Source organism: Apodemus sylvaticus, chromosome 12, assembly GCF_947179515.1.
Source record: "Apodemus sylvaticus chromosome 12, mApoSyl1.1, whole genome shotgun sequence".
In the NCBI taxonomy this organism is placed as follows: Eukaryota; Metazoa; Chordata; class Mammalia; order Rodentia; family Muridae; genus Apodemus; species Apodemus sylvaticus.
This window is the reverse complement of record NC_067483.1, coordinates 50756196-50900374: the sequence shown is the minus strand read 5'-3', so window position 1 is coordinate 50900374 and position 144179 is coordinate 50756196. Positions and strand designations below refer to the sequence as shown.

Genomic DNA, 144179 nt, shown 5'->3' with positions numbered 1-144179 from the left:
ACTCCATCACTGAATGGTTACCCATGAATTAACATCTAGTGAACAGATCAAATTTGTAATGAGCTTTGTTGTATGACATTTTCTGGGGAGAGATTTCCAAAGAATGTACTCAAATATAGAGGGCACCAACTGATTAAAGAAAGGATTATTCTGCACAAGTCCAGGTTGGTAAACCAATAAGATTTTTGAGCACGTGTAACTCAAAGGTTGCTACACTGCCAGGAAGTCCCACCTCCAGCATGTCTGATTGATAGGCTGTTGTACCACTGAAGAGTTCTAGCTCCCTGTCAATCTTCCATTTCCTATGTAGCCTAGAATACCCCCAAACTGCATGGTTCTGGAGAGTGGTGAATGGAATCTCAGGGAGGGTCTCATGCCCTTCTCACTTTCTTCCTCAAGAAAGTGCTAACAGTCTCATGACTATAACCAAAAGACCAATAGCTGTGATGTTTAATTATTTCCTTGGGGTGACTTAGCTTCTGCAGATCACTGCGGCTGCTCTGCTTCATGATTACAGTAGTCATGTCCTGCCTGCTTGGAGAAAGTAGCTGCATCACAGTTTTCATTTGGAGTCTGAGAAAAGGATGGCTTGTTTAGCAAGTGAGCTCAGAAAACATCCGAGGAATGAGAATATAAGACAGAGGCAGAAGCAAATCCACAGAGGCTGTGCTAACGCAAGCGTACTTTCGTGTTCCAGTAGAAATAAATCCCACTTTAACTTCTGGGAAAAGGTAGACCAAATTTCTCAGAGCATTTCACTCAAAAGAACTATGCTTCACTCTTTCCTTTATTGGCTGAGGACTACATTTAAGACCCCTGTTCCAGCCCCCTATGAACTTGGATGGGCCAAATGAATGCTCCAGACAGAACCTCTACTACTCAAGAGCCTTTGTCACTGATAATCAAGAACCTTTAGCACAGACAGCTAGTATGAGAACAGTGTGCAGTACAATGACATGGACTGAGCAAGGACATCTCTATAGCCTTGAACAGACAAAAATAAGCTTGGGCTACACTAAATGCTATTTGTTTAATGACTATGGACAAACAGAGATCTCACCAAAGAACACACATTGCGTTTGGTAATTATATCCACTGTATCTCTTCATCTAAAATATTCTCTTTTTCTTCAGGAGAATTAATATCTGACTGACCTCAGGACTGTTGCCTTAAAGGAGGTTGGATTTCATATTTTGGTCCTCTCCTTTCTTTGTCATATTTCAGCAGGATTCTCTGTTCTCCATATTTCCTGCCAGTTGTTTGTCAGATGTACAGACATGATTAGATCTGCACTAAGTACTTTGGCGGGAATCCTTCAGAGGACAATTCTGTGCCTCACATTATGTTACACCAGGAAGCTTCCTGCATTGGGGCTGTGGCCATTAGTTAAGCTAAGATTCATCAGTGGAGTAAGGTGGTTACAGCCAGTTCTCGTTATTCATAATACAGAATAAAAATAGCTATACTGCTATGTTCCCATGAGAATTAGATGGTATACCCAAAGTACCTAATATGGTTCGAGAACACAATGCAGTGCATTAGGGGAAAGTCTGCTGCAGTAGAACAATGAGAGGAGGGAAGGGGGAACTCTGACCTTAAACAAAAAAAAAAAAAGAGAGAGAGACTATGGTTATTTTTAACCGTAGTTTAATTATTCTTTCAGGCTAACAAAAAAAACAATGAGTTCCATCACGATGCCTTCATATATGTGCACTGTTATACTTTGTTCTCATTTACTCTCCCTCTCCATGCCCCCTCCCTTCCTCCTTCTGGCTCCTTTCCTTTCCCCAGTTATTTCTTGCTCCCTCTCTCCTATTACATGCATTCTATTACTCTCTTGATTTTCTACCTTCTGTAAGATCTCATCTTCCCCTCTTATGAGCCTCTCTGTAGTTTCATGATGCACAAACACACATATATAGATACACACATACACACACACATACGGTTTTAAATATTGCTCTATATTTGAGAGAAAACATGCAGTATCTGTCTTTATCAGTCTGACTTATTTCATTTAACAGTGATTTCAGTTGCGGCATTTTTTTTCCTGAAAATGTCTTATTTGTTTTTGTTTATGATTGCATAAATTGCTATTATGTAGATGTATCACATTTTGTGTGATATATCTATAGTATCACTATAGTATTACTAGTACAGCAGTAAACATGTATATATATGTTTTCCATATATTTCTTGGCCATTTATATTTCTGCAAAATCTAAAGCATCCAAACAGTAAATTAGCTAATGAGCAGAAAAAATAATTCTCAAAGAGTACTATGATTTAATGTACCTTTTACTTAAACCCAGAGTAGTTTAGCTCTGTTCCATCTTCAGAATTTTGAGGGATCTCCTTCCAGATTTCTATAGTGGCTGCATAAAGTTTACATTGTCACCAGGAGGGAATAATGGCTGCTAATCTCAAATCCAAATTAGTTTTTGTTGTCAAATATTTTCTTAAAGATGGCCATTCTGATGGAGGTTGGATAGGATATCAAACCAATTTCAATTTACATTTTCTTGATGGCTATGGATGTCCTGAAGACTTTTCCATATATTTCTTGGCCATTTATATTTCTGCAAAATCTAAAGCATCCAAACAGTAAATTAGCTAATGAGCAGAAGAAATAATTCTCAAGGAGTACTATGATTTAATGTACCTTTTACCAAAAGAGATTATTTTAAATGGAGTTGTAAAAATACATGAGGTAGAATTGTTTCCTGGGTCTGAGTTACAAAGGAAAACAAATTTCACACAATATAGGTAGCAAAAATGCATAAAAATCATAGCAGGATAGATGTGATGATGAAAAAACTGTATGAGTATATAAATATTGGTTAAACTAGTTTGAATTTTATTTTGTCAATAATGGGAAGTCATCAAAGCTGGAATTCTGTTCAGTTCTAACAATCATTTGAGTGAACCTCTCATTGGACATGCTGAGGATGAACATTATCGGTGGTTGAGATCTGGTCCAGACATGGCTAGGTCCTTGGTCTCTTATGCAAAGACTTTAAAACAAGGGCTCACATAGATTCACGAAAGAAGCAAGGCAACATTATAAGGAGCCAAGAAAGTGTAGATTGGAGAGAGAGAAACACTGCAAGTGGGCCACAGGAATATGAGCAACAGGAGGATTGTTGTGAATCCATAGCCAACCTGGGCCTCAGGGAAAGTCTTTGTTTAAAAGGGCAGATAGGAAGTGGGGGTAGGCAGAGACAGAGACAGAGACAGACAGAGAGAGGAGGGAAAGGAGGAATCATTTGGCTTGTGTTTGGGGGAATATCCATGTCCAGAGATCTTTCATTTGTCCTCTCACCTTTCTTTACTAGTTCTTTGCCCTTAAGAAGCTCTGATGATAGTCAGGGGTCATGCTTGTACTTGCCATCCTGGCATACCAAAAGCAGGGGTGATGGAAACTCCAGGCTGCCCTGGTCCCAGAGCTAGACGGTGAGTTGCAGGCCATCCTGGAACCATGTCTCTAAACAACAACAAAAGAAGCTATTGTGCAAGACCATACCAAGAATCTCCTCCCCCTATGGTGCCTGTGTAGATTAAACAAGTAGAGACTGCAGCAGCATCAGGATAAAAGAAGAGTCAGGTGAGGATGCATCCCTCAGGTTTTGCCCTCCTGGGTCACTTCAGGATAACTCTGTCTCTCCATCCAATGAGTAGCTCTGGAAACATGGCTTTCACGACTCCCCGGTTATGGGAACAACTTCTTCCTTGATATATCTAGGGGATGCCCTGTTCAAGTAGTCTGCAGAATGCAGAAGCTATAGTCTGACTCTTCTTCTAGTCTGTGATAGTCTCTTTATTAATTGCTACTTGAATTACATTTGAGTGGGCACGTGTGCCCTGCTGCATCTATTAATAGTCCCCAAAGTGACCGCAGGAAACAGACACTCATATTAAGAGGCTGAGACTGATTTGTTTATTTATTTGAGGATCTTAGAAGAATGAAAGTTTATGTTACCAGGAGAGAATCCCTGACCAACTGCAGTGCTGGCAAAAAGACAAAGAGACAGGAATAGAACATGAGATAGATAAAAGCACCCTGGGATGAGATGGATGCTCAGCTGCTCAAGTGTTTTCCTTGCAAGTGTAAAGGCCTGAGTTCATAGTCAACAAAGACAAAGCAAGGTGTAATGCTGCCTGTAACTGCCTGCGGTTATGTCGAACAGGTTACCAGGCCACCTGGAAGGAAAGCTGGGGATAGAAAGGTGTGGCAAGAGGAAATTGAAGCCAAGACAAATAGGTTTTTCAATCAAGGCTCAAAGTTTAATGGGGGTCTCCAAATATATAGGTGGGGGGACCCTTCCCCCAAAGGCTGGAAACAGGTCTGTAGAACCTGTCCTTGCTCAGCAGGTGTTGGCTCCACTGCTCCACTGCTAGACCGGGTAGTCTGCTTAATTCAGGAAACTCTAGATCTGGAAGAACAATGGACTTCACCTTGGTCCAAGCTCTCCACCCTAGGTGGGAGAGACTTATGGCTAGCACTGAGGTCTGGAAATTCCTGCTCAGAAGGCTGAGTGGGGTAGGGCACAGCTGCCCGCTTATAATCCCAAGGTGGAAAAAGATGGAGCCCTGAGATTCACTGGCCAGCTAGCCTATTTAGCAGTCCCAGTGAGGGACTCTGTATTAAAGAGAGGTAGATGGATGCTCAAGGTTGTTCTCTGACCTTCACATACACGTCCACACAATTCATGCACACACTCAAGTACACACAACAAAAAGCCTATTGGTCAACTTGTGCTTTGTCCTCAAGTAAAGGATGTCAGCTGCTATTTGTGTTAGTTCCCTTTCTTTTGTTTCCTGCTTCCTTACAAAGATTTCCAGTGACCACTCTTGCTTTCACATGAGGCATGGGTATAAAAGAATTGGCATTGCCCCCTCATGATTCAGTGGCTGGTCGGCTTTATGTGTTCCTGTGGTAGACACAAGGATTTCCTGGAAACAGGAATGGATGCTGAGGACCACAAAGGAATAATAGCACCAGATGTCATGTCTACCCTCCAGAATCCTGTTCTGTGTGGATTATACCAACTGAACTGACTTCCTGCCTCCTGCAAGCTGGCTGGGTTTGTGCAGAGTCCCAGCAGAAGGTCTGAGGGAAGGATAAGCCTGTGTTGAGAACAGTTTCTCCAACTCCCATCCTAGAGGCTGCCACTGATGGGCTCCTTTTTTCTCCTGTCATTGAGCATGTCTCTAGAAACCCCTCCTTTCTTAGGTTCTTGTGATAGCCCAATCCCATAGAAGCCTTGGGTTTAGAAACAACACTGTGCTATTCCTTTTCCTTCTTCTCACCCTCAAGGACTCTAAAATTCCCTGTTTAAGTAAGTCCACCTTTATTTGTCTTACTTTAAGTGTGTCATCTTTTCCCTGATGCACCTTGACTGATACAATGACTCCAGAATCTGAGTTATGGATGGACTGGGGGTTATGGGAGTTTAGGACCTCCAGAAGTGAGACTGACCTCTTGAGAGGCCTGACATACCCACTCAGAGCTTCAACTACTGTCTTTCCTTCTCTACCCATACTCATGGGTAAATACACCCCACAGAATTTCCTTAATGGACTCCAAGTTGACAAAAGAAAAGAAAGAGGAGGTGGAGGAAGAGAAGGAAGAAGAAGAGGAGAGATAAAATCTTTATCCTCAGGAGTGTATACTCTGCTATAGGAGGCATCAAGAGATTTATCATTTGCCAACACATAAAGCAAGTCCACTTCTGACTATTGCCTGTACTGTTAAGTAAGCATTGTGAGAAGGCATGGAATAGATGGGTTTGAAACTCGAAACTGCCCCACCTGGGGATCCATCCCATATACAGTTCCAAACCCAGACACTATTGTGGATGCCAACAAGTGCATGCTGACAGGAGCCTGATATGACTGTCTCCTGAGAGACTCTGCCAATGCCTGACAAATACAAAGGTAGATGCCCTCAGCCAACCATTGGACTAAGCACAGGGTCCCCAATGGAAGAGCTAGAGGAAGGACCAAAGGAGGTGAAGGAACTTGCAGCCCCATAGGAGGAACAACAATATGAACCACCCAGTATCCCCAGAGCTCCCAGGGACTAAACCACCAACCAAAGAGTACACATGGAGGGACCCATGGCTCCAGCTGCATATGTAGCAAAGGATGGCCCTGTTGAGCACGAATGGGAGGAGAGGTCCTTGGTCCTGAGAATGCTCGATGCCCCAGTGTAGGGGAATGCCAGGACAGGGAAGCAGGAGTGGGTGGGAATAGCAGGGGAAGGGGGGATGAGCTAGGGGAGTTTTGGAGGGGAAACATGGAAAGGGGATAACATTTAAAACGCAAATAAAAAAATCAAATAAATAAATAAATAAATAAATAAATAAATAAATAAATAAAAAGTTGGTCCAAGAGTCCTTCATGAGGAGATAATAGGAAGGTATTGAATAACTGGAATCAATGACACTCATTACCGATGAAATATAAAAAATTTAAAAAAAAAAAAAAGAAAAAGGAATTGAAGATAATTCTCAAATGTCTACCCAAGGAACTTGGCAAAGAGCCCTGCATATGGTAGATATGAAATAGGCCCGTGTCCGCTGGCCGAGGTCGCAAACTATGGATTTGTCTTGCTTCTTTTGGTAAGTAAATGTTACCAAAGCTTGGCACTCTGGTCTCTTTACTTTCTGCCTGGAGAAACTTCCCCAACAACAAAGGTGAGTACTTACAACACACTACATGGCCAGCTGAGCTGAAGACTCACATGGCCCTCTGCAGAAATTCTTAGTACTGATCCTTGGCTCTAACATTGTAATTTTTAAGATCCTAAGGGCTGTCTTATTCCCTTTAGACATGTTTAGGAGCAAAAATAATGGTGCAGTTATATAACTGCAATCTCGTGCCTTTCAATGAGTAGGAGAAATAAGTGTAGTCACAATCAGTGTAAGAGAGTGGGGTGATTATCCCTCACCCTCAGATAAACTTGTCTAGGAGCTTCAATTAATAAAGTCCATATCCACGTGGAGAAACGGTCCAGTCAGTAACGTGTGTGCCGTGCAGGCATGAGGACTTCCTCTTGGGTATCTAGCACCAGTGTAAAAATGCCATGCATGGTGGTGAGAATGCCTGGAAACCTAACGCTGGGTGCTTGGCGCAGAACACAGAGCCCTGGGACTTTTTGCCCAGCAATCCTAAACAAATCCTGAGCTCCAGGTTTCACCTACAGACCCAGTCTAAAAAATTAAGGGGGCAAGTGATTAAAGAAGATAGGTAACATCAACTTACGGCTTCTATATTTGAACATGCAGCACACACACACACACAAACAGAGGTATGCATACCCACATGTACCTGCGTGAACTATACACCACACACTTAAAAGCAAGAGAAATAGAAGGAACAGGGTGAAGGCAGGGAGGAAGCCAATGTCTACAATGAAAGCTATCAAGCAGCCAAGAAAACTCCACCCCTCATCCCCAGACTTGTCTTTCTCAGGTATCATTTTTAAGGCCCCATCCCCACTGCACTGTTGATTATAACCGCTATTACCACGTAATCCTCCCAACATCTACGTCAAAGATAATGATCGGAAACAGAGGATCCTCTCCCCACGGTCCACCTTGCTAGACCTCTGAAGAAGACTGTCTGCAGGCTCTGATGCTATGAGACCATGAGCTTTCAGTCAAATGAATCCAACAAGGGTGTTCCTTGCAAGTTTATCTGCTGCTGTGCTGTGACATCTACAAAGTAACTCGGCTGCAAAGCTGAATTAACATCATCCCTAAGGACAGACTGCTGTTTGAAATAATGTATTTTATTTCAAAATAAGGCTGTGTCCACAAGATTATCCCCGCTCCTATTTTAAGATCTGAATCTAATAAACAGCACAGGCTGCCCATCTGAAGTTTGCTTACTGCAGTGTTACTTCTTGTCTGCGTCTTTTGTGTGTGTTCCTATTTTTAGCAATGCTTTTATCCACAAGAGTGAGTCTGAAAGCAGGCAGATGTAGATTTGGGAAAGATAGATCATGGTTTGAATTTATGCTCAAAGGATGAAAACCAAAACAGCCCTTTTGTTTTTAAAGGAGCATTCAGATGAGCTGAGCTCACTGCCAATTTGGGGCAACCTTTAAAAAACTGGTTTTAGTTACACCGTTCACATTATCGAGCTTTGTTTGTATAATCACGAGTTTATAAGCTTCACAGATGACCTCTGTGCAGAGATTAGGAGCCGAATGAAAAACACAAGATTCAGATATTAAATGATCTGCCATAAACTTCACCTCTACCCCTTGCTGTTTATTCCACCCCAGACAAGGCACTTAACCTCTTGAGACTGTGATTCCTGTTTAGAAAATGAAGGGTTGGATTGAGTCAACAAAGCACTCTCTAGCACTGACAGTCTATGACTTGCTCTCCGTTCTAATTTAATCCCTCATTTTATGCCAAAAGCCAACATACACAAAGGCAAAATCCAACACGTGGTGATACAGATGAATTTAGAAACAGACATTTGATAAGAGTTCAATAGTTTGCTTTGTATTAACTCCAAGAGTTTGTGTGTGTGTGTGTGTGTTTGTGTGTGTGTGTGCGTTTGTGTGGAGTGGAGTATATATATAGGCATGTATGATTGTGTGTGGTGTATGTATGTGGTATATGCATATATTGTGCATTTGTTTGGGGTACATGCATGTACATGTGAGTGTGTGGTGTGTGTGTGTGTGTGTGTGTTTGTGTGTGTGTGCCTTGTGGTGTTTTTATATGGGGTGCATGCATGTGTATATGAGTGTATGGTGCATGTGTGTGGTATGTGGTATGTGTGTGTGTGTTTGTGTGTATGTGTATGCATTATGGTGTTTTTATATGGGGTGCATGCATGTGCATATGAGTGTATGGTGCATGTATCTGGTATGTGGTATGTGTGTGTGTATGTGTGTGTGTGTATGTGTTTGTGTGTGTGTGGATTGTGGTGTTTTTATATGGGGTGCATGCATGTGCATATGAGTGTATGGTGCATGTATCTGGTATGTGGTATGTGTATGTGTGTGTGTATGTGTTTGTGTGTGTGTGGATTGTGGTGTTTTTATATGGGGTACATGCATGTGCATATGAGTGTATGGTGCATGTGTGTGTGTGTGTGGTATGTGGTGTGTGTAGGTGTGTGTGTGTGCGTGTGTGCGTGCATGCACCACACTAGGTCTTAGATTTGAAGATCTCAAAATAAAAGAAAACAGCATCCATGGGCCTAAATCTAGCTTTATGTGAATTTTTACATAGTTTTCCTAGAATTTCTGTCCTTGGGACATATAGAAACATAAGACACTTCTTCCATGGGCAAGAATTTGGGAGCTACAGCCATTGGCTGGGGCATGAGACCTGGGAACACCTGATTCAGAAACTGATAGTCTGAACATCGGTGGGCTTTGTACTGACATTTGGATCTTAAGTCTTTCTCAAGCTTTCTCAGTAGCAAATGACTTGCATACAAAGCTGGTGATTAACTGTCATTTTTTGTGTTTTCTTTAATTAAAAGCCATTTTCTTGGAGTCACTAGCTGCTTCATATAATGGCTTTATTGTGGCTTTGCTTTAATTTTACCGTGGAAATAAGATTATACCAATTTCCTTAACTTTAGACGTCTCGGGGTGGAAAACTCTGTTGCAGGCATACATATTTGTTAATAAGTTTGAAAATAAGATTGTGTGTTTAAATAGCAAAGGTCCCTATCACATGAATCATGCTGTTAAGAAACAACTGCTTAGGAAAAATGTGCTCAGAACAAAAACCAAAATTTCATCCAAAGTCAAAGACAGTTCTGCAGCTTAATACTCAAAATGTAGAACGTTTATGCAGAATACTCTGTTCCAGGATAAAATTAAAATCAGAGTGTCACCGCACTGGGAGTAAACTATGTATTTTATAGATTAATTAGAAATATTGTGCCACATTCATAAAATGAAAGACTCTCCATCCCAAGGTGTGTTTTATAGGTGTTTTTGGAGATGAAGCTTGTAACAGATAAAAATGTTAACAAAGAAGTTACAAAACTGTTTGTACTCTATAGTCCTTATTTCATACGTCCATGTGTACAAAGTGCTGAAAATAAATCACATAACATTGTAGCATCTGGGACTGGAAAGACGGCCTAGTGGGTAAACAAGCTTGTTATGTAAGCATGAAGACCTGAGTTCCGATCCCGCAACCTCTGCACGGCCATCACCCTAGTACTGTTGGGGAGGAGACAAGAGAATAGCTGGGGCTTGAATCTGCCAGCAAGTTTGACAAAATACCCTCTCGGGGTAATAAGCCTGACAGTGCTAGAGCAGGCCAGATAAAGTCCTTATCAATCCTTCATATGTGCAAACAGGTACACACACCCTGTCCCACATACCCATACACTGCCCTACCACACATCCCTCACACAAAAGAAATATGGACTCAATTTTAAGCAAAGTGTTTTCCTTTGCTTTTAATGCTACCCTGCTGTTCTCAGGAGAGGTCTTGTAGTCCATCATGATTCCTTCTCATCTTCCTTACTTCTGCATCTTAGCGCTGTGTTATCCTGTGCATAATTCGCAGGAAGCTAGCATTGTATTATTCCGTGTCTTTTTACACTTAATGTTAAAAACCTTCACTCTTGAATTACAGTTAAAATTTGGGATCTAGACTGGATTTCTCTCTGGTTTGTTTTTCTACTTAATAAGGAAGTATGCTTGTCTGGTACTATTTAATAAAAACTGATTCAATATGAATCAACTTGCAAAATACCGTAAGTCATTGATGCTGCAAGTCTAAAGCTAACGTCAGTTTCATTGATAATGGGAAAATAGGAAGTCTACTCACACTTGGGCTAAATTCCTCACCCTTAAGTATTGGGGGGGAGGGGGGAGGGTGCACCCTGACCCATCTAAGAGAGCCATCAGCCTATGGCAAGGAAAAGAAATGCCAAAGGTTTGGCATCTGTGTGTAAAAATTATAAGAAGACTTTGTAATAGGTCCTGGCCCTGTTTTCTGGTATGCTTGTGTGTGTGTGTGTGTGTGTGTTGGTCATAATTCTTGATCTGAACACAACTAGTTGGATGAAGAGGGAGTATAGCATTGAACTGCACAATAATAAATATATCCATGTACTGATATTATATTACAGTACAGTACAGTACAGTATAGTAGAATGAACATATATATGTTAATTAGTGTGCTTGCCTGGTGGTTCCACTTAACTGAGTCTAAGGCATTCATTGCTGCTAGGACTATTGGCTGCCACAGGCTCATATCAGCTCCTCTTCTCCAAGCATTCTGCTGACTAGAGTCTAGCCTGAGCTACTTCTCCCCTTTCTCACCGGAGTCTACAACCCCTATCTCTCACTGACTTCGAAAACTACCACCTCCTTGCTTCAAGGAGAAATGCTACCCTGAACTATTAGGCCCAATGCCCAGTCCCAGTGCCCTGCCCTCCTCCCCTGGCGCAGGCCATGTACAGAGCTTATTGGCCTGAGACCACAACCTTCCCAGCACCATTGCTCGCTACGGTACTTTTCCATCTCAAGGATTCCCTTCTCAATAGATTGCCGGCACCTCAGCCTCTGGCACAGGCTCTGCTTCTAAGAGATCATTGAAAGATGGATATTTGATTTGGGGAAATAATTTTATTTCCTACCTGAATTACACAGTATCTAAGAATGAATGTTTGTCCTTGGGTCTGTGCATATCTGGAAGGCTGATTAGCTATCAGGTACTGATGCAAGCAATTCAGCCCTTCTCTTCTGCATGGTTGAATAGTCTGGGCCCTGGAGTGCCACAGAATCTGGCACACTGCCCACTCATAAATGGCTCTGATCACTGTGTTCCTCCTGAGAAGGAAAAGCTCCCAAAGCATGATGGCCCTAGTCAGATGGGCTGTGAGTTCCTAAAGGAGACAGTGGTGAAAGATTCTGTGTACGGTGTCCATGTCTGGCATGTTTCTAAACAAAACAGATCATCTGGACGCTACTTATTTAATTATTCTCCCTCTGAAAATCATTCTTCGTACAGCTTCTCTGAATTGGACCCACACCCTTCAGGGCTTGCTGTGTTCCCCATCTTCCATCCCTTAGATCATCATTCCAAACCCCCCTTGCCTCAGAAATCTCATCTCCCTCTATCTTCATATACCTGCAGTGACTGAGATCATCTTTGAGCACCACCCTCATGTTAGAAGGCATTGTCCATTGTATCTTTATAGGCATCCTTTCCCTCTAACTCCTGTCCCCTGGTGTCTCTGTGTACCCCTTCATTAACTCCTGTCTCCAGTGTCTGTACCTATGCAACCCTTCTCTCAAAGTTGTGTCCATGGTATCTTTATGTATGTGTTTCACAGAATCTGTTCTCAACCTGTGGGTCATGACCCCTTTGGCAAACCTCTATCTCCAAACATATTTACATTGGGATTCATAACAGTAGCAAAAATATAGTTATGAAGTAGCAATGGAAATAATTTTATGGTTGGGGTCCTCACGACATGAAGAACTGTATTAAAGGGTTGCAGCAGCATTAGGAAGGTTGACAAGCACTGCCACAGAATTTCAGCAATGCTCATTACAGAACAGAAATATTTATCAGCAGATGTTTATAAGCAAATGTTTGTTAATGGTAGTGACATGGATATTTAAAATAGTCTATCTTAATGTTAGTATCAGGATTTTTTTTTTAGATACTTCTAATTAAGATATTTTCCTGCCTTGGGGGATTACCAAATTATTGCTGGAATTGCCAAGGAACTAGTGTTTTCTTGAAAGCAGAAATATTACATTTAAGCTCAAGGAGGGTTCATCTCTTGTAGGTAAAGCCCTGATTTTCTCTTAGACACAATACAGGATACTCAAAATCTGAGCTAAGTTCAAGAAGAGATTTGCTTTTGAAGTTCTGCTGTTGCTATTGATAATACTAACAGAGCACTTTAAGATTTTATTTTTATGTAGCTGTGCATACATGTATGCAACATGTAGGCAGATACACATGAAGGCCAGATGGTGCCAGGACCCTGGAGATAGAATTACAGGTGGTTGTGAACAACCCAGTGTTGAATGGTGGTAGCCGAAGTCCAGTCTTCTGTAAGAGCAGCAAGCTCTTTAACCACTAAGCTGGCTCTCTGCTTTTGAAGTTCTTGAAGCTCTCTGAAATGGTGGTAGTAGTACCCTACCTCTACTAGATGCCCTCTGAATTATCAGAATGGTCAGTCTGCTACAGTTGAACTAGAGCATGCTACAAAATTACCAGTGAAGAGTAAGGTCAACCCCTGCCCATGAGGACACAATGCGGAAGTTGCCAAAATTGAGTCCAGGATGGAGGCTTGGTTGGCCCACAAGTCCTGCCTACTTCAGATGAGAACTGTGTGAAACTATCAACTAGAGGGCAGCCAACATGGTTGTCAGGCCCTGGGAAGGACTGTGCTACCTAGGAGGCTTCTGTGTCATTACATTCCTCAACAGCAGGCCTGGGAAGGGGCTCAGCCTGCCCACGCCACCATCCATGGAACCAGAAAAATTATGATCAACAACAAACAGCAAAGAGTACTCCCACATTGCTACCATGAGGCTGCCCCACCATTTTTTATCATCGTTTAATGCTACAATCTCTGTACTAGGGGAGAGTCAGGAAGTATGTGCTGACTCTATTAGGTTCTAGGGCTGCATGACATTACCTGCTGCACTTGGGCCTGAGGGCACTGCAACCACATCAAGACCCATTCCCATATCCCACTGCAGCTGGCTAGGCATTGCTGGTAATGCTTGGGCAGGGCAGAGGCCATAGCAGAGAGGGCAATTCATCTTTCCCTCTCTGCTCTTGCATTCTTACTAGACTTCTGATCCCAGGCCATGTGTGTGCTTTACACTGCTTATGATCCAGACCTGAAGGCCAAATAAGGTGATACCTACGAATTGCATTTGTTCCTCTCTAAAAACCTAGACAGACTCCTCCTGCCCAGACATAAGGAACGACAGACTGCTAAACAGACGATGACTCAGTAATTTTCCTGAAGTGCAGATTGTCTGTCCCTAGTAGATAGTTTTACCAGCAGTGCTCCGTGCTAAGATTCAGTCTCATCCCACTTATATGGGAATATACTGTTCACCCATCAAAGCGGTTTGGGCTGGGGCCCAGAAGTTCTGAGACAGGCCAGTGAAGGCCCTTAAAAGGGCAAGAACAGAAAAGCCCAGGAGACAGATAAAAATCAAAATTCTGGCAAAGAAAACACTTTTAAAATGATTAGGAACACATACAGCAAGGTGTTATTATTTTCTAGATGCATGATACTGCTTTTTAATATAAAAAAAATTTCTGAGTTCACCACAGGGTTATTAAAAGCTTCTTTCTTTTTTCTGTATAGAGTATTTAAAGATTTTTTTTCTGAAAGATAATCTTACTAAGTTCAAGGATTTAAACCATACACTTTCAATTAAAGTTAGAAAAAGAAAGCAAAATATCTGAACACGTGTGTTTGGACACGTGTTTCTAAAGCAAGGCAAAACACCATCATTTTAAGAGTCTGAAAGGTCCTTGTAAAGGATACAGTTCAAACCCATTATTCTCTAAACATGGCTATTTAGTGAAGATAAGTAACCTGTCCTGACTGCCACCTTGAAAAGGGTGCATGACCACCACTCCCAAGAATATCAGTCAATGTAAACAACTATTGGACACACCACCATTTAATGTATACATATGTCTCTTTAGAGTTACGATATTCATACATTACACATCCACAGTGTTCACATCTATCTTTTTATATTTGTTTTATATTGCCTGTACATGGCCCAAAAAGCCATATGGAAAAACACATACACTGCGTGCAACTGCCATTAATAGAGATGTAGAAGCTCTAGCTCATTAAATACATCATGAGTTACTTCTGTACTCCCTACAGCACTTAGCACAGCCTTGCATATGTATGTCGGCCAGCTTTAAAGAATTAGTAAGCTAAAGCCAGTCATCCTTTAGGGTCCACGATAGGCCAGCACCCAGGAAGCAGCCACAGGGTATCCAGTCTCCACAGGGGCTCTACTCCACCTCCATGTCTTCTGATGAGGAAATAGAAACGTAGCCACCGCTGCCAGTGACAGCACATCGACGGAATTTCTGGAAGCACAATTTGTCATTCGGAACTTTTTACGTAATACATACACTTGCTTATCTTTTTGTACGGAAGTATTATCTTCCCCCAAATTGACTGTGACCTCTTTGAGGACAGATGAAGTCATGTTTCTCTTGTACAGCTGCTTCCCATGCATACTCTCAGTGTTTACTTACTTCTTAACTTAGCCATAGTATTAATTAGTAAAAAAAAAAAAAAATAATCATGAGGATTAGAGAACATGATGATATTAAAGTCTTCCCAGAAAAGGGAGTCTAACTCACCAACGATGACAGGCAGCCTCATAAGGCCCCAAGAGCAATGTTATGTGCCCGCTGTGCCCAGGTTAGGAAGGGGACAGGGATCCAGCTGACGCTCTACCAAGACATATGGCTTAGGAACTCCTCCAAGATAAGTGAGAGGTTTGGCTCCTATAAAGCTGCTGTTCTAAAAAGGTCACGTGCAGAGATGTCATAAAGCCAAAGAGAGACATACAAGATGCCCCAGAGCCTAGGTCCTAGATGCCTGAGTCTCTCAGACTCCAGCCCTCAAGCTTTAAGACCTTAACTTAGTTTGCCTCAGGGGAGTGGAAATGAACTTTTTTCCTCTGTGCCCCACTGAAATCATAATCCACAGAAACCAGGAAGAGAATGCAGGTTTGTGTTGTGTGACTGCTGCTTGTGATATTTTGTTGCACGGCATTAAGTAACTGAAACAAGCCATTAAGTGACTTTCCAAAAGTGACAGAACAACATCAAAGCAAAAATAATGCAAAAATGAAATGTTATTAAAATTAATCCATTCCTTTTCTTAAAACCAGAATATATTTTATTAAGCATACTCTAAAGTCTTGGATTCTGCCTTAGTTTTATCATGATCTTTTAAATTATCAGTTACTTACTTTGATGTAACTTTTGTGCTGAGCACTTAAACTGTGTCAGGACAAAGTGACAAGAATTCTCCATGCAAACATGTAAGAAGGACGTGAACATCAAAGAGTGGCGAATACAACTAAAGCCTGACATGACACCAACTTGGTTTTCAAAAGATTAAACTGCTATGGCGATACAAAGGACCTTGAAGTCACAAATCAGAATAAGAATTAGATGACATTTTGTCTGAGTCTGCATCTGTTACATGCTTCTCTCTCTGTTCTATAGTGGCCAGTTGAGTTCTGTGAAGCTCAGCATGGTCCTTTATAAAGTAATTATAAATACCCTGCCACAACATTGTAGTCTCAGAAGAACTAAATAAGGAGACAGATGGGTAATTCATCACCAACTCCTCTATAAATAGCATATAAATAGATAAATTTAGAACTCTTTCAAAAGCTCTTCAAATTAATAAATATTTAACCTATTTTTATTTTTGATTCATTGGTTACAGAACACTTCAAAATAAATTAAGAAGTATATGCGTGTTTAAGTGAGTTCCAAATGACATTTCTATAGCAAAATGCAAAAACACCTTTGGTTTGCTGATGATGCTTTAATTATTCAAACCCTCTGCAAGCAAAAGGTACTTGACCCCACAGCTTTCAAATGTGGATCCTTGGAGACTAGGTCTTTCTCTAGGCCTGCTCTCTTCGACTGTGTGTTTAATATCATTTACAGGAAGGAAGAGTATCATGTGTTCATTTGTTTGGGGGAAAGAAAGCTGATACCTTTTAATAGATTCTCAAAAGAATCCAAGATTCAGAAAAGGTCAAGAGCTTCTGTCCTAGAATATAAATAGAAACAGAACCAATGCGAAATGTCATCTTCCCCAATCATCCAACTCAAAGTTAATCCTGCCCAGAGTTTGCTGCAATACCTCCAGAAATATCATGTGCCCTGTCCCTTCACAGTTGATCTCCAGGGCAAATCATTTTTTCTGCAATTTCATGCAGCCCTTGGGCTGAATTCCTGCACCTTACAAAATTGTTCCAAATTTTAACACTTTGTATCTACAAGTCTGAACTTGTGTCCCCATTTTCACCTTGAAGTCACCTGAAGACAATGTCATGTTCTCCCCTATTCCTCGTTCATACAACCTGCTGAGAAAAGGGCCCCCCAGAGCCCTGGGTTTGTGGGTACTAGCAGACCGGGTAGAAACACTGGTTACTATCCTTACCAATGAACACAAACCACAACTTAATTCCTGGAAACCAATCTGTGTACATGAATCTGACATTCTAGCACTGCATATTCACTATATTCATGTAATCCCAAATAAATTATAAGAGATAGAAGGTCATTGAAGGGTCACATTCATGGTCGGAAAGGAAGACAGGATTCTTATAAGAAGAAATAAGAAAGAAATGCCCATGACTTGTTTTCCCAGTTATTAAATCTTTAAAAGGAATCCTCCACAGTACTTGGACACACCCATACATACACACACACACACACACACACACAGGCTTTCACTTTAGATACCATCTATCACTAACATAATAGAAGGCAATACTGTACACCTTAAATTTATCCATTTTTGTGAGCTGGCAAAATTATTGTAGGACAACAATAACAAGTTATATATAAAAGAAATAAACATCTGACAATATGACAATATCTAGAAGTATATATGTGTGTGTATAAATATATATGTATATATTACTTTCAAACATACTTAATAAAATGTTATCATATTTTGCCTTCTTCTGAAATCTCTCACTTCTCTATTTCTCTGTAATCATAGGAATTTGACAAGCATTTCAGTTTTTTAAACTTATTAGATTGCATATATCTCTGTCTTGCTTTTCTTATCCCTCAAGCAAAAAGGTATTAAAGAGCAGTATTTCCCTTTAGAATTGCTGTGCTAATGAATTAGACTAATCAGTTATATCACCACAAGTCTGTCCCACCCTTGAAACCTTTGTGCCACTCTTCAGGAAGCAGAGAAATCTGAGGATACGACCATGCTGCCCATCAAGAGCCACCCAGGTCTACAGATAAGATGATGGCCACCCAAATGTAACAGAAACTGCATTTTTTATACCACTTTGACATGACGCAACCAACCCGTTTCTGTGATGTGAGCTTTATATGCTTTTATTGTAACTTATTTCCTAATACGTGAAATATAGCCAAGACTCTGGTGGTTTGAGTAAGAATGGTCCCCATAGGCTCAAATGTTTGAATGCTTGTCTCCAGTTAGTGGAACTGCTTAGGAAAGATTAGGAACAATGACCTTGTTGGAGAAGGTATGTCACTAGGGTTGGGCTTTCAGATTTTAAAAGCCCAAACCTCTCTCTCTCTCTCTCTCTCTCTCTCCTCTCCTCTCCTCTCCTCTCCTCTCCTCTCTCCTCCTCTCCCCCATTTCTCTCTCACTTGCTCATTCTTGCTCTCTCTCTCTCTCTCTCTCTCTCTCTCTCTCTCTCTCTCTCTCTCTCTTTAACTGCTACTGCTCCAGTGCCATGTCTGCCTGCTGATAATCCCATCATGATAATCAGACTATTGTATTTTGAATAAAAATGGCTTGTATAGGCTCATAGGGAATGGCATTATTTAAAAGGATGTCTGACCTTGTTGAAGTAGGTGTGGTCTTATTGGGGCAAGTGTGTCACTTCGAGTGGGCTTCGAGATATCAGACATTTAAGCCAGGCCCACTGGCTTACTCTCCCTACCTGAGGCCTGTGGATCCAAATGTAGAACTCTCAGCTTCCTCTATAGCACCATTTCTGCCTACATGCTGCCATGCTTCCCACTGTGCTGATAATGGACTGAACCTCTGACCTGTAAGCAAGTCCCAATTAAATGCTTTCCTTTATAAAAGTTTTCATGGCCATGATATCTTTTCACAGTAAAAAGCAATGCTCATAAAAAAACAACTATCCTTCTGAAACTGTAAACAAACCCCTATTAAGTTCTTTCTTTTACAAGAGTTGCCTTGGTGTTGTATGACAACTATTCCCAGGAAGACACTAGACACATGTCTACTCAACCCAGAATAGGAACCTAGAACAGGCCAAAGTACAAATGCCATCAAAGTCCAACTTGGTGAATCAATACATTGTATTGGGATTAATTACAGGAATATGAATGTTGGGTTACAACAGACAGTTGTAAAGGAGGGCAGAATGATGAACCTACTGGGTAGAATCACTAGAGGGATTTAAGAAAGAAAAATTATAGCAAGGCTGTTTTGTATGAAGCAAGGAACAATTCATTACAGTAGGAAACTGAATGATGAATGATGAAATATATAAAATGATAATCACAGGACAGTTCACCCAGAGCCACAGCAGGCAGAGCAGAGTGTGTAGGCACAACACCACAAGAGCAACAGAAGCAGGACAGGCTACATGTGGAGTATATCTGCCATTTGCTTCTAAATCATCAGTCAAAAAAGCAGCACCAGAGGGGTCGGTGAGTTTGAAAGAAAAATGTGCATTTAGGGCGAGAAGAACAAATAGGCTGTGTTGCCAGAAGCTCTGAAGGGTGAACTAAAGCCAAAAGGTAAGGAGCTTAAAGGGAGATGAGTCGATGTGTTTGTGTGCATTTCTTAACAAGATAGGTAATTGGGTAGATAGATAGATAGATAGATAGATAGATAGATAGATAGATAGATGATAGATACATTAATATACAGATATGATAGACTAATATATACATACATATACATACATACATACATACATACATACATACATACATAGATGATAAATATACTTAAGTTATGGGCAAAGTATAACTGGGGTTTCTGGAGTTTGGGGGAAGCATAAAACAGAGCACTATACTCCCCCAGGACTCTATCCTCTGGCACACTTACCTTCCTCTTGAAGGTGGCAGGCTATGATGGAGATAACCCCTGTTATGATGTTATGTACTGCGATGAGTACACCTCTAATCTGAAGGAGGGAATTGCAGGTGGGCTTAGCCTGAGCAACCAAGCCGACAAGAAAGGGTTAAACTTCCTTATGCTCAGCAATGCTTTCCGGATGGTCTTCTAGAAACATATCAGTATAAGCCTACAGATACAAACAATAAATCCTGCTATCAACTCCATGATTCTAATCAATGCGATACTGTGAAACCTGAGTAGATTTAGCTAGGCGGCCACTGGGAATGCTGACCTTTGCCAGTCACACTGTAACACATAGGTTTATTTTAAGCTACTAAGTCTATGAAGATTTGTTCCTACCACCTAGAAAACAAATACAGAGAGGGGCAAAGAGTGACTGTTGGACAAACAGTTCATAACTGAAGATTGCAGAAAGAGGCTGAGGAAGGAGGAAGTGAGGAGTGAGGAAGGTGGGGTACTGTGGGTGCATGGGTCAATATTTATCAATATTTAAAATATGCTAGACTCCATACAAGAAGGAACTTCAAGGAAAACAGTGCTCTCTGCTTCGTGGAGGAAGAACTACATTACCATGATGTGGCAGTCCTTCCTGGCATGAACAGTGACTATCACAAAGCTGTGGTGATGTGGCCACCTCAGTGTCCTTTGGACTCCCAGAGAGAGAAGCAGGTCTCATGCCACAGCACCATGCAGAATGTCTTCAGGTGTGCTGTCCTGTCTGAAGGGCCCCAGCTCAGCTCATAAAGTCTCAGAAAAGTTTAGCTATTCACTTGTTGCTGTGTATCATGCAACCACTTTGTGTAAGCATGGCAGAGGAATATGGGTCCAAAGGGTCTGAAGGCTCCAAAGGGTCTGAAGCGAGAGCATGTTTTCATGAAAACCTGATTGAATGCAAACACCAGTGAAAAGAGAAGAATCGCATGATGTTAGAAGAATAGCCAGGAGCCTACTGTGGACTCTGAATTCAGAAAAAAGAAGCTCAGTACAGACGGCCATGTAGACACCGCTCCGTCACAGAGGATGACTCTGTAAAACTCTTGTTCCAGAAGCCTTCATCAAAAGGCCAGGCTTCAAAGTGACTTTAAAATGACACCAATTCCTCAGAAATGCTCTCAAGTTGAAAGAAATTACCAGCACCATTGTGCATTTGTTTTTCCTTTTGGCCCAGCTCTTCCCTCGTGTGGTCTTACAATGCTGCATCTAGGACCAGGAACCTTGAGAAATGTGAGAAAGTTCAAACAAAATTATATTTAATTCAAGTAGTCAAAGTCCGCCATCACAGCCCTTTCAAGAAAGTGTGGAGTGCCACAGATGACCAAAAACAAGAAGGACATCAAAGAGACAGAGGCTGTTGTCACCCCCAAAAGGTTAGAAATCACTTGCTCAAATCTTTAGTGAATAACTACATAATGAAGTTTCCGACCTTACGCTGCCCAGCCATTTGTGTGCCAGTGTATGAATTTATCATCAGTTCATCAGAAGAGCACAGAGCTGACAGGCTACTTTAGTAAACACTATTTTCCTAAATGCATCAAAGCACCATTGTTCATTAAGGCCTGGCTTTTGTCTTTCTAAAGCTGTTTTGTGCACTGAAGAATAGTCTACTTAGTGCTTTTCCCGTTCTTTGGTTGGCCTCCACTGTCTACAGAGCCATGACTATAAGAGAACACCCAAATACAAGAAAAGAAAATTCTAGAAGTAAGACAAAGGTAACTGACTGGACTTCTGTGATTCTGGTCTCTACCAAAATATTATTTCTAAGCAATCAAAATTTGAATTAATTTGTCAATAATATAAAGTGCAACAGTCGCCATGGGGTTTCCAAGGAGCCTCAACCTTTGAGTCTGCCTGATGACTATAATCCGACCCATATTAAAAGAGTTGTTCAACGAAGATGGTCTCAGCCTCATTCTCCAAGCACACAGTCTTCAGATTTCCACCTGAGGTTTCCTGCCTTCTGCTCGTTCCTGGCTTCTCCTCAGCCTGACTCCCTATGATGCAAGGGTATGTGCTTGGTACCTGCACCATGCATGGGTAAGCTTCTAACATCCTGTGGCATCAATGCCAACATCATCTGAAAACTGCAATCCCAAATCCAAATTGTCGTGTGTGTGTGTGTGTGTGTGTGTGTGTGTGTGTGTGTGTGTGTGGTGTGTGTGTGTGTGTGTGTGTGTGTGTGTGTGTGTGTGGTGATTTGAAAGAAAATGGCTCCCATAGGCTCATAGAGAGTGGCACTATTAGGAGGTGTGGCTTTGATAGAGTAGGTGTGTCCTTGTGGGAGGAAGTGTGGCACTAAGGGATTGGCTTTCAGGTTTCAGAAGCTCAAGCCAGGCCCAGAAGCTCACTCTCTCTCCCTGCTGCCTGTGGATCCAGGCGTAGAGCTCTCAGTTTCTTCTCTAGCACCATGTCTGCCTGCAAGCCAACATGCTTCCCATCATGATGAGAATGGACGAAACCTCTGAACTGTAATCAGAACCCAATTAAATGTTACCTTTATAAAAGTTGTTGTGGCCATGGTATCTCTTCACAGCAATAGTACCCTAACTATGACAGTATATATGTATTTTGATATATGTTTGTATTGCGAAAGGGTGACCACCATTTCAAGGTAGCTAATGAATCCAGACCTTCACATGGCTGAAACACTGAGATCTGCCTTCTTAGTATATTTTAAGGGTACAAGTGTGAAGTGATAATATGGTTAGCATTATTCCTTAAATAACAGTCGAGTTGAGTTGTTTCTCGGCTTGTCATTTTCAAAGCCTCATGCTATATTTTAAATAAAATCCAAAAGCCTCACGATCATGTTTTGGAGATCAGCTCAAGCTCTAGCTCCCTCAGCTGCTGCACCCCAGGCACATCGGTCCTTCTGGTCCAGGTCGTGTCCTCTACCTGATGTCTCCCCTCTGTGTGACAGGAACTTCCAGCACATCTTCTGCCAGTTGCCTCTTCCCACAGATATCTTCTCAAACCCTGCAGCTTGCTACCCTCGTCTATGATGGATCTGTTCATCCTACTCTCCAGTTGCCTGCTCCACTCTAGGACAGAACTCTATACTATTAAAAAATAACTTTTTACTTTTTTGGTTTCTCATATAAGCTCTATAATAGCGAGGGCATCCTTTAAGTATTATAACTGCCTGCCAAAAATATTACCTACCTGATACCGTAGATATTCATTGTATAGTATTTATTTTAGACATTAGGAACTAAAGCTTCTGGTGTAATGGTTTCAGTTGGTGATATTAGTAATACCCACACACCTAGTACCTTAAAACATTTGTTATCAGAGTTATGACTGATGGATAGTTCAGGGAAAAAACCATTGCTTTGCCTATGTCAACTTCTTGATACAACTGCATTCCTTGGCCATTCCTTCATTCAAAGTGTACCGCTTCACACCCTGGGTCCAGCATCCCATCTCCTGATTTTTATTTTTACTGTGTTTTATAAGGACCTTAGTAATGACATTGACTCCACCTGAATGATCCAGGGTACCATCAATCTCAGGGTCCCTAATTTCGTCAATGTTACAATGCAAAACTTCTTTTGTCGCATAAGGCAGTATATTCACACATTCAGGGACACATAAGGCAGTATATTCACACATTCAGGGACACATAAGGCAGTATATTCACACATTCAGGGGCATGGATGCCATGGCATTAGAGGGACCAGCCATTATACCACCTCTCATGAGAAATTTCATCAGTTAGCACAACATCACTTAGTGAGTAAGTACCAGGACTGACTTTAATGCTAACCATTTCTTCGAGCTCTCATACAAATGCTACTGTTGATGATGTCCTTTAAACTTACGGTGTACCACCACCCACCAAAAGTGATAAAAGCTGAAGGGAGAACTGGGGGCTGGTACAGTGGCATCCTTGGCTCTGCCTTATGGACCCTCTTCTCTATCAGGTATTGTGACAGCCTATCACAGGCAATCCTCCTTATTCCAGAGAGGAGGTTAATGTACAGGCTTGGTCTCTGTATGCAAATAATGTCCTAAAGAATGCATCACTGGCTTTGCCAGAAGCAATTACTTATAGGACTATGAACTATGGGAAAGAAATGGTGTGGGAGTGTCTGACATCTTCTAAACACTTGTTTTTCAAATCCCTTCCCATGTTTATTATTTCTGTCATTTTTGATAAGGATATGGATGTTATTAGTGTAGAGTGAATTATCACAAGTCCAAGTGAAGAAAAGAAAGGCCAAGTCTGATCCTGTAAAGACCACACCCTTTCCTGTATTCTCAAATTTCTGCCAGGGCATAGGAGTGATTCCCTGCTGAATCTTTGTTCATTCCTAATAACTATGACAAGGGGGTGGGAGGGGTCAGGGAGAAAGCATGGAACCCTGGTGAATTGCTTTCTGAAATTTCCCGTTAGGTATTTCAAAGGCGAGACAGCGGTGTGGGCAGGTTTTGTAAATTAAGATTCTTGTGAGTGTTAGCTTAGTACCTAGAATGCTGTGAATAGTAAATACATTTAGAAACAAATCTGCAACCTTTTTCAGGGTATTACACATTGTTCATTTCTTCTATGAGATTACATGGTATTAAGTTGGGGGCAGAGAAGATAAGTCCAGGACAATACTAATAGCAGGATTCTGAAGGAGACCAGGGAAGGGACGCTCGTCATCAGAGTCTCCACGCCCTGGTGGAAATGATGGCTTTTGATGAAGTAGTTACTGGGTGGTAACCATTACTGCAGTCACCTCCAGGAATGGAACAGAAGGCCTTTTACCCCAATTTAATCTCTGAACACACCACTCCACTCCCCTAACACCACCAATATATGAAAGCTTCATATACACCTAATATATATTGAATCTGTACAATGAAATAAACTGTTGAATTTGGAAGGTGTGAGATTATTTAAAAAAAAACTAGTTTGGGGCCTAAAAAAAGAAAAATATAATTATGATAAAATATGTAAAAGTATTCAGGAACAGTCTTTGTATATTTTTATTATTATAACAGGACCATTATAATGGTCATTCAGGGCAGAGTAGTAAACTCTGCCTCTGACGGGGAGTAGAGATGGAGTCAGGAAAAGACTTGAAGGAAAGTGGGCCTTTAAGGAATGTTTAGATTCCTTAAAATTTGGCCTGAGGGGAAGGGATAGACGCTTGAATGTTCCCAGATAGGAGTACTAACATGAACAAAGTCACAGAGATATAAAGAGAAAAAGAAAAGCCTGTACTGTTTCCCTTGAGTCTCCTCCCACACACCCATCCCCACTCCATCACTCCCATGGAACCTTCCAAGGAGCCACTGTGTACCCAGCCGTCTTTTCTCAGTGAGCCAATCAGACCTAATTGAGGCAGTAGTGGAAAAATAAGCAGAGATTTGATCCATCATTAAGCTAAAACAAAACAGTGCCTACTTTTGTGTTTTTCCTATGTCCATAAAACATAGGAATAAAAACGTGAGGTAAGTAATCAAGGGGTAAAATACGAATTCTCATACTTTCATTTCCCCCTCATTTTGTATTAATTTATTTACCCATCAATTAATCTACAATAAGAAAATGCCCATAATTGGGGAATCCCCTGAAAGATCACATCCACAGATGATTAAAAGTTAGACCCCTGAGACTGTTCTATCTGCACTGCAAGCTTATCCAGGGATACGTATCATGGAAATACAGTATTTCCAAGTCTAAATGTCACCGTGAGTACAAAAATAGCTCATTGGAGTGTTTCCCTCAAGCAAAACAAATCTCTCTCCAAGGTCAAAATGTCAGGGACTTTCAGTGTTTTAAACTAGGACAGAAAACTCTGCTATTAAATCCCAAAATATTGGCAGACCTATGAGAGATTTATGTCTGGCCACCTAGTATAAGATTTTATTTTCAGTACATTCCTCCAAACAGCTGGACTCTGCATTAGCAATGAACTATCCTGGATAATCATCAAAAAGCAAATACCATGAGTAAAGTTTCCAATAATAGAAATATAGTTAAGACACTAATCTTTTTTTTTAAGTTCACGGTACTTATATTTCACCACTTCCCACACTTACCATTTTCCTTTCTCTCCAATTCAATTCTCAACTTTACATACCCCTAGGAGTCTGTTTTCCCTTCCACTTAGACCTCATTACTGTACCTTAGAATCTGAGAGACAGTCGTGGTCATTTAATCCAAACCTTTAGTCTCACACATGGCAGCCGTGTGGGGCGCCTGCTGCAAGGTAGGGTGCCAGGGGCTGAGGAAGGGGTGTCCATGAAGATCCTTGTGAAATTATTGCATTTGTGCCTTAGAGAAGTCTTAAACATCTCCTCGGAGATTGTGGATAATACACGCAAAAGAAATCAAGAGGGACAGAAGCAAAACTCCCCGTTCAGAGCAAGAGAAAAAAGGATTATCAAAGCTCATCGGGCTTTTACTCTTGAGTCACAGCAGAAGTGAACATCCAAAGTCAGGGCTCACTGACTTTTAATGTGTCGATTGCAAGAAATTATTTTGACTCCTAAACTGTAGGAAGGTTATTTCAGGTCATGGGATTTCAAACAGATTGAGAATGTATGCACTTCCACTGCAAAAAAAAATGTACAATATAAAATTATGCTTATTAGATAGTGTCTGGAATAGTGTTAGTAAAATTCATAAGGTATAATACAAGAGTCCCTTGAAACTTGATTTGGAAGAATGAATAGGAGGATGATCACGGGGCGTGGAGGGGGATCCCTGACAGGCTAGCAGTATAGGTAGGTGTTCTGACTTCTAAAGATATGGAAACCCAAACTCAACAAACAAGGCCATTTTAGTGGCTTAGCAAACTCTCCAGTGAAAAGCTATTTTCCTATGTTCTACCACTCTTCAAACTTTGGGTTAAATTTCTTCAGGTCACAAAGTAGCTTCAGACACACCATTACATTGGGTATAAAGAGGAGTTACACTGTTTCATTCCTGGGTCTCCTTTTGTCTTAGGCTCACCTCAATCCAATTCCAACAAGGAACAGAGGATTATCAAAGTTCATCAGGCATTTACTCTTGAGTCACAGCAGGACTGAACATTCAGAGTCAGGGCTTGCTGACTTTTGACTATGCCATTCAGTGCTAAGTACCGTAGTCATTTCCTAAACCTTGTTGTAGAAGAAGGTAAAATAAAGACCCATTCTTTCTGCTCAGAACAGTGCCTTAGTCACAGAGCCTGAAGCAAACAGTGGTCAGGTCCTCTAGGTCAAGGAGGATCTACTATGATAGGCAGCGACTTAGGAGAGGGGCCATAACAGCTTCATATCCTACTTAAATCAGTCTGCTGTCAAGTGCATAAGGAGAAAGGCGGCTGTGGGGTGGGGAAGTTCTAGGTGGCCTTTTTTTTAATATTTTTATTTTCTATATTCTTTGTTTACATTCCAAATGATTTCCCCTTTCCCAGATCCCCCCTCCCAATATGTCCCATAAACCTTCTCTCCACCAATTCTCCAATCACCTCTCTCCTTTTTCTCTGTCCTGATACTCCCTTCCAATGCTAGATCAATCCTTTCCAGGATCAGGACCCTCTCCATACTTCTTCATGGGAGCCATTTGTTATGCTATTTGTGCCTTAGGTATTCAGAGCTTCTAGGTGGTCTTTAGAGAAGTTTGGAAGAGCCTGCTCTGCTTTTCTTCTGGTGTTGACAGGCGTGGTTCATAACCACAGTAACCAGTGTAGGGCACTCTTAAGGCTTAAATCTACCCCAGATGCAGTTCTCTTGGCAGCCTCTGAATGCTTAACCTCTGTGTTTAAAGAATTTCCCAAATCAATTTATTATTTTCTCAATTACTTTGTTTCATAACATGATGTCAGAATCTGAAAACCCCAGTGAAGGTAATGTTTGTGTTGAGGTAACTGCTGTGCCCTGCGTCACGAGGATGTAATCTCGACACCCTAAGCAGCTTTCATAATTATAGGTTGATACAGTGTCCTTTCAGTTAGGAAATGATGATGATGCTTTGTAAAACCACATCTTCTTTTCTTTCTTATCCAGCCACTGTTTTTTACTTTATGATAAGAAAGAATTAAAGACAAAAACAAAGTGAGTCACCCCATTGCTACTGCTCCCTGTTTGGTTCCCTTCCTGTTTTGCCCTTGGAAGTCGAAGGCCTTGGCTGCTGGACTCATTAGAGTCTCGAATCAGCCTCAGGGCAAAGCACTGAAGAGATGATTCGCCCTCTCTTTCACAAATACTTATTACAGACACTGCACAGGAAAGAAAAACACAAATCAGATATAGCTGTCCGGTCTTTCTAGGCAGCTATTAAGAATGATGAAAGAAAAGCATATTTATTGGCAGGAGAAGAGATTTTCCTTCAAGAAAAATACATGTGTTTAATAACTATTTACTTTTCAGTGTATGGAAATGGGGGGTCCAAGTATTGCTTTCTTTATTATTCATATAGACAGGTACATACACAATGGGGATAGGATACATTATATATATATTTTTTAAAGACCATATTCTCTCCTAAGGGCTGGTGTTATGATAGCATAGAATGGACCAAAAGGGGACTGGAGCAAAGAAAAAAAAAAAAGAAAGAAAGAAATTCACATAAGTAGGGTGGGTGGGGAGACGGTTTTGCATTACTTTCTTTTGCTAAACACTAAGAATCCTGCCTCTGGTGCCAGCCTTATTAAAAAATGGTAATTTTGAAACTCAGGTGACATTATTTCATTGATATACTTCATCTGCAGCAGTATACATTATTTACACAGAAGCACGCAATGTTCTTCTAGCAGAGAATATATAAATAAAATATTAACGTGCAGCATCAGAGGAGGTGCTTCTGAAGATGCCTCTATACATAGGCATGAGAACACACGGAAGCACACTGTCTTACCTGGAAGCCCCTCCAAGGAGCCTCTCCTCTGGGATTTGGTTTGTGGCATGGGTTTATAGGCAAAAACCTTCAGGAGGAATAGTGTTATGTCAAAGCATAAAGGAGCCCAACAACACCGGGCCATCCACAGAGGGCCCCTCACAGACTGGAGGGGGAAAGGCTGTGACAGTGGGTAGGGTCTGAAATGATAAAAATAGAAACAGGCCTCATCCTAAATGCAACCTTAATTTCCTTTAAATGTTTGCAGTTTTAGAACAAAGGGCATAGAAAATTGTTTATACCTTGAAGCTAGATTGATTATTTCAGAAGTATATGAAAGAGACTCTCCAGGCCTGGGATCCACCAGAAAAAAATTTTTCACCAGCCTGGGAGGAAAATGAGAAATACTACGATAGACTGAATTTTGTATTTAATTATATTCAGAATTTTTAGCTTTTATGCCTGACCTCAAGAAAACAAAAAGAAAATCGGTGATCTTGTGTTGGCATGCCCTGATTTATCTTCCTTTCTCAGCCAGGAAATCTTAAAGCCAGGAATCCACTGGACTGTAATTGTCTCCTTTCACCAGTTACTCAAAATACCCAGAGAAAGGAAACTGCACAAAGGGAAAACACAGGAAAAGCAGAATCAAAGTCAGAGGAAATTCCAGTGGTCTAGGAGGCACAGACACAAAAAAGCCATTAACCTAATAACAAATAAAACAGTATTTCCTGCGAGGTTGCAATAAATCTCCTTTATTTTATTTTTAAGAAGGCCTGAACACATCCTTGTTTTCAGTCTTCATGACAAACTTCTCCGTTGTGCTGTTGTGCTGTCCCCAGTGGAACATTGCAATATCGAAGTGCCAGGTGAGTAGACAAAGCCCTGCCTCGAGTATGTGACTTTAGCATAGCTGACTAAAAGGGGAAGCCTTACCAGCGATACATTTATTGTCCGAAGTATGTTGAAAGTCATCATAATTTTGGAAATTCTAAGAATTCCTGGGAATATTGAATTATTGTTCCCAACTCTCAAAAAAATAACAAGCCAGGAATCTGAAAACACTGAGAAACTTGCCCCTTGTGTTGTGTGTTTTAATTCTAAAATGTATCATTGTTGCTGAAAAATAAGCTTTTTAATTTTAAAAATTACAAAATTTTTAAGAGAGATATTCCTTTCCCCATATTTTTAATGCTAAAAGGCTGCCCACGATAGCTCACCCTGACAGCCTCAGTGGAAAGGGAGTGGGGCTCATGTTCACGCTGTGCAATACGGAGGCACTGCACAGTGTTGCTGGAACTCTTACACGGTGAAGCTCAGTATTCTTTTGCTTCATCCCTCTCCTTGCTCTTCCTCAGTGCCCCAGGCACTTGCTCCCTGTTTGTTTTGAGTGGTTAATTCAGTCCTGGGATTATGGACTCTCTAAGGGTGGTTACATAGACTTCTTGGGGTATCCCTGCAGAGCATCCAGGTGTCATGAGCTTGTGGACTCCCTGAGGGCGGTTATCTAGTTCTCTTAGACTCCCATAGGCCACCCAGGCCCTCAACCTCATCTCTTTGCCTGCCTCTCCCTCCTTCACAGAACAATAAAGAAAATGAACTTTGCTTCATAACCCTCTACCTCAATTTATAGAACACAGCATCGCATTAGTGGTTTTAATATTTATTCTGTCAATCAACTGTGTTTTGGCAGGATATCTGAAATTAAACATCATAAATTAGATTTCATGTCAATTTATTGATATATACATGGAAATATCCTTTTCATATTTCACTCTCTGTTTGTATTATTCCACAATAAAAATTAGCCCCATCTGCTTCTAGCATATGGTAACACATATTTAGTTAGAGACAAGAATAAAAACATACATTAGGGGTAGTGGCATACAAGGATAATCCCCACTCAGAAGGCAGAAGAAGGAGGATCACTCAATAATAATGAATTCTAAGTCAGGCACAAAGTACACAGTAAGACCCTGTATTAAATACAGATAAAACTAGAAGTCAAAATTTGGGGATAGGCAGATCTACACTTTTCCTTTTGTCCCTCTAGTTCCAGTCTCCCCAGTCTTATCCCCAGCTCTGTAGCAGAAACCTTGTTGTGGTCCTCCTTTCCTCTCTAACCCTGACACCAACAGATTACCAAGACCTTAACCTCCAACCATTCTTCCCCCAACTCATCCCAGTATCTCAGCCTCCAACACCAGCAGGTACCTCCTTCGAACACACCAAATGAGTATTCCAGGAAAACAGGCAACACATAGTCCACACCATCTCTGAAAAACCCAGAGAAAAAACAAAAACCAAGGAACAAAACATCCATCCAACAAAGACAAATCTAAAAATCAGTACCTAGTCCTATAACCATCCCAAACCCAGATGCGTGGATGACAGCCTAAGAAAATAATCAATAACAACCAGAGGAATATGTCTTCACTAGAGCCCAGCTGTCCTACCACAGCAGGCTCTGAATACTTCCACACAGATGAAGCACAAGAAAAAGACCTTAAAACCAACTATGTTAAGATGATAGTGGTCCTTAAAGAGAAAATGAATTAATATTTTGAGGCAATCCAAGAAAACACAAACAGTGGAAGAAAATAAATAAAACTATTCAAGATATATAAATGAAAATAGAATCAATAAAGAAAACCCAAACCGAGGGAATTCTGGAAATGAAAATTTAGGAATTCAAGCACGAACTACAAAGGTAAGCTTTACAAACAGTATACAAGAGATAGAAGAAAGAATCTCAGGCACTGAAGAGATGAGAGAAGAAATGGATATGTATGTCAAAAAATATTAAATCTAAAATTCCTCAGCACAAAGCATGCAAGGCACTCTAAAAAGACTAAATCTAAGAATACTGGGAATAGAGAAAGAAGAGACCCAGGTAAAACACAGAGAAAATATTTTCAACAAAATCATAAGGAAGAAATTAAAGACTTTCTAAAATTTATTGAAAATAAATACACAGCCTATCCAAACTTAATGGACACAACAAAAGTGGTTCTAAGAGTCAAGTTCATAGCACTAAGTTCTTACATTAAAAAAAAAAAAAGGAGTGCTCCCATACTATCAGCTTAACAGCACATCTAAAACAAAAAGAAATCACCATACCCAAGATGAGTAGAAGACAAGATATAACCATACAGAAACAAAGAGAATAGTACAAAAAGTTAATAAAACAATGAGTTAGTTCTTTGAGGAAATCAATAAGATAGAAAACCCCTATCCAAAATAACTAAAAGGCTGATAGAGAATATCCAAATTAATAAAATCAGAAATGAAAAGAGGGACACAACAGCAAACACTGAGGAAATAGAATTGTAAGAACTACTTTAAAAGTCTGCACTCCACAAAATTGGAAAATATGTAATAAATGGGTAATTTTCTCAATAGGTACCACTTATCAAAGTTAAATCAAAACCAAATAAACAATTTGAATAGACCTCTAACCCGTAAATGAAGTAGAAGCAGCCATTAAAATCTCTCAACCAGCTGGTCCTCACCAGCTGCAGCACTCAGGAGAGCAGGCCTCACACCTTGCCTGGGTGGTGGAGTAGAGCTGGCCCCAGTGGTGAAGGCATGGGTGAGCCAGCCACAAGATCATGAGAGTAACAGAACTGACCCTGTGCCTTGCCAGCGAAGCATTGGGTAAGCTAGCCAGGGCAGGATGGCAGAGCTCGCCCTGGGGCACAGGCTGAAAAAAGCTGGTGGGCTGACCAACTGAGCTACCTCCCAGGCCCAGATCCAGGGCTTTGAGCTGACCCCCATCAACATCTACCCCTTCTATGACCTTCTGTAGCTTGTGAAAGGGTCAATCCTGCAGATCCAAAGCTGCAGGATCTCCATGCCACAAGGCAACAACAGGATATCCAAAAGGTCCTGTTAGGATCCAGTATAAATGGTGTAGCAAAAGACAGAAGCCTCTAAGCAGATCAATGACTAATTCCAATGAATATTGGCAAGGTGTATGCACAGAAGTGTATATTGTGTAACACACTGTGACACATTACAGCTTCCATGATTAGGTTGTGTTCTTTGGGGGCAAGGAGGTTGCAAGGTGGAAGGCAGATAAGACAGGGACAGGGAGATAAGTGGAATTGGTGTTTATGATGTGAAATTCACAAAGAATCAATAAAAAGTTAAAAAAAATACTGATGTCTTAGTTTGGGTTTTATTGCTATGAAGAAACCCCTTGACAATGGCAACTCTTATAAAGTGAAACATTTAATTGGGGTTGACTAACAGATTCAGAGATTTAGTCCATTATTTTCACAGTAGGAAACATGGCAGAGTACAGGCAGACATGGTGCTGGAGAAGAAACTGAGAATTCTATATCTTAATGCAAAGGCAGAATAAGGAGTCTGAGTGCCACACTGGGAATAGCTGAAGCATTGGAGACATCAAAACCTGCCCCAGAAGTGGCACACTTCTTCCAATAAGGTCACATCTCCTAATAGTAGCACTCCCTGTGGGCCAAGCATTAGAACACATGAGACTATGGGGGTCATACCTATTCAAACTACCATAACTGATAACTTCACTATTTGTTTTTCTCAAATTATTCCACAAAATAGAAACAGAAGAAACATTACTGAATTCATTTTATGAGGTCACAGTCACCTTGGTACCTAAACTACACAAAGACTCAAAAAGAAAGAGAATTACAGATCAATTTCTCTTATGAACATAGATGCAAAAATACTCAGTAAAATACTTGCAAACCAAATCCAAGAACACATCAAAAAGATTATCCACCATGATCAAGCAGGCTACATCATGGAGATGCAGGAATGGCTCAATATACAAAAGTAAATAAATGTAATCCACCATATAAATAAACTGAGTAAAAAAAAAAAAAAAAAAAAAAAACCTCATGATCATCTCATTAGATGCAGTAAAGGCCTTTAGCAAAATTCAACACCCCTTCATAAAAAGTTTCTTAGAAAGATAGGGAATACAAGGGATTCCCTTTACATAACTAAACATGATAAAGGCAGGCTAAAGAAAACCTATAGCCAACATCAATTTAAATGGAGAGAAACCCAAGCCAATTCCACTAAAATCAGGAATAAGACAATGTTGTCTGCTCTCTACATATCTATTCAATATAATACCTGAAGCTAGACCAATAAGACACCTGGAGATCAAGAACATGAAAATTGGAAAGGAAGAAGTCAAAGTTGTTATTTGCAGATGATGTGATAATATATATAAATGACCCTAAAAACTCCACTGGGGATCCTGGTAAAGTAGATGGATACAACATTAACTCACAAGAAACAGTAGCCCTACTATGTTCCAAAGACAAACAGACCAAGGAAGAAAACAGGGAAACAACACCTTTCCCAATAGCCTCGAATAACATAAAATATCTAGGAGTGACTTTAACCAAACAAGTGAAAGACTTGTATGAATAAAACTTCAAGTCTTTGAAGAAAGAAAGTGAAGAAGATATCAGAAGATGGAAAAATCTCCAATGCTCAGGGATCAGAAAAAATAACATAGTAAAGATGGGTATTTGACCAAAAGTAATCTACAGATTCAATGCAATCTCCATCAAAATTCCAACACACTTCTTGACAGACCTTGAAAGAACAATGCTCAACTTTATATACAAAAACAAAAATCCCAGTATAGCTAGAACAATCCTAAACAATAAAAGAACTGTTGGTGATCAACGATTTCAAGCTGTACTACAAAGCTATAGTAACAAAAACCATATAATATTGGCATAAAAACAAAAACATTGATCAGTGGAATTAAATTGACAACCCAAGCATAAATTTACACACATATGGACACCTGATTCATTAAAAAAAAAAAAAGCAAAAATACACATTGGGAAAAAAGACAGTACCTTCAATGAATGGTGCTGTTTAAATCAGATGTCTGCGTGTGGAAGAATGCAAATAGATACATACTCATCACCCTGCACAAAACTCAAGTCCAAGTGGATCAAAGAGCTCAACAACAAAAAAATGGAAAAAAGAAACAGAAACACTGAACCTGACACAGTAGAAAATGGAGAATAGCATTGGACTCATTGGCACTGGAGCAACTTTCTGAATAAAACACTGATAGCACAGGCACTATGATCAACAATTAGAAAATGGGAAACTGACGAGCTTCTGTAAGGCAAAGGACACTGTCAGACAAAGTAACAGGCTACAGAATGGGAAAAGATTTTTACCAACTCCACATCTGATCAAGGACTAATATCCAAAATATATAAAGAACTCTAAAAACTAGATATCAAGAAACAAAATAATTCAATTTTTAAAATGGGCTACAAATCTAAACAGAAAATTTTCAATAGAGGAAATTCAAAATGGCAGAGAAGTACTTAAATAAATATTCAACATTCTTAGCCATCAGGAAATCTTTGAGATTCCATCTTCTGCCTATCAGAATGACTGTGATCAATAATAACAACCCAAGAAGCAGCTCACGCTGGCAAAGATGTGGAATACAGGGAGCACTCATCTATTGCTGGTGGGAGTGCAAACTTTCACAGCCACTATGGAAATCAGTGTGATGTTTCCTGAGAAGATTGAGAAGTAATTTACCTCAAAATCTAGTTATACCACTTGTGGTGGTTTGAATAAGCACGGCCCTCATAGGTCCACAGGGAGTAGCAGTTTTAGGTATGGCCCTATTGAGTAGGTGTGGCTTTGATGGAAGAAGTGCATCACTAGGGAGTGGACTTTAAGATGTGAGAAACTGAAGCAAGACCTAGGGACTCTGTTCTGCTGCTGCCTGCAGATCAAGAGCTCTCAGCTCATTCTCCAACACCATGTCTTCCTCCAGGCCCCCATGCTCCCTGCCATGACAAGAGTGAACTAAGTCTTTGAACCATAAGCCAGCCCCCATTGAATATTTTCCTTTAAAAGAGTTGCCATGGTCATGGTTGTTTTTTTCCACAGCAATAGAAACCCTAACTAGAAACACCACTTTGGGGCATTTTCCCAAAGGATGCTTCAAGGACATTTGTTCAATCATGTTTATTCATAATAGCAAGAAACTGCAAACAACCTAGATGTCCCTCAAAAAAAGGATGGAAAAAGAAAATGCGGTATGTTTACACAATGGAGTTCAGCTGTTGTTTGTTTTTTAATGACATCATGAAATTTACAGGCAGATGGGTGGAAATAGAAAAAAACATCATTCTAAGTGAGGTAATCCAGATCCAGAAAGATAAATAAGGTATGTATTTGCTTATATGTGGACACTAATATAATAATATCAGTCATTAAGTAAATGAAAACCAAGCTATAATCCATAGATCCAGAGAGGTTAGGTATAGTGGAAGGGTCTAAGGCAGATATAATGGAAAGAGAAACAGAACAGACTTTATGTGTGGATTAGTGGCAGGTGAGGTCAGGAATGGGAAAATCAGATGGGGAAGGGGAGAGCAGATAAGAGAGAGGGTGGAAGAGAGGGAGTATGAGGAGAGACAATTGGAATTGAAAAGCATTTGAGAAAAGATACGGGAACCTATGCAGGGGAATCTTCCTGGAACCTATGAAGGAGCTCCTAGTGAGATCTCTTAATAGTGGGGGACACAGAGTCTCAACTGGTCATCTCTTGTTACCAAACGAGGTTTCTAGTAGCAAGGCTGAGTTTCATTCAGTTGTTGGCCAGGGAAGGTCACATGGAAATCCCTTAGCAAATCAGGCAGTTGCTGGGACAGCATGTGCCTCTCTGCAAACTGACAGCAGGGCCCCTTGCTTACGATAACAGCCATGCAACTCCTAGATCATGGAGAAGTCATGCCAATGCTTACATGGAGTTTTTACCCCTACACCCCCAGCCCCGTCTCTTTGGTTCTGGAAAGTACTCCACAGGATACCAGAAGAGAAATGTAAATATCAACCTAGCCACAAAACCTATGACCTACAATCTGCCTTGTCTGCAAGATAAGCTAGGACAATAATGGCACAGAAGTTGTGGGAGAACCTAACCAATGTCTGATTTGACTTAAAGCCCACTCCACGAAAAAAAGTCCATACTTAACACTGTGTAACTAAGAACCAGAGACCAGATAGCCCACAGACATGGAGAAAACCAAACACTACTTTTAAAAAAAAAAATTATAAAATACCTCTTAATGATACTCTAGACTCAGATCAGTGCCTTATTTAGTTATGATGAGAGAAGCTTCCTCCAGCAGAAGATGGGAACAGATGCAGAGACTCACAACCAGAAATTATGCTACTTGGAGAGCAAGTCTAAAAGGGATATCTCCATCAAACCCCTCCCATCCGAACTCAGGGAATACCATAGAAGAGAAGGCAGGAAGAATGTAAGAACCAGAAGGGATGAAGAACACTAGGAGAACAAGGCCCCCTGAATCAACTAAACAAGGCACAGATGAGCTCACAGAGACGGAAGCAGTGAGCATGGGGCCTACAGGGTCTGCGCCAGGTCCTCTGTGTGTATATTATAGACTTTAGTTTAGTATTCTTTATGAGCCTCCTGGGCTCCTGGGTGTGAGAATGAGCGGGTCTCTGGTTGTTGTGCCTGCTCTTAGGACTCTTTTCCTTGAGCTGGGTTGCTTTGTCCAACTTCAATATGATGGGTTTTGCTTCCCCTTATTATTATATTTTATTTTGTCACACTTGACTGTTATCTTCAGGGAGCCTGTTCTGTTCTAATGAGAGATAGAAAGAGAGTGGATCTAGAGGGGAGGGAAGGTGGAGAGGAACTGGGAGGAGTAGAGGGGATAATATAATCAGGATGTACTGTATGAGAAAAAATCTATTTTCAATAAAAGGAAAACACTGAAATTTTTTTAAAATGTAAATCATATGCCAAATATATTTATAAGCTTTATATATGGTCTCAATGTTGAATCTGTTTAAGCAAACATCAAAAATAAAAATTAAATATAAAAAACAGGAATCAGGAGGGTAATTTTGAAGACAAATTTTAAAATTATAAGCAAATCTGCTGTGGGCTTTGAAAACCCCACCAGGTTATTTGTTTCCTTACAAATAAGAAGAGAATTAAATGTAAACTGCAATTTCACGCATTTTAGAAATTTTAAGTTCCATCAGCTAAGAAAGTGTCCTGGATGCATTTCCCCATAATCGTCTTTTTAAGTGCTTTGCAGAGTCTATCCTCATCACCCAATGCCTTAGCTATGAGCTTCCGTAGAGTCTGACACACAAAAGATCAGGTTCACATTCCTCTCTGTCGTCCAGAGACTGCCATGTCCAGGTTTCTTTTCTTCATTAGTCTCTTGTTGCTATGTCCCATGAGCTCCTCCTTTTCTGATTATCCCTAACTATGACTAATTCTCAACATTCTCCCTGGGTTTCTTCTATTCCCATTCTAACTGTTTTTTTTCTTCTTTTAACAAATCATTTCTTTTAATCACATGCCTACATTGATTGATGACTCAAAGCCCATACCTCCAGTCCAAAGCCCTCTCTTTTACTCAGAAATCTAACAACCAATTACTTCCTGGGGACTTTAATCTAACATGGACTAACTACTCTAACTAAATCAAAACCTTCCCATATTTTATAAATCTTCTTTTGTTTGTGTGTTTGTTTTCATTGCTGGGAAGTGAACCCAAGGCCTTCCTTGTGCATGCTAACCCTTCCCCACATCAGTGCATCCCCGTACATCCCCAGCCTGATTTTCCTATATTACTGCCTTGAACGAATGCCACTGCCACCCGCCCTCCTGCCTAAGCCAAATGTTTATACATTCTCTGGGGTCATGGCGCCCCACTTATACGCTATATGATCCCAACCTTTTTTTTTTAAATCTATTTTATTCTATGTAAAAGGTCTTCACTTGATGAATTTCCATCCAACCCCACTACTTTAGTTACACAACAAAGCTCATTTGTCTCTGTGCCTTGAGTGTTATTTTCTAAGAGTCCTCCCTTGTGTCCCTCAAACCAGGTCCGTCCTTTCACACACTAGCTCAGCACCGTCCTCCCGCATAGCACTCACTGTGCTTCACTGGAGATAAGTACAGAAACAAAAGAGAAGACACTTAGTAATAAAGTAAACAATTCAACAAAGCTCCAAGGCTGGTTTTAAATAAGCACTCTGTGTTACATAAATTACCCTGGCTGCTTCTTTATTAAAAGAAAAAAACAGGCAGTAAAGCAATCAGATATGATTGTATAAGAGGATTACCTGAGAGGACTATTCACAGAGTCCGTCTGTTCAGGCATCTGTTTATATCACCATGTGGGGACTTGGAGGGGGACAGCAGAATTTGTTGAAAAGAGCTGAACAAACTTTAATAAACTCGAAATAAAAGTTTTACAGCGTGTCTAGAAATGTAAGTGGTTATGTTCTTTCTCTAAGTTCCCAAAAGGAACTCTAGAACAAATTATACAGTTTCTTTTGCCGGGACAAGGAAGCGGGAGAGGGTTGATTGGGGAATAATGGGAGGGGAGATGGGTTATGAAACCTTCAGGAGATGGGGGGGAGGGCCAGTTAAGTGGACAACATTTGAAATGTAAATGAAGAATATATCTAATAAAAAATAAAAAAGAATAAATAAATGAGCAATTGAAAACAAAAGTAATTTCAAATTGTATTTTATCATTAAGTAGATGCAGAAATTCCAGCTAAACGGAAATACCCAAGTTTTCTTTTATTTCAGCTTCTTTCAAAGAGATTTGCATCTGCACAGTTCACAATAGGGAGGAAGAACAAAAGTATCTGGACTACTCTGGGCACATTATCAGTTATACCTTGTAAAAGAATTTGATGTGAATATGGGGACAATGAGGGAACATTTTCATATTTTAAGTGTTTATTTGTCCTTAAAATGTGCATTTGAGGTTTTTCTTGTTTTTCAAAGGGGGTTGGAGGGAGATATTAAATATTTACTTGTTAAGCGATTAAAAGAATAAAGAGAAGTCCCTGGCCCACATTAAGTAGGAAGCCTTCGATGCAACGAATTTTCTGTGTTTGGTCTGGTCGCCAAGGTCATGAGGTACCAAGGTCTCTCTGACTGGCACTGCCACACTGAAACCTTCTAAAGACTTAGGGCATTAACATCTCACAAAGACTCCTCTGCCTTAGTCATACAGAATGTCATTCTGAAAAGGCTAATTTATCGGAAGCTAAGGAGATGATTCAGTGAGTAAGAGCCCTTGCTATGAAAAGAAGAGGACCCACGTTTAACTCCCCGGTACCCATATAAAAACATATCTCCATATTTCCCCAGCTTTTCTAGGTGGAGCTAGACAGACTCTGGGGACTCACAAGCCAGTCAGCCTGGCAAAATAGTGATCCTCTGGTTCATTGAGAGACCTTTATCTCCAAAATATTAATAATAATAACCACAACAACAATGTGAAGATCAGTTGAAGAACACATTAGACATCTTCCTCTGGCCACTGTATGCCTACATGTGCAAATACACTACAACACACACACAGAGAGAGAGAGAGAGAGAGAGAGAGAGAGAGAGAGAGAGAGAGAGAGAAAGGGGGAGGGGGGAGAGAGAGAGAGACTTCTGAGATAAGATGGGTGAATCCCAGAGGGAAAAATAGCGTTGATGAATAGATATTACTATGAAAAACTGTGGGAAATCATAGAAGCAATGCTGTCATAAAGTAGCCCAGGTTTGAAACAAGGGAAAAAGCTCAACCCTTGGCATGCTTTATGTCTTACATGATTTTCCTTGACTTATGCAGAAAAAGTCACCCTTAGGAGCACTTTTCTTCCCTTGCTATGTTGTACTTCCATGAGTCACCACGCCCAATCAGTTGTTCATATTAATGCATTAATATTTACCTAATATACAATATTTAATAGTTAATACTAACCTCAGCCTTTTGTGCAGAAAATATAGAGGACAAAGCTGGGCAGTGGTGCACCCCACCTTTTCCAGTTTCAGAGAGTCATGGGAACAGGGCTGTAATCTTCCAAGGGACCAGAGTTAGGACTTAGCAAAGGGCATATTTGGTTACCAGCAGAGTGGCTGATGGGGAGAGAACAGAAGATCGTGAAATAGAGGCCAGGTGCTGGAAAGAGAGGCTAGGAGCAGCTATTGACAACCTTCTTTGACCCCAAAACACTAGCATGAAAAGATTTTCATTGAGAAACAGAATGCAGCACTTTAAATAATAACATCTATTTTAAATAAAGCATATGACATCCATCCCAGGTCCTGCTCACTAAGGGTCTATTGATGCCAAGTAATTTCGACAAGGGATGAACTCTGGGTACAGTGTCTTCTGTCTGTCCCAAAGAGTTCTGTCAGATTGTCCCTGGACTGAGATACTAAAATCTTTCTTCAAAACTCTACACAATAACTCTTTGCTGATTGACCCTGGGAGTGACAGTCAGGCTCTGTGTTCTTCCTCGAGGAATCATCTTAATCAGTCGGCGTTGTCTTGCATAACTGCCTCCTCTCACCAAGATTAATATTCTCAGTCCAACCACTTTGTTCTCTTTGTTCTGACAATGAAAACACTTTAAAGGTTTCCTGGCCAACTAGACTGTTCCTGCCTGCAAACCACAATGAAAACAAATCTGACAATTGTGCAGAGCCTTAAACACTCTTTCAAGCAGTACATCTATCGAATGCCCCTGTGTACCCTGGATCACTGCACCTCCAAGATCCTCATCTTCCTCACCCCCCTTCCCATTTCCAGCAATCCTGTCTTCCAAGGAGGTGCAATTGAGTCCCTTCTCAAGGGTTTCCTGCAGTTGAGAGAGTGTATTTATATCCTCCTCCCCACCCTAAGCAGCCTGCCTCTGTTTTGGACAACTCTAAGGGCCATGCTGTCTATGAAGCTCATGAAGGATGGGCTGAGATCTCAGTTACAATAACACAATAGTTTTTTCTTCAGATCCATTCTGCCTTCCTCCCTTTCTTATGTGTCTGCATTTCATCCATCTCAGAGTCATTATCAGAGAAACTAATATCTTATGGGTTCTATTAGTTCTATTCACATGTGGAAACAGGAAATAATAATTGAGAATGGATTATGTCCCTTATGAGAAAATTATCTAACTCATGATTATCTAAATGTTGATTTTTATTATCAGTCACTTTACATTTATAACTTTGCATTTAAACATGCACAGTTTAATGATGAGTTTACAGGGGAGATGTAAAGTCAATACAAGGTTTTAACCCAGTTCATCCAAAGTACAGGTTTTATCCTGATTCAGGTTTTACCCAGTCTTGATCTTGTATCTTGCTTTCTAATTTAGAGTAACAGTTTTGAATATTTTGATTTTAAAAAAATATTGTTGATAATCCACCTTTGTTTTTAGTCCCTTAACTTTAAATTCAATGTTAAACGTGAAGACACTTTTAAAATTTTCACGAAAAGATTCAAATAGGCCTATGTTTTTGTAGGTCCAAAACTCCCTACTTTAGAAAGCTCAATGCCCCTGTAGCTGGGTGACCTGACGGATGGTCAGTCATTAAAGCTCTGACTCCAGTCATAAACAGAGACTCAGGCTGGCCAATTAGGGCATACCATCTCCTTGGCATGGTGATTGGGGAGAGTTGAGCTAGTGACCTAAATAGCACCGTTCTGACTCCCCCACTACCCCCCTGGGATTTTTCCACCCTTGCCAGGGAGGAAAGTGGTAGAACTGCGGAGCTGCTTAGGAGGGACCATTTTACTCTGGCAGGAATTTCACAGATAAAACAAGCAATCACCCAGTGCTTGGAGACAGCCCGCCCCAGCCTGCCTTTCGGATTCCCTACATTTAAACAGCAGTAAATTCTATCTTACTTAACCTGTGTGAGTTGAGCTCCTAGGGATACAAAGAGGCCTAGGCCAGAGGTTTCCATGCCCACATAAAAGTTCATAGCAGTTCACTGAAAACTCAGGTTCCAGCATCTTTCTTCTAAAGATAAAGACAAAGACCATTATATCCCATGCTCCCGGTGATTTTTCCCTTACCATTTCCCATCCACCCAACTTTCTTTTCTATATGGTCCCTCAACCACTGCTATTCTCTACTTGGCCAGTGCTTAAACTTATTCACAAAGCACCACTGCCTTGCAAATGCTACCTCCTGCTTTCTGACCTAAACCACTCTTTTGTCCTGAGATTTGAGTCCTGCTGTGCTACATTGTCATTGACTTATCATTTGCCTGTGTAAAGCTGAATTTTCAACTTGAAATTTCAACCAAAGGACATGCTTTTCCATGAAGGCAATTTTTCCAAACTGCTGACAGGATGCTTAGGGGGGAAATAGCCTATATACTGCTAAATTTGCATACCTAAATCTGTTGAGGCAGCAAATATCACACAACTCACCAGAATAGTAAAGGAAAATCAGTACTGGAACAGCTAATTGTGGAAGCCTGCCATTCAAGGGCATGACAAACAGGCTTCACAAACTCTTTAGCATGGTATTTGTATGCCATTTTAAATGAGTCCTCGGAGATTTGCCTCAAGATCAGCCTATCAACTTATGTAGCTCTAGAGTAAAATCATTCTGCAATTGACAAGCTCATGGCTCTTATCATAAAGCTAATTTAAGTTGATGTTCAAGCCATCTGTCACCTGCTGACATGTTTCAAGGTGCTCACATGAAGTGAGTGAGGAGTCTAAAATTGAACCAAACATTACACACAGCCATAGCTCTTTGGTAGACCCTGGGGAATCTTTGCAACTTATATAAGGCATGATTTGTATCTGATCTGCGTCAGCAGTTCTCGGTTACAAAATCGGAGGATGGTAGAATCAACCAGAGGGCACATACAAGATCTCTAGTGTAATTACTTTGAAATGAAGTTCAGGGAAATGCAGTGATTCACTCCAGTTCCTCAGCTAGTGAATGTCCAAGCCACGTGCAGATTCTGTTCTCTCGCCTATGCGTGGAGCTATCTTGCTGCACATGCACATAATAAACCTCCTCATTTATTTATTATTGTTTATTATTGTTAATTATATGTTCATGTGTGGGTACGAGCACAAGTCCTGATGCCTGCAGCAGAATCAGATTCCCTAGAGGTGACTGTGAATGGGTGCTGAGATTCCAACTTGGGTCCTCTTCAAAAGCAGTTCTTAACTACTGAGCAACCTCTCCAGCACATAATTGCTTCTCTCTTATAAATGTTGCTTCACTATAAGCCTTAGGTTTGTCCAATATCTTGCTATGATTAAATGTAAAGAACACTAAGTCTAGGGTCAGAGACTTGCTCTCCATTTACATTCAAAGCATGTGGATATTTTATTGTACTTTTGAGACAGAGTCTTGTAGCCAAGGCTAGCCTCAAGTTCACTATATAGATGATGACCTTCAATTCCTGATGCTCCTGCCTCCAACTTCAAAGTTCTGGGGTTATATGTGTGTGTCACTATTCTTGACTTAAATGTCCCTTTTCTTGCAAGAAGGAAGAATGAGACAGGGTCTCACTACATAGCTCAGGCTAGCCCAGAAATTAGAGTCCTGTTGCTTCCATTTGAAAAGTACTGGGGTGGTAGGCATGCCATCATTATGCTCAGCCCAAAGCATGAACCTTTCTGGCTCTGACTTCATTTTTTTCATCTGTCTCACAGGTCCCTGACAGATGCAGGGGGGAAACTGTTTATTAATATATGCTGTGATTCTAGCTAGCTTGTCGATTCTAGACCAGTAGGGAGTAATTCAAAATTAAATACCTTTGAGTTTTATCAGAATTCTGCTTCCAGTGTTGTACTTAGCAGTTTTATGTCAACTTGGCACCTGCTAAAGTCATCTGAAAGAAGGGAATTCACTTAAGAAAAGGCCTCCATAAGATCAGGCTGTAGGCAAGTCTGTAAGCATTTTCTTAACTGCAAATTGATATGGGAGGGCCCAGCCCATTGTGGGTGGGGCCATCCCTGGGCTGGTGCTCCTGTGTTCTATAAGAAAGCAGGCTGAGAGAAGCTGGAAAGAACCCAGATGCCCTTCAAAGGAGGAATGGATACAGAAAATGTGGTATATTTACACAATGGAATACTACTCAGCAATTAGAAACAATGAATTCACAAAATTTTTAGGCAAATGGTTTGATCTGGAAAATATCATCCTAAGTGAGGTAACCCAATCACAAAGAATACACATGGAATACAATCTCTGATAAGTGGATATTAATTAGCCGAAAAGCCCTGAATACCCAACGCACAAATTGTATAACAAATGACTCCCATGTAGAAGTATGGAGAGGGTCCTGATCCTGGAAAGGATTGATCTAGCATGGGAAGGGAATATAAGGACAGAGAAAAAGGAGGGAGGTGATTGGAGAAGGGATGGAGAGAAGAAGGTTTATGGGACATATGGGGAGGGGGGATCCGGGAAAGGGGAAATCATTTGGAATGTGAACAAAGAATACAGAAAAAAAAAAAGAAAGAAAGCGGGCTGAGTAAGTCCAAAGGAGCAATCCAGTAAGCAGTACTCCTCCATGGCCTCAGCATCAGCTCCTGCTTCAGGGTTTCTGCCCTGTGTGAATTCCTGTCCTGACTTCCTTTGATGATGAACAGTGATGTGACCATGTAAGCCAAATAAAGCCTGTTTTCCCCAACTTGCTTTCTGTTATGATGCTTCATCACAGCAACAGTACCCCTGATGAAGACAACTATACCTTGTTGTGGTGGTAGCCATTAAAAAGAAGGAAGGAAGCAAGGAAGGGAGGAAGGGAGAAGGGGAGGGATGGAGGGAGGGAAGGAGGGAGGGAGGCACGGAGGGAGGGAGGAATTGTAAGTAATTATGATAAGCTTAACAAAACTTTTTGTTTTGTTCTATGAGGCAGGGTCTCATCATGTATCTCTGGCTATCTTAGAAGTAAGAGAGATCTCCCTGTCTTTGCTTCTCCACCGTTGGGATTCTTAGTTATGCACTACCATGCCTGGAAGAAAAACCACTTTAAATAATCTAGGAAAGCAGCAGAAGTCTGTGAAATTGAGGACAACAATGATCATAGATAGGAAAAAATCGCATCAGATGAATGTTGGAATGAGATCAAAAATGTGATTGAAAAGAGTAAGAACATCAAACTCAAGAAGTCAGAGTTCAGTAAGAAAGACCAGTTACAGAATAAAGGGCATTTTGGCTCAATACAGTTTTTCAGAAACTGAAAATAAACATAAATAAATAAAATCTGAGAACCTGACGTGAGCCTTAGACTACCAATGTGTGACTATCCATAAAGGAATGCAGGGGCAGGATCTGACTATATCTCACACATAAGAGCCACTTGCAGAAATCCAAACTTTAAAGTATTTCTATTCAATTCTAACAATGAAAACAAATTTTCTATTTGTTCATCATGTTCATCATGTTCATGTTCAAAACCCATCCTGTTTAGCTTCATTTTATTTCAGGAATTATATTATTTGGGTTTATAATATATTGTCTAATAGAGGTTTCGCTATACTGTTCTCTTCCCAAACTTTCATGTTTTCAAGACTAACTCTCAACAGAAAGAAGGAGCTCCCGTTTCTTAGTGGTAAGGCTCTTAAAAGGCTGAGAAGACTCTGTCATGTGTTTTATTTCTATCTAACACCCACTTATCCTAGCCAATGTGTCAAAGATGGCTGTTTTTCATCTTGCTGTTAAGCCTCTGAACTGTGTGTACCATCTACAGTCAAACAAAGAGGCCTGGTTGATTTCCTGTGCTTGGTCATGGAGGATTTTGTTTTAGAGCTAAGATGTTAACCACCATCATGCAGACCAGCTTCACATTATTTTAGTTCTTTTCCAGATGGAGGTGAACAGTGGAGACAGTTCACATCTCTGTTTCCACAAAGACAACTAAAGTTGCTTTCTCTGCGTTGTCAAGTCAGAAAGTTGATTGTATAGCTGTTAAAATAATTAAGCATACATAGATGCATCGAGACAGGACCTAAGAACCTGAATCTATTTTGAGCCAGGGACAACTCTCAGCCATTTTTGGTGGGATGAACAGTTCGCACCCATGAGGTCTCAGTTCACTATAAACAGAAGCTGGAACTCTGACTTGTTTCTATGGTTTCAAATCACTGCAGATGGCATCTGTGCTGTAGCTTACCATTCACACCTCCTTCTAGGGCTCTGGTTGCCACACCCTCCCCTGCCCTGGGTTTCTGAGCACAGTCTTTCTTCTTTATGCAACCACTGCTTTGAGAAAGTGGCTCCAATTACTGCTTGACATGCCTAAAATCAATGCATAGCAAAAATGTTGGCGTTAGGTTGATAAAATATCTAAGTGCCATATAAGAGAAAGGTAAATTTTCACTTTCAGGAATCAAGTATTAGACTGATTCTTGACTCCGTACCACAGGTGTTTAGTGAGTTCTCAGTAAGCAAGTTCCAATCTTTTGTTCATATGATATTCTACTACATAACCATTCACTTTAATCAGATGAAGATTCAACAGAACACCCTAGATATTAAGCTGGTACCGAATGAGCCAAAACAAAGATGAGATGAATTGATTCTGAATGTATACAGAAGGAAAAAACAACTTCTGTATTCTGAACCCACTCTTCATTCCACAGTAGATTTATGACAGACATTACATGGACTAAGAATTTCATTGGCTCCTTTGGTTCATGGGACTTTACACTTGCCCTGAATAAGATCACCAGTTTTCCTAGAGTAATAGCTGACAGGCGACATAACATGAGAGATGTCTTGGCCTCTTAACAACTGACTTTTGGGGGCCAAAGTGATTGCTCAGGAGGAAAAAGTACTTGTTGTTTTTGAGGAATACCCTTCCATTCTCAGCATCCACACAATGGCTCACAACCATCCAGCTCCAGGGGTTTAAACATCATCTTCTGACCTCCTTAGGCACTGGCACACACATAATATACATATATACATACAGGTAAAACAAACATATATACAATATAAAATAAATTTAAAATAAAATTTAAAAAAACACAACTGGATTGTATCCTTTAGCATTATGGGCAAAACCCATGAATGAGTGTTGGGCCAATCTGAGTACATGACACTTTGATCCTGGTTTATCTATGTAAAGTTGGAGATGGCTAGTAAACAATCATTTTATATAGCTCAGACTTTAGGAAATAAACCTGAGTTCAAGAGTTTGAAAGATGCATCTCTAGACAGCAATCAACCCATTGGGGTTGGATAAATGCATCATAAAAAGTGAGTCCACTAAACACCAGGATAAAACCCTAAAGAACAAGGGGGGACTATGAAAGACCCAAAATAAAAAATGTAAAAGTAATAAGAATATACGATGCCAACAAAAGAGAAAATAAGCATTAATAGGCATGGATCAGTTTTCTAATGCATGTAGAAAGGTAAATGTTGTGTATTGCTGGAACATCAATGGTAAAACTAGGCTGGTAGATTTACAGTGCTGTCGAGGGAGACAGGGCAGAACATGTAAAGCATCACCATCCCATACTGCTAAGTGTTGAGCTTCTTGTTAATAATGAGAACCCATTAGTTTTAAAATAAGAAAGGAAATATACAGTAACGGGGACTGAGACTGTCTTACTTAGAAGGTTGCAATACTTATGCTAGTATCAGTCCTCTCCCTCTCCCTCTCCCTCTCCCTCTCCCTCTCTCCTCCTCTCTTCTCCTCCCCTCCCCTTTCCTCTCCCTCTGCCTCTTTCTCTAGCTATGATGGAGTTTCTCACTGTCTTTGAATCTTTTCTTCAATACAGATTAAAGGACTGGCCAAGCTGACCTCTAGAAGTCCTTGGGCTCCTAAACATCTATGTTTTTCTTAGATTATATGTTTAGATATCCCATACCAACCCTTATTTCTATTACTTGAATGCTAAACTAATAAAATGTACAAAAAGAAATTTAAAAAAGATTAATTACAGATAGTTGAAAAGGTCAAAGTCAATGAATTTAGACATTATGCAATGAATACTTTTATTTTACAAGCAAAGAATCCAGGACCTAAAGAGTTCAGGCAGTTGTTCACCCCAATGCTGACAGCAGGCAGGAATCAACATTTGCACATCTTAATTTTACTTTATTGCTCTTAAGACTGGAAAATTAAATCCCTGTCCCAAAGGGTTTACCTCATAGGAAAACTGAGTAGAAGTTATAGTCATTAGATAACTTAAGAATAATTTTAAGGAAATACATAGTTAACACAAAGGCATAGGTCTCCCTCAAACTGGTTAAATGGCATCTAATAGTTACTCTGATGATAGCAATTTCTAAACCTTCAGAATCCAAGTGAAGAGTGGGTGGGGGGGGGGAATACACGTAAGCCTTATGTTTACAGATCACACACACTACAAATTCAGATTCAGTTTGTTTCTAAGTTATATCATCCAAGAACTTCCTATCAGTAAGAGATCAAAACCAAATTAAAAGTGTAGACATCCTCTTCACAAGACAGGAGAAACTGGAACCAGGCCTGTGATGTCAGATTTAAGGACTTAAGATCTAAGGACTGAAAGTTTTTTCCACGTTGACTGATATTGATCAAATAAATGTGGGCAAATTAAGATAGGTCATTTGGTTTTGGGGGAAAAAAGTATCATCTATCAAATTTGCAGAGAAGATGTTCTTATTTCTAAATATAACATGAAGGATATCATGGAATACAAAGAATATCAAAGGGAAAATATTGACACATTACACTGAGTTTCTAATTGCAAATGTCTGCTGTCTACTTTGAAATATCTTGGGTCACATGTTGGAGAAGCAACATTGAAGACGGTGAATTTAAATCAGTTCAATATCTCCCTTGAGACTTGGAGAGCCTCCCAGATGCTTGCTAATCACTCACAGTTCGCTCTGCTCCACTCAATTCAGTTCATCAAAGGTTCTTGGTGTGTCCCACTCACGAAACACTGTGAACTCTGAGCTGTCACAAGGACAAATAAGGCAGCAATTCCACCCTCCCATTTTAATCAGGAAAGAATGGGATTTTAAGTGGAGTAGCATCTCTCGAACTCCTCTAGGTATCTGCCAAACGCTACAGTAAAATCTCATATGGTTCTTTGACATACTTGACAGAAGAAAGCAATAAAACACAGTGAGGACAGCCATGCCAGGCTCCTGTGTGTAAGCGCAGTAAGTTAGGGTTTGGTGGGCACACATGGGATGGATCCTAGTTGGGCTGGTCATGGCTGTCCTCTGAGAGGCTCTGCCAGCAGCTGACTGAGACAAATACTTATAGCCAACCATCAGATTGAGGTTGGGATCGCTTCTCAGCCTTTTGGCTAAGATCAAGTGTAGATTGAGGTTGGGGAGTTAGGGAAAGGATTGAAGAAGGTGAAAGGGATTGCAACCACATAGGAAGAACAACAGTGTGGACTAAATGGGTCCCTCAGGGCTCCCAGAGACTAAGCCACCAACCAAGAAGCAGACATGGCCTGGTCCATGGCCCTGGTGTTGGCATTCCTTCTAAGATCATCCCAACAGTACCTGGCAACAGCCAGGTAGGCCTGGCTTGCTATATAAAGGGCTGTTTGGCCCCTTATCTCTCTCTTACTCACTCTCCTTCTATCCCTTCTCTCCCTGACCCTCTTCTCTCTCTCCCTCTCCTCCTCTCTCCCCATGTGTTCCTCTCCTCTCCTCTCTATCTATCTATCTATCTATCTATCTATCTATCTATCTATCTCCTCTTCTGTCTCTACTCCCTTCTCAACTCCAATTCTACACTATACCCTATGGCTGGTACCTCAGTGGGGAGGAAAGCCTCAGGATGGCCCACCGATGTCTGATGTGCCCCTCTACCTCACCACACTGCACTCTATAAAACATACCCTGGCTTTTCTCATAAAACACAACCCCTGGGCACATATGCAGCAGAGGGCTGCCTTATGTGGCCTCAGTGGGAGAGGTTGCACTTAATTCTGTGGAAACTTGATGCCCCAGGGAAGAGGATGCTGGTGGGGGTGAGGGAGCAACCTCTCAGAGGTGGGGAGGATGGGGTGAAGAACTCAGGGAGGGGGGACCAGGAAGGAGGCAATTTTTGGAATGTAAATAAAAAAATAATTTAATTTAAAAAAACCACACAGTGAGATGGTATGGTTGTTCAGGAGCACAGGACACAGAGTTAGAGCTGAGATTTAAATCCAGCTAGGTCTGTCCCAGTTACAGTCACTCATTACCATACCACGTTTACCTGTAATAAGTTTATTAATCACTGTACAAAATATTGGGTTTCATTATGATACACATACACACATCCCAAAGAAGTGATCCTGAGAACTGAAGCAAAGTGTGTCAAAACAAGATAAAAGATAACTTAGAAACAAATCGAATTTGTAATATGTATAGTCTGCAAACTTAAGACTTACCTGTATTTTCACTAACAATTCAATATGGTATTAGAATATATGTATGTATATATGTATCCCTTTGAATAATTAGTGAAATACATATATAATAGTAAAATACATATACATATTTACATATATATATATGTGTGTGTGTGTGTGTGTGTGTGTGTGTGTGTGTGTATCATTTACCACTTTATTTTCTGAGACAAGTTTTCTTATGAACCTGGAGCCACTGATTGTCTAGACTAGCTGGAGAGTGGTGCTCTGACCCATCCGCTTATCCCTGGCCCCCAGCATTAGGATTATAGGCACATGCTGCTGTGCTGTCACAGTCAGTACTTACACAGTAGGCTCTTTACCCACTGAGCCATCTCCTGACATGCATGTCATTGTACATTGTCACATCCCCCCTCCACTGCACTCTCTCGTTCCTACCCCCACTCCTCTTAGTCCTACCTTTCCGCAGTCCCCTTCTGCTTTTATGTTAAGTATAAACGTAAGAGAAAACATATGATATTTATTCCAGACATCATTACCCTCTCTAGTTCAAAAAAAGAAATAAAACCAGCACCAGAGAACAGAAGTAAAAAAATTACAGATAAAGTGCAGAGAACAAAATTCCCATCTGACAGAGCCTCTGTTGAACACAGGCAGAAGGGGCAGCACTCAACCGTGAAGGTTGAGGCCTGGGTAGAAGAGTGGAGAACAGAGCACTTCTGCTCTATTGTCCCTTGTGGGGCCGAGGACAGAGGGGGAAGATTCCGCTGAGAATGCTGTCCTGAGACTCAGGATCACTGGGCTGGGTGGGGGAGGAACACATTGTTAAATTTGATAGCAATTCACTTGAATTTGAGGACAGCTCTCATGAACCCTGTCCTTTCTAGTTTTGCTATAGTTTCAATGCTAAAAGTTCCTTTAGCTCGTGTGTTAAAGGCATAGTCCCAAGATGGTAGTAATAGTGTTACTTTAGAATGCAGGACCTAAAGAGAGCTTTGTAGGTCTTTAAGACAACACTACTCTAAGATATATATATATATATATATATATATATATATATCCTGTCTCTCCACTCTCTGCCTCCTGTTTGTGATATGAACTTACATTTAGAAATGCTCTCCTGCCATGATATGACTTCATCTACCACCCTCACCAAAGGCAAATCAATAAGTCCTACCTGGTCTTGAACTTTGAACCTTCAAATGTACGAGCAGTATAAACCTGTTGCTACTTCCTAAGTAGCCTGTGTAGGTGTTTTATTATAGTGATAGAAAGATGACTAATAGAAGCCTCTACTTTATTTTACTTCTGCAAAGAAAAGAAGAAAGAAAACACAAATCAACAAGAACATATTCCTTTTGCACGTACAAATAATTTGTATAATTCAAGTAAAGATTTTCTTATGGTGGGTGTCTAGCTTAAGTGGCAAAGCACTTAACTCTCATGTAGGAGGTCCTAGATACAACCTCCCACAGCAGAAAAACTTTTTGGTCTTATTTTGGAGTCAGAGAACCTACTAATGTTGTTTATATTTTTAACCCATCCTTATTTAAAAAAAAAAAAAGTAACTTTGTAAATTAATTAGAAGAGAGTTTTGTAGCCTTCAAAGAATTTTATAGAAAAGGTTTTCTCCCCTGAATCAAGGTGAAGAGCACACCCACATACACACACACACACACACACACACACACACTTCTTTGTTTTCATCCTGGCACAACAGTGGTTTTCCAAGTGTTGACCATGGCAGTGTGGAGCAACACCTGGGCTAGAAGCAAAGCAAGAAGTGCTCTCTGTAAGGTCCACATCTTCTCTGAATATTGAAACAGAACAAAAAATTATTTAGTATCCATAACGTACATCCTAATGGTTGTAGTGATGTCACAAATTAGCACATGATTATTGTTTGTAATAAAAAGTCATGGCCATAAATGAAGACTTGGGCATTAAAGACATCTAATAAACTGCCTTTTCCAATGACATTTAAGCCCTTCATCCTTTAATCTTCCATTCATACAGTAAGTTTTATTGAGGATCTACAGTAGGCAGCAGAATAGCCTTTGGTCAAGAGCACAGACTATATTCAAATCATGGCTTGTCTTTCTGTTGTTTATTTGAACTTGCTTAGGTCACTTAGCCTTCATAATCCTCTATTTTCTTATTGGTAAAAACAGGACAATATTCAAAGGGCTATTACAAACACTCAGTAGTTGATATGGAAATTACGCATATGCACAATAAACAAAATATATTTATAAAATTTCATACCCATAATCATTGGTAGATAGAGAATTCCAGAAATGTTTTGTAAAGCATGGGATATAGCATTGGCTTACACAGATACATTTTATCTCCATGTAACTTACATCTTGGTTAGAAAAAGAAAATGACAGACATTAGCCTCATAGATCCTATTGATTCTATTAATACTCTCCATAGATACTATTGATAAATTCTCTCTTTTCTATATGTTTGATTTTTTTTATTTCTTGTTTTGTCTCATTCTGTAGACCATGCTTGATTTCAGAGATCCAAGCTGCCTCTGCCTTCCAAGTGCTGGGATTAAAGGCATGTATATTTGAAATTTTTAAATATATAATTATTTCTTTTTAACATTGCTATGTACCAGTTCTTGTACTCAGATTAGAATGCACAAATAAAAAGAAACAGTCTTGGTTCTCCTACAGCTTGGCAATATTTTTCGGTAGGTTCATCAGAACATTAGATTCAGGAACGCTAGCAGATGGAAATAATAGGTTTACCGTCAAATAAAATTGGGAAACCTCAGGAGCCAACATCTAGATTTATCAAAATTAAGAAACTGTGGTTGTTTCGGACTTCTTGGAGCTTTAGCAATTAAGTTCGTAAAGCCTAAGAGGAAAATGACTGTCCAGTGTTTCCCATATTTCCCAAGGTTTTTTGTTTTGTTTTGTTTTTGCTGAACATTTTTCCTCTGTTTTTTTTTTTCAGAGTCTACCATCTTCCACAGAACAATTTGGGCATGAAGTAATGCCCTAACTTCTGGCCTTACGTCAGAGATTCATGCATGAACTTGTCCATACATAATTGAAATCAAATTGGGATAACAAACACACATCATCTTTAGACTAAATACGAACCTGTTACACAAAGGCATTTTTCAACTGTGTTATGCTGCATTGAACTAGAAAACACCAAGTATTAGGAGGGCCAGGACAGCTTTGACAACATACACTACTGAAACACTGAATACAAGGATATCCACTGTCATTGTGTCTATGAATTTTTAAAGTCTACTACTATTGAAAGGTAGTGGACAGTCTCAGGCAGAAATTGACTGCTTGGCAAGACCCAGGTTCTCAGCCTCCATGCCTGACCTACTGAATCAGAATGTAATAATATAAAGCAACCACAATGATAGCTACCTTTCATTAAGCACTCACTGTTTCCAGCACTCTGCTAATTGCTTTACATGACATACTTCATTTCATCCCTACAACAGCAACCCAGTGAGTCAGCTACTCTTATTATGTTTAAATAATGCCATTGACTCAAAGTTAAGACATTCCAAGGTTGCATACACACTGTATAATAAATCCTTGTTTGTATTCATTTACCTTAGCTTTTTTCAAATTATTAGTAGTAAGACTTTTTTTACAGTATTAAAAGACCTTATATAGAGCCAGAAACTGCTTCCCAATCCTTGAGAAAAGAAACCCAACAATTATAAGTGAGAAAAGAATCAGCTGTGAGCTGAATCAGAAAACAACTTGCAACCTTGCTTGCCAATCTTTGTTGCAAAAAACGAACTCAAAAGCACGTAGTCCACTGGCAAAAAGAAGTTATCCCACTGTGTGTGGTGAGAGAGGCCACTCATTAACAGAGAACAAACTCCAGCTTCCGTGCAGGCTATTTCTATCCCTTCGCTGGCATTACCAGAACTCTATGCCCTAGGTTAGGGCAGCGCTTCTAACAGAAAGTTGGGATGAAGAAAGAAGTTGATCAAAGAAACACGAAATAGCGACGGTCTCAGGCACCATCTGCTCAACTTCTACTCCTTCCTCCTATCCAGAAGATTCTTGAACATTGACAGGAAGTCCTACAACACCAAGAGCAAGGATCCATGTTTCCTGTCACCAAAACACTCACTTTTCACTTCCTGAGAAGCTGAGCTCCAGCACATATTAATAGTCTTGTTTGGTCAAACTCACTCTGATCACTCAAGGAAAAGAATTCTTTCACTGCATAAAAGAAAAGAAATAGATTAGATTTTCTTTAGTGATTCCCTCCCCCCCCCTTTTTTAATAAATCATGGCACCAATTCTTCCTTAAGAATTCCTTAGATGTTAATTGAAGTAATGCAAAGCAAGCTATTACAAGTGTAGTTAATTTGCATGTGAAGACCACAATTGTAACATCATTTGAGCATCATAAGCAGAGTAATTGAATCAAATTCTGCCTCTTCTGGGCAAAATAAATTCTGCTTTTGTCATTCATGTTCCTTAGTAAAGCACTCTTTCTCTCTTTAAAATTAGCAGTTAATCTTTAAATTTTTCCTTAATTTTTTGAATTTTTGAAATAATTAAAATGAGATAATGGCCTTTAGAAGCTGGGAAAATACTTTCAATAGTTCCCAATTTTAAATGTTTCTTAAATGGGCAAATACTGGTTTTAAACAAAGGGAAATCTACCTTTAAGTAGACTCACAGTAGTGTTTTCATGACTAGGAAAGTTTACCCCATTCAATGGCTACCATCTCTGAAGCAGGTCCCCAGACCTCAGTAGGTCCCAAAACAACTGACTCCTTTATGAAAGTACCATTCAAGCTGTAAAATTCAGTAGACCACCACCTGCCAAAACTAAAACAAAGGTTGAATCCATCAAAGTCCATAGCTAGGGAAAATCTCTAAATGTGCTGACCTTGCTTTTTGGCTTTGGTAGTTCTGCTTCGGGCTAGCTGTTCATGTCAACTGAAGTATGGCAAGCCAGGAGGTGGTTTTTGTGATTAAAAGCTCATTCTGAGAAAGACTTAGAACTATACTGGAATCCTGAACACCCAACGTAGTCACCAACCAGCTAACAAATTCTTTCTATTGGCTTAAACCTATTTCTGAGCAGTCCTCTCCAGATAATACCTACCCCACAACAATCTTGACATCACTGATTATTTTGCTAAAGAAAAGATTCCAAATATATTTATACAAGTACTGAAAATGCTGTCCAAGATAGACCGACCTGGGTAAAATTTTGATTTTCTCACTTTGTAGCTGTGTGACTCAGCTAAATCCACTTAACCAAGTTTAATTGTATTTCTTTCTGTGTAGATTAAGAATTGTAATGCTCACCTCATAAAGGTGAGTATTATAAGACAAAAAAGGTAAACAAATAATCTACACTGTGTATCTAAAATGTATTTTCTCTGAATGATTCTTCTAATGAAATCTTTTCATTCCCCTTCATAAAACAAAAGCTATAACTCTAAAGATGCCAAACCCAGGTGAAAAGTAGCATGTTCCCACAATCATCCAAGGTGTGTGTGTATGTGTGTGTGATCCTTAGAGTATAAAAGTAGTCTATTGTGATGACTCAAAAGTGAAGCATTCAGAATTTTATTCCCTGCGGTAGCAATAGGAAGTTATTCACTTTCTTCAGAAAATATAAAATCCAAAACAGCTTTTTAAGATCGCATGATGTGTCTGTTGAACACTAATAAGCATAACTTTGGGAAATTGAGACAAATTTGCCATTCTTTGACTGACTTCTTCATTCAAAAAACTTATTCAGTAAATGAATTATTCTTCCTCAAAGTTAGAGACTTAAAATATTTAAAATGGTAAAAATCATATAATCATGAAGCTCGAGACTATTATGAGAAAAAACCATAGTACAATGTTGTTAATTACCAGGGGACTTGAACAGTAACTGGTTTGCTATTGAAATACCACCACTCTCAAAAAAAAAAAAAAATCCATTTCTTTTTTTCTCTCCTGCAGAGATGGAAATAGATTTCAAGAAGACAGACTACATAGGAAAAGGCTGGAGACTGACTCTGTATAAATAGCACTGCCTCTGAGGAATGCATTGTGTAGATCTGACCACAGCAAAGCAAACTGAGTTAGCTGTCTGGCGTGCGCCTTTGAAAGAAGTCATATGTAAATCTAGATAGGACAGAAAATCTGTCAAGTGCCATGAGGGAGCTGAAGACCGGAGGAAAACAGGAGCTCCTCCAGTTGTCTTTGTTTGATTATGAGGTGACAGGAAGCAGACAAGGAAGAAAACATTTGAAATGGCTCCTGAGGTATATTGATAGTCTTACAAAAAGATCTGAGGGAATGTGGAAAGAATTGGTGTGGGGTTCTTCTCAGAGGACTTCAGCATAAGACAAACTTAGAGGAAAAATAATGAAGTGTCCCTCTGGGAGCTACTCCAATCCAAGTGGAATGTGAGACACGAGAAAAGGGGGCAGCAAACAGCTCAAAGGGGGACTGCATGCAAATGGCAAAGATGCTGTTGCCACGAGCACAGCGGGTGGCTTATTGGGTGTGCTAGAGAGAGCGTTTCAAATGTCAAATGTGTATGAAGAAAAGTTCTGTGGCCAAAGAAGACACAGGGACTGTGACCAAGGAAGCCACAGGAAGAGAATTAAAAATTGAAACTTTTATTAGTTGGACTAAGGGAAAACTATTTCCACTTATGATAAACTTAAGAAACAGAAGCATAAAAAACATTTTTTTTAAAATCACTTTCAGGAAATGCATACAGTACAGATTTGATTTGACTAATGCACGTGGAAGACAGCCACCTTACGGAGTTACTATGGCTCTACCAGTTTAGGGTGGTGGCCATGGAAATGCAAAGAAGGGGAGCTGATGAGTCAGCACAAAGGTGAACTCACTCCACAGGACAGCCACAGAGTGGAGGAGGAGAAGGTAAAGGACGACTCAAAGATGACTACATTTCATTTGGGGTGACTACTTGCCAGTAAGGGAACAGGTACGTCAGGAGGAAAGATGTGAGCATATTTTGGCTCATGACACACTTTAGAATATCAAGATGAAGTTCAGTAGTTAGACAGGAACTTAGGAGAGAAACTAGACCTTGGGAATCATCTAACCAGATGAGTGAGTTAAACTCATCTGAGAACAAGGATACTAACAAACACAGCAGAACATCAGGTGAGAAGAAGCAATACTATTTTCCTTTAAAGATGAAGAATTTCCTCTTCTCTTACCCTAATGGAAGTAAACATTTTACTCTGTTAATTCTGTGTGTGGGAGAGAGCTGCATGCAGGTGATCATTTAGTATGGATGTATGAATGGGGCTTGGGAAAACAGAAGACAAATGAAACAGAGCATTTCATTCATTTGCTCGCTGGCTTGCACAGGAACCTGTATTCTTCCTGAGCACAGTTAAGAGCAGTGTATTTACTGATGGGAAGTTGTGCTTCCAGGCTCAATGGGAAATAGGTTACTATGACTCTCAAAATGTCTCACCCTATGTGTGGGCAGATTGTGAGAGGATAACAGAATGGTCCTAAGGACACCGTGGGAAGGACAGGTAAGCTAAGATGCATGAGTCACAAAACAACTCAGTCATCTTTCAACTATGTTAGAAGAACGTCACCAAGCTGAAACAGATGGAGACATCAATGGACCAGTCACCGAGGTGGGGAAAACAATATGGGGAAAGGAGATGGGAACATATAAGTAGTTGTGTTACACACTTTACAATTTTGTTGTATGACTTTATGCAAAAACATTTTTTAAAGCAGCTTTGAGGAGCCACAGGAGAGGCTGTTAGCCTCTTGACCAAGGCAGGTGCTTTTCTGGTTCTCTGTAAATAGATCACATAGGTGGAGGATTTGATTCTTACCACACATAAGTCTAGACAAACAAACAAACAAACAAATAAACCCAACAAAAAACAAAAACCAAGAGAAATACTCATTTTCTCCAACTGTATGATTCTGATACCTAGGTTCAGCATCCACAGAAACAGCCAAAGTTCTAATGTACCACTTTGGGATGGATGTGGATCCCACAAGGTCAACCACTAATTTCAGTATTTGCTTCTCTCTGCTTCCTTCCCAACACACAGGCCAACTGTGTCTTCATTACTCCGTCTTTTTGTAACCAAGCAATCCATAAATTAATTTGATAGAGTAGTGGAAAATCATTATTTACAAGCAGAGTATGTTTGGAAAGGTAAAGCCCTACAAACTGATGTCATTGTTAATGTGAATGCAGTATCCTAGTGTAGCACGCCTAGAAAATTATAGGCTTTCCATCTTAGAAAACCAAGGAAGCAGAGAGAATACTGAAATGAGGGTTGGGTGAAAACTGAACATGGGTGTAGAGTCCCTGTAGAAACTGGTCCCTGACTGCTAAGGCTCTCCATCTCTCTAGTTCAACCACACCTGTGGGCCAAACCTAGGAATGTAAAATATCCATTCCTTTAGCAAAATAAGAGAAAAAAAATGAACATGGAATGGCTATTACAGCCAAAGAATTATTTTGAGCATAGAGATAGAACTATTTCTTCAGTTAAAAGCAAATACTGCTCTACAGGGCACTTTCATTTGGTTCCCAGCATCCACATGGTAACTCACAACCAACCATAACTCCAGCTTCAGGGAAACCCTTCATCTGTGGCCTACAGAGGCACAGGCACTCACATGCATGCACCTACACTCAAACACAGACACATAATTTAAAAATAAAAATAAATCTAAACAAATTTTGGTTATAAAAGGATTGCTAGATTAGATTAGACATTCCTCAAAAGATCCATAAGTTCTAGACTTATTGCCCAGAGTGATGTTATTGATAGGTAGGATCTAAAGGGAGAATTTTAGATATTTGGGGTCATATTCTCCAAGGGGATAGAAGTTCCAACCCCTTCTTATTTATCTTTGTGGTCTGATCATGCATTGAGGATTTTGGTTCTACCAGACAGTCCACCATGATATGCTGCCTCACCATGATCCCTAAGGGTCCAAAGAGTCATAGACTTAAATGTCTAAAACTCTGATGTAAGCGTTTTCTTCTTTACAAGTTGACTGTTTCAAGAATTTGTTATAACCGGGCTTGGTGGCACATGCTTCTAATCCCAGCACTTGGAAGGTAGAGGATGGCAGATCTCTATGAGTTCAAGGCCATCCTGGTCTACAGAGAGTTCCAGGCCAGCCAGAGCTACATAATGAGACCTTATCTCAATAAAAACAAATTGTTATAGTGATAGACCTTAGACTGTCATAGGGTCTATTAATGGGTAACATGCACCGTTACAGCATATATCCAACTCTGACTAACAACAGCAGCAAAAGCTGATTAGGGTTTTCATACATAAGACTTTCAGAGGTAGCCCATTCCAGGGTTGATAAAGCAACTAGTTCTTTCTAACTTCTGGTCCCACATTCTTAGCCTTCAGATCAACAATTAACCCACAATGCAATATCAACAGTTCAGGTAGATAAGGAAGGAATTCTGAACAAAGCAAAACCCAAACTGGATACAGATCAAATTCAAATTTTTTTCTTATAATGATCTAAGGAAAACAAATGAATATAAAATACAGATGCCTAATGCTAAGACAATCAGAATTAAAAGGGAAATATTAAATAACTTTTGATCAGGAAAATAATCAAAACACCTAAAAAAAGCAAAGAGCATACTACATACAAAAATCTATAAGTTGGGGTTAAAGCCACACTTAATATGAAATCCTAAATCTTAAATATATACATTAGAATTATATTGCTAATAAATCTAAATTTAATATTAAAATATTTAAGATTTTAAATGATAAAATCAACAAATTAGAAAATATAAAAATAGAACTGATGAAAATCACATTAAATGGAATAAACAAATAGTCAAATAAATAAAAGGTGAGTTAAAGATTTTAAAGAAGAAAAATGATTATAACAATATGTGTCTGTCTCTATTTAGAGATATAAAATATTAGTAAAAATGGCAGAATTTCTTTTAAAATATGTCTTCAAATTTGGCCTAAAACAAACTAACAGACTAAACAGATCCATATGTAAAAGAAATGAAGAAACTGTGAAAGAATTATTCCTTAAAAAATAATATTGTATTATTATATATAAGCTTACGTGTGCCAATGTTGATCAAAACAAATTGATAAGAACTATTTAAACTGTTTTAAGTCATTAAACAATTTCTCGAGTGATTTTACAGAGAAATGATTACTTCTGAGGCTGGTGTATAGACACAGAGATATTCTGTTCACTCAGAGCTTTGCCTAGAATACGTCTCTCCCTATAAACCTGTGGTTTTGTCTACTCAACACCAACATATCTTTCAACTCAGATTCTACCTTAGGTAGATCATATCCCCACTACTATGGTTTCATTGAATTTTTCAGTTTAATAAACTTAATGCCTTATTAAACTTTTTGTGCTCATATGCATGTGTGTGTAGTGGCAAACCTTAGGTTTCTTGCTGAACCATATTCATTAATGAACGGTTAGACTGGCTGGGCAGTGAACTCTGGGGTTCCACTTGTCTCTGACATACAACCAAGCCTTTTATGCCAGTCCTGGAGATCCAAACTGAGGTTCTAAAGCCTACACAGGCAGTACTTAACTCAATGAGCCATCTCCTCAAGGCCAGGATATTATTTATATATTTATGACTATTTCATGTCTCCCAAGCATCATCTGGCTTATTAGACAGCAAACTGCATGAACATAAAGATTGTATATATTGTTTGCACCACTATACAGACAGAAACTAAGTCCATGGTAATTACAATATATTAAACAAGAACTGATCCAGGGAACACTAGCCCAGAGCTACCACCAGACATTTCCCATTAGACTCATACTGACCATAAGTTCACTGTCCAGCCAGTCTAACCCATTAATGAAAGAGCCTATCTCAAAAACTGAATTAGAATGTGGTAGAGCAAGAAGCATGATGTTTGTCACCACACAGGTGCACATGAGCACAAAATGTTTATAGTTTTTTGGGTTTTTTTTTTTTTGGCTTTTTGTTGTTGTTGTTGTTGTTTTGGATTTGGTTTTTGTGAGACAGGGTTTCTCTGTATAGCCCTGGCTGTACTGGAACTCACTCTGTAGACCAGGCTGGCCTCCAACTCAGAAATCCGCCTGCCTCTGCCTCCCAGAGTGCTGGGATTACAGGTGTGTGCCACCACCGCCTGGCAAAAAGTTTATAGTTTTATTCTGGAATTGATCATGTAGTGGCAAGCATCAGAAATATGACTTTAGCTTGCTTTAGAACGCAACACTTCTTTAAAAAAATAAAACTATTACAAAGCAGTTACAAACATGCTAATAGAGAAAAATAATAAGATAAGAACATGATAGGCAGTTCACTGATGAAGAACACAAATATCCTTTAAATATACAGGAAGCCAGGATGGTACCACTACCCTATAAAGCCTATAATCCCAGCATTTGTGAAGCTGAGTGAGGAAGGTCACAACTTGGAGGCCTATTGGGGTTGCACAGTAATCCTCTCTCTCAAAATAACTTCCAGATGCTTAAAATATGCCCGTATATATGAATATATTTGATTAAGTTAAGCCAGAGTTGCTCAGTGGAAACTGAGCAAATTCATTCTACATATGGACACACAGTTTAGTCAGGACTCTAATTTTTAAAAAGAAATTTTAGCTTACATTTACAACCTTGGAAACCTGAATAGAGCTTGGGTTTTAGCCTCTCGTGGCCATCAGCCATGGCTAAGAATAATCTTAAATGGGTGTCCCACTGCTGTCAGTCTGAACAAAGGTCCCTTACTAGATCAGGGGTGAGTTAGGAGGAATATTTATCCTTGTTGAAGGAAACACACTGTTTTCAGTATGCCACAATCAGCAGCCCTCCTTGACACAGATAGATGCCTTACGTTCTGGGTTATGGTCCTGTCCAAGCTGCCTGGGGCCGTACGATTCTCTAGACTCCTTTCTAAATGAGACACCCATCATTAGCCTCGAATGTTAATAAAACCTAGAAGACACAGTTTTACTTAAGGCCTATCGAGTTCAAGTTGAAATGTAGGAAATGTCCCTGTCACTTCTCTCCCTTCATCCCCTCCTCTATCAGATAAGCTGTTAACATACACTCAAAAAAGAAGAAAAAATATCCTTCATAGTAATGTTTACAGTGTGGATACAAAACTTCGATCTAAATGGTGTTTTGAGTGGAACTGAATCTTATAAACATTTGTCAAACTACAGAAACATTATTTGTGCTTAGTGAAGCTAAGTGCCTCTTGTACACTGGTCTGTCACGCGCACAGGAAAGCTACTTATGCTGATGCAGTCTCTCTGGAGAAGTTACACTTTACTGAGTATTACAATCCACAGGTTTCACACACCAGCTCCAAAAGCAATTTAGGAAACACTATCATCACTCAGAGTAGATAATAAATTAATTAATAATAAATTAATGAGACATGAATGAGTAGAAGCTGTTGCAGCACAGCTTCATGTCTTTTCTGCTGTAAGGAGCATGGCCTTGTGACATCTTCTACTTAGCATCTATTGACTCTCACATGCTACATTAATTCAAAGAACTAATATTAATTCTAACAATAGGCCTTAGAGTTGCTACATTTATTTAAAGACATATCCAGAAAGGACTTGATTTTCATTTTTTTAGTGAGAACATTTTGAAAGACACTGTTAAGGTTATATGTAAAAGCCTGGAATGGTGATTCATGACTGTACTGATCCCAGCAACTGCGAGTCAGAGGCAGGAGAATTGCTGGGAGTTCAAAGCCAGCCTGAGATGATACAGTGAGTCCCAGGTCTGTATGAGCTACAAAATAAGACCCTGTCTCAAGGAGAAAAAAAAAGCAATTGTCTGGTGGGCAGGTGGAAGAGGCCTGCCTGCTGCCCCGTGACCTGCCCACAGCAGGCACTACTATGAACAAGTATGTGATGGAGAGGTGGGAGAGAAAGAGAAGCTGAAGGGTTTGTGCACTGGGAAAAGAAGTAGAACTGGAGACATGAGGGTAATGAGGAACAGCCTAAGGAGTAGCCTGACATGTCACCTAAGGCCATGGTGAGATTCCAGCCTGTACTGACTCTGAAAGCCATGTCTGGTTCCAAGGCCATGCAGAAACAGAGGTCTGGGCCAATATCCATGGCCTACGCTATCACTAAAGGCCATATGGAAGTCCCTGCTACCTGAGGCCATGTGGATGTCCAAGGGCTTTGCAGAGCTGGCTGCACTTGGGAGAGCTCCCCCTGGTGGTGCAGGTGCAGGAGAAGCAGTAAGCTAAATAACTCATCTACCTAGGCCCAGATCCAGGGCTTTGCATTGGCTCATATCTATGAACTGCTAGAGCACAGGAAGGAACTGGTACCATAGATCCCAACCTGCAGGATCTCCATGACACAAGTCAACAACAGGATAACTTGAGATGTAGCCTAGTGAGTATCCAGTATTGAGAGTGTAGTAGAAACCCTGAACTAGACAATGATTCAATACTAATATTTGTAAGTAAAGTTGTTTAGGCAAATGGGTACACTGTGTGACACACAGTGACATACCACAGGTCCCAGGCAAGTTGTTTGGATTTTCTGTTTTGTTTTGTTTGCTTGTTTGTTTTTTTGGGGGGTGGGAAGTTGCAAGGACAGAAGGCAGAAATAAAGTGACAGGAAGATGAGTGGGATTGGGGTGCATGATGTGAAATTCACAATGAATCAATAAAAAGTAAAGAAAACAAGAAAACAAACAGGAAAAGAAAGAAAAAATGAGACAAAAGGAGATGAAGATTTCTGTGTAGGAATTTCTGTATACCATTTGAAACATGTTTATACCAATGATGCTTTTGTGCATCTATAATGGTGCTAGGGGCACATGCATGCCAGACAAACTCTCTTAACTCTGGGCTACATGCCCAACCTCTTTGTATCATTTTGAAAGTTAAAAAATCAGAACAAAAATAACTTCGAGACAATAATTACATTTGTAAGCATGTGTTGTTATTGAAAGAGAGAAAATAAAAATTCTCAAATAGAGAGAAAATCGCTTGAAAAAGGTGACTGTCCTCATTTCATATCTGTTACTGTGATAAAAAAAAAAAAGCAAAAGCAAAAACAAAAACAAAAACAAAAAAAAACACCCTGGCAAAAAGTAACTGAGTGTAAGAAGCACTTATTTGGCTTACAGTTCTAGGTCACCATAAATCATTTTGGGGAAATTAAGGCAGGAGACTGAGACAGCTGATTATATCATATCAACAGTTAAGAGCAGAGAGAGAGAGAGAAAAAACAATCCTGCCTACTCACTCACTAGCTTTCTTTATTCTTATATTCTATCAAGGTCTAGCCTAGGGAATGATGCCACCCACAGTAGGCTGGATCTTCTTATATCAATTAACAATCAAAACCATTTCCCAAAGATATAACCATTCCTCAAAATAATTAAAATAATTCCTTATTTGAAGATCTCTTCCAAGGTGGTTTTAGGTTGTAGCAAGTTGACAATTAAAACTAACCAGTAACTAATTTTTTCCAAGTTTTATAAGTCTCTACTCTCACATTGAGACTCAACTAAGAGGAAACAAGGCACAGAAGCATAGGGCACCTTTAAATAGATTGTTTTGATTCGAATAGTCTGCTAACATGTTTGATTGCTAATTGATGGTGACTGACCCAGCCCACTGTGGGAGGTTAGAGCACAAAAGGAACTGGGGGGGGAGGGGGGTAGAAATATTGTAAATACAATACTCACTGATAAGCTCTCAAAAATTTAAAATAAATGTAAAAAACATTTCTAAGGCCCCCACCTGGAGGTTATATAATCAACACAAATTGCTCAGAGAGAATATATTGACTGGTAGAGCTGCTTGAATGTTGTTCAGGGAGCTCCAAGAACAATTTTCATGACTTTGTGAGAGTGGTGAACCTTTCAGTGTCATGGCTATCCTATGGCTCCTGTAATTTCCCAACCAAAATATATCTTGCTGGATTGCTAAGCTGGACTTGAGCAGAGTCATTTGTCTATTACTGATAACATTTGTTCACATCTTTCCAGGAAAGCCATGCAATAAACTCAATTTACAACTGAAAAGGCTAATTTCTTACACACAGAAGTTGCACTGGTTATAGGAACTAGTACTCTGATCTAGAGATAGTTTTAAAAGAAAAAAAGAAAAAGAAAAAACTAGCTCAACAAGGCCTCTCCTGATGACCCAAAAATGCCAGGTTAAAGTAATTTTTAAAAATGTGTTATGTTTTTAAATTACATCACTTGAAAAACCTGCTGGCATAGAAAGCCGGGAAATGTCAGTCATGAAAGTAGAAATTATGGAAGCTTAAAAACAGTCACCTCCTTCTAGGATGTGTAAATGAAGGTCACAGTGGCACTTTAATGAATAAAGTTATGTATAGGAGAGCAGGGGTGGGGAGCATTGGTTAATGTCTACTATAACAAAGCATGGAATGAGCTATCACAGGCAGCATTTGTAAAAGCCAAATCATTTCCTTTGGGCTAGATTCACCTAGCCTTCCACTCCTAATCTGGTCTCATTGGTAAATTGATCTCCCAGGGTAAGAACATATTGACAAGATGGCAGGAATATTTAATCTGCTGGCAGTTACAATTGTAAACTAAACTAATAAATTGCATTTTCATGTATACATTAATGTCTTGTGAGTTTTATTGAATTTGATTAACTATCCAAAGTCCTAAGTATTTTCAAATCAAAAGCTGAAAGGTCAGCTCTCAGTCCTTGGTGACCTTACTAGGAGACACTACCTAGAAAGCACATCCTGGATATCTTGTTACCTTCTAATCATTACAGGGAGCTGCTGGATCCCAGAGCTCACACGGTTACCACGGAGTCTCCACCTTCCTTAGTAACTAGGTCAAGGTCACCCATTAATGGCCCCTAGAAAGCATCTAACAAACTGAAAGAGTTCTCTCTTGAGTACTTCCACTGTGCGATTCCGTCTCTAACTTATCTTCACATAGGCCCGGCTTGGGCTACAGAGCAACGACCCTTCTAACACAGGAGGGACTGGTGTATGTGCAGGAGTGAAACAAGAGTGTCACAAAAGATCAAGTATGAAGAGGAAAGGAGGGACAGTGAAGTGGGGAGAAGGCAGGCAGAGAAGGTAGGAAATGCATTTCTTTCTTTCTTTTTTCCTTTTGGTTTTTTTCGAGACAGGGTTTCTCTGTGTAGCCCTGGCTGTCCTGGAACTCACTTTGTAGACAAGGCTGGCCTTGAACTCAGAAATCCACCTGCCTCTGCCTCCCAAGTTCTGGGATTACAGGCGTGCACCACCGACCGGGTAGGAAATGCATTTCTTTAAATGTGTCTCTACAACTAGTGGGATACACTGAGCATGTTAACAACCAATTGAACTGTCTTGCAAATTGCTTGCTCTTATCAAATGCCAATTTTTAAAATATTTTCTTCTCTTCATTTGCTGTGGGTTTTTTATTTCTCAAATCAATATATTAAAATGTGGCAAAATTCCATTGATGAGGTTCTTAGGTTTTATGGCATTTGCTACTGTATAGAATTACTTTTATATTTTTAAGTATTTCTGTTTTATTTCTTTGGAAGTTTTTCTCTCTATTCTCAAGTAATTCTGTCAGATTTTTTCTAGTAATTTCATTTTTTCAGTATTTCATTTCTGTCTCTAATAACGACAGTTCAAATTATTTTATTATTATTATTATTATTATTGCTTTGGTTTTTCAAAACAGGGCTTTTCTGTGTACTGGCTTTCCTGGAACTCATTCTGTAGACCAGGCTGGCCTCGAATTCAGGAATCCACTTGCTTCTGCCTCCCAAATGCCAAATCGTTTTTAAAAACTACACCTGCATCAGATTTCCTTCTATTCCCCTATTATTATTACAAGGGGCCAGAGACAGGTATGGTGGTGTGTGTCCCTAATCCCACACTTGGGAAACAGAAGTATTAAGATCAAGAGTTCAAAGCCAGCCTTGACTACAAAGTCAGTTCAAGGCCATCCTGGGATCCACAGGTCTATCTCACAAATGGGAAGAGATAGCTTAAGAACTATATTATATATTATAAAAGGCATTGCCTAGAGAGCCCACCCTTTTCTGCTTAGCTGATTTTGATACAAACACCCAGATTAACCTTCATATACATTTTAACTATCAAACATAATTACATATTAGAAATCTTAATTATAACAAACTGGCTATGTACAGGTATACAGACTGTGCCTATATACAATTCATTTCCATAGTGCTGCTTAAGTACTGGAGAGAAGAAAATCTCTTCTGTTTCTGCTTAAAAGACCACTTATTCAAGGGCCTCTGCGTGGCCATCTATAAATGCTTCACTCACAGTATTATGCACTGCTGTCTTCTCAAATACATTTCTTTCACTTGTTTGATACATACTGTCTCACACTTATTTATCCTACAACAATAGCAATGATCTTGTTTACCTCTGTGTATTTCCAAAATGTATAAAGATGATTCCTAACAGGCTGAATAAATTACAGTTGAGAATATAATCAGGAAAAAGCAAAAGTATAAGGCAAAAATAAAACAGAAGCTGCCCCGTTACCCAGCTATTTTCAGGTAGTGTGGGTAGAAAGAGGTCATTTTTCCTTTTTAAGATTCCAGTTGCAGGGGTTGGTGAGATGGCTCAGGGGTTAAGAGCACTGATTGCTCTTCCAAAAGTCCTGAGTTCAATTCCCAGCAACCACATGGTGGCTCACAACCATCTGTAATGGGATCTGATGTCCTCTCCTGGTATGGCTGAAGACAGCTACAGTGTACTTACATATAACTATAAATCTTTGGGCTAGAGCAATCTAAAGTCTTGAGTTCAATTCCCAGAAACCACATAATGGTCCACACCATCTGTATAGCTACAATGTACTCATATACATAAAATATTCATAAAATAAATTCATAATTTATATTCATAAAATAAATAAATCTTTAAAAAAAGATTCCAGTTGTATAACAGCAGATTCCTTGTTCTTAGAATATAACAATAGCATGTTCTGACAATATCTCCAATGATAGATACTATCATTATTGTTGAAGGAAAATATCCCCTGTGAGGCGACTGTGCTTTGTTGCGAGTCAATTCTGGAGACATATACTTGCGGCCACTCCTCCAAACCTCTCAATATATTTACAAGGAAGGGATGGTAGCTTCAAAACTCTCATTAATATTCTTTGTTCCCTCTTTAACAGCTAGCATGGCTTGAGTCCTACAAGTTATTAAAGATATAAAAATGAGAAAGTGTATATTATCAACTTCAAAGTAGTATAAATTATCAAAGTAGTATGTATAATTCTCTAATACAATACAGAGAAAGCATACAAAACTAGTATAAAAACAGATATTTACACAGGAAAAAAAGAATTACTAAATATACTAAAATATTCTTGTAGTTATCTCTGTTGGTAAACTAAATGTAATAAATTTTATTTTTACTTATGTTTTCTCTAATATTTCTTTTGAGAGAAAAACCTTTATCCTCCTCAACATTTCAAACAAAGAAAAAAAGTCCTCCAAAAAAGGGTAAGGTCTAAATGTATTTTGAAATGGTATAGGCGATTAAGACTGAAGGTACTAATCTAAATGCAGCACCATAATTCATTATGTTACACCCCTATGTGTAATGTGCCCGATAATTCAGCAACCAAACTTCCATCTACTCCAGTGGCGCAGTCCAGCTGCTGTGCTGCCAGATGAAGGGCAGCTAGCTATCTTGGGAGCGAAGTGTGAGGTGAGGAGGCAGGGCTGCAGCTGTTGGAAAGCTTGCTGTTTACTGTAGAAGTGCATCCCTTAGAACTGACTACAGTAAAACAGTGTCAGGTGCTTTTCTCTACCCAGTGGCTCAATGACATCTTTTTTTATTTTCTATATTCTTTGTTTACATTCCAAATGCTTTTCCCTTTCCTGGTTCCCCCCTCCCCATATGTCCCATAAGCCCTCTTCTCTCCACCCATTCCCCAAACACCCCCCTCCCATTTCTCTGTCCTGGTACTCCCCTACAATGCTGCTGGATCAAGCCAGGGCCCTCTCCTTCCTTCTTCAGGGGAATCATTTGATATGCTAATTGTGTCTTGAAAATTCAGAGCTTCTGGGCTACTTAATATCCACTTATCAGTGATTGCATTCCATGTGTATTCTTTTGTGATTGGGTTACCTCACTTATGATATTTTCCAGTTCCAACCATTTGTCTAAAAATGTCATGAATTCATTGTTTTTAATAGCTAAGCAGTATTCCATTGTGTAAATATACGGCACTTTCTGTATCCATTCCTCCATTGAGGGACACTGGGTTCTTTCCAGCTTCTGGCTATTATAAATGAGGCTGCTATGAACATAGTGGAGCATGTGTCTGTCCTTATTGCATGCCGGGGTATCCTCTGGGTATATGCCCAGAAGAGGTATAGCAGGGTCCTCTGGAAATGTCATGCCCAGTTTTCTGAGGAACAGCCATGGTTCAATACACGGAAATCCATCAATGCAATCCACCAGATAAACAAACTCAAAGAAAAAAACCACATGATCATTTCATTAGATGCTGAAAAAGCATTTGACGAAATTCAGCATCTTTTCATGCTAAAAGTCTTGAAAAGAACAGGAATTCAAGCCCATACCTAAACATAGTTAAAGCAATATACAGCAAACCAGTAGCAATATACAGCATTATAAACAGCAATATATACAGCAATATAAAACATCAAACTAAATGGAGAGAAACCTGAAGCAATCCCACTAAGATCAGGGACTAGACAAGGCTGCCCTCTCTCTCCACATCTTTTCAATATAGTACTTGAAGTTCTAGCTAGAGCAATTAGACAACATAAGGAGGTCAAAGGGATACAAATTGGAAAGGAAGAAGTCAAATTATCACTATTTGCAGATGATATGATAGTCTACTTAAGTGACCCAAAAAACTCCACCAGAGAACTCTTACAGCAGATAAACTTCAGCAAAGTGGCTGGTTATAAAATTAACTCAAGCAAATCAGTAGCCTTCCTATACTCAAAGGATAAGCAGGTTAAGAAAGAAATTAGGGAAAAGACACCTTCACAATAACCACAAACAATATAAAGTATCTTGGTGTGACTCTAACCAAACAAGTGAAAGATCTGTATGAGAAGAACTTCAGATCTCTGAAGAAGGAAATTGAAGAAGACCTCAGAAAATGGAAAAATCTTCCATGCTCGTGTATTGGCAGGATTAATATAGTAAAAATTACCATCTTGCCAAAAGCAATCTACAGATTCAACACAATCCCCACCAAAATCCCAACTCAGTTCTTCACAGAGTTAGAAAGAGCAATTCTCAAATTCATCTGGAATAACAAAAAACCCAGGATAGCAAAAACTATTCTTAAGAGTAGAAGAAATTCTGGGGGAATCAGTATCCCAGACCTAAGCAATACTACAGAGCAATAGTGATAAAAACTTCATGGTATTGGTACAGTGACAGGCAGGTGGATCAATGGAATAGAATTGAAGACCCAGAAATGAACCCACACACCTATGGTCACTTGATCTTCGACAAAGGAGCTTAAAACATCCAGTGGAAAAAAGATAGCCTTTTCAACGGATGGTGCTGGTTCAACTGGAGGTCAGCATGCAGAAGAATGTGAATCGATCCATTCCTATCTCCTTGTACTAAACTCCACTCCAAGTGGATCAAGGACCTCCACATAAAACCAAACACACTGAAACTAATAGAAAAGAAACTGGGGAAGACCCTTGAGGACATGGGCACAGAGGAAAATTTCCGAACAGAACACCAATAGCTTATACTCTAAGCTCAAGAAGTGATCAATGGGAGCTCAATGACATTTTTAAAGAGGCAAAATTCACTGAGTTCCTTTAAGCCTCCTTCCAAAACCATGTCCTTCTAACTAACATGTGTCTATTTCCGGGTTGCTGTCCAGCTCATTTTCTCCACCCATGAGCTCCATTCCTTAGTTTCAAACCAAAAACCTGTAGGACCAAAACAAGGACTTCTTTATTCACAAGCAGAAATAGCCATGAAGTGCCCCACATTCACAATTATCAAAAAGACACATTATCATTAAACTGTGACTATTCTTACATTTTAGCAAAATTAGATCAATATTATGTCTAGTAATAATTTTATAAAACATTTAAAATGTCATTTGATACCAATTCCTCTTAATTATATCCCTCAATGATAAAATATTACTCTTAGTAAACTCTAATTTTGGATCCTTTTTATGGTTATTGCTGTGACTTAAGAATCTGTGACTATTTCCAAATCAGATATTCACCTATGATTTTGCAAAAACAAAAACAAAATCCTTTGTGCTTTTTAGCTATTACATGTGGATCTATGACTAAGCTCAATTTCATTTCTGGGAGATGTATTGAGGTTAGAGATCATTTTCTTTTTAATATGAAAATTTAGTTGTTCTATCCATCTGCTGAAAGTCCTTCCTTGATTGCTTTGCCACCTTTGTCAAAAGTCAAGGTAAGTATGATTCTACTTTAGTTTTTCTCTTGTATTGTACTCATTCATTTGATTAGTGGCTACTACTTTCTATAGTAAACCTTGAATAATGTTATAAAACAAAGGCACAGTACAGTACTCTGCAATAAATGGGACATTACGCTGTAGCTTCTCCCACAGTGCTAAGAGAATGCAAAGGATTACGGTACAGGAACACTGTACGCGCCAAAGGTCAGAGAAGACTGTTGTGCGAGTGTCTTCTGACAGGATGGCTGTAGTTACCTGGTAAGATCAAACCTGGTAACATCCAGCACGAATGAGGGACAGGCACAGGAGCCCCACTCCTAGCAGAGGAACTGGCACTCTGTGGCTGCTGGGAGATGGGACAGTCAATTTTCTCCAAGGCTGTGACTCTTGGTGTGCTCACAGGCAGGCTCTACTAGACGGTCTCATGCCTCAGGCCCTCAGTGGGTTATTTAAAAAAAAAAAAAAAAAGAAGGGGGAGAGGGAGGGAAAAAGAGAGAAAGAGAGGGGAGGAGAGAGGAGAAGGGAGGGAGAGAGGGAGGGAGGGAAGGAAGGAGGGGACAATTTAGGAGGGAATAGGGAGTGTGGAGGGGTAAATATGATGAAAAATGCTTTGTATACATGTGTAAAATTTTCAAAGAATAAAAATGTATTAAAAAAATTAAGCTCAAACAAGTTAAACCAACATGAGCCTAAGACAAACCACAGAAAACTATTTTAAATATCACAGCTTTGAAACATTCCATAATTACTACTCTAACAAGAGTGAAGTCCACTTACTCACAAAAAAACTAAGACTGTGTTAAATTGTTTGAAAATATTTTTTCAATTTTGATCCAAAACTTTGTTATTAGCTCTGAATCATTGAATAATACCACTATCTGATGCCTTAAAATAATTCTTGAAAATCAATTTATAAATGGGTAATTGAACCAAACCGTGTTTTTTAAAAGAAATGAAAATGACTAATAGATATTTTTAAAAGTACTCAACATCTTTAGCCATCAGGGAAATGCAAATGCAAACTACTCTGAAGATTCCATCTCACCCCAAGGAGAGTGCCTCATGGAGAGAACGAAGGCCAACACACTGGACAGCACTACTGGCCTGTGTGTGGACTGCTGCTACTGGGAGGATAGCCACGAGCAGCCACGGTGGAAATCAGCCCCAAACAAAACAAAAATTAGAAAGCCAGGCAGTAGTGGTGCCTTTAATCCCAACATACTAAAGGCAGAGGCAGGCAGATCCAAGTTCAAGACCAGCCAGGTCTACAGAATAAGTTCCAGGACATCCAGGGTCCAGAAAAACCCTGTCTGAAAAAGAAAAAAAAAAAAAAAAATCACAATTAAGTAAAAATAAAAGTAAAAATATAACTATCATATGACCAGCTATATCACTCCTGAACATCTACTCAAAGGACTCTATATCCCAGAGATACTTGCATATTCATGTTTATTACTGCTCTATTCATAATAGCAAGGAAATGGAATTGATCTAGATGTCTATCTATACTGGATGGATAATGAAAGTGTGGTACTGAGCCTGGTGTGGTAGCACATGCCTTTAATTCCAGCACCCTGTAAGCAGAGGCAGGAGGATCTCTGAATCTGAGGCCAGCCTGGTCTACAAAGTTCCAGGACAGCCAGGACTGTTACACAGAGAAACCCTGTCTCAATAAACAAAACAAAACAAAACAAACAAACAAAACCCAGTAGTATAGAATCTGAAGAATGAATGGATCTAAAAATTATTAAGTGGGAGAACTCAGACACATGACACATGTTTTCTCTCTTACTGGATCTTAGTCTTTAAAAATTAAAGCAAATCATGAAATTAGAAAGTGGACCACAAGACAGAACTGCTTTTGAGGAAGTCCTGCAATCAAATATGTTTTATGAGAAAGTACAAGAATGAACAAAAAGGAGGGTCAAAAACAAATTATGTATGAAAATACCAAAATATAAACTACCACTTTGCATGCTAATTAAATAAGTTACATCTGGGTCAAAGCAGAAGCTAGAAAATGGTATATAAGTTACCTCATAAATTACATTATTTTACAAAAAGTGTCAAAAAAAGTAATGTATCAATTTTTTTAAATATGCTTGGATGAATAGTTTTTTAATAATAAGTTTAAAATTTTTTCCTTTCAAGTTTAATTTGGAAAGAAGTTAGAAGCAACTTTTGAGCGACAAAGATCCTAGAAACTGGGATCTGGAATGTACGTCCAAATGGGCACGGGAAAATCCTCTATCCCCACTGCTAACTTTGAAAAGAATTAGGTAACAAACTGTTAAACCCTTAATTATTAATGAATACACAGAACAATATCATGAAAAACAGGTTGTCAGAAAACTCTCAAGATTTATGTGTTCTAACCTCCAGTCTTGTTTCAAAGCAAAAAATTATCCAGACATTTCTAGAATAATCCTACAATATATAAACAAATAATTCCAATAATTAAAGAAAGTTTACTAAAATATAATTGGGATATTTATTGTCTTCTTTACAGATTTATCAGAAATTATATCAGTCTTTCCAAATGACTGGCCTTAAAAATCAAATTAGTGAAAGATAAAAATCATATTGGTGAAAGAAAAAATTCAGTTTAAAGATCTGCAATACACACAAAGACAAAAAAATACTAATTATTTTTTGCCACAATTAGAAACAGATGACCCAGTTTAAGTAAGATCTGACATTTATAAATTGAATATATTAAGCTAACAAAAGTATTAATGAGACCAACTACAGATAAAGCATATTATTTGCATATTTTCCAGGTTGATTACTATAGTTATATTTCTAGAGTACCAAGAACTCTCAGATCCAGAATCAAATAATGGAATTTGGCCAGCACTTTTTACATCACTTTTATTTAATATGCACTACATGCACATGATGCAGGTAGGGAAAGAGTTTTAACTCCATGCATAAAGGACAAGACAGACTGGTACTATGCCAAACGTGCACTGAGTCAATTAGGATGTTGTTCAAAGTTCCTTTTATTTAATGGTATCCATGAAATTAAGTGCAGCACAGTGTACACACGTCCAAATATCCTCTTCACTTAGTTTCCTGAGCTTTCTTTGCATTCTGTTTTTCTTTTGCCTAAAAATTAAAGATAATTAATTAAATTCAAACATTAAAGTAATTAAACTCCTCAAAGATTGTTTCAGGTCATACTAAAATAAAATGGTATCGCAAGGGCTAAAGCTTAGGCATCATTCACGCTACTAGAGCCTGAGTTGGGACTGTGGTCCTAGTTACTGGGCACTGTGATGTACGAGAGTAGCCGGCCTGGCAACATAGAAAGGAAAGGTATTAATGAATAAACAAATGAACACATACTGAGATACCTGAGTGTGTTCTGAGACACTGAGAGCATGGCAGTTTGTAACTTGAGACTTGCAGCTTTTGTTGAATCCTAAGGTTATTCACCCTTGGTAGAGATGATCATTTTTGGTTTACAGAAGATCAAATGTACTGATTATATAATAACTAAAATATACTCATTCTATAAAGCTAATCAATCATAAAAAATTCTACACAGTGAATTCCAGGACAGTCAGGGCTATACAGAAAAACCCTTTTTCGGGGGGGAGGGGAGGTGGGGAATTCTAAAAGTATACATATTTGTCCATTTCTTACTCAAACTAAGCCTAATAAATTGTTTATACTTTCATTATATTGAAGTAAATTAATTTAACATAGTTTTGATGAGCTTAATAAAATATCACTAAAATAATACATATATATATATATACATATATACATATCAGTGGTATCAGTAAATTTATTAGACCTAAATGCTTTTAAAATGATATCATTTAATCTCATAATTACAATATTAAATGCAATAATTCTATTTGATAGTAAAGTAACCAAAGTAAAAATGAAAAAGCTCATAGACATTATCAAAGTCCAAGGCTCACAGACATTACCAAAGTTGACCAAAACCACACAGTTAACTTAGAGTGAAGTTTCAACAGATGTCAGACACTTGTTCTCAAGCACAGCTTTTTAATATGTATGTGAATTAGGGTCCCTATTTAAATGTAGGATGATGATTCAATAATAAAACAAATTCTCAGGTGACACCAATTCTGCTGGTCTTTGAAAACAAACCATAAATGAGAATTCCATATTATACAATCCAAAAAAAGGATAATTATAACTATTTCAACTTTTTTGCTATATCAGATACTATGCAGCAGTATGATAAAACCGAGAGCTATGCATTGGACTTAATGGATGTGGTGGCACAGGCCTATAATCTAGCTACATGGGAGGCTGAGACAGAATGGCTAGTTTAAGACCAGTTGGATAAAATGGCTAAAAATAGCTGCATCCAGTTCAGTGGTAGCCTGTGAAAAGCCCTTGAGTTGAGAGAGAGGGGAGGGGAGCAAACCACAGAATATCAAAAGCAAATTATTAAAACTGTATATATAAAATACAGGTTATCTAAAGTCTAACTACTACACAAAAGTAGCAAGACTAGTTGCCTATAAACATTTTTTAATCAGTAGAATAATTTAGAATTAATTTGTATACCCTATCCTATACAAAATTTCATTTTTTTCCAATTTGGATTCTTTATTTTACAATTTTTTTTTTTTTTTTTTGAGTCAGGGTTTCTCTGTGTAGCTCTGGTTGTCCTGGAACTCACTCTGTAGACCAGGCTGACCTGGAACTCAGAAATCCACCTGCCTCTGCCTCCCAGAGTGCTGGGATTACAGGCGTGCGCCACCACGCCCGGCTGGATTCTTTATTTTAGAGACACAGTTTTACCTTCTAGCCACACATGGCTCTACAGCTCACAATCCTCCTACCTAGGCTTCCTAAGTGCTGAGACTACAGACATGCAGCACCACCTCTAACAAAGTCAAAGTTCAATTCATTTGGATCCCTTTATCAACTACATTCATGATTTTGCATAATAGGTAACAGAAGTTTAAAAAGGAGAAATAGACAGTGACGTAGAATTATGCATACAGGTGTATATAAATACATATGCTGAAAAAAATTTTTCTTATAGTATTATAAGTACAGAAGACTCACAAATGGAATCTTAATCTAGCTAATTTTGTTTCAGAGAACAGAATTGGTATATGGCACAATAAGATTTACAACTATTTTTAGGTTACCTCCTGAGCAATGTATACAATTCTCATATAACAAAACCTTGAAATTTTACTCTATGTCATTAGAGTCACAAGACCAAGGGAAAATTAGTTCTCTTTTGCTTTTTATTCAATAAAATAATTTTTTTTGCCCTAACTACTTTCACTGTTGGCTATACAGACAGCTGCATCGGCCAAAGTCCAGCTTCAGATAGCCCTGGCATCGAGCACCACTGAGTGGCACATCTTTTCTGTGTGGTTCCTCCTGCCCCCTGTCATACTGTAATAGCCAATTTCCTTAAAGGAGGGCTGTGGGAGCAACCAACAAACTAAATTCCATATATACCAAATCCGAATCCATGTCTAGATTCTATATATAATTGTTCTTGAAAGAATTACAATGAACAAATTCCATGATAGCTTTTTATTGTATATAGTTTTAAAATATAATCTATTTTACCTGCTTTTCAATTTGCTTTGTTAATTAGCAAAGAGTTCCAAAGTGGTATAGTAAAATTTTAGTTTTTTTTTTCCACAAAAGGATGACGAAGATATATTTGCTAAGAAAATTATTTAGAAATTACTATGTTTGTCCAAAATTTTTCACATGACTTTGTGCAGCTACTAATCTCAAGATGCTATGCAGGAGGCTATAATTGTTTGATTCTTTGCCAAACCATGCCACAAGTTGGTTGAGTAAATTTATATCATAACAAAATGCATAGAACATAATTGCAGCTAGACAAATGAGAGGAACAATTTAAAACATTTCAATCAAATGTTGAATCCAAATACCCTCAAAACCTTGACGTTAGCACTGTACAGATAGAAAGAATAAAATACACATCGCTTGTATAGTATTACAGATTAAAAACTTCTAAAAAATAGGTAGCCTAGACAGTCAATAACTACCTTCCTTAAAAAATCTGCAAACAGAAAACTCAACAGAGCTGGTGTTACACTAACATTACATATTCATATACTGCCACCTTGTGTCTAAAACAGTCTTTGCAAAGGTTTACTCTAAGCTCCCAAAACCATCATCATCATGGTCATGGACAATTTAAAAAAACAAACAAAAAAAAAAAAACCCACACACTAAATTTTTTCCTACTCTACACAAAAATGCTATATTTTAAAACTAATTTTAAAGAACAATTTGTGTTAAAGTGATAATTTGTCCATAGGTTTTCAATCAAAAATTTTGTTCAGGATGACTTGAATTCTGAATCCACTCGCCTCACCTTCAAGTACTAGAATTAAAGGTATGCACCACCACACCCATCACTATTCAGTATTTTTAAAACAGAAATAGTTCATGGTGTTTCAAAGAATACCATCAAGATATCCTGATGTCAATTCGAGGGTCACACGGTCCTAATTGTTAATAAAAGATTGAAAATCAGATTCCCATCTTAGAATACCCCAAGGAGCATGAACAAGAGAGTTAACAGTCTTCTACAATAAGTTTAAATTTAATGCTAAAAAGTGAGTGATATGTTTCAGGTAATAAGGTAAACACAAATATACTATTAATTCAAATCTCAGTATTATATTTATAGTATGAAATATCTGGGACAAAATGTATGTTTGCTTTGTACACTTTAAAATCAATAAGAAAAATATACCTACCATGTATTCTTGTCTTTAAATTAATGGTCCAAATTTTTATTTGCCTAGTAGTGTCTTCTCAAAGTGTTTCTCAAAATGTGGTACACAGATCAGTTGCATTAGAATCACTTGGGAAACTTATTAAAGATTCCTTCCCCTACATGAGAATATCTGGGGAGGGGGCCAGGTAACATGTAATTTAAAGAGCATCCAGAGATGGTCATTTTCAGAAATGCTGATTTACAATATAAACGTATAAACAATTTACCCATAATTCATTTATTCCTTGAATATTTTATTAAGTGCTTAACACTGAAGAATAAATCTTAGAATCAGAATTTTCCACTTATTTGTTAGTTATCCCTCAGTGGGAAGGATTCTAGTTTAGGAATAAGAAACCTATTTGCTAGCCAAACTATTCTTTTATCCCCATCAATGTCCATTCTAGTTCTAAATCCTGTTATCAATGCAAAATTTTACAAAATTACCTAAGGAAAAAAACCTATTATTTCAGTTATTAACACCAAAAATTTGTTTTTGTTTAAAGAAAGGAATAGTGTTTTAATACAAAACAACCTATGTTCTAAACATTAAGAATTATGGACATCATGATAAAGTAGTGGGGCAACACCTGCTTTTGTTTTAACGTACCAGGCTAGGCTACTTCTCTTAGAATGCAAAACACCAGGCAAAAGAATAAAACTACAAAATATAAAACCCTAAGCAAAAAATAACTACAAAATGCAAAACACTAGGCAAAAGAATAAATCTACAAAAGCCCCAGAAACTTTATCTCCATTCATGCTCAAAACAATGTACTGGAGGAGAACCTAATCTAGCTTGAGTAGTCACCAATAAAACACTTACCTTTTCCACAAGTGGAATTAACTGCTGGTGTTCTGCTAAGGTCTTTAACAATTCCATAATGAAAGGCAGGTAGTTATGCTTCCTTCTGATATTTTCAATCTGAAAATAAAACACATTTTATGATTGTATTATCTTTTTGCATCCAACTTAAAATCCTTCATTCTCATAACAGTATTAGAAATAAGATTTAATCTGTCCTGATAATAAATAATGTAAAACAAAACAAGTGGCAAGCATTTCCTAGGTACAACTTTTTTCCCTTGGCTTAGCAAATCGGTTTTTAAAGTTCTTTCTAGGCAATCTATTTTTGTAGGAAAAGCAGCAACTTATACCAAGGATATTTATAAAAACATAAGCTGTGAAAACAGGCTCACCAAGGTCTACATGCCTACTACTGTAACTACACAATTCCTGAAGCCAAGACTAATGAGACCAGCTTGAGTTTTTGAAGTTTAACACATTTTCTTGAGGACTTTTTTTTAAATCAGGATAGATGGTAGAGGTAAATCTGTGCTAGTAAACAGTCTTCCAAATTCTGTGCTTCTAACGTTTCACTGAGTTATACATTCCATTTAGTAGATGACTGCTTCTTTCCATAGTTAAAGCTTCTATCATTTATAAGTCACTTCAACATTTCCTCAAATCAATTTGAATCTATAATTTCTTTTAAAGTAGGTTATGATTCTTACAATTAAGTCATAGGTAGTTTGTGCACCGTATTAGTATTATGTGACAAGGAAAATATTGATTCAAACTATCATCTCATACTTCCCTGTTGCCAAAAACTTGGCCCTTTCTTTTTCTGCTTTTAAATTACTCCTAAAAGCCTGACCACATCTTCCCTGATAAAAACACAGTCCTTGCCTTGAGCTTCACATGAAAAAGGAATCTTGTACTACTCTCTCCGTATGACAGATACCCCAAGGTACATAACCATTAGGCATCCAATATCTAAGTCCTCCTTCCATTCTCAGCTTACTGAACAGACTGTGAGTAAAGGAAGTCAGCAGAAGTCAGTTACATAACTTTGTTATAACTAAAGAAAATTAAATAAGGATTCTTAAAAGCCTTAGAATTTTAAAAGAAAAATCAGGAAACAAAATTCAAGCAATTTTAAGGCACAGCGATTTGGTTATACACTTAAGATAGAATATATACTAACGAATAAAGGAGACTATACAAAAACTTCATCTGTTAATAGTAGTGCTATAGGTAGGTAGGTAGGTAGGTAGGTAGGTAGATAGGTAGAGAGAGAGAGAGAGGCAGACAGACTGACAGATAAGATGATATTCATTATTTTGTTACTAACTCAAGAAAATAATTTAAAATTTTTAAGTATTATTATTATTCATGAAGCAAATGAGTAATGTTCAGAGGGACCAAAATGTCCATATTAATGTAATTTCTGCTTGAATTAGAAAGCCTTTTTAAGACTAAGAAATATTATATGAATTCATCTAGCACTAGAAACAAAAATGTTGTAGGCAAAAGGCCTACAACAAGCATCCAGGTAAGCACCTAGAGTTCTTTCAACAGTTTTCAGCTAGTTTGCAGTGGCATGTATCAGTATGCCCAGCAGGAGGTTTCCCACAGGTTCCAGGCTATTGTCCTTTATACACAGACCATTACAGGTCAGGCATGGCTGCACAGCCAGGGCTACACTTGAGACTGTCTCAAAAACAAACAAAACAAAACAAACAAAAAACAAACCATAATTCATTCATTCATTCATTCATTCATTCATTTTCTACTAGAGAAACTCAGAACTTTGCAAAAATGACTGCAAGTCTTGATCAGGCACTACACAAAAAGAGTCATCACACTACACGGCACAGCAGCTGTCAAAGCCTACAGACAGAAGCCTGGTTGTTCCCAATAGTCACGGGCAGGACACCCTGGACATCAGGAAGAATAGTAGGTATAGTGAGACATCTAACAGGGAAAAAGTCTGTTCATAGCAGCATTTAAAAAGTGAAACTTGTGTCAACTGCCTGATAATCAATGCATTATTCTGAAAACTCACCAATGACAGGAAGGAAAGAAATCGACGAGCCAACATACTTTCATCTAAACATTATACTAAAACTACTAAAACATTATAGCCTATTTTTAAAAACCATACCTTATATCTCTTTAACTTTTGTACCTCTTCTTCAATAAGCATCTGGTTTCTGGCAACTTCTGACTGAAGAGCACTTAACACAGTACTACCCTGATCTGTATCCATGGGTTCCTCCTTAGGGAAAAAAAAAGAAACAGTACCCTAAAGACTGTGGCTTAAGTCCTGCCAACATTTAAATGACTCATATAATTATTTTCAGATTTCAACATAATATAGCCCAATAAGATAAAAATTAATGGGTAAAATCCTTAAATATACCTCCCATATTTCTGATCTAGAATACTTGACTTTCACCTACTACTAATAGTATAACGTAATATATTACTACAATCTATTAAATTACAAAATAATTTAATTTTATTAAAATAAATAATTTACTTAAACTATCTCTAAGATATGATCAAAGGACTTTTCAAAAAAATTTCTCTACCATTAGCTCTCTTTCCAACCACATTTATAGCATTGAAAAGATAATCATTAAGATTGGTAAGGATTGGGGCTGGAGAGATGGCTCAGTGGGTAAGAGCACCGACTGCTCTTCCGAAGGTCATGAGTTCAAATCCCAGCACCCACATGGTGGCTCACAACCATCTGTAAAGAGATCTGACACCCTCTTCTGGTGTCTGAAGACAGCTACAGTGTACTTACATATAATAAATAAATAAATCTTTAAAAAAAAAAAAGATTGGTAAGGATTTTATATACATTTATATATACCAAATTAATTCCTACAAAAAATACACTTTTGATTAATTGTAAGAGAAAATGGCTAAAATCATTCATTACTAACATTTAGCACCTATGTTACTCTTTAAGTGATATGCAAATTTAATTCTCATGAGAATATTTTATAGTAAACACTATATATTCATGCTTTATTAAGAAACCAAGAAAAATATCAATTGTAAAGTATAAAACTAAGTAACATAAATTCAGAATATTTCCCCTTAATTAAATCTATTGTAAATAGGAAAATCAAAGTAATTTTTCTCCTGAGAGAATACAGTACCTATGCAAAAATTTTATACTCAAAGGCCAAAAGGAATGCAAAGAAGGCTCAACTGTCAAGAGTATTTCCTGTTCCAGCATGATGACTAGAGTTCAGATACCCCAGAAAAAGCCAGGAATGGCTGCACACATGCCTATAACACTGGTGCTGTAGAAATCAGACAGGAAAATTGCTGGCACTTGCTGGCCACTAGCCTAGTTCCAAGCTTAGTTACAGACCGTCCCTCCAAAACAAACAAACAAAGAAATCAGTGTGTGATAGAAGATACTAGATATCCTCCTCCAGTTTCCACACATACCTACTCCTGACAGTTATCCCACCCCGTATACACAACCAAGGGTGTGTGTGTCCACAAACCTCTGCAAGTTGTCTTTGTAACTCTGCTATCTTCTGTTCATATATCATTTTTCTGTCAGATACAATGGCCATTAAATTAAATCGAATTTCTCCTTCACTATACCTGCAAAAAGGTATTAAAAATGTAATAAAAATTATAAAACCATTAGTATTAAGATAATTCATTGTAATTACTACATAATGGAATAAGTGAAATTATTAGTAGGCTAATAATAAAAACTGACATTTTAATAAGGTTTTGTATATGAAAGAGTATAATGTAGTAAATTTTATCTAAATTTCATCAATTGCAAATAGTTTAAATGTTCCATACTACTATGAATTTTATTTAAGACATTAGAAATAACATATTTTCATCACAGAAATAGGACAATTATTACTTAAGTTCTCAGAGAAAAAGAATTAAACCAAGACTTTACATTTGTTAGATTTGACTGATGATACTAAACATATTTTCTGAGTCATGATGTAGCTTCTACTGTGGGCATATGCATTTTAAACTTTATAACTCACAAGTAAATATAAAATATTAATTTTAATGTATAATTATATCAAGTAGAAAAATTACTACCCTACCAAAAATCCCTCATAACAGTATGAACCGCCTTAATTTTGAAATTACCTATAATACATAAGGAGACTTTCTTTTTAAAATTTATTTATTTTATAGATGTGAGTACACTGTAGCTGTCTTCAGACACACCAGAAGAGGGCATCGGATCCCATTACAGAGGGCTTTGAGCCACCATGTGGTTGCTGGGAATTGAACTCAGGACCTCTGGAAGAGCAGTCAGTGCTCTTAACCACTGAGCCATCTCTCCAGCCCCATAAGGAGACTTAATCTAGACAATAACATACTATGAAACATAAGCCTATATTTGTATTAGTTCAAACCTACATGATACTTCAAAAGTATCTTATAATTCTAATTATCAAAAAGAACATAGTCAAATATGCTTTAAATTATGTAAAAATGTTAAAAAATTTTCTATACCTTTTTTAAATTGAAGAAGTTCTATGTTCCTAATCCTATCAAGTATATCTGAACTTTGTGGAAATAATACATTAAAAGGAGAAAGAAAAAATGGGTGTCAAGGGAGGAAATTCACTGTAAGTCTGAAGAATCCTAAGGTGAGATGTTATTTTGCTGGGTCTATCTACCTATGATATTATAGTGTACCTTTTTAAGATTACAAGGTAAACAGCACACATAACCCATCATTTCCTATAACTGAACATGTTTATATAATTATTTCAAAATCACTTCATCTTGAAAATCCTCAAAACCAAAACAACAGTGCAAAACTACCTGTACAACTATTTAGCAATAGTCAGCTTCTCACTTAGGGCTGGCACTGTAGTTCAGAGGTAGATCATTGCCTAGCATACCTGAGGCTAGATTCAAAGTCCTGCACTGCCAAAAAATAAAATGAAACAAAACAAACAAAAAGCCCCACTTAATGAATATCAATGCATTTCTCATATCGTTAAATAAAATTTCTAAAATACATTCTCTCAATACATTAATTCAATGAAGAGTAGGTCAGATGTTTAACATAGAACATTAAAAAAATCAAAACATTTTTTTAATTAAAACAGAAAGCAAATAAACAAACAAACAAAACCCCTTAGAAGCCAGATTCATATGAATGGTATTAGTGGAGCATTACTTTTGAATCCTTTTCTCTATCACTGGCCGCACTGCAGTGATCCAGTCATCTTGATTGCACGCACCTAGAAGTAAATGTTACAGAGTTAAAATACAAGAAAAGGCAGTATTAACTAACATTCTCTCAAAGTTTTAATCAACAATACTTAAGTAAATTGAGGACTTACACAAATGTTTTACAGGTAAATCAGGATGTAGCCTACTATATCTAAGGACAAGCAATACTGATGCAGCCTTGGCAAAGCTTGAATTTTAGGTGTGAGACACCATATGTCTTGAGTGTTCTTTTTAGTGTAATTATGTTATGTTTCAATTCTTACTTTTTGATACAAGAATATATTATCATTTGTATTGTCATACTATTGTTTAACATCATGTCATGCTATCATGCAACCATGTTAATAGACACTAAAATATTTGAGAATGAATTAGGAAATTAGCTTACTTAAATGTACAATCACGAGATAAAGATAAATACACTCAGTGATAGAGTGCTTGCCTAACACACTGTAGTCCTGGGTATGTTCATTCTCTTAGTCTCTCTCTTTCCCTCACTCACTAGGTCTCCCTCCCTCCTCCTCTCCTGACACAATAATTCTTTAAGCAAATATTTTAAGTTATCCTCTAAGAGATGACAAAACTAAAAGTTAGGAAAATAAAAAAAGAAACCGATCCACACGTAGTAATAAAGTAAAGATTCGATCCTTTCTGACACTTCAAAATTATAAAATAAAAAATTGCTAAAGAGTAATAAAGTGAAAAAGATCAAAATACATCATATGCATGTATGGAAAGGTCATAATGGATTAAAAACTACTCTTTACTACTACTATATGTTAGGAAAAATTTTAAAAAATTGAAACCATTTAAAATGCAAGGTCAGTTAGCCAAAATGCTGTAATCCTCTTCTTCCCAGAAGTCCTGTAACAGCTATACAATAAGTGTGGTTATTCTGTATTGTTCACTACTTTGTTTGTATTTAATAATTATAATTGCTGGTCAACAGAAGATATAAGAGTTCAAATTAATTATCAAACTAAGAAAAGCTAGCTTCCAAAAAATTATTTTACAAGGAATAAATGTTTTTAAATACAAACCTTCACTAGATAATTATTAGTTATAAATGCATGAAATGATCAAAAATTACAAAATTATAAACAAAGCAAACCTACTTATTGGTTGTACTGATGGGTTAACAAGCCTAGGTCACCACAGAGATACATTTCTAGGTCTTATTTTATGTATAAAAGTATAAAATTTAACCAAAAGCATATATTAGACTCAAATAAAGCAAAAGTTTGCTGATTGCAGTCTAATACAACAAAAGAAATGTAATAAAGTCACAAAAAAGAATTATAAATCTTTTGTGAGGAGCTGGAGTGCAGTTCCGTGACAGAGCCCTTGCCTCCCACAGATTTGTAAGACTGTATGTGGACACGGTGTCTGTCTGACATAGGAGCTGGAGTGCAGTTCCGTGACAGAGCCCTTGCCTCCCACAGATTTGTGAGACTGTATGTGCACACAGTGTCTGTCAAACATGTGTATGCTCTGTCTCCCTCCCTCTCTCTCTCTCTCTGACACAAACTGTTAAGCAATTTTTTTAGGTTATCATAAAAAGTGCTTTCCACGCTGCCCTACCCTATGCCTCCTACCCACTCTGGCTGACTCTCTTCATTTCCCCACTTGTGCATTCTTGTCACAGGTACTCCATGACCAACTCCCTTAAGACCTTTCCCTTTCCCTAATGCTTTCCACTGCAAAGTTGAGCATGATGAAATCTCCTGCTGTAACCCCAGCAGGAGAGAGATTGAGGCAGAAGATCACAAATTCAAGGCCAGTTTACTTAGAAAGTCATTATCTCAAAATAAGTAAATTTATTTATTTTAATTAAAAATAAATTATGTGAGCTGTGTGTTAAAAACTCACAGGCCCCAAATGAATAGTGTAAGTCCTTGCTATATAATCACATCATTTAATTTCATCAAGCAATCAACACCGTATTATACTACCTCAAAGTAGCTTTCATCCTCAAAATTTAAGCAGACCTGCAGTTAACATAAAGGAGAATATAAAATTTTTCATTCCTTATCCAAAGTACATACCAGAACAGAAAACAAATTACCTAAATCAATTGGGCCTTCTCTTAATCCATCCAATTCATATAGTCTTCCATTGACTGGAACATAACTGACAAAATGAAAAGCATCTTCTTCTTTGGCTGATGTCTTTGTATCAAATTCAAACATCTGCTGTCTACAGTAAAGAAAAGAGTAAGGGTCAAAGAAAAATCAAGTACAACAAAAACAAGCAACAGAAAATAAGACAGACAGAAACAGAAAGATGATAGGCAGATGGACAGAGACACACACATACAGTTCCTTACCTGGCAAAACTGTTGTGCACTTGTCGAATCACATCTGAGTTACTCAGTGCCAACCCCTTCATCTAAAACAATTTTGAAAAGCAGCCTATTAGAAGAAGAACAATCACAAATAGGTCATTTTAAGATTAAGAAGGCTACTCACAGCTGCATCAAAACTTTGGGAAAATTCTTTAAATTCTGATAATGTCTCTCCTAAATGCACATCTTGATGGGTACAGTTCAGTAGTACACTTACGATTGCCTGAGTGGCACAAGCATTATTAATTACCTATAAAATATAAAAAGGAAGAGTATTATGAGTCTGTTTTAATTTTTTTTTTTTTTAGTTGACAACTCAACCTCCAAACAAAAGTAATCTTCAAATTCTATTTCATATAGCAATGGTATAAACTTTTAGTTCCCATTCTGGCCTACTTTCAGGAAATTGATAAAATTCTTGAGTTGAAGATTCTAGAGTCAAAGAAACTTAGTAACCATTAAGATTGCAGACAAATCCAGTTAACGCAGCATGACCAATCAGCCTAACCTAAAACAGCTACCTAGAACAAAATAATTTGTCCTTCCTCCTAACTTCCTTCTTCCTAAACTTACTCTTACCCAATTCATCCACATTTAACTTTAACTCCACAGAGATTCTGCAACAACTCATTCCCACCCTCATTTGAATATCTAATACAAGTATTTATTGTTCACATATTTTTACTCAAAGCTACAATCATCATACTTTATGTTCAACAGATTACATGGATCTTATATATACACAAGCCAAAAAAAAAAAAAAAAAAAAAAGACCTCCTTCTGTACTAGATACTGGGTTCTTTACATATATCAATGATTTTAATCTTCTCAACAAACTATAAAAATATATCTTTATTTTACTTTACGTTTACTGAAGCTGAGACACAAAGAATTAAAGGGCTTCCCAAGGACATATAGCTAACCAAGAGACAGTCTGATTCTACAATTTGTATAGCAGACATCATACCAAGCTGATTCTATATTATGAATGTGGGCTTCTCCAATAAGATCACCTATTTTATAACATCTTATCTTCCACACAGCTCACACCTAAAATGCTAAGATCACAGAAATAAAAAACAGAAAAAGGAGCTGGAGAAATGGCTCAGCCATTTCAAGTATTTCTGCTCTTCCAGAGGACCTAGATTTGGTTCAAAGCACCCACATCAGACAAGCCACAGTATAGATAATTCCAGCTCCAGGAAATCAAATGCCCCTGACTTCTGGGAGCACCTGCACTCATGCTTACAAACATACATGCTTATACATAATTAAGAACAAAATAAAGGAAGGAAAAGCTCTGTGAGTTCAAGGCAGGTCTGGTTTACACAGCAAGTTCAAGGCAAGTCAGGGTCCCCAAATAAGATTCTGTCTAAAAAACAAACAAAAACAAAAACCCAAATCATGAATGAGGTAAATTCTGACTTCTACAAAGAAAATAATACTTTTCAAACATATGGGGAGATGCTCACACACACATGAGGACTAGGGTCAAAATCACAAGAATCCATGTAAAAACTGCATATGCCTGTCAATACTGTATCAGGAGCATAGATGGGCAGCAGATCCCAGAAGTAAAGGTGGGTTTCAGATTCAAAGACCTTACCTGCAGGCAATAAGACATAGAGAGAACAATAGAAGAAGATGACTGATACTCTGCTTTGGCCTCTGTATATAGGATGCATGCCTACAGACTTACATACATGTACACCCACACATATACAGAGAAAGATAAGATTAAATTTTAAGATAAAAGTAAACTCAGGAGACTGAGGAAGTAGGATTCCTTAAGCTTTAGCATTCAACGTCATGAGACCCTATCTCAAAAATACAAAATCAAACTTAGTACTGAGAAGAATACTGCTCATGAAGAAACTTGTGAGAAGTCACAAAGATACACAAATGACAGAAAACCAAACTAACATAGAAGAAATAACTTTACCTGACACATCTTATGTCTTTTCCAAATACAAAATTCTTATATAGCTTTGAAAATCTGGGCAGACTAAAAGCAAACATAATGAAATTCTAGAAAGATATGTAAAGAGTTTCTATAAAGGAAGAAATTGCAATGAGATATTTCAGAACTAAAGAGCACTTCTGGTTGGTTGTATTAGTATGGTTGCAGCCATAGAGGTCATTTACTAATTTATACATCAATGATCTTAAAAATTTTCTAACATATTTTTCATAGAGAAACTAAATAATTTAAAACGGTTTAAGAAAGATTCAGTTGAAATTAAAGAAAGGATTGGAGAGGATAGAAAATAAAAACAAGATTGACTAGGTTATTATCCTAACTCTAACAAAAGTGTTAAATACTAAAGGTAGACTATTAAGCCCAATTTTGTGTAAATATGCAAATAAGAAATCTAGAACTCAACTAAATAGTCAAATAAAAGAAAGCCATGACAGAGCCAATCATAAATTTGTTATAAATCAAGAATAATACCTCCATTCCATGTACCTTCAGCAAGTTAAGGAAAACATAGGCATCATCAATGTCTTCCTCCTCCATTTTCACAAGTCTATCCATTACACACTAAAGGTGCTACCTCTATTCGAATCTACATCCACCACTACTTTCAGTCTTGCTAACTCTCACATAAGTATCTATGATTATATTCTATACCATGTTTAAAGTGCACTCTTACAGTATAACCAAGGTAATTTTCTAAATGAAAATCTAATCGTCCTCCATCATCTTGAAAAACATTTTGATAACTTATTACTACTCACAGAATACAGAGAAGAATCTTAATCATATAAACTGCTACATACATGAACTCCGTTGCTACGACTACATGATTAAAACCTGGGCAGACCAAGCTATCCAGCATCCCAGCATGGATGGGGGAGGGGTTCATGAAGTCTTACACACATCTGAGGAGCTACTGCAACTGATGGCTGTTGAGGAGAGGAGTTGGTTTTCTTTGGGAATGTGGTCCTTTACAGAATATCCATGTTCTGGCAGATGGCCCTGTACCCTTGCACATATAGGTACACAAATAGGTGAGTAAACTCAGTGGGCTTACATGATGCTGGCACAGAAAAGTGGTAGAAGGAGACAAAAGGAAGAAGTGAATCGAAGGGAATCAGGTGCATATTGTATGCTTATATAAAACTCTCAAGCAGTGAGTCTTCAAAAATAATGCAGTTAAGATTTTTAGAAGTGGGCTGGAGAGATAGTTCAGAGGTTAAGAGCACTGTCTGCTTTTCCAAAGGTTCTGAGGTAAATTCCCAGCAACCACATGGTGGCTCACAATCATCTATAATGAGATCTAGTGCTCTCTTCTGGCCTGCAGGTATACATGCAAGCAGAATGCTGTACATATAATAAATATATCTTTAAAAAAAGATTTTTAGATGTTTAAAATAATCATAGTTCCTAGGAATACTGATTTATTTTCCCTGACTCTCAAAAAATAACAATGTGGGAATTTGAAAACCTTGAGAAATATTTTCCCCATTATATAATTCTAAAATATATCATTGTTGCTAAACTAACTAAAAAAAAAAAAGAAAGAAAGTCTCAATCAACCTAAAATATACTGCGTGACCTGTGCCTTTCCTTTGGTTATTATCTGACAGTTGTTCTCTAGTATTTACCGTTTTCTTTTTATCTAAGAACTGAATGCCCAAATTTTGGCCTGAACTGAGGCCACCTGGAATAAAGACAATCTTCCTAGTTTCCTTTGCTAATTCAGGTTATGAAGTTTGGGGGGGGGGGTTGTTTGTTTGTTTGTTTTAAAGTAAGCATATGACACTAACAACTTATATAAATGTCCATAAAAGCAACAGATTGTGCTGCCCACTTCTGAGTGTCTGACATATGCAACTATGATAGAATGATTGAAGCTCTGGCAACAATTTTGGACCATGAAGAAACCTCTCAAATAGGAGTCATACAGAAAGCAACAAAACTGTTGCCTATAACCTTGACAATTACAAAGGATGGATGGAGGGAGGGAGGGAGGGAGGGAGGGAGGGAGGGAGGGAGAGAGGGAGGGAGGGAGGGAGGGAGGGAGGGAGGGAGGGAGGGGAAAATACTTACTGTAAGACCATTATTTCTTTAAACCTGTATCTAACCTAACCTGGTTCTAATATGTTCTGCCTACTAAACTTCATATTCCATGACATCTCCCCATTGTTCTCCATAGTTGGTTACACTGCCCTTTTTTCTTGTAGTATCTTCTAATAGTCACAATTCCTTTTACCGTGAAGCTGTTGTCAATCTGGAATGACCCTCAGCCTTTTCCTTTAATTAATGCCTTCTTATCCTACAGTTTCAGCCAAACTACTTACAACTTACTCAGAGGAGTCTGATCAGAACTCCTCAACAAGGTCAGATCCTTTATTTACTTGTTTAGCAAATAACTTCACCCTCAAAAGTTTGATTCCTTGGTCTGTCTCTACCTAGGGGGGTCTAGAAAGAGTGATGCCTGAGAATGATGTCTTTCTAGGGGGTTTTATGTCATACTCAGATTCTAATAATGTGCCTTAGAGTAGGCACTTTGCATCAGTTTTATGGGCTGTCTTCTGTGGGGCAGAAGACTATGGTAATCTACATCAATAACAGATCAGACCTATGAAAACCATCACCACTACAAATCAGTTGGAATTTCCCGGGAAGACAATGCCATGCATACTGTCAGAAAGCATTGTATGGAAAGTCAGTATCATCTGTGATCCCACTGGCAGAAGACAACTGGAAGTTCCACCCATGGAATACCTTTTGGTGAAATTCTTGTGTCTTTCTACTACTCAAACACCTCTGTCCTGAAAGGCAGAAGGGATGGAGTCAGACAAGCAGAAAGGAAGCTAATAGACCATGCCTTTGTTGTCAATGACATGGCAAGTGTTTTGTACAAAAACATTACTGCGATGTAATGTTTTAGCCTTCAAAGTATGAACACATACAGTTCAAATGTTTTATTTCTGAAAATACTCCTAAAGTCTAGACACTCTTTCCTGAACACCTCTTCCTGGTGTCCTTGAAACATAAGATCAAAGATAACGTATTTATGTAACAATTCTCTTAACAGGCTCACATGAAATATAAAATTAGCAAATTAGTAAATTTTAAAGTGAAATTGACCTGAAATACAGAATAAAATATTGACATCTTAAGAATAGTATAATAGTACAATACAAGCCAGGCAGTGGTGGCACATGTCTTCAGTCCCAGCACTTGGGAGGTGGATTTATGAGTTCGAGGCCAGCCTGGTCTACAGAGTTCCAGGACAGTCAGGGCTACACAGAGAAACCCTGTTTGGGGGGGGGGGGGGGGACAAAAACAAAAAGACAAAAAAGTACATTACAAATAAACTATTACAGTAAGATAAAAATGTAGCCTGGGGGAAGGGCTGGACAGATGGCTCAGTGGTTAAGAGCATTAGCTGCTTGCTCTTCCAGGGGATCTAAGTTTGATTCCCAGAACTCACATGATAATTAGCAACTAGCTGTAACTCCAGTTCCAGCAGATCCACTGCCCTCTCCTGGCCTCTGAAGGCAATGCATGCATGTATTGCAAAGGTATAAATGCAAGTAAAATACTCACATACATGATTTTTTTAATCTCAAAAACTATTTAAAATATTAAATGTTTTCTGAAGAAAATGTAACGAATAACTAAGAAAATAATCAGAGGACACCAGAAATTATAAAGTTTTACTATAGTATCATCTTTTATATCAAGTACTCTCTTTTTTGTTTTTTTTTCCCCAAGTACTCTCTTAAACCTTACCAATAACAATGTCTCTGCCCAAATGCAGTGGTACATGTCTGTAATCCCGACAGTTGGGAAGCTGAGACAGAACACCATATTCCAGACCAGTCTATACTACATAGAAGCTCCCTTCTTCCCCACAAAACTCACACCAACAATAAAGTCTACTGCTGTAACAACAGAAAGACACAGTTAAGGCCTGATTAAACCACACATCTTAATGTCTGGAGAGTAGTGGGCTCAAGCTCTTCAATCATGATAGCTTTAGATACAAACAGTTCAATCTCCATTTACTGAATACATACTACATGCCATGTACTACATTTAAAAGCAAAATTCCCAACTCTCAGACTCACAGGCTAATGTGGAAGAAATTACAAACATAAACATAGAAAAAGCACACATACAGAACCACAGAGAAAAATACAATAGTGGCCATCTCCAAAGTAGGAACAATGTATGAACTATTTCAGTTTCAATATCATATATTTTAAAAGCTTGCAATTTCTGTAACAGATACATAGTCTACTTATTGACTAGACTAGTCAAACCATTAAAAGAATGGATGGTGGCGCATGCCTTTAATCCCAGCACTTGGGAGGCAGAGGCTGGCAGATTTCTGAGTTCCAGGCCAGCCTGGTCTACAGAGTGAGTTCCAGGACAGCTGGGGTTCTACAGAGAAACAAACAAACAAAAAAGGGGGGCTAGTCCTGGTCAGTATGGGATTATGAAAATATTTATGTTCATAAGTATACTTCTTTTTTTTTTTTTTTTTTTTTTTTTTTTGGTTTTTCAAGACAGGGTTTCTCTGTGTAGCCCTGACTGTCCTGGAATTCACTCTGTAGACCAGGCTGGTCTCAAACTCAGAAATCCACCTGCCCGGCTTTATACTTCTGTACTTTTAGAAAGAAGTAAAAGCATATTTTCATATAGAACAAGAAAACTTTAACTTCTCTTAGAAATATTCAATTCAGAAAAGTTAAATGAAAACAAAAAGAAAAAAAGAAAAATAAGCAAACAAATAGAGAAGAGCTGTGTCCTGACCTCACAGGTAGAAATGACAATTGCTTACCAATATTGTACATGATTGGGGATATCAGAAACAACCAATTTTTAAACTAAATAGGTTTTTTTGGCTTGGATTTCAAACTCTTATCAAACTAATTAATTAAACTAATTTAATTCTTACTTCATTTTTTTCCAAACAATGGGACAGATATATGGACAAAATCTATTAGGGATTTAACATTTTCTGATCATTTTATAAACAAGGATGGCCATGAATCTCCAAAAAGAGTTAAGATCCTTCCTAGGTTCAATTATTTCTATCATAATTCTACTAAGACAGTTTTTACTGTTCCTGCTTTTCCATTTCCTAATGGCATAAAAGTAATGGTGTTTATTTAAAAAAAATAGCATTAATTTTGTAAATGAAGTAGCTTCCCAGAAAAATATTATTTGCAAGGCAGCAAAAATCATTTTTATTAAATTTTGATCTTGGGGATCTTGGGGCATATTCTTTACTGTTTTATGGAATGCGATATGAAGGCCAAATACCTTCTACAGAGCACAACACCAAGAAATGCAAGCTGTTTTGAGAAACAATATTTGTGTGATGAGGTGTCAGGTAAGTTAATGCCTTTTTTTTCTGGATTATTTTTACTTGAAAGAATAAATGACTCACAAACATGACTTCAATCAAGAGTATCTGACAAATATTTTCCATAAATTATATTTTCCACAAAATAAGTAATAACACTAAGGAAATTTGACAGGTGTTTATCATTGATTTGAACTTAATAAAAATTGAAATTTTATAAAACTCTGAGCAAACCCTAAGTTTATAAATCTCATGACACAATTTCTCTAATAAAACAGAATGATTTTAGCACACGTGACTTGCTACAATTCTCAGTTCAATCAAATTTATCAATATTTGAATGATGTATGCACAATGAGTTTTCCATAACTAATGTTGCTACGCAATCATGTAGAATCATAACAACAAATGGTAAAATAATCCAAAGAAATTTATCAGAGCACATACATTTCATAATGCAACTAACATTTTTGTTATGTTTCATGTTTGTTTCCTGGTTTCCATACATTGTTAATGAATATTACAATTACCTAAAAATAATTTTCTTTCTCCTAATTACAAACATATTGAAGTACAGATTTTCTTAACTTATTTCAACCAAAAGCAAACCAAAACAAAGACAGACTAAATGGAGAAACAGAAGAGATAATCTTTGTGGATGCCATTAACCAGGTAATATACACATTTGAGATGATCTAAAACAATGGAGTTTTTTAGTACTCTTTAATTTTGGTTTGATAAATATAGTTAAGTTTTGATTTAAAATGTTATTTGAGGTTTATAATATTACTTTGTTACAGAGTGGTTGCTTGTTATACTAGAAACCTGGAGTTTATCTATAACCTACTTATATAAACATGTAACAATCCTGTTAATTTTCAATCAACTGATCACTTTTTAAATGTCTCAGTTTTATTGTCTATACATTACATACTAGGAGGAAATCATAAAAACAAAACTTGTTTCTGGCAATAAAGTTTAAAAGTGTAAAGGGACCCCACAACAAAAGAAAGTGCTAAGCTAGATACAAATACAGACTAGTGTCCTTTGGCTCCTGCAATTTTTCAGAGAATCATAGACAATACCTGCTTTGCAAAAAATATTGTTTCAAGCCTGGAGTCCTGAACCACAGAGCCAGCAGGTTCTTCTCCTGGCTGCCACTTGAAAAGAAAAATTAACCCATGTACTGGCCTACAAAATAAAAAGCTGAATTAGTAACACCAAAACCAGATTTCTTTATGTATGTATGTATGTATATATATCATCAGTATATCATGTCATAGCTATTTAACAAAGAGAATGCAAATTAACTAATTAATTAAGTGACTATTTAAAATTTTACTAAGACAGGCATTTATAGTCATTAGAATGCTGGCTTAGAAGTTAGTAAAACTAAAACCTAAATCAGTCAGAACATAATTATGTAAAGATTATTCTCCAATCTGTAGACAATTCATCAATTCATTTATCTTTTATCAACTCACTTAAAAATTAGAAAAATGTCTGAGTGAATGTGATAGCACAGATCTACAAAATCCAGCACTTGGGAGGTAGGGGCAACCTGGGCTCTGGAATTTGAGGACAGCCTGGGCTACATGTGGCCAGGAAATTTGGTTTTTTGAGACAGGGTCTCAACTAGTCCTAGCTATCCTGTAGACCAGGCTGGCCTCTGCTTCCTGAGTGCTAGAATTAAAACATGTACCACCATGCCCAGATTGTGGTCCTGTGTTAAAAATAAAGTATATAGTAAAAGTGGAAGCTATTTGCTTACATCACATCCCAGTATACAGAGTGTTTATATAAAAGCAGCAGCCTGCATACACATTAACTCTAGGAAGTCACTTTTGCATCATTATTGAATTTATGTATAATCCTCAATCTACAGTATGAATGGCTACTGCCATCTTATACATAATGAAATTACTCATTCATAACGGAATAATAAGAAACATTAAGCCATTATTTAAAATTTCTTATTTTGACAGCTTTCTTCAGCTTATTTATTTCTTATTCTCGTATTTTGTCTGTAATCACTGCCCTTTCTATGGGAAAGATGAAAGTAGGAGAAAGAAACTCACCCTTTTCTCACCACTAAAAACAGTACAGTAACTGTAAGCACCCATTTCCTCTCTGTTTACTTTATAGGCTTTTTGTGACAAAAATCTCACTCTGTAGCCCATGTAAGACTCACTATATAGCTAAGCTGGCCTCAATAATCAGACATCAGGCCTGGCTGTCATTTTCCCCTTGAAAAGCTTTTATCTTGTCCCCATTATAAGACTATGAACACTCTCAAAATGAAAACTCATCTGGTCTGCCATTTGCAGTTAGTCAATGTGGTTTTTGTCTGTTTATAGAGACAAAATCTCACTCCATACTCCAGGTTGGCCTGGCCAAGAACTATCTACATATTCATCACTTTCCAGGAGTTAGTTACCATTCCTAGTCTTACCTCACACTTCAACTCTGGGAAGCGATTCTTATCAGAAAGTTGGTGAAACATTCTTCCTAGCATCAACATTTGGAATTTGACATTTTAACCTTCTCAGGAAACAATACAATACAGTCGGATTTACCGGTGCTTTTCTGGCTTATTATTATTTTAATGATAAAATCATTTTAGGGTTTAATGCTATTGAACTGTAAATGAATTCTGTGAATTTATAATCAAGAAAATGTATATACTTTTTTTTTTGGCATATAACTTACCCATGAATCTCAGATTCTTGGATATAAACTCAGGGTAATACTTATCCCATAGGATTGAAAACAATAACAAAACCAAAACCTAAATGTATTCAGCCGTATGGTAATTCAAGTAAAAGGAAAAGACAAATCCGAGTATATTTAAAAAGTGTGCTGAAACGTAGATAAATACAATTAAAACTTCACTTACTTTAGCTTTTCAAAACTCTCAGGCTCTAAGCTCCATATTTCTTCTACTTGGGCTCCTCGGCAGCCTGAAACAAGAAATTATTTTCTTTAGAAAACAAAAAACATATTTTCTCCTTTACCAAGAGATAAAATACCAACTAAAAGAAAGGCACACGCCAGGGCAACAAGACATGACAAAACAGAATGGTGAAAGTGCAGACGTCCCCAGCCAGGTCCACTGCTGCCTTCATTGTTTCCCAGCGACCTATTGTGAGATCATAGTATTAAGTGTCCAGAGTTTATTTACATCAAATAGAACCCTGTACTCTCCACTCTGTGTATCTCAATCCTCAGCTCTTTCTTACTCTGTTCTTACCTCTTTTTAAATCGCGATATACTTTTCTTTTCTATGAAAGAATAGCACTTAACAATGACTTCCAGTCCTCAGTTTTGATACAGTCTAAGTATATTACCTACTAACCTTTCTCCCTAGCCCAAGCACACTCGTCTAGACCACTGTTTCCCAACCGTGCTTATTATGGCTATTTCGCTCTGCTGGGAATATGCAGCAATATCTATAGCCTTTTTTTCCTTTTCTTTCTATTTCCCTCCCCTGGTCAATAGTATGAAGAATACAGGTGACTTACCACTGGCATCTAGTAGAAAGAGATGACAAACATCCTACGTTACACAGGATACAAATTATCTGACTGCATAATACATCTATATTTCCAGGTACTAGGAAAGCTAAGCTAGGTGGATGATTTGAATACAGGAGTTCAGGGCCTCCAGGATTATCTAAAAAAATAGTGTTGTCCCGGCCAAGAAACTTTGTTCTAGAAGTACCACAGTAGTCATGGAGTAAGCATTCAGCTTCTTAAACTGCTAAATTTGAATCATGGCTCAACCATTAGTACATATGACCATTTTGCCTCTATGTCATCTTCATACTGTTGTAAAGGCAAAATTGAGAGAATAAATAAGACATTTAATATGGTGCCTAACACTAAAAGCCACTAGATGGCAGCTAGCATTATTACAAGACATAAAAATATCAACGACTATCTCTTGTGTGTAAAGAGTTTTGGACAGAGTTTCTCTAATATCTACACAATATGACTTAACACCAAAAATACGCAGGATATTAAGCTGTCTGCCTGAATTCACTATAGCTACTATTAATTAAAGTCTACATTTGCTTGCAGTTGTCTGGAAACCTAACACTCCTGATTTTCAAGTGAGTAGTCAAGAAGCCTTCAGATGTCTTGTAAAAACTTTTAATGGTTCTCTGTTAAGGTTAGTGTACCTAGATTATCTGTAGCACAAAAGAACTAAGTTCAAGTTCACGTCATCGCATGTCTCTGGCTTCACTCTCTCAAACGTTAAATGTATGTGTATGAGCCTAGCTGTCTTGAAGCTCAACTTTGAGAAAGGAGACAACAAATCTAAACTTTGCTTTCCTCACATATGTACAAACCAAAGTTAATATCTATTTTGTTTAAAGGAGAGAAAGATTGATTTGAGAGAAATATTGAGAGAAGTTTTCCTGTTATACAGAGTGGTGAGGAAGAAAATACCAAACATAAAGAACTTAATGCAAACTCTCCTAACGTTAAAAAAAAGTTGAGGAGCCTTGGGTAGTAAAGTGCCTGTGCACAAGCACGAGAACCTCCACGTGGATCCCAACCCTCATGCAGACGAGCTTCAGCAGCCCTAACCCTTGCTGCAGGGGCAGCGAGCGGGCAGGCAGGTTTCTTCTGGAGCTTACTGGCCAACTGGCTTAGGTAATAGGTGAGACTCAGCTCAATGAGAGAACCTATCTCAAAACCCAAAGTGGAGAATAACTGAAGAACTTACATTATCTATCTCTAGCCACTACAAAGATGAACACATACATACATACTACACACACACACACACACACACACACCAAAAGCTGAGGAAAGAGTTTTTGAAGTTAATGAACTACTAGCATTTATCAAGTACTTTTTGTATGCAATGTGCAGTTAGCAAGCCCTGGAGAGGACAAACATTAATAAATGATTGTAACGCAAGTCCTATGATCCAATACATTCAAATCAAAGATAGTGCAGGATGCATTAAACTTATATGAAGAATACATAGGATATATTCTACAAGTTCAGGGCTCGGCAGATCATTCACTGGTTTACAAGAACATTTTCATGAGTAATTGAACTAAATCCTATACCATATGATCATATAATCTGTCATCCAAACCAGAACACTCTTTTAAGGAGGTTCTAAAATTTAAATAACAGAATTTTAAAAATACTATGCACTAACATAACTATACTCATACTATTGATCTTTCTTATAGAACTATATAAAATTCCAAAAGTAATTTCAAAAATATTTTCCTTTTCTTTTACACCCCCTTAGGCAGTTTTGATAATTAACTGAAGCTGGCCTTGAACTTCTTATTATTCTGCCTCAGCCTCCCACAAATAATATTAATAGTTTTGTATGGTCTGAAGAATGATTTACAATAGTCATACCTTTAGTTTTGAATGAGTGATTTTATTAAATATATAGCGAGTCAAAGTAAATGAACGATCAGTAAATTACAGGTAGACAGCAAAACATCATTATATTGGCCTCAACTTGTCCAATCAGTTTCTGCAGGGTTCTGTGCATGTTTGATTTGTTCCTGTACCCGGAGGGCTCACTGGAGGGGACAATCTGCTCTGCCCAAAACTCTCTAAAAAACTCCAGCCAACAACCTCAAAGGGATTTCCCCAATGGATTTCTGATATTTTAAGTACCTGATTTGATTTTTAAGTACCTGGTATGGGTTTTAAGACTTAATTCGTGTTTATGTGTATAAATTTTATCTGCATGTATGTATGTGGGCCATATAGATACCTAGTGCTTACAGAGGTCAGAATAGAGCACTGCTCTCCAGGAACTGGAATTAGAGACAGTTGTGAGCTGCCACATGGGTGCTAGGAGTGGAATCCATAGCCTCTGGAAAAGTAACCAGTGCTCTTATCTGTTCAGTCAATGCAATTCTCCAGACTATAGTGATGCTATTTTTAAGTGTTTATTTTTTTAATATTTAAATTGTGTGTGTGCATGTATACATAAGTTCAGGTGTCCTTCGGACCAAGAGGATTTCATGAAGTTGGAGTTAGAGGCAGTTAGAAGCATATATGCTCTTATCCACTAAGCCATCTCCACGGTCCCAATTTGATGTTTTGTCTACCTCTTCATCTTTTGCTATATATTTTTACTTTAGCTTGCTGTATACTTAATAAACTCACTTATTCCAAACTAAGAGTATAGCTATCAGGATGATTCTAACCATATAGAACAATAATTTTCTTAACAATACATCTAGACCTCCCTTCCCTATGAAAAATACTTTAGTGTTCTCCTAAAATATTGCTAGTGCCTTAAATGACTGCTAGATTCTCTTATCTTCCAACAGATGGCATCTCAACATTTTTTTCCATCACCAAGTCTACCAAAAGCAGTAGGAAGGACTCCAGCTTCTTCACCCCAACAAAGAACACTCCAGAAGGTTTCCTCAACCCTATTCTGTTACCCCACGGTATCCTTGAAGATCATGGGATACATTCAAGACATGTGGCTGGTGGTATGAGCCAACTGCTAACCTCTCAAAAGAAGATCTGCACTGTCTGAACTTTACCAAGAGCCCTAAATTAGAAACTAATACCCTTTAAATGAATCAGTGCTATTTTGGGGAATACAATTATAAACAAGATATATGTACCTCCTAAGACTATACATTTCTTGTGTGACAGCCAAATTTTATCTTATCTCTTTCCTCAGAATAAATTTTCCTTCTTAGATGTGATCATAAGAGACTTAATTTCAAGGACCCAAGTCCTTGAATTTCTATAAGTTCTATTATTTCTATAAATTCACATCTATATTTAAGCATGAGTCAGTAGCTACAGATGAAGAAATTACTCCAGACTTCTCTCCTGGCAGAGACATCTGTATCTTGCTACACCTGTGTCAGCACAGTGACGGCTACATTACATAGTGAGTTCATTTCAAAATCACTGCAACAGTATTCATAATACAAACACGTGTTTCACTTTCAGACAAATAAACCTCCAACCCTATTGTAAATATAAGAACTGGACAAGAAAAAAAATGAAAATAATTAAAATGAAGCATTTTTCCTTTGAAGCAGCTGTTATAACTTACCTTCATTTAATGCTGAGCAAAATTCTACAGGAGGCGCCAACCCATTAATAATTGTTTTTTAGAATGTGCAGATGCACTTATATTACTCATATGTCTAACTTTAAATTATTCCCAAATTCCAAGTTTTCTGTACATGTGAAACTGAAAACGGCAGCTAGTTTATGGACTACAGTAATGTCTTTCTTTTTATTGTGTATGTGGAAGAGAGAATACCAAGGCACGTATGCCACAACTGAGTGGGTGTCTTTCAGAAGGGGTTAGCGCCTTCTTCAGGGGGAAGAATGTGGGTCATCAGGTTTGCTATACCACCAGCCCTAGACTTCATTAATTTCAAAATAAACTTGGGCCACTATCTCTGAACATCAACTTTTCAAATGACAGTTAAGATTTTGAAAGTAAAATTTATCACTTAACCTGTAAACATTTCAAATTCAGTAGATGTCCAAAACTGATCTAATTTTCTTGCCTATCAGGTCTATTCTTTAAACTATACTTTATTAGCCACTAAAGCCAGAAGCTTTAGTCATGTTTGTCTCTTCTTTCCTACATTCAGTCAACTCCTGCTAATTTTCTTTTCTTTTTCTGTAGGAGAAATATACTACTACCCAACCTCTACTGTAAGGCTGGCAGCCCTGAGAACTCCTCTTTTAGTGTAGCATGTTCTGGATGCATTCCTGCTCCAAAGAGAATGAGGAGAAGGTATTTCCACATGCAACCTGAGATTGAAATACTACATAAATGCTGACTCCAAGGTTTTAATGTCAAGCCAATCACCCACAAACTTACCATTATCAAAAAAGATTCTCTCATCTCATTCTACCTTAACTCTAAACATTGTAAGCACAACCAATGTTAATCACAAACTAATTTTGTTTGCACTTCACATCTTTTTCCAAGTAAGTCCCCAGGGACTACCAGGCAATCCAATCTATACCATATGATATATGATTTGGCATGACTTTACCTTTTTACCTAAGATCTATACACATTACACCATATTTTAGTTACTTTGCTGGCTGCTCCATAAACTACCTTCAGGTAACCTACACTACAGATTATGATTTCTTTTGCCCAGCTCCTCTGTGATCTATATGGTTAAAACACTTTCTGCATTCTCTTAAACGAAGAACAACATATTGTTATAGTTTGACTCTCAGTTCTTCAGACCAGCAGTCCGATTATTCACATTAAAACTTCCAAATCCGTAACTGTATGCCCAAAGTACAGTTGAACATATGCTATGTAATACTCAAAATATTCAGCCATGTACAATACACACAATCTACATTGCTATATTTTGGGTACAAATTTTAACAAAACAGAAACAATATTTGAGGAAAAATTAAAATTAAAATGGAGAAGGAAAAAAAAAACTCCCCCAAAACTTTGGGAACACGAGGAAGGATAAACTGTCCTATTGGTTGACTAGTACGGAAGGAAATAAAAGTCAGAGAGAAATTCAGAGGTAAACATGTGGCCTCTGAGCAAGAGCACTACCTCAAGAAAACTCAACTTCACCGGAAGTCAAAAAGGAGGGAGTAAAAGAACTGCGGGAAGTAGCGTGCAGACCCGCGTAGACGGTTATCTGTGGAGGTCCGGAAGAGGTGCCCACATACGAAAGGTGAACGTTCTGCTTTGGGAAACTAGAATCTCGAGTTTCTGGGTGGCTGGAGCCTCAGACACCACCCTGGGAAACACAACGCCCTAGACCGGCTGCTCCGCAGGACCGACGGCCTGAGCGATGCACCTGACCACACTGGAGACAGGGAGGCTCCGCGGGGAAGGGACAGTGGAAAGGACAAGATAAGCGCGTAGGAGATGATGAGGGAGGGATACAGGGAAGGAGGACGCTCGAGTCAATTCAAGTATCCGAGTCCCAAGTCCGGAGAACACAGCAGTGCACAGGCAGAGGGGCTCCTTCCCCTCGTGGTGTGGCTCCCAAGATCACTGCGGAGACGCGGCTGCCCCGGGCCGAGGACGCGGCCGGAGCCCTACTTTCCACACACGCCGACTCCAGTCCCCGAAGTCACTTCTCCGACGCCGGGCGTCGGTGGCGGCAGGTGACCACCTGGCCCAACGTGGGCCTCCTCCCGGAACCCCCGGCCCAGGATGGTCCCCCTGGTGCTCACCGAATCCTTTAATGAGCTCGGTGAAGACCCCGGGGTCGCTTTCCATGAGACACCACTCCCCGGCATTGCTCGACATGGCCCCGACCACACACACCGCCCCGCTCCACCTCGCGCTCTCCGAAGCCCGCAGCGCAAGCTGCCACCGGCCGCAGACCTCAGCAAAACCCGCCGCGGAGCGTCAACCCCACGTCACCCCGCCTACTTCCCGACAGCCTCCGGGCGCCGTCACCTGCCGCGCGACAGAGCACGGAAGGACGCTCTAGCCACCCAGGAGACGTCGAAACTCCTCGGCAGCCTCTCAGGATCCGTAGCGCCCTCCGCCGGGCCGGAGAAGAGGCGGGGCCTCGGAGCGCCGGAGGGAGGCACATCCGGGACCCTTGGTACCCCGGAGCTGGGGCGGAGCGATGTAAGGGGCGGGGCTCGGGACGGGGCGGGGCTCGCTCCGACCCGAACCTGGAGCTTTCCTCGCTCTTTCGGGCCGCCGCCTATTCCCGGTGCTACGCAGGGCTTCTGTAGGCGCCGCGGGTCCCGAGCATCGCCTTCCAGGCACAGGTGGGTCGCTGCAGGCCTGCTGCGGGCCGCGGAACCGGGTTTTGTGCAGTCCCAGCGATCCTGGGCACTTGAGGTCTGGCCGGTGCGCACTCTGTTCCACTGGCATCCCCGCGTCAGAGGCCAGGCAAAGCCTTCGCCGCCTCTGTGCTCCCGCGCACGCAGGACCGATTTCGCATCCGAACATTTCGAACCGGGCCCAGTTGCTCCGGAGGATGGAGTCGTGGGGAACTCAGGTCAACTCTCCCGCTTGCAAAGCTCCTGGCGAGCGGGCGTGCCAAGGCCCCCTTTCACTCTTTCTCTCCCTCTTTCTGCGGCTTTGGCATAGAGGCGTTGTCTCGGATACGGGTTGGGGAAGGAGCTTTGTGGGGAGACCAAAAACGAAATTATCTTAGAGGAATAATAATCAAGGAAGGGAGAACGACTTGTAAAAGTCCAAAAGATGAGAGACTCACGTATCACGTATCGGGATGAAGTGCCTTACGGAAAAAAAAAAAAATGCGCCCCCCCAATAGCGCATTATTTTAAAAAAACACTTGAAATGGTTTTGATGGATTAAAAATAAAGTAGCTTTTTGTAATTAATACTTATCATTCTTCGGAGGTGGTTTTATTCATCACTTCATAAAAGTATGTTCGGAGAAAGGCTTTGGCTTCCACAGGGAAAATTACTGCTCAGAGCATCCTACCATGGTGAAATCTTGCCACGGTTCCTCAATACTTTTCATTGCATCACACTTAATGAAATTATTTTCATTACGTTTGTCTATGGTATATCCGTTTGAACCTGTGATCCTGGGGTTTTGTTTTTTGTTTTTTGTTTTGGTTTGGTTTTTTTGGGTTTTCGAGACAGGGTTTCTCAGTGTAACCCTGGCTGTCCTGGAACTCACTTTGTAGAGCAGGCTGGCCCCGAACTCAGAAATCCACCTGCCTCTGCCTCCCAAGTGCTGGGATTAAAGGTGTGTGCCACCACTGCCCGGCTGTGATCCTGGTTTTGTAAAGTAAATTATAACTGTAAATTAACCTTGGCTTCCATTTTTAAAGAAACTGTAAATTTGCTTGACTTCTCAGAGTAAAAAAAAAAGTTAGCCTTTCCAAATTACATGATTCTGTAATATTTCTGTAAATTGAAGCAAAACAGGAAAGCTTATATTAGTAGCGGTAAATATCTAAGTTGTAATCTGGAAGAATTTGAAGCAGAAGTGTTATTACATTGCACCCGTGTTTTACTCCCTGTTCTACATTAAGGGAATGGACAACATATGGAATGACACATCACTGGTTGACCTTATGGCTAAGAACAACTGTAAAACCCTCAAAATGTTGCCGTAGTTTTAACAGTTAAAGTCTCCCAAAGTTTTAATTTATAGAGAGGTAAGAAAACTTAAAGTAGTATAAATTCGGGAGACTGTTGTGTTTAAAGAGATCAGAACAACTCAAAAGAGAATTAACTTTATTGGTTTTGACTTAGCTTTACAGCACTTGATTACACAGGACTAGAAAGCCAGACTTTGATTTGCCTCCCTGCCCGGTTTTCTTCCGAACAACTGTACTGGGGCTTAGGCTTTTGGGAAAGGGGACACTGGCAGTTGAATAAAGAAGAAATTAAGCTACTGGTAGTTGATGGGCATTTTGAAACTGTCTTGGAACTCAGGTTGATTCACTTCATTAGTATTACTAAGATATTCCTAGCACTTGGTACATTCCAAGAGATTTTGAAACTACCAGGAACATTGTATCTCCATGTCATAGAATGTTGCCAATTTTAAGGTAATTTGTATTTTAGCCTGTAGTAATAAAAAGAGAATAGCTAGCTTGAAGTAAACTGCCATTGGATTGTCTATATTTAAATGTTTTTGTTGATAGATATAAGTGTGAGTAAATATATACACATGCATATATATACATACACACACACACACACATATATATATATGGAAAGACGTTTTGTAGGTGACCTAGTCACTAGCAGGACAAGATGCAATTCCAAGATGCCTACTCTGCAGCTTGCAGGAGTTCTCTCTAGGGACCTCTGTTCAGCTGGGACCCTCACTTACACTGCAGAAGACAGTTTCCAAATGAGTCCATCTGAAGGCATGCTGGTCATTGTAGTTCATAGGTATCATCTTAGCTGGGTAGGATTGTCTGTTGCTTCTCTCACTTGGAAGTCTTCTGGTATCATGGAAGCCAGTCCTCAGGGAGGGGCTTTCCGGTTTGAGACCTCTTGGTCATGTGTCCAAAATGCATGGTGTCTGCAGCCATAAGCAGTTAATCTTCCACCTCCAGGAGGCAACTACAGGCACTAACTATAACCTATGATTGGGGGAGGGGGGGATCTCTTATTAGACAACCCTGACCAACAACCCAAAAGGGAACTAACGTCTTATATGTGCGTAGTGTTGGGGTTTTTGTAAAATGTTCTCTGGATCTTGAGGAAAGCGTTGTCAGCTCAGGTGAATAAATTTCACTTAAACTATATATGACTTATGCAGACTTACATGTAAGATGTGTAATTTTAGGTAAATAGATAATATGATTCTTAGGACTTTTTCAGACCCCGAGACTGCTATTTTACCTCCTCCCTGCCTCTAATTAGAGTCCCCACCGCCATTTTTCCATTCTCTGCTTCAGATCGCTTGTACCCTGCTAGTCCGTTCTCTGTTGCTCCTCCTTTCTTACTCACCCCTGCCGTGGCCCCTTCATATTTTGCTGTTTTCAGATGTTTCTGCAGCTGGTGTACTCACATCTGAAGATTTGGAGCCAGGGAATCTAGATGAGGAAAAAAAAGAAAAGGACATGCATCTTTCTGGGTCTGTGTTAAGTCGTTCCATGTAATTTTTGCCAGGTCATTTGCCTTCAAGATTCATGGATTCGTTTTTCTTTATAGTTAAATAGTATTTCATAGTGTATCAGTGCCACATTTCCAACAGCCATTCCTCAGTTTGAGGACACTTAGGTTGTTTCCTTTTTCTAGCTCTTGTGAGTTGAGGGGCAGTGAGCGTGGCGGAGCAGACATGTGTGGGGCATGATGACAGTTTGATGGACATCTGCGGTGGAATGATAAAGCTGGGCAGCTGAGTCATAGGCAAGATTTATTTTTAGGCTTTTGGGGATTCTCCGGGCTGATTTCAAGAGGGGCCGAACCCGTTTGCAGTCCCGCGAACCGTGAACTGGGGAATCCCTCTTCCCGCATCCTCTCGAGCGTTTGTGTCAGTTGTTGGTTCATCTTCTTAGGTCTGCACCTGGGTAAGATGCCTCTCAAAATTGTCTTGATTCCCATTCTCCTGATTGCTGGGGACCATGACTGTTTTTTTTAAATACTTCTTGGCCGTTTTTATTTCTTTTTTTGAGAACTCTCTGTTCGGATTCCTAGCCCATTTCTGAATGTGTCTGCCGGGGAGGGTGTCTTTTGTTTGTGTATCCTAAATATACATAAAGATATCAAATGTATATCAGCCAAAGATTCTCTCCTATTCTGTGGGCTTATCACTCAGTTGAATGTTTCTTTAGCTGGGCAGAAGCTTTTTTATTTTACAAGGTCCCACTTGTCAATTGCTGGATTTAATTTCTGGGCCAATGCGGGTTCTATTCAGAACGTCCTTTCCTATACCTGTACCATGTACAGTAGTGTCGGTATGTTTGGGTTTTTTTTTTTTTTTTTGGTTTTTTGGTTTTTTTGGTTTTTTGGTTTTTGGTTTTTTTTTTTGTTTGTTTGTTTGTTTTGGTTTTTTTGGTTTTTTGTTTTTTTTTTTTTTTTTTTTTTTTTTTTTTTCAAGACAGGGTTTCTCTGAATAGCCCTGGCTATCCTGGAACTCACTCTGTAGAATCAGGCTGGCCTTGAATTCAAAAATCCACCTGCCTCTGCCTCTGCCTCTGCCTCTGCCTCCCAAGTGCTAGGGCTAAAGGCGTGCACCACCACCGCCCCTGCATGTCTGTGTTTTCTTCCGTCGGTTTCTGTGTTTCACCCTTCACAGTTAGGCTTTGCTTTGTTTAGATTTAGCTGTGTTAGTTGTACAAGGTGTTGCAGGTCTAGTTTCATTCTTCTGCACGTGAGCATCTAGTTTGCACAGCTGTGTTTGTTGAAGATGCCGTCCTTTCTCCAGTGTTATGTTCCTGACAACTGAAAGAGGAACTTCCACTTGAGAGCAAAGAACTATTTAAAGGGCCAGGCATATGAAATAAATCTGACTACAATAGCAGAAGTAAGTTCCCTAACAAACACCTGTAATCTCAGTACATGGGCGGCCAAAGCAAGAGGATTATGTGTGCAGTGAGACACAGGAAAACGTAACAGAGAAATATTGCCTTCTGTAGACATTTTTACCTGGCTCTTATCACTTCACCTTCTCTTCTTGATTATATACATTTAATACATTTATTATTTTGTTAGCAGAATTTATCATAAAGAATTGTTTGTAGTAAATTTTTCATCATGTATATTGAGGCTTTTAAAAAATGAATTTAAAAAAATCTATTGTGTGTAATTCTTAAGCAAGTAATTAATTCAGAAAAGAAATTTTGATGCTAGTTAGTTTTGCTTTTATATGTCCTAGTTATGATGTTCTAGATGCAGAGGAAAGATTTTAACAGGATAAAACCCAGTCCTTGCTGCCCTAGGAACCAGTGATGTATAGATATGCTTGGGATGAAGAGCACAAGGAAAAGAAGGAGAAAGATTTGTTTTAGTGCATGGGCGGAGCTCTTTACAGCCCACCATGTTCACTTTCGGGAGGAAAGCAGAAAATAGAGTAATGTGATGTTAATATCATTTCCATGTCACTCTGCTAACAGTTGTCCAGTTTACTCACATTTATGGTTGAAAAGCCATCACAGTATTTTTGTGAAAGCTAAGATGAGGCTAGCTAGTAATGGCCAGGCAGTTGTATACACTCGGGAGGGCAAAGGCAGGTGGATCTCTGAGTTTGAGGCCAGTCTGCTCTACAGAGCCCGTTCCAGGACAGCTAGGGCTATGCAGAGAAACTTTGTCTGTGGTGGTGTGGGGGCTAAAGATGGTAAATATATTGTAAAGATCGAATGAAAAGAATTTTTGTTTGGAGTTGTTGAATTAAGGTGGCATTCCGAATGTCAGCCCCTCCAGGTCCCTCAGGCACTAAGCTCCACACCTTTGTTTGCTGTGTGCTTCTCCAGTCTCCCCAACTGCCTGGCTGCCCTGCCTCCCGCCAGCCTCAATGGCATACCCTGAAGACAGCAGGGAGGCGTTCTTCCAGGTCTCACCTTTTGTGTTACCTTCCTTCTTAGCTTACAGCTGAGCTTTGTAAAGGGAGCGGCTCTGTGGAGTCACTTCCACACTGTTCTCACAGCTGGGCCCGGGCTTGCCAGGAGGTTCATCATTTTATTTGCATCATAATCTCCAAGCATTTGACATTCCCAACCAGTATTTCTCCAAAGTCCTCCTCCCTGTCCTCCCTGTGGAGGGCACATGTTGGAATGGTAACCAGAAATGCAGTCTTTTAGGGAGCTGACCTTTCTTGGAGTATATAGTTGCTCTTTTTCTGTCCCTGTCAGAACCTCAGATCTCATACAGACCTACTTGATTAATTGGACATAATATATTATACCTTAAAAATGAGTTGTTACTTGCTAGTTCTTTTGAAAAATTGGGATTTCTCTAGCTTATAAAAATATGTATATGAATATATAATAAAAGACTTAAATTATAAGCAAGATCTTCCTCAAAGTCACTATTGGATGGTTATATGTGATTGTGTGTGTTTATTTCTAATTTCTAATTTCAATATAGAAGATTCTTAAGGACATTTATAACATTTTACTGAGAAAAACTTACTGGGTTCAAAGATGTTTTTAAATTAAACAGATTTATAGCATTTCAATAAGCAAGGGATTTTTGTTATTGGCATTGCCTTCACTTAATCATAGTAACATGTTGCCTTTATGATAGGTTCCCCGAGAAACAAGGAACATGGAGGAATCTGCAAGCCAGTTGCAGCCACTGAGTGAGAATCAAGTCGCCAACTCTGAGGGCGGATATGTATGGCAGGTCACCGACATGAGCCGGCTGCACCGCTTCTTGTGTTACGGTTCTGAAGGTGGCACCTACTATATCAAAGACCAGAAGCTGGGCCTTGAGAACGCTGAAGCCTTAATTAGACTGATTGAAGACGGCAGAGGATGTGAAGTGATCCAGGAAATCAAGTCCTTCAGTCAGGAAGGCAGAACTGCCAAACCAGAGCCACTGCTGTTCGCACTGGCCATCTGTTCCCAGTGTGCGGACATCAACACAAAGCAGGCGGCATTCAAAGCTGTCCCGGAAGTGTGCCGCATTCCGACCCACCTCTTCACTTTTATCCAGTTTAAGAAAGACCTGAAGGCCAGCATGAAGTGTGGTATGTGGGGCCGAGCTCTCCGGAAGGCCGTGGCCGACTGGTATAATGAAAAGGGCGGCATGGCGGTGGCGCTGGCGGTTACAAAGTATAAACAACGGAATGGCTGGTCTCACAAAGATCTCCTAAGACTGTCCCACCTTAAGCCTTCCAGTGAAGGTGAGCCTAGGAAGTCACAGATGCACGTGATTTTCTAGAATTAGCTTTTACTCACAAAACGAAATGCTGTTTAATTAATCGAGACATATTTAAATCCAGCCTGAAACTAAAACACCTGCAGCGGGTAATCCAGACATTGATAATCAACTTCGAACATGCTGATTTTATACTTTGCGTTATTAATGCTTATGTTTTAGTCTCCCATCTAAGAAAGTAATGGCTGTATCTACATGTCCTTTTCTTCAGGCACTTTCATACCCTGATGTCCCAAATATCTAGTTCAGCATAGCCTTCAAGTTTCATCGCAGGCAGGTTCTAGCAAGAGAGGAAGTAGCAGTCTAAGCACCTGCGGTCAAGAAGGTGTGTGCTTGCTAAAACCAGGACCTCCTCTGTGCTGTACTCAGACCATCCTCACTTGCTGAGCACTCTAGATAATGCGGCCACATCTTAGGATATAAACTCGTCCCGCCATCCGTGGGTCATGATTCTTGACCATTAATGGCTGGGTCACCAACAGCAAGTATTTGGTTTCCTGCTGGCTTTAAATATATCTGATTAATGGATCAACATTATGTTTTGTAAATGAAAGTGGCTGTCAGGTGACTCCTGACATAGAGCTAGTATGGGTACTGGAACCCAGACTCAGGTCCTCTGTAAGAGTATCAAGTGTTCCTAACCACTGGGCCATCTCCCCAGCCATTCCCTCACTTTTTTCTAGGTTGAAAAAAAAAAATTTTCCAACCTAAAATCAGAAAAAATATGTGGGTTTTTTTGTCCTTAAACATAACCATATTTTACTTTTGAATTGAATCCAGTATACACTGGATCTTCTTTTACTCTGTGTTTTGGCACTGGTAGCATAGAGCTATACTAAGGTACCCTGGATTACACGACTGACAGTGAACAGACTAGTCTCTAAACAAGAGATACTGTGTGGGTTCTTGTCATGGTTTATAAAGTAAGGATGAGAAGACAGTCCCTAAACTTATATCTGCAGGGAATTTTCGATCTAAGCTACTGAGGGCAATGCTCAGAATAAAGTTTTGTTGATAACAGCAGCATCACAGATGATCCCAAGGCACCTCCTGTGAAGAGAAATTTAAACCAACACTAAACAACTGAGTAAATAATGTGTTAATATGTTAACTAAAATATGCTTTTAAAACAGACATTAAATCAAAATATAATTCTTTTAATTGGTTATTATGTACCTGGAGATTAAGGAACTTTTATTTTTACTGGAAAAACAATATGGAAGACTTTTATGTGAAACTTGTAATTATTAATACAACTTTATCTTAAATATGTAAAATAGGAAGAGATATAAACTGTAGAAATCCCTGCATGTCAGTATTAGTTTGATTGAATTATCTAAATTAGAGTTAAAAAATAGCGCAGAGACTGGTTTAGTTTTTACTTAAAGATATGTTTTATTTAGCCATTAAATGTTTTAAGGAAAAAATGAAGTTTTTGTCAGGATATTAAAAAATCAGACTACATATAAAAAAAAAAAAAAAGCTACATTCTGACCTGCCTTTAGATCAGCTGATCATGGAGCTAGTGTTGAACCTCAGCCGCTGTATATGCTATACGTGAACTCTATAAAGCACTGAGCACAATCCCCAACCATTTGTATTATTTTTTGTTATTCATTCATTCATTCATTTTAAGCTTTCAAGATTAGACCTAAGATATGCACATGTGAGGTGAAGTCTCTATGACTGAGCAGTATCTCTCACCCACTCAACTTTTTATTCTGAAGCAGGGTCTCACTAAATTTACCAGGCTGGCCTTGAACTCCAGATCCTCCTACCCAAACCTCTAAGCAGTTGGAATTAGAGGCCTGTGCCCATAGACCTAGCTTAGGATTTATCTTGAAAGTTCTTTTCTTTTCTTTTCTTTTCTTTTCTTTTCTTTTCTTTTCTTTTCTTTCTTCCTTCCTTCCTTCCTTCCTTCCTTCCTTTTTTCCTTCCTTCCTTCCTTTCTTTCTTACCTTCCTTTTTTTCTGTTTTGTTTTTGGGTTTTTTTTTTTTTTCCAGCACTGAACCACGCTCTCTGACTATCACAGTGCTAGTGATTGTTAGATCACCATAGTCTGTTTCTGTATTTTGCCTGTTCTTTTAATGAAACTGTTTTGATAATCTCTACCAGATTTACAGATTTGTAGATTAAGAGGTAGAAAGACTACGATTTATCAGAAAATGCATTAAGGAATGAAAAGAGCTACTTCTTGCAGTAGTTTAGACTGAGTGAGCCCAAATTGAAATTCTGTGCTTCTCTCTGTCTTCCTTCAGTCTGTAGATTGTAGTTTGTGGCCTATCTATTGTCTGCCTGTAGTTTGTGTCCAATCCATTCCTGTTGTCTGCCCCGATAAAGGGCTTTGCTCTGTATTTCTTGAACAGCAAAGAAAGCATGCTTCAGGAAAGGCATAAAGGATACTCTTTAAAAATCTTTAACAAAGTTTACAAAGAAAGAAGGTACTTTACTGATCCATATTGACCAAAATAACTCTCAAAACCAAGCACAGATGTTATCACCCTATAGTCATGTGTTACTTCCAACATATTTGGCATATTGGTTGTTTTAAGTTGCTTTTAATCTATGTAATTACTACAGTGATAATTAATACATTAGTCTGGGTCAAGAGCATGGACGAATGCATACTTTAAGATTAAAATTTAAACTGCAAAAGCTGATGACATGGGAAATCCAAGGCATAGAAGGTTGGTTACATAGTTTTCTTAAGGCAGGTTGGATTTAAAGCTAAGTACACAGTAGGATGGCAGGTTGAATACAATTTTAAATGACTCAAGGCATAATAAGTGTTTGAATATCTGACAAAAGTTTATTCTCTAAGAAGGCAAGAAGTATTTTCAGCAAAAAGTATTCCATAAGCAAAGTATAGGCTTAAACATATAGATTTCCTCGCTCCAAACCTCTTTTACTATTAAAAAAATGTAAAAGCAGTGCACGAGTTATTTTCCTTTTTAAAATGGTGGGCTCATGAATTCTGTTGCTAAACAATAACCACATAATCACTAGTGTCAGAAATCCATAATTATACAAAAGCACAGGATAAATCAGTGTGACAATCATTGGAATAGATGAATATTCCAAGTGAGGTTGTGCATGTGAAATAGGCATTGTCTACAGAGTTTCTGGAATCAGTATCTCTGAAGTGCCCCAGTAATACATTTAGTTTAAACTACAGATGGATTTCCCACCACCACATATTTATATTGTAATGGTATGTTAAAAAAAAAAATTCACTTCATTTGCCAAAATGTGTTTGTTATGCGACAGAACATAGTGTCCCATGTTAAGGGAGTCAGCTCCTGTCTGTTTAGTATTAAGCTGATCATGATGCAGTCTCAAGAACCCTGTTCTATTTTTACTAATCCTACTTGCCTTTTCAATTCTTTATCTTGTTAAAGGACTTGCTATTGTAACCAAATATATCACCAAGGGCTGGAAAGAAGTTCATGAACAGTATAAAGAAAAAGCACTTTCTGTGGAAACAGAAAAACTACTAAAGTACCTGGAGGCTGTGGAGAAAGTGAAGCGGACAAAAGATGACCTGGAAGTCATTCATCTCATTGAAGAACATCAGTTAGTTAGGGAACATCTGCTGACAAACCACTTGAAATCTAAAGAGGTGAGTGAGTATATCTCTTTAAAAAGAGAAACTTGAAGTTAAAAACCCTGGATTCAGTGCCAAACCCTACAAAAATAAGACAAGGGGCCAGGGAGATGATGGGTGCTTATTTATAGCTCTTGATGAACAGGCAAGAGAACCAACCAGTGTTCAGATGTGGGGCGGGAAGAGAGAGATGAATCCCCAGAGCAGGTGACCAGCAAGACCGGCCAGATCGCCTGTCTAGGTAGGAGCTTGGGGTTTGACTGAGAGACTCTGCCTCCAAACAAAAGGAAGATTCTGTGTAGTAAGGAAGATTCCTAGCTTCAACCTCAAGCCTTAACACACACACACATACACACACACACTATCTTGAAACTGTAGAAAGCTCTGTATTTTCTCCACAGAAATCTCATTCCCCTTACCTCTTGACATTTCCCACTGGCTATCCCCTTTCTGTTTTTTGTCTTTCCCTGTAGGTATGGAAGGCTTTGTTACAAGAAATGCCCCTTACTGCACTTCTGAGGAACCTGGGGAAGATGACTGCTAATTCAGTGCTTGAACCAGGAAATTCTGAAGTGTCTTTAGTATGTGAAAAACTGAGCAATGAAAAACTGCTTAAAAAGGTATGCATGAGCCATGGCTCCTGGGGGACCTAAGGCTTCTCTCATGGCAGGTTACATCCTAATTCTTAAAGCTGAGTTTAATATTTGTTCTTCCTGTCTTGTGTTTTTTACCTCTAGCAATATAAACCTCTGAAAACTCGTAATTGTATTTTTACTTAAACTTGGCCATCACCTTCTGTCTGTCTTATTTCTAGGCTCGTATACATCCATTTCATGTTTTAATTGCATTAGAGACCTACAGAACAGGCCACGGTCTCAGAGGAAAACTGAAGTGGATTCCAGATAAAGAAATCTTGCAAGCATTGGATGCTGCTTTTTATAAAACATTTAAGGTAATAATTTTATTTTGTTTATTTAAAAAAAGATTTGGGGATTAATGTATTCTGCAAAAACACAATTTACTGGTTCGTATATTATTTTATTAGCCATTTTAAAGTATCTACCCATCATTTTTCTACAATTGGTATGACGATGAGTACAAAATTGACATCATAAGTTTATGAGTAATTCTTGTCAGGCTGAGTAACTGCTACTTATCCCAAGATCATTTTAATAATTTTTAAAGTCATACTGATAAATTACTGAATTTGAATATTTGCATTTCGGTGGATTCCTATGATTTAGTACTCTTTTTTTAGTTTCATTGTTAATTGGAAACTGGGTCTTGATAATTTGTTTTTAGGAATGGAAATCTAGCTATAAGTTAGAAATTTCCATTTCAAAATTTTCTGGATACACCACAAAATCTAACATCCATATTGTGTAGCAGATGAAAAGGGTTCTCCATAATCCCCGGGAGACATTTATCCCTGATGTGCAAGGACATTTCAATCCATGAGTATAACCTCGTCAGCAAAGAGACATAATATCAAGTGATGCATAAAGAAAAAAAAATTTTGGCAAGATGTAACATTAAAAACCGAAATAAAAACCAAGAAATCACTTAATAATAAACTTCCTCATCATGATGAAGGGTAAAGATTTTAAAAAAAAAAAAAAAAGCTGACAGCTGGAGCTGGAGCTGGAAGGATGGTCAGTGGCTAGGCAGGGGTCTGCTTTTCCAGAAATCTTGAGTTCAATTCCCAGCATCCACATGGTGGCTCAGAAACCACTATCCTGGATTCTGATGCCCTCTTCTGGCAAGCAGATATACATGCAGATAGAGCACTCATACATTATTTTGTGTGTGTGTGTGTGTGTGTGTGTGTGTGTGTGTATGTATATGTATGTATGTATATATGTATATATATTTAAAATTCATAGATATAATCATACTTGGATAAAACAACAAAAGCTTTTTCCTTAAGATCAAAACTGAGGGTGGTGACGTTCCCCACTCCGCCCACAGAGGACTAAGAGTTGTAATTGTATGAGAAAAAAGCCTCACGTGGAATGCTCATTATTCTATCCAGAAAACCCTGAGAAACACACACACAAGCCATGTTAGAGTGAAATACATTCAACAGAATTTCAGATCATAAATCAGTGCATTAAAAACAAACAACAGGGGGCTGGAGAGATGGCTCAGCCCTTAAGAGCGCTGGCTGCTCTTCCGAAGGTCCTGAGTTCAAATCCCAGCAACCACACGGTGGCTCACAACCATCTATAAAGATATCTGACACCCTCTTCTGGAGTGTCTGAACACAGCTACAGTGTACTTACATATAATGATAAATAAAGCTTTAAAAATAACAACAAAAATACACAAAATCATTTGTTGGATCAGGCATTGTTGCACAGATCTGTAATCCTAACACTTGGGAAGTGGAAGTAGCAGTCAGAAGCCAGAGCCACCTTCCAACAGTACAGCAAGTCCAAGGCCATCATGGGCTACCTTAGACTCTGTCTCAAAACTAGGGATGAAAAAATAAATAAAATAAATCAGTTGTATACTATAGTAATAAATTATTTGAAAATATAATTAAGAAGATACTAGTATTTCAAGTAGGACTAAAATAAAATAAATAACACTGGCATGCAAGAGTTATACACCGTAAACTGTAAAACATCGCCAAAAGAATAAGGACAAATGGCAGACGCCCATGCCTCTGTGTTAGAAGAAGATAGGGCCATCCAAAGCCATCTACAGATTTCACAGTCCCAGTGGCATGCTTTGCAGAAAACTAACAATCCATACAAAATTCTAAGTGACTCCACACAACCGAAATCATCTTCAAGAGCAAATTTGCAGGACTTATGTCTGGATTTTAGAACTCAGCAGTAACCAAAGCGTCATGCTGCTGTTACAAGGACAGACATGGTGGCCAAAGGAGCAAAGCAGAGTCTGGAAGCAAACTGACCCTGATATGTAAGGATCCCAGAGTGAGTTCATCCAGCAAGTGAGTTTTCAACAAACTGCTGAGACAAGCATGCCCTCCCATGCAGGAGGGGGAGGTGGGCGTTGTCTTACAGCATGTGCAGAGCAATGGCAGAAGAACTCAGTCACCCACAGTCAGGAACTAAACGTAAGGAACAATCAAGTGCAGGTGTCGACAACTAAAAAAGCTGCACTTCAGAATTTGAAACATAGAGGAACTGGGCAGCGGTGGCGCACACCTTTGGTCCTAGCACTCGGGAGGCAGAGGCAGGCAGATCTCTGAGTTTGAGGCCAGCCTGGTCTACAGAGTGAGTTCCAGGACAGCCAAGGTTATACAGAGAAACCCTGTCTTGAAAAATAAAAACTGAAATGTGTGCATCATACAATGTTAGAAGAAAGTAGGAAAAGCTTACATAGTGGAAGAAAATATTTGCAGATTACACATGTATAATGAATAGTGTGTAATATCCATAATATAAAAAAGAGTCCTGGGGCTAGAGAGCTTGCTCAGCGGTTAAGAGCACTGACTACTCTTCTGAAAGTCCTGAGTTCAAATCCCAACAACCACATGGTGGCTCACAACCATCTGTAACAAGATCTGAGGCCCTCTTTCTGGAGTGTCTGAAGACAGCTACAATGTACTTACATATAATAATAAATAAATCTTTTAAAAAAAATAAAATAAAGAGTCCTGAGGTTCAATAATACAATTATAAGCCAGTTTCAAAATGGGCAAAGTATTTGAATAGTTTTTCAGAATTATATAAATGAAATGTGCTCAGTATGATTAGTCAGATCAAAAGCCACCATGTACCTAACTGAATAGATGTTAGCAAAAAAGGAACAAGTATTAGGCAGGTGGGGAGACTGGAGCCCTTGTAAATGATCAGTAATAAGGTGACATGTTGCAGCCTGGGAACATGTTAAACATGGAGTGCTCAGAATGAGTGAGTGCTGCACCTTTCCGTGAATCCCCACACTGGGCATGGTGGGTTACCTGAGTTCAGAGTCCACCTTAGGCTCCATAACAACACCCTGTCTCAAAAGTAAACGTCCAAAACAAACAAACAAGAAAACACAAGTAGAATGCCAACCTGGTGAGGGTGCTGACACACACCTTTAATCCCAGCACACAGAAGGCAGTGCCTGGGGGGCCATCTCTGAGATCAAGGCCAACCTGGTCTACATGTAAGTTCCAGTACAGCCAGGGCTACATAGACAAACCCTGTCTCAGTAAAAAGAAAAAAAGCAAAAACAAAAAATACCTATGATACCATCAAGAAGTCAGCCTCTGTGTATGCCCCAGAGGACTGGAAGGAGGTACTTGGCCTTGGTTTTGTATACTAGCCTATCCCAGCTCTGTCTAACAGTAGCCAAAAGGTCCCCTGGTGTGTCCTAGGACTGCATCTATGAAGTACACACTGTTGTGCTAGAACACAGCCCAGGAGGTGCCAGACTGCTCAAGGTGTGTAAGCTGACGGCACTGCACAGGTAGATGGAGTGGCTGCTGTGACGACGAGAGTTTGGATATCAGGCAGTCGTCATGCGCGGTAGGGATAATCAATGCTGCTCAGTTAGACTCTTCAGAATGGCTAGAGTAAATGATATCTTTCGCCACAGTTAAAAAGAAATTCTTAGAAGTTCCCATTTTACTTCATTGAAAAAGAAGTTTAAAACTAGGATCTTAACTCCTTTCAGTAAAATTAAACAGATTACATCTTTCTCTTCGTTTTGCCAGTCAATAAGAGGTAAAATGTTAAATAGTCATTTATATACCAACAAAAAGGCCTTTCTTCTAGGAGCCTTTTGAGTGAAAGATAAATCTGATTTTTTTTTTTTCAGTCTAACCTACTTAATGATTTCTCTGGCTTTTTCATGACTACTTTATTTTGTTTTCTTTTTTAGACGGTTGAACCAACTGGGAAGCGCTTCTTGCTTGCGGTTGACGTCAGTGCCTCTATGAACCAGAGGGTTTTGGGGAGTGTACTCAATGCTAGTACTGTTGCCGCAGCAATGTGTATGGTGAGATTCCTCTAGGATGACTTAGTGTTCCCACCTCCTAAAACTGTCAAGGCCAGCGTCACCCAGAATCAGCCTTTCACTTACTTTATCATTTCATTTATATGACATCCATTATTTTATATCTAAAGACAAGTTTATAATACAAAGTTTTACTCATGCTGAAAAGGGGCATTGTGTAAGGAAGGATCAGATCTGAGCTGCCAAATGTTATAGCGAGATTAGATGTTACTAGTGTTGTGATCATAAAAAGAGAAAGCGGAGTGAGAATATGTTTTATGGCGGTTTGGGGGAAGTGGTGCCTCAAGCCAACCCATGCTAAGGCATCCCTTCCCCCTCAGGGACCAGACACACAATGGTATAGTATAGAATAGAGTTTATTTAGGGCATGGGGGGGGGGGAGTTAAGGGGGTAGTAGAGGCAGAGAAAGGCAGAGAGGAAGAAAGTGTAGAGAAGTAGAGGCGGCCATGACCACATGGAGAGAGAGGAGAAGGGAAGGGAAGAGCCCAAGAGGGCAAGAGAGACACTAAGAGAATAAGATGAGAGAGGGAGGAGGGGCAAGCAGCCCCTTTTATAGTGGGCCAGACCTACCTGGCTGTTGCCAGTTACCTGCGGGGAGGGGCTTAGAGAGAATCCTAACAACTAATATGTGCAAAAGTACATGATGGTTAGGGGAGAAAAACCTGGTTTAAAAGCTCAAGAAATAGGTATTAGAGAGGTTCAGTTCTCACCCAGGTTCCCTCACCACGCAGCAAGGAGTGCTTCTCCACTAATCTGCCTGCATTCCTCATTTAGTAAAATGAGCAGTGTGTGCTTGTTTATTTGCCTAGGAGAGTACTGTTGAAACCAGCTTCTCAGAATGTTTTTGAGCTGTGGCTTTTGTTAGCTTGTTTTCATGTATGGGTTGCACCTGGTGGATCCCAGGGATTGAATTCAGAGCTGCTGGCCTCAAGGGCCTTTTCCCACTGAGCCGTCTCCCCAGCCTGTGCTCCCCAGTGCTGTGACTCTATATTAGGAATGATGAGTATCACAGTGCTTCTTTCCGAGATAACGGTACATCAGCCTTGAAGAGACTATTTCTGTATGCTGAAACTGCTCCCGTTGCACTTTTACAGGTGGTTACACGGACAGAAAAAGAGTCTTCGGTAGTTGCTTTTGCGTGTGATATGGTTCCATTTCCAGTGACTGAAGACATGACATTACAGCAGGTTTTAACGGCTATGAATAAAGTAAGGCACTGTTTTATTAAAATGTCCTGTAATGTACTTGGGCATAGCGTAGTATCCAGAGGAAAGAATTCTTCTCACTTCTCATGGCGAGCACAATCAAAAATAGGTCTGTGCAGGCATGGTTCAGTCTGCATAGTGGTTTACATAAAATGATGCTCTAAAGATAAGTAAGAGCTTTTATGTATGTATTTCAGACATCTAATTGGACACGGAGGTGGTTTTATATTTCTGCTGTCCCTTCTCTTTTTCCTGAGATAGGTTCCAGCAGGCAGCACGGATTGCTCTCTTCCAATGATCTGGGCCCAGAAAACAGGCACAGCTGCAGACGTCTTCATCGTATTCACTGATAATGAGACCTTTGCAGGGCAGGTGCATCCCGCTGTTGCCCTGAGGGAGTACCGAAAGGTAAACAGCTGTACTTTTGTGTGTGTGTGTGTGTGTGTGTGTGTGTGTGTGTGTGTGTGTGTGTGTGTGTGTGTGTGTGTGTGTGTGTGTGTGTGTGTGTGTGTGTGTGTGTGTGTGTGTGTGTGTGTGTGTGTGTGTGTGTGTGTGTGTGTGTGTGTGTGTGTGTGTGTGTGTGTGTGTGTGTGTGTGTGTGTGTGTGTGTGTGTGTGTGTGTGTGTGTGTGTGTGTGTGTGTGTGTGTGTGTGTGTGTGTGTGTGTGTGTGTAAACAGCAGCTCTTCTGTCAGTTACTGGTCTACTGGTCCTCTCTAACACAAGCACTAGTGTGTGTGTGTGTGTGTGTGTGTGTGTGTAAAAGCCAGTGTCAGCTGGGCTCAGCAGTGCTTGAAAAAAAAGTACATTACAGGACATGGGGCTGGAGAGATGGCTCAGTAGTTAAGAGCACTGGCTCTTCCTCCAGAGGTCCGGAGTTCATTTCCCAGCAACCACATGGTGGCTCATAACCAATCCGCAACAGGATCTGATGCCCTCCTCTGGTGTGTCTGAGGAGAACCACAATGACTCACATACATAAGATAAATAAATCTTTAAAAAATAAAAGAAATAAAATCTTTAAACCAAAGAGTCTGAGGCAAGCGAATCATTGCTAAGCTACATAAGGAGTTTAAGAGTGGCCTGGGCTACATATATAGTGGTGGCCTTGTCACAGTTAATGAATAAATAAAGCTAGAAATGTATCTCCATTGGTAGAGTAGTTATATACCATACATGAAACTCTAGGCTCAGTCCTCAGCACTGTATAAAATTAGTCATGGTGGTACACGCCTACAAACTTAACATTTGGAAGGTGGGACAAAAGGATCAGAATTTCAGACCATCTTCAGCTACATGCCAAGTTTGGGGTCATCCTGAGCTACAGGAAATCATGTCTCAAGGAAAGTTTATCCAAACAAAAACTTTAATTCTCTACTTATTAAAAAAAAAACATTATTTTTAATAGGTTTGTTTGTTATAGTGACTGACAAAACTATGCTTTTATTGATTGTTTTCCCTTAATATTTAGTTTTTATGGTCTTAAATACATAGAGAGAGACTGGGAACATAGCTCAGTAATTCAGTGGTAGAGAGCTTATCTAGTATACGCAAGGTCTTGGCTAGGTCCATAGTACAAAGGATGGCTAAGAAGAATAAAGAGAAACAGATGGGAGGTGGGCCAGGAATCGGGAAGAGAAAGAGAACAGAATTGTAGTTCTGACGGACACAGTTTGTTAATTGTATGTATTAAAAGTGTAAGCTGGACTTGGTGTAATCCCAGCATTTGGTAGGAGGGAACATGGTTGTGAGTTCTAGTCTTAACTTTTAAGGATTTTTTGTTTGTTTTTCTTGCATATAATTTCATACTTTCTCTTTTCCTACAGAAAATGGATATTCCTGCTAAGTTGATTGTTTGTGGGATGACATCAAATGGCTTCACCATTGCAGACCCGGATGATAGAGGCATGTTGGATATGTGTGGCTTTGATACGGCGGCTTTGGATGTAATTCGGAATTTCACATTGGATATCATTTAACCCTAAGTACCAGAATGATCTGAGAGGTGCACTGCTGTAGTGGATTTCATCGAAAATACACGGCTACTTCCCAGCTAGACACAGTAGTGAGAAATGTCATCAGTATGGACATGATAGAAATGTGCTTTGGCAGAAACGGGAGAAGGAAGGAAGGAAGGAAACACATGCTGAGCCCAAAGGTGCAGGAACTCAGCTAGCTCTTGAGAAGTCTTCAGGAGACTGTAGCTTTCTCTATAGAGAACTTCTTTTTAACAGACACTGTAAAATAGTGTTTTACGTCACTGAATCACACCTTTGTACCAAAAGTGAGACACAAAGTGTAAGTAGCCTCACATCATGTCACTTGTTTGAGAAGTGCTTGTTTTCTTAAATGTCTTCATTGGAAAAGGACAGTTTTGATAATGTCCAAATACTCTAAGGTGCACTAGACCATGTGACTGTGATGGAAATAAACCTCACCTGGTAAATTTTTATACCAAGGGGTTTGGAAAAACAAAGACATTGGGTTAAACTAAATTATGAATGAATTTTAAAAATTCAGAATTTTCTAAGATCATATGAACAACAGCTTTCTTATTCATTGAAAATGATGTTTTCCTTCAGATGTTTAATTTGTACTTGATAGAATTTGTTATCATTTGGCCAAAACATGGTGGAAATCCCTAAGGGACTTGTTGAGTTTATGTAGGCTGAGGAATTTGCTTTGTAGCCTTGTGTTAGCTGAACAACAACAGTGTGTCATACTTTCCTGGGTATTTCACATATTTAAGTCCCCCCTCCATAATCCTGATAGGAGAACAATTAAAACTCTACTGTAAAGACATAGGTTTTCTGCACTCCTAAATTTTTCTAATATTAAGTTTGCTTGAAGTCTTTTTAAAATAACTTTTTTTTTTTTTTTTTTTGGATTTGGTTTTTTCGAGACAGGGTTTCTCTGTATAGGCCTGGCTGTCCTGGAACTCACTCTGTAGGCCAGGCTGGCCTCGAACTCAGAAATCCGCCTGCCTCTGCCTCCCAGAGTGCTGGGATTACAGGCGTGTGCCACCACCACCCGGCTGCTTGAAGTATTTTATATGTTTGTCCCCTATTCATTTTGTGTCTGATTTCTTATTTGATAAGAGTACAGAAATAACAAAGCAAACTGGATCCTTTGAATTCAAAGGCAGTTTTAGAGTAGCCATATCAACTAACCACTTTATGTAGGAAATTTAAGAACGTATTTTGTACAAATTAATCTTCTTTTGCACCATACTAAAATACATTCTTTTCTTGAGCAATTACATGTTTTCACTGGGAAGCTTAACATGAGAATGGCTTATTGAAACACCTGTAGTTTTTCTCTTGATTTAGTAATGGTATCTAAGGTAGTTTATACTAAAACTCTAATTTTTGTGTATTACTCTTTAAATATTAAAGGTTTACTGGGGGTTTATAAAGCCCTTTCAAAACTAGTATGTGTAGGTTACATAACTTTGTAAGTGTTTAGGGGGGTGAAGCTCTTTATTTGGGAGAGAAATGGGCTTTGCTAGTGTGGGGATTTGTGTACATATTTTCTTTTTCCTAAGAAATTTAGTCTCAGAGAATAAGAAAATTTTCCCTTCAGATGATTTGACATTAATGAAGTTTATATGTAGCCATTCCTCCAAGACAGCAACAAATTTTCAGTGTTATTAGCAAAGATAGTATCAGCTTCAGTTCTAAACACCATTGCTTATGATGCTGTTCTGGCTTGACCACTGTCACATCTTAACTAATTCTGATACATTAAAGTTTCATATTCAAATTGAATTTAAGGTTAAAAACCGTAGTAATTACATGACAGCTATTGAATTCTTTAAACCCAGAATCTAAGTTTTAATATGATATAACTTATTATGAGATTTACATGGAATATTATATAAAAGCTTATTTCTTTTTTTTTTCTATGCTACTTAATTCTTTTAGGCAAGCAGAATATCTCTAGGAGCTAATATTTAACCCATCAGGGAAATAAGGGCCACCTACCCATGACCCTTCTACATTATTTAGATAGACCTACTTAAATAGATTAAAATTGCAGACAGAGGCCAAGTGTGGTGATGCATGCCTTTATTCCTGGGGAAATGGGCAGGTAGACCTCTTAAGTTAGAGGCCAGTCTGCTCTACATAGTGAATTCCAGACCAGTCAGGGATATGTAGTGAGACCCTGTCTCCAAACAGAAAAAGGGTTTAAGAGAAAGAAAAAAAAAAGTCTCCACAGAAAGAACTTTAATCTTCAAATCATAAAACATCAGAGTAGAAAGAAAACTTAGAAAAAAAATTGTATTTGGTTGATAACCAGAAACCAGCCTGGATCTTCTGGATGTTTATGTGTTGGTTATTTTGTCTTGTGTTGTGGCAGAATCTCTCTACATAGACATAGTCATGGCTATTCTAGAGCTCACTGTGTAGACCAGGCTGGCCTTGAACCCCAAGTGCTGGGGTTAAAGGTGTGTGCCACTATGCCCAGCGTAAGGCTGGGTGGTTTTGGAGAGGGATTGGCCTCTCCACTCAGATTCTGGCTTTCACTCTCTCATCTGTGGGCCTGTTGGTTTAGTAAGAGATATAGAATTATGAAGCCTTTTACCTAATTTAGACATTAGGAATTGATGGTATGCATGATTAATTTAGGGACTTGTGAACATGTGTGGTTTTTTTTGTTTTGTTTTGTTTTGATTTGGAGTAATTCTCAAATACAATTATGTCTCTGCAGCCTATGTTGCTATGAAATCTAGCCGCATAGAAAGGCATTATTACCTCATTTAGCATAGGATACCCTCAAGTGGTAATAAGTTTTATTTTCCAAATTACCACTAGAGTGACTCTTAAGTAAACAGTATGGAAAATACTGCTTTAAAAAGCAATCTTAAGAAAAATAAATGTTATTTCCTAGATACTATGTAAATATTTCCAGGATTTAGTTATTAATAACACAAAACACTGATCTTTTCATCTCACTGCTTTTTGATTAGATGATAGTCCACTTACTAAAACTGTTACTTAGTAACTGTTTTCAGGGTGTGTTAGGAAAGGGGTGTGCTAGTAAGTAGAATGTACTTCATCCTTTGGAGCTTCTTGGTTTTTTTCATGTGCTGTGTCAACCAGTTCAACATAGGTAGTAAAATTCTGCTCTCCTACAAATTAGTGTATCTTACTCTCAGATCATAGAGCAACAAGCTGCTTAATATTTACCTAATATTGAAACTGGAAAGGAGGCCTTTCATTACAAGTTCAAACTTCATTTTGAATTATAAACACTAAAATGCCATTATTCCCTGATAAAGAGAAAGAAGAAATATATTCCAGAAAAAAGAAAAAAGAAATAAATGAAAGCAAAGCTCATAGTCAAAATAGCAACCTGCTGTTTCGAGCAAGCACTTGCTTATGTTACTTTATTTGATTAACAACAAGTCTGCAGCTGACAAAATGGCAGGTTGTTTCTCAATTTCTTAGACTTTGACCAAAAAAACTATAGCAATGTAAATTTGAAAATATAATGATCTTTAGAAGCACAGTAAAAGTACATTTAAGCAGGAAATGAAAGCTAAATCATTGTAAATTCTTGGAGTTATTTTCCTGTGACCTAAACATTTTGTCCCAGGGCAAGCAAGATATCTGTTGGGTAAAGACACTCACCACCAAACTTGATGAATTGTTCCCAGTCCCTGGAACCCACTTGGTAGGAGGAGAAACCAGTTCCTGCAGGTTGTCCTCTGACCTTCCCAGGCATGCCATGGCACACACATGTGCGTGCATGTGTGGGTAGAAGTGAAAAACAGATACTGCAACAGATTTGGTTGTTGTGTTGTTATGCGGTGTGCTTGTAGTAAACAGAACTCAAAATGCAAAATCTAGTCTTGGGTTACATAGGTTTTGTTAGGGTACAAATTGTCCTCTTTGAGAAATGTCACATAGCCAGAAGGCAAGATCACAAAAGATGGCAGGTTCTTTGTGACCGAGCAGGCATTGACTCAGAAGCTGCTTTGTTCTCTTGATGCTTGCTACATCACCTCCATTCCATGGAATAGTACTTCTCGCCCATGTTTCTCTTTTGCAAAGTCGGCTCCCATTTTTGTCTTTTTTCCTGTTAGATCCAGTTGGGTAATAAATTGCATGACCAGAAAGTCATCCACATTTTGGTTTGGGGCAAATCTATTGCAGGTTGTTTTTCGTTTTATATAAATTTAAGAGTATATTTTTCTAAGTTGAAGAGATGACTCACTAGTTAAAAACATTGGCTGCTCTTCCAGGGGACCCAGGCTCAATTTCCAGTACCCACATGGCAGCTCATAACTCTCTGTAACTCCAGTTCTGGGGATCCCACACTATTACATAGACACACATGCAGGCAAAATACCAATGCACATAAAAATAATGAATAATTCATTTAAAAACAACCTTTTTTCCAAATTACTGAACTAATACCTGGATTGAAATGTTCTCTCCCCAAATCAAGTCATATTGTAGGTATTTCAGAAATGTTATGGCCATTCAATAAGATCAGTTATTCAGAATCTGTGTGTAACCACTGATAAACACTAAAAAAGAACTCATATATAAATTTTATATATATATATATATACATATACATACACACACACTCACATATAAGCAATCTAATTGACAGCAATTTCAGAAAATAACAGTCATCCTCTCAGTTCTGTAATTACACTCCTAGTTTGCAAAGTCTTTCAACCGAGTGTCCGTCCATGCATACATACATACATACATACATACATACATACATACATACATGAACTTACAAAAAGCCTTATAATGGCTTACATAGATATTCAATATCTTACTGGTAACTATTTACCTTTTGGAAAAAGTCACTATGAAATTTAAAGTTGATTCTAAAATATTTTTCATATAGAAAACTAGTAATTTAGCTAAGTGTGCTATTTGAATAAAATTATAACAGATGACACAGTTTTCCTAAACCCTAAAAATAACAAGATATATTAGAAAAATGGAAAGGAAGATCAAAAAGATTCTGTTGTGATTATTTCCACTCAGCATTTGTAAATATAATGAAGATACACAAAAGCTGTTTCTGATCCTTCAGAGATGTTTGCCTTTCTACTTTGTCCCTGCCTTTAATCATCTTAACTTTGTGAACACAAGTGAACTTTAATTTTAAAATGTTTGAACTTCTCTGTACCTTGTATAAGTTATTAGAATCTGGATTTGAAAAAAAAGAAAGTAAATTATTTTCATTTCTGCTGGTTTCGCTTTACTGTATATTTGTATTACTAAAAGTATCAAAAATGAATGGGTTAATATTCTATTGACTATGCGTAATTGCTAAATTATATCAGTGAAATCATTACATTGAAACTTGTGTCTAAATGATTTCTTAGGCTTTGACATGTAAACTCAAGCCCCATTATGACCAAATTAGATTTAAAGATAGATAGTGAATGAATACTAATGAAGAGAACTGTTCTTGTTGCACTGTTCTAAATATAGAATATATATTTGGTGTGGTTGGTGAAATAACATTTGTTATTATTTAAGTTACAATTCCTTATTGCAAATTTAATAATGAATTTTCCAAAGGAATGGGATATATGAAGTTATATTTGAAAGAATTGGAGAAAAAGTATTACAATCTGTTTCTAAACTATTTGTTTTATTACGATTACATTAATTTCTATAATTGGCCAATTGATAGATCTTTCAGGTATCCAGAATTATGTCTGCATGGAATAAATTATACTTGTATTAAGAGCCTTAAAGTGGAAAAAAAAAAGGACTCTTTTGACTGCCTTAACATATGACAAGCTCTCCTTTCCAGACATACTAATTTCTTTAGGGTCTGTTAAATTAGTAATGCCTTAATAGTGTGCTAATGTTTCTGAAGAGTAGAGCTTACAGGGTCTTCTAGAGCTTTTAATTTTACATAATGAATTTAACTGTTAGGTATTAAACCTGATTGCACATTAATAATTTAAAACAAGAAAAGAATAATCTGGCTATGCTGATGTGTTTATAAATATATGGCTGTAACATCAGTATATTTGATGATTGCTTAAGATTTTGTATTGTTTTGTATAACCAGTTATCCAGAAGCTGGACTTCCTGGCCATAACATGACCTCCAAGGACTGTGTTGCATATTTAATACTGGATGAAAAGTACAGTTATATAGCTCCAAAAAGAACTGCTCTTTAAGGGAAATTTTTGAGGCAAAGGGCAAATGTTTTGGTCCAAGCCTGTGAGCAAAATCATTGAGAGAGTTGAAGATAGTATTGTAAGCTTGAGACTCTTGCAATAAAAATATCAGGCCAGTGACTTGTTTCGTTACATTCACATTTTGCATTTGCTTTGCCTTTCAAAGCAGGAAAATCTTACGAAACTGAAAGAATGCTTTAAATTGTCACGCTGGTGCTTAAAGATCTATTACGTTTGATGTGTAACTAACTTATTTCCAGAAAAGGGGCCTGGGGAGGGCATACAGGCCTCTCGTGGGACTTGTGATTTAGTGATACTGTCAAGTCTTCCAAGTTTGCAATGTAAATAATGTGTAACAATGTGACATTGATATTTCCTAGTGAGGAATGGATGAGTGCTTCAGTTATTACTTCTACTTCATGATGAAATTTTCACCAATACTGAGAAATCTTGATTTTGTAACCTTGCAAAATGATCTATAACATACAAGTTCATTATCTCTTACCTGAAATGCTTGAGGCCTCAAGTATTTTAAGATTCATTTTTCCAATTCTGGAATCATCTGCAGATGTATATTGGAATGCCTGGGATTTGCTGTATGAACCTCATGTGTGTCATGTGAAAGAAAAACATTTTTTAATGGACTTGCTTTTTGACTGTGACTTTGCAATTTGTCTATGGAACTTTCCATGTGCATTATGTTAACACTCTCAAGTTTCCAATTCTAGAGCTTTCTAAACTTTATATTTTCAAATTATGGATGCTTAACCTGTCATTCCAGATGTGGAGTGGAGTGGACACTACACGAACTGTTTGTTACCAGTTGATTGTAGAAATCGATAGGTGTACCAAATAAATTGTATGCATATCAAATAACTGTCTTTTAATTCTTTTTTTAAAACATGAATTTTAAGGTTATGACTTACATGTAAAACCCTGAAGCAATCTGTTACGATTCAAAAGATAAAAAAAAGTTAACTTTCCATAATTAATATTGTCCTTTTAATTATGTGTGTGTGTGTGCATCACAGGATGAAGAAAATTGATTTTAACCAAAATACAAATGTTTTTATCTTTAGTGTGTGTGAGTGTATGTGGGAGGCGGGGCAGTGCGTGTTACAACACATGATGCTGGTTGTCTCCTTCCACCTTTGTGTGGGTTCCAGGCTTGGCACAAATGCCTTAACCTGCTGAAACTGGGTTTTGCTTTAGGTTCATATTACGCTTTTTATGGCCATATGGTATAGGAAAGAGTGTAGGAGTGTGAGTGTTGTCGACATCAAAAGCCTGAATGTTCCACACCTATAATTCCAATATTCCCCCACAGGGAAAAATCAAGTTTAAGGTCAGACTGGGCAACAAAACAAGACTCTCAAAATAAAAAGCAACTTTGTAGTCTGGAGCCTCCCCCCTTTTCCTTTACATCTTGGCTAAGCGAATGAGGAACTTAGAAGGCCCTAAGGGATCCAGAAGGGAACTACACTCTGATTCACAGCAGCCTTTGCATATTGTCTCAGTGCTGAACTCCTTTCCTGGTGACTTACAGTCTGCATCTATCAGTACCTCCTAAAGACCTGAGGTTCCAGTTGGTTGTCACCTACCTGCTAAGTGCAGAGATTTGAACATTGCTTTCTCTTGCTCTAAACAATGTGCCAGTTAAGAAGTTCACTTAAGATTTATTACCAGTGAAACCTGTGGTCCTGTTCTGGTCTCCTCTCCACAAGAAAGCAGCATAGAGTTCAAAATAAAATTCTATGTCAGCCCAGATTGTCATCTTTAAGGCAGGTGCTGACTTCAGTACTGCTTACTTATGTCTCTGGAAATCTACCTTGCTCCTGGGTTCATATCCATTCCCCTTCAATCACCACAACTTTAAAACCAGCTTAGCCATGCATCAAAAAAATATCTTTTATGCATGTGTTGGTATTAGAGATTGAACCAGGGACCTTGTATGTGATAAGTAATAAAAAATAAATATTGTATCCTTAGTCTGAGCAATAGCACAGAGGGTAAAGGACACTTGTTACACAAGCCTATTAACTGAAGCTCTATCACCAAAAAGAACCCGGATTAAGATAGAGAAAACTGACTGCAAAGCTGTTCTGACCTCCATATGCATGCATGCATGCCTGCACATGCAGCCCTTCTCCCAACACTAACACAGGGTGTATCTTGGGTATGTGTGTGTTCCCAAGTTGTATCTAGCATTTCTTTGTGCACACATATGCCTGCACATGGCCTATGAGAGCGAGCCCACAGTCAAGAACAACTTTCAGGCTTCATTGCTCTCCACTGTGGGTCCCGGAGACTGGCCTTAGAAGATGGCAAGCACTCTACCCACACAGCCATCTTGAATTCATCATGTTCAGAGAGAGAAAGTCTTCTGTTTCAGCCTTGGGTCTTTTTGCAGAGACATGTCAATTGCTGCAAAGACTAAAGAGGTCAGAGTCCTTCACTTATTTCAGCTCTTAGCATCTGTCTCCTGGTTTGCAAATTAATTCCTTTTGATGCAATGCTAGACTCCAAGAAGAAATCTTTTTGTTGAAGTCACTGAGAATAAAATTCAGCACACTACTAGGCAATCACTGGAAGAGTTTATTTCTTAAATAACCTTATAACTGAAAATCAAGATATCCTGTTACCTTCTGTATTCCTTTTCCTTTTTTAAAGATTTATTTATTTATTACATGTACGTACACTGTAGTTGTTTTCAGATACACCAGAAGAGGCAGATCTCATTTCAGATGGTTGTGAGCCGCCATGTGGTTGCTAGGATTTAAACTCAGGACCTTCGGAAGAGCAGTCAGTGCTCTTAATCGCTGAGCCATCTCGCCAGCCCACCTTCTGTATTCTTGAGCCTTCTGACGATAAGGCTTTTTTAAGAGCTAGATTATTTTAACATCTGACCCTAACCAAGAATTAAGTACCACACAACCTCTTGTTTTCCACAAGCCTGGGAAGAACTGACGAAACATTCTTCTTAAGGATTAGTTATATAGCTCGGTGGTAAGGCGCCTGCCTAATACTCAAGCCCTGGGTCTGAGTCTGAATACCACAAAAAAGTCCCTCAAAGCCAAGTACCATATTGTTAGCTGGTTGGTATAGCTGTACATTTAAGTAGCCTGCCTCTGACCTATATCCTAATAAGATTACTAGTGACAACAATAACAATTTCACCTTTCTCATGCATAACAGACTTCATCTAGTCTCTAATGTGAATTTTAGAGCATAGTGAAATTATACAATTTCTCATGATAGAGTGTAAAATAAATGAATAAAAATACACCATTTTCCTTTCCTACCAACATGATAAATGAACTATCAGGAGAACGTTCTTAACTTCTCACTGTGTCAAGGTTTCTAAAATGCAGTTGAAGTCCACGTAGAAACCTCACAGGCAGCAAGCCTCTGTCTCCCTCCAAACTCTCCATGATTTCTTAGTCTATCTATCTGGACCAGAAAGTTGAAGTCTATGTTCTTCCTACCTCTGAGAAAGGCTCAGCATTTGGTAATCTTTCCAACATGACTCTGGGAATCTACTAGGAAATGCATTACTTTTTAGGCACTTAAAATATTCTTGACCAGGGGTTGGAGAGATGGCTCAGAGGTTAAGACTACTGACTATTCTTCCAGAGGTCCTGAGTTCAATTCCCAGCAACCACATGGTGGCTCACAACCATCTATAATGAGATCTAGTGCCCACTTTTGGCCTGCAGACAGAACACTATCAATAATAAATAATAAATATTGTTTTAAAAAAATACTCTTGGCCAGAAACTAAAAATAATGACCAGATTAGTACAGTATTGGAAATGTTTTCAATTATTTTAAATAATACTTCTTAAAGGAGAATTCTGTTTGCTACGTTTATCTGAAATGCAATCAGTTGGAACAGTGTCTTCCTAGTGAGAAAATAGTAACACAAGTGACTTTAGGGACAATCCATCTGTGCTGCTCAGACCAAATACCTAAGACTAAGTACTTTGAAGAAGAGATGTTCTTTGTCTAGTTCATAGGTTGGGAAGGTGAGGTTTAGGCCCCAGCATCTAGTGAGGATTTCCTTGCTCCATCAGGAAGACACTGCAGAGGAAAAAGGGGAAGAGCACGGGCATGAGAGGTCAGGGAGCAAACTCATCCTTTTATCAAGAACCACCTGTGTGAGAACTAGCCAGACCTTTAATAGGACACTATCCCATCAGCCCTCAGGATTAACTACTTCATAAAGGCCTCACCTCTTACCATATCATGATATGGCATGTGTCTCCAACACATGAGGTCTGTGATGAGACGCATTCAGAACATAACAAGGACCTTTAGTCTAAACCCCGTCTAATTCCTGGTTGCAGTGGCTCAGCATGTAATCCAAGCATGGAAACAGGGAGGAGGGCTGAGAGGAGCTTGTGGCCATCCTGAACTACAGGGTGACCCTGTCTCCAAAAGGAAAAAAAAAATAATTCGATAGCTCTTACACATTCTGAAAGGTAGAACATTCCAACTGGCAAGAGAACTAAAGAACATTTCTGAGCCATTTGAAAAGTTCATTCTCACTATATAGAAAACTTTTGCTTTCTGGCCATGATGTCATTAGCAGTTTGGTGCCAAAACTGTAAAATTCATCGCATTCTACATATTTAATATGTCTGATGACGTGGGACAGGAAGGGGTGTCATGATACGGTATTCCAACCCAAGGCACATCTGTGCCTCATTAAATTTTAAAGAAACCACACATCAGTCCTCACCCCTCAAAGCTAGTGAGTGTGAGAACTTAATTCCGAAATGCCATAGGGAGTGAGACTTAAGTGCTTGCTTCCTCTTCCGTAAAATTCGTAATAAGCATTCTTTTTTTAAAAGACTTATTTATTTATTATATGTAAATACACTGTAGCTGTCTTCAGACACTCCAGAAGAGGGAGTCAGATCTCATTACGGATGGTTGTGAACTATCATGTGGTTGCTGTGATTTGAACTCAGGACCTTCAGAAGAGCAGTCAGTGCTCTTAACTACTGAGCCATCTGCCATCCTCACCTTTTTTTTTTTTCTGTTTGTTTGTTTTTCGAGCCAGGGTTTCTCTGTGTAACCCTGGCTGTCCTGGAACTCACTCTGTAGACTAGGCTGGCCTCCAACTCAGAAATCCGCCTGCCTCTACCTCCCAAGTGCTGAGATTAAAGGCGTGCACCACCGCCGCCCGGCACTCCTTTAGTTTTAGGTACCATCTCATACTCAAAAACTAGCCAGTCGGAAGGTGAAGGGTCCACGGCAATTTATTGTTCATTATTTTGAATCGACTTTATGAAGGTAATCCACACACTGAAAACATCCTCAAGTGAAAGAAATGTACAAGTGCACTAACTGGCATTTACTGGTCAGGCGACTGTCCAGGTCACTCGACGCCTTTCCTCTTGCCTTTGTTTAAATAACACTGATGAACCAGAGGCAGCAATTTCCCTTCTTTGTGAAGCCGGTGAGTGTCAGCTGCACCTCCGATAAACCTTCCATTAACAAATATCCTGGGGACCTGTTAATAAGCAAACGATAAGTAAGGCATCACGGCATCAGACCTGGCCCAGTTTTGGAGGGGAATGGGGAAAAGTAACTTGCCCAAGATAGCAACCAGAAGAGGTAGGATGGACAATCTGATCCTAAATCCCTTCCTCCTACAGACCAGCACTAATTTTAAAAGACAAAATGAGGCAAGCCCGACCAGCCCCCAGGAGGTCCCTCAGAGTCTGCCCGCCCTTCAGAGAGGCCTGAGTCCTAGAGGCTCAACTTTCCCTTTATTCTGTCTCTTTCTTTTGGATGCTACCTGAACCTAAGTACACTTTCTCTGATCCTTTGAGCTTCCCTAGTTTCTCTACCGCCTCCTTCCCTGCCTGACAGCTGCTGTCTCCCTTGTGTCTGACCACTGTGCTGGCTTAACCAGCTGGCCTTCTTTCCTTCCCTCCACCATTCTTCTCCCTCCCTCAGGCAACTATTGAGATTTTTCAGCTTGCCTGACCCAGCCAGTTTTCTTTTAACTTCTAAAAAGTTATCCTTGAGCAGCAAGAAAGGGAAAGGTAGGGAAAGTATTAATAATGTTAATGTGGTTCCTTTGTTTACCGACATCTTCTAGAAACCTTCAAACAGAATAAAACTGGCAATAGTGACTAGTCCTCTGACTGTTCATAGCATGAAAAAACATGCAAATTTCCAGCAGCTAAAACAATAAGCGGAAAACACAGATGAGCACAGAGACTGGAGAGTTCATTCTGGTCTGTGCTGTCAAGAGTAGAAGGATAGGGCTAGAGAGATGGCTCCGGTTAAGAGCACTGACTGCCCTCCCTTCCAGAGGTCCTGAGTTCAATTCCCAGCAACCACATGCTGACTCACAATCATCTGTAATGATTTCTGATGCCCTCTTCTGGTGTGTCACTCACATACATAAAATGAATAAATCTTTCAAAAAACAAAGAGATACAAAACTCTAAAAAAAAAAAAAAAGTGTAAGGATAATTTTACCTCACAAAGACCTCTGAAAGGATTTATTTTTATTGAATATTTTCTTTATTTACATTTCAAATGTTATCCCCTTTCAGCATGGAGGAGTTAGTTAGAGAAAGGACTGAAGGAGCTGAAGGGGTTTTCAACAATATCAATCAACCAGACCCTCAAAAAGGATCTTAATGTGCCACAAATACTCATGACATCATCAGCTGCCTAATGCCAGTCTGTCTCTGTCTCTCTGTCTCTATCTGTCTGTCTGTCTGTCTGTCTGTCTCTCTCTCTCTCACTCACTCACTCACTCACTCATCCACTCATGATGCTCTTTCCTATTCTATGAGACTGGTGGGTTGTTTTTTGTTGTTGTTGTTTTGTTTGTTTGTTTAGGTTTTTCGAGACAGGGTTTCTCTGCGTAGCTCCGGCTATCCTGGAACTCACTCTAGAGACCAGGCTGTCCTCGAACTCAGAAATCTACCTGCCTCTGCTTCCTAAGTGCTAGGACTAAAGGCGAGCGCCACCACCGCCCAACTTGATCTGCCATTTATTTATCAACCTGTAATCCACTGAAATGTTAGGCTTGCTTTTTCTAGCAGGAAAGCCTAGTGTCCAGGGATTGGCATGGTACCAGCCCACCATCAGGGGCAGCAGAGCTGAGGGTGGACTCACAGTTCTGTCTCCAGTCATCTTGTGAAGGGCATCTTGAAACTGGTTACCATACTCCAGCATATCCAACTCCACAACTTTATAGTTGACATTCATGTCATGGAAAATCTTCTTGGCCATTGAACAGTAAGAGCAGGATGTTTTTGAGAAAATCACCACACAATTGTTAGAAATTGTTTCCTAAAATAAAAAATAAACACATACAAACAAAACCTTTTCATTCTAGACATTACCTTTTGTAATTAAATCAAAATTTACAGAAGGATTGTGATTCTAAAGTGTAGAGCACAACTCTGCTCCAGTGAAGTTTCAGTTATCTATGTGTGGTATCTGTAGATTAAGGACATTATTCTTTTCAAACAACAGCCAGGACCACTAGAAACAAAAACAAACAAACAAACAAACAAAAGAATCAAAACACTGGCTTCCTGAGAGTAGTATCAAGAATGAAACCAATGACAGCTAAGTCTTTTTTTCTCTCACATATTATGACAGACAATTCTTATACTACAAAGATTCCTGTATATTCTTGATGTCATAAAGTCATTTCAACTTCACTGTAATCAATACAGGTCCACCCTGTATTTTCTAAACACAGATGAAGAAACTGTGGTACATAGAAAGTTAAGTAACTGTCCTAGTTAGGGTTTTACTGCTCTGAACAGACACCATGACCAAGGCAACTCTCATAAGAGAGTTTAATTGGGGCTGGTTTACAGGTTCAGAGGTTCAGTCCATTACCATCAAGGTGGGAACATGGCAGTGTTCAGGCAGGCGTGGTACAAGAGGAGCTGAGAGTTCTATATCTTCATCTGAAAGCTACTAGCAGAATACTGACTTCCAGGCAGCTAGGATGAGGGCCTTAAAGCCTATACCTTTAGTGCCACACCTTCTAATAGTGCCACTCCCTGAGTCCAACATGTACAAACCATCGCAGTAACCTACCTGCTATCCTTGATTGATAACTGTGCTAGCTATGAGTTTAAGTGAACCCAGCCCTACAGTCCACTTAATCTCTATTGTACTTCTCAAATGTTTTAATAGGTACTCAGGAGGCCATTTATTCCCTACTACTGATAACTTCCAGTCACAATGAAATAAGGTGCCATTTCTCCTTAAAATGCCCAGTTTTCAGTGTGGACAATAGCTTACTCCCTAAAAGCTATCATGGCGGGCTATGCTTTCCAGGTGATCCTGCAAAAGCTACTTCCAGAAAAGCTTTTGCTCAATCATTTGAAGCCCAAGTCATATGTAAGCTTCCAAAATGACTGTGATAGCTACCCAGGTTGCACTGTTCTCTGGTCTTTACCACCATCCCGGCTTTGGTGCATGTCTGTACAGCCTGGGATGCTTTCTTGTCATTTGAGAAAGGGTTTCTCTGGATAGCCCTGGCTGTCCTAGAACTCATTAGGTGCCACAGGATGGTCTCAAACTCATAGAGATCCTCCTGTCTCTGCCTCCAGAGTGCTGGGATTAAAGGCATGGACCAACACTGCCTGGTTTGTTCTTATTTCTAAGTATGTGGATGTACAAGTTCTTTAAATGATTTGAGCAGACAGGACTACCATCCACATAGGTTTGCAGTGGACAAGGCTGGCATCTAAGCACCTGCCTAGGTGGTTCTTATATGATGCAGCATAAACAGTGAGCTCAAGATGATGACAGAAACACTGAATGAGATACGCAGAGAGCTTCAAGAACGTAGACTCACCCTGAGGGGTCAGAAATGAATCAGACCGTAGATGTATGTATACCATCTATTTTATGGTCTTTCTCCTGCTTTCTCCGAATATTTAACACTGTATCACAGCCAGGTCAGCCACACAAGATAACATACTGCATCACTGAATCAGTTTTACAGACAACAGAACTGAGGCTGAGACGACGTTCATTGACTCATTTCCTCCAGCTCCACACTACACCTGAAGCCAGTAATCTTCTACCATGCTATTTAGGTTAGAGGCACTTGGGCCTATCATTTAGACTTAAAGGGATGAGCGCTCACTCTGAACGTAGGTTAGAGGCACTTGGGCCTATCATTTAGACTTAAAGGGATGAGCGCTCACTCTGAACGCTTCCCCAACCCAGAAGCTCTAATGAAGGGAGTCCACAGTGAGTGGACTCCCAGATGACAGTGCCGGGTTTCAAAATCACTCCTTGCTTCCTCTCAAGCCCATCCTCACTAAATGTTTCATGGTGCTGTTTCATATTTTAAAATAGAAAATGCCCCCAAGAAGCTTCTCGAATTGCTGCTGTTCTCAGAAGACCGTGAGGTAGCTAAAACAGACTCAGATTCCCTACATGTATTTCCAGAAAACAAAGCCCAGGACCACCCTGTTAGGCTTCGGGCCTACAGCTGAGCTGCACCCTCAGTCCATAGCAGAAACAAAACACATGCAGAAGATAGGGAGAAGACAAAGATGTGTTTCATGAGCTGGAAGAGAAGGAAAATACACGTATAAGAGAAATTCTGGGGGTTCTGTTTTTGTTTCCATTTTTGTTTGGAAAGCTGGATCTCAGAAGGGAGAGGTCCGAAGAAGCCTTGAATTTTCTCTCTTGCTTCCTTTTCCCAACTGCAAGGATGACAGACAAGCAAATGAGGCCAGGTCCAGCTTAACACAAAATTTCTGAGGCAGAAGTAATTAAGATGGACAGTGAAAGAGAGAAGGAAACAAGAGAATGGAGCCATGTACGGTGCCCCTGAGAGAATAATCTAGGGAGTAATTATTGCACAGCGGGTTCTGCGTTAGGGCAGAAAGCTCTTAAACAGCTGCTCATGCCAAAACCACACAATAACCCTGGCTCTGAAAAGCCTCACTCCCGAGGTCAACAGTAGACCTTCGAGTGGGCATGACGAAAAAATCAACAATTCAACCTCATAGATGGATTTCATTAAGAATGATTTTCAGCCAGGCCTGGTAGGACAGGCCTGTAGTCCCAGCTATATGGGAAGCCAAAGCAACATGGCAAGTTCAAGAGCAGCCTGCCTTAGGACAGTTCCCAGGCCCAGCAACTCAAGGAGACCCCACCTATAACCTCAGCACTGGGAGGTGGGGTGATAGGGAAGGCAGATTGCTCAAGCACTATCTCAAAGGAATAAAGCAGATAATGACAGAACAGGACCCTCACTGGACATCCCTGCTCTGGCCTCCACACAGCATGCAGGCATGTGTATATCACACACATAAAGCACACTCGCACACAGAAAGAATAAAGAATAAATTTCTGAGATTTTACTAACGAAATGATATAGGGCTTGTCACAAGGATAACATTGATAGCAACTTTTAAAATGGATATTAATTTGGTAATATATTTTCCAAACAAACTATGTCAAGTCTGGATACGGAATAAGTGTATTAACTGCGTGAGATATTTCTTCTTCCTCCGTCTTCCCCGTCACTCACTTGGATCTGGTTCACAGGAGTAGTGGCTGACTTCCCCCAAAATGAGGATATGCTGTTTCCCATCCTAAAACAAATGAAAAAGATCAGCACAGTTAATGAGGTAACTGACCGGCTAGCAGGGAAGACAACCTTAAATATGAGTATGTCCAAATACACAAAGGAGGAAAAAGCTTTATCAGCACAGAACACCAGTACACAAAGTACTTGTCTGCTAACACCAACAGGACCCATATGCTTCTTTAAGCAGCCTTTCAACAAATTTTACCTGATAAAAGCAATCTCTGGGTCAAGTCCAGTACATTCTTATTCTTAAGTAAATTTATAATCACCAAATATCAAATAGTCTGCCCTCATAAAGCACAGACCACTGGCAATAAAATTTGTTTTGCATTTCGTCTGAAAACCATACAGAATGGAGGTGTGGTGAGCTGGAGGATGACTCAGCAATTGCCAGCAGCTGCTGCTCTTGCGGAAGACCCAGGTTCCACTCCCAGAATCCCTATCAAGCCAGCTCAGAAATATCTACCTGTAAATCTAGCCTTAGGAGATTTGAAGTCCTCTTCTTCCTGGATACTGTGAAGCCTAAAAAACCTACAAAGACTTTAAGGTTTTTAACCACCTCAACTATAGTTCCCAGTTTCTCAGTCTACCAAGTTGGAAAAATAATCACTCCCACTCAAAAGGGTTTGTGAAGAATAAGCTGACATATCCAGGAGGCAAACGTGTACCTTACACAGTAAATGTCAGTAATACTTGGTGCGACTCCTAACTATGGGGCCCTCATTATCTCATTGGTCATATAAAACCTGAGAGCTTAGGAAAAGGCATAGTTTGCAAGGAATAGCTCTGAATGTCATTAGCCTCAGCACTTGAAAGACAGAGGCAGGTAGAACTCTGTGAGTTGAAGCCTGCCAGGTTTTCACAGTGAGTTCCAAGACAGACAGACAGCTCTATTTATTATAGACTGTATAAAAATAACAAAATTTATAAAGTATTCACTGAACAGGGATATCTACCCTCTAAAAAAAAAAAACCTGCTTATTAATCAAATCTTTCCGTTAATCCTAGAATGTTTTCCCCTCATTCATTCATTTTTCTTGATCAGCTAGCCATGCCCGATGACATTCTTGGAGCAAAGTAGACATGGTGCAAACTACTATCTCAAAAATATCGAAAATATTGGTGCTACCAAGGAGCACTGCTCAAATACCAAGAATTAAAGGTAAGATAAAGAATTTAAAGTTCAAATGTTTTTTTAAAATATATTTTTATTGTTAGTTTGGGTTGGTTGGTTGTTTTTTTTTCTTGAGACAGGATCTATGTACCAGGTTGACATGGAACTCAAGAGATCCTCCTGCCTGTCTTCCAATACTGGGATTAAAGATATATGCCACCATGTCCAACTTAAAGGTATACTTACGATTAAAGAAAAAAAAAGTGTCCTTCCACAAAAGTAATTCTTCCTTATGGGTATATTTATAGAAACATTAGGGCTTGTTTGTTTGTTTGGAGACAAGGTTTCTCTGCATAGCCTTTGCTGACCTGAAGTTACTCTGTAGATCAGGCTGGCCTAGAACTTTCAGGGATCCATTTACCTCTTACACCAGAGCGCTGTGATTAAAGGTGTGTGCCACCAGGCCGGCCTACTTATATTAAGCACAAACTAAGCAATTTTAAGTTTAAAATGCATGTCTTAAACCATAGTGTGGAATATCAGTCCTGTTTCTGAATGAATCCACATCAAATGGCCTTGTCCGGTTCATGTTAGCCCTGGATGCTGATGGGTGCTCCACATGGACACTTCGGGAGCACTTCAAATCAGCTGCAGCAACATCACCGTTCATAAAGATGACGACAAAGATGAGTCAGAGACAGGACCCACTGCAACTAAGTATGCGTTTGCCATTATCATTCCTCGTTCCCCAACACATTAACAGGGAAACCACTAAAACACAAGCGTGGCGGGCTTACTCCAGGTAGAGAGAGGGTAGGAGGGCGCGAGAGGCTTGGAAGACTGTGCCTTACTTTGTGGGAGGCAGACGGCTTGGAGAAAAATACGCTGGCTGAGTTTGTGAAGTTCATAGCAATAGGAGAGCACCTGACAGCCTTGGCCTGGAAGAGCGCGGGATGGCATCAATCCAATCTTTTTGGGTTTTCAACTCTAAAAACAAAATCTCTAATCTAGCATTGGTTACCTCCTCCTCCTCAAACCCATATAGCATTTACAACGGATGAGCTTTTCTAAGAAATTAAGAAGGCATATTCCCTGCCAAAGAAAAAGCTCTAAAAAAGGCACCCCTACCTTTATTAAGGCAGTCCCTTCAATTTCTGGTTTAGCTTTCCTGTTAAAGAAAGGGGCAGGCACCGCATAAATGCCCAATAAAATACCTCAACATTGGTAAAGTACCAACTAGTCGCGCTGCATTTATGAAACACCTACTAAGAGGTGGTAGGAGGGCAAAGCAGGATATACACCAGATATATCCAATAGGAAACAGTTGTGCTGATCTGTCAAATAGTTAACATCGCATGATCAGCACTTTCAGAAGGTAAGTCTTCCTGGAAGACAAGAGAGGAGAAGATGTTGAGACAGATGTCTTAACAGCTGCCTAGTCCAGGCCTGGTCGGCCACCGCTAGTATGCCAGCCCAGGATTATGCCAAGGAGGGAAGCCAAGTAAAGCAATGCTCCCATCAAGCCAGAAACCACATCTACTGGATGCCACAGTTAATAGCTGCAAAGCTTTGGGCATTTAAAAGCATTAGTCAAGTTCGTTTCCGGCGACAGGATAGCAAAGACTTAGAATGACATTCTCAACCTAAGAACGACAAAATAAGTTCCCACCAGCAAGCAAGTCTTTTTTTCAGAGTCACTCAGGTCTACTGCGTTAAAAACCACACGCTGTGTATGTGGAGCTCAGACTAGGGCGTCAGTTGTTTGTCCGCCCCCAAGCCGGCTGGGACCACTGGGGAAGGCCCACACCAACACTACCGCAGGACCCACGCGCCCCGCAGGCCCGGCCCGGCCCGCCCCGCCGCGTACCCCGAGCCCGCAGCTCCAGCCACGCCGCGCCGCCCCGCCAAGATCCTCCCGCTCGCCACCAGCTGCCTCCCCACCGAAGCCGCGCGGCGCCAGAACATGGCCAAGGGTCCCGACAGCCTCGGGGAAAGCAGCGGGCGAGCGCGACTACGACGCCGGGAACCCGCCCCTCCCTTCGGCGGCCTCGCTCCGCCCCGCCGGGCTGCCCGCGCCGCCGCCGGGCTCGCCGCACTTCCTGGCTCCCCGATCCCCGCGCGCCCGTGAGCTCGCGCGCTCACGAGCCTGCAGGTTCGCATCCTCTGCAGCAGAGCGAGGCACTCACCTGCCCGCCGAGTTCTTCCGATCTCTACCGAGTTCTCCCGAGCTCCTCACGCCGGCATTCAGAGTTAAGAAAGGCTTAGGGAGAGCCACAAGAAAAATGACTCAAGGCAGGGTGGTGGCCCGGGGTTTACCTGAGGGTGGTAAGTAGCTCAGTCTCCGCCTCCGGTCAGACAGGTTTATGATGTGAAAGATGGACCGGACCGGAATGTCATCTTAAGATAATTTATTGGTCAGTAGTCCATAGGCAGGTTGAATTTTACACTTAGAAAGTGAAAGACAAAGGCGGCCCAATATTTAACCTTCTTTCCGAAGAAAACAAGGTGGTGTTTTTAAGAAAAACTGAAAATAGTGAACGAATTAGCCCAGAGATAGTTCATCATGGCTTTAACAGCCATGGCTGTCACAGCTCCTAAAGACAAGCCGACCCAAGCGGCTCAGTGATGGTAATAATAGCCCTTTGTACGTCTTTTCATAAGTTCAGGGGGATCCGCCCTTAGTTTTAGACGCTGAGGATACTGAAACTGTGAAAGCCAAGGTATACTGGTATATCTAAACTATGAACAATCGTTAGAACTGCCCATACCTTTATTGAGCCTTCATGCTGAACCCAAACTTAAGATTCATGTTGCCAAGGTACAAAATTAGAACTCCTGTTTATGGTGGTTCTTTTTTTACTTCCCTTGGTTTGTATACCATCAAATCATAAAAGAATGAAAGTTAGTTGCAAAAACAAATCTAGGGGCATAGCATGCTTTTTCATAAAGTCCAAATTTACTTTTAAAATCAAAGTTTGCTGTTTATATATAATTTTTGAGTATTTTGCCAGGAGATAGCCAGTTAGGAAAGTTACTGTGACTTTTGTTGTTGTTTGTCTTGAAGCAGAACTTTTGAAGTACAGTTTACCTCTAGGCTCAATTAAGCGAAACTATGTAAACCCCACCCTCTTTCTAGAGATACATTGTTTACCCCCAGGTGCTCTCAATTTTACCATCCTCCAGAACCATCTCTCTCTTTAAAAAAAAAAAAAAAAGAGATTTATTATATGTAAGTACACTGTAGCTGTTTTCAAATACCCCAGAAGAGGGCAGCAGATTGAACTCAGGACCTTCAGGGCTCTGCGGGTGAGCTATCTTTCCAGGCCAGCACCATTTTTTTTTTTTTTTTTGTTTTGTTTTGTTTTGTTATTTTGGTTTTTT

At 39.0% G+C, this 144179-nt stretch overlaps 3 protein-coding genes and 1 non-coding gene across 15 annotated transcripts; 1 reads left to right on the top strand and 3 right to left on the bottom strand.

Moving 5' to 3' along the window:
- Window positions 1-75183: 75183 nt before the first annotated feature.
- On the bottom strand, window positions 75184-104187 carry Uchl5 (ubiquitin C-terminal hydrolase L5). 4 transcript variants are annotated; one of them, XR_007980588.1, is made up of 12 exons: window positions 104014-104187; window positions 97710-97773; window positions 95899-96004; window positions 87610-87735; window positions 87468-87529; window positions 87207-87337; window positions 85086-85149; window positions 83416-83518; window positions 82050-82163; window positions 79928-80026; window positions 79082-79231; window positions 75184-75437 (listed from the first exon to the last, which is right to left on the bottom strand). XR_007980588.1 is itself a non-coding variant. In XM_052201287.1 (11 exons), exons 1-11 carry the CDS (start codon window positions 104087-104089, stop codon window positions 75393-75395), a joined length of 990 nt encoding a protein of 329 aa, XP_052057247.1. In that variant the 5' UTR covers window positions 104090-104187; the 3' UTR covers window positions 75184-75392. The 4 variants fall into 4 exon arrangements, 3 of the variants coding, with proteins under 3 accessions (XP_052057247.1, XP_052057248.1, XP_052057250.1); XM_052201287.1 differs by lacking the exon at window positions 79082-79231; XM_052201288.1 differs by lacking the exon at window positions 79082-79231 and having other exon boundaries at window positions 82050-82160.
- On the bottom strand, window positions 102465-102599 carry LOC127697992 (small nucleolar RNA U109). Its single transcript, XR_007980645.1, has one exon. It is a non-coding gene; the product is annotated as a small nucleolar RNA U109 (small nucleolar RNA).
- A 208-nt stretch (window positions 104188-104395) lies between the features above and the next one.
- Ro60 (Ro60, Y RNA binding protein) lies at window positions 104396-127645 on the top strand. Its single transcript, XM_052201286.1, has 9 exons — window positions 104396-104565; window positions 110482-111082; window positions 114517-114737; window positions 115196-115342; window positions 115537-115674; window positions 119565-119681; window positions 120794-120907; window positions 121166-121312; window positions 122729-127645. Exons 2-9 carry the CDS (start codon window positions 110503-110505, stop codon window positions 122879-122881), a joined length of 1617 nt encoding a protein of 538 aa, XP_052057246.1. The 5' UTR covers window positions 104396-104565; window positions 110482-110502; the 3' UTR covers window positions 122882-127645.
- Window positions 127646-131637: 3992 nt separating this feature from the next.
- Glrx2 (glutaredoxin 2) lies at window positions 131638-143081 on the bottom strand. Of its 9 annotated transcripts, XM_052200524.1 has the most exons (6): window positions 142666-142754; window positions 141927-141966; window positions 141650-141736; window positions 139625-139688; window positions 136222-136398; window positions 134322-134593 (listed from the first exon to the last, which is right to left on the bottom strand). In XM_052200524.1, exons 4-6 carry the CDS (start codon window positions 139685-139687, stop codon window positions 134459-134461), a joined length of 375 nt encoding a protein of 124 aa, XP_052056484.1. In that variant the 5' UTR covers window position 139688; window positions 141650-141736; window positions 141927-141966; window positions 142666-142754; the 3' UTR covers window positions 134322-134458. The 9 variants fall into 9 exon arrangements, with proteins under 9 accessions (XP_052056483.1, XP_052056484.1, XP_052056486.1 ...); XM_052200523.1 differs by lacking the exons at window positions 141650-141736; window positions 141927-141966 and adding an exon at window positions 131638-133155 and having other exon boundaries at window positions 134429-134593; window positions 142666-142860; XM_052200526.1 differs by lacking the exon at window positions 141650-141736.
- Between the last annotated feature and the right edge of the window lie 1098 nt (window positions 143082-144179).

Coding starts and splice junctions, on each gene's coding strand:
- Uchl5 (XM_052201287.1), bottom strand. CDS start 104,089: ATGTCGAGCAATGCCGGGGAGTGGTGTCTCATGGAAAGCGACCCCGGG. Junction 85,150..87,206: donor AGAAGGCCCAATTGATTTAG/GTAATTTGTTTT, acceptor ATTTACTTCTAG/GTGCGTGCAATCAAGATGAC. Junction 80,027..82,049: donor AAAAGTTAAAGAGATATAAG/GTATGGTTTTTA, acceptor TTTTATTTTCAG/ATTGAAAATATCAGAAGGAA.
- Ro60 (XM_052201286.1), top strand. CDS start 110,503: ATGGAGGAATCTGCAAGCCAGTTGCAGCCACTGAGTGAGAATCAAGTC. Junction 115,675..119,564: donor CTTTTTATAAAACATTTAAG/GTAATAATTTTA, acceptor TTTCTTTTTTAG/ACGGTTGAACCAACTGGGAA. Junction 119,682..120,793: donor TTGCCGCAGCAATGTGTATG/GTGAGATTCCTC, acceptor GCACTTTTACAG/GTGGTTACACGGACAGAAAA.
- Glrx2 (XM_052200523.1), bottom strand. CDS start 142,763: ATGTTCTGGCGCCGCGCGGCTTCGGTGGGGAGGCAGCTGGTGGCGAGC. Junction 139,689..142,665: donor GCTGGAGCTGCGGGCTCGGG/GTACGCGGCGGG, acceptor CATTTGTTTTAG/GATGGGAAACAGCATATCCT. Junction 134,594..136,221: donor AGATGACTGGAGACAGAACT/GTGAGTCCACCC, acceptor GCTTATTAACAG/GTCCCCAGGATATTTGTTAA.